Source organism: Callospermophilus lateralis, chromosome 4 (genome assembly GCF_048772815.1).
Source record: "Callospermophilus lateralis isolate mCalLat2 chromosome 4, mCalLat2.hap1, whole genome shotgun sequence".
Classification (NCBI taxonomy): domain Eukaryota; kingdom Metazoa; phylum Chordata; class Mammalia; order Rodentia; family Sciuridae; genus Callospermophilus; species Callospermophilus lateralis.
In genome coordinates this window covers 157,422,809-157,562,116 of record NC_135308.1, presented here as the reverse complement: position 1 = coordinate 157,562,116, position 139,308 = coordinate 157,422,809, and the positions used below count along the sequence as shown (strand labels likewise).

The window sequence follows — 139,308 nt, the reverse complement described above, 5'->3', positions numbered from 1 at the left end:
TTATCTTTTTATCTGAAAAATGAGAAGGTTTTGGCACCCACCTCATAGAACTGTCTGGTAAAATAAGCTTCAGGAAGGGGAGGGGGCTCCATAGTCAGCATGTGCAATGGCTCTGTCCCCAACATCACGCGAGTGCGCGGGCACACACACAGCAATAGCAATGAACTTCAGTGTAGCTGTGGTGCCTGAAGCTGATATTCAATAAATACTAGTTTCTAATTTTGAAAAATCAGTTCATTTTTTAAAAAGTTCCCAACCAGCCGGGCGCAGTGGCACACACCTGTAATCCCAGCAGCTCGGGGGACTAAGACAGGAGGACGGCCAGTTCAAAGGCCCTAAGCAGCTCAGTGAGACCCTGTCTATAAATAAAATACAAAAAGGGGCTGGGGATGGGGCTCCGAGGTAAGTGCTCCTGGGTTCAATCCCTGGTACCAAACAAAAAAAAGTCCCCAACTGTTCTGCACCAGTGGGTGCTGCCCGCCCTGCACTCCCTCCTGGCACCACGTGAGGCTCGACTCTCTGTCCCAGCTCAGTGCCAGGGACCCCTCCAGGAAGCCTGGCCGAGGATCTCGGCAGCTTGTTCATTCCACCCCGAGGGGAAGGGACTATCATCACCCCATTTTACAGCTGGGAAAACTGAAGCTCAGAGAGCCGTGGGGCTGCGCACTGGCGTCAGAGCTGGATTCAGGGTGAAAGGCCAGGCCTCGCCCATCTCCCAGCCCTGCCCTGGGCCAGGTGCCTCTGTCTCATGGATCCGCTGCCCAGAGGTCACTGGTGGCCTCCTTCCTTCTCAGAGGAGGAAGCTGGAACCCAGACACGGGCTGGGACTGCCAGCTGCCACCCAGCCAGAGGTGGCCAAGCAAGTCCGAGTAGGCCGACGGGTCTGCAGATGCAGGGGCTGGTGGGAGGACAGGAGCCCCAGGGGGACAGGCCTGAGGAAGTCTGGGGACAGGGGGCAGGTGGCCTCAGAGGCTGGACAGCAGGAAGGAGCTGAGCAGGGGCAGCCGGAGAGGCAGGGGGAGCTGGGAGTTCAGAAGGGGACTGTGCCAACCTCAGGTTTCGGGGCACCCCTGTTCCAGGTACTGCCCCCCATGTGGCTGAGAGTGGGGGTCAGCTGCGGTCATGGCCACTCTTAACTCACAGGATCAAAGGGGTCAGGGCCCAAGTGCACGCTGGGAGACGGCGGTCACGCGGGTGGTCAGCCATGTGGGCCCAGAGCCTCACCCGGCTCACCCACTCGCCCGCCCAGCAGCCCAGGACGGAAGCCTCCAGGCACTTCCACGTGGCACGGTGACAGTCGGCTGAGTCACATGGGGGCAGGCAGTGGGGCTGTGGCGCCTTCCGGTGGCTTCCCCGCCTCCGCCACGCCCCTCGGGATCCTGCCACCACGTCTGGAAAACAACGGCGGAAATCAAGTGGCAACCCAAATCTGCCACCCGGGCTCCCTGAGGCCAGCCCCCACGGCACCCAGGCTCTGCCAGCCGGCACGGCTTGCCTTGGCGAGGCCCCGAGGCTCCGTGCTCGGCCCAGGGTTCCCAGCAGCTGGGCCTGTCGCCCATCGAGACTGGGTCCCTTTACCTGGGACACTAGGTAAAGCCTTGGGACTCTGGGACCCAGGGCCAGGGAGCCTCTAGGCCTGCTCCCCCAAGACTTGCTGGCCACCCTCCCCTCAGGGCCCTCAGCTCATGCAACATGGGGGACACGCACTGCCCGCTCAGAGGGCCAGAGGAGAGGGAAAGGGAGGGAGAGGGAGCAGCTGTGCTGTGTAAACTGTGAAGTGCTGTCCCCAGCTGTGATGTTTACCAGCCTCCAACCTGGGAGGTGGGCTGCATATGGGAAGCCCAGATTATGGATGGCAAGAGGCTGCTCACCTCCGTTCTGCGGCCCCCAGTCTCGGCCCTTCCCAGCCAAGCCACAGCCTCCTACCCTAGCCTCCTGACCCTTATTACCCCAAGCACGGTCACTTCCCCTGACCACAATGTGACTCTCAGACAGAGCCCTCCTCCCTCACGGCCATCTCTACAGTCTGTCCTCCGTGAAGCTCTGGACCCCAGGAATGGCACCCCCAGCCCCTTGGAGGTCTCTGCAGTGTGGGTGACATTATCCACCATGTCCCCTCCAAGGGCGTGGGCTCTGGGTGGGCGGGTGGGTGTCACAATCGTCCTGGTTCCCTGCCCTTGCCACATTGGAGGGCACCTGACCATGAGCTGGCCTGGGATCCCACCCAAGTGGCGTCCCACCCTCCAAACAGGGTCCCTTCCCCCTCCCCCAGGCCCAGCCTCTCCTGGGCCCCCCAGCCTCAGGGGACTCCAAGGGGCAGCGGGGGAAAGTCTCCTTCCCCGCCTGGTGCAGCTGTCCCTCCTGGAGGGCCCCTGCCCATGGACCCAGAGTCCGACTGGGCGCTGTGGGTGGGAGGTGGGGGGCGCTGGCCGTTAGAGCACAGAACCATCCAGACTTCAGATCAAAATAGACCAAGAAAGAAGGGGCTAGAATCCCAGGGGTGGGGGTGGGGACAATAAATGCGAATCCCGTCATGGCCTGTGACAAGCCACAGGGGGTGACAGGGACCCATGAGTCAAATGTCTCTGAAGTTTCATGCCTGGGTCACGGGAAGACAGTGGGGCCGTTGATGGGGCCAGGAAGTAGTGTGGGGGCTGCCTTGGGGCAGAATGGTGGCGTGGCCTTGGGACGTGGACAGTTTCAGGCTGGAAGAAACCTACGAGATGGCCCGGGTCACACAGAGGGGGAGGGGGCTTGGAGAGGAGCAGCCCGGGACTGGGACACATGTGATATGAGGTGCCTGCGACAGGGTTGGTGTTGGTGTCAGGGCCGAGGCTGGGGACCTGCCAGTGTCCCAGGGTATGAAGCCTGTGCTGGTCTGGGTCCTGGACTGGGCTGGGGGGCCCGGAGGTGACTCAGACCCCCTGCCTCAGGGGTTTGCTGTTCTGCGGGGGAGACAGACCTGGTCATCATTCCAACTCAGTCTGCGGGGCTCCCGGGCATGGCTGGGGCTTAGAGGGCCAGGCCCACCTAGGGGGGGACGGGCAGGCAGCCAAGGGACAATACTGCCACCAGTATCAAGAAGAGCTGCCTCATGTCAGCCATCCTGACAAGATCCGAGGTGCTCCTGTCCCCGGCCTACAGACGAGCTTGAGGTAACGGACTGTGGGGGCCCCGGGGCTGGGGTGCCCGAGCAGCCCTTAACGCTCTTCGTGGAAAAGCTGAGCTGGAGCCATGGCCTCGGGGCTCTGGAGCCGAGTGTCCCGAGAGACAGGAAGGCGGGAGGCAGCACGTGCCCCGGCCCGGAGCCCCATCTCCCCGACGGCAGAGCCGAGACACCGTGAGCTGTTGCCCACCTCCCTGCCTCTTGCCCAGCCCAGAGGGGAGCAGGGCTGAGCCCGGGTGGGCGACGTGGGCAGCTAACTGCGGCTCACGAGGTCAGCTCGTCGCAGCTCCTGAGAGGCCACCGTCTGATTTTCTGTGACCTTCAAGCCTGTGATTTTACCTCGGAAGCTTGAACCGTCCCCACGGGAGTTCTTACACGACGAAGACCGCATCTAACCCTCCGGCGCCCACCGACAGAGCTGGTCCTCAGGCATGGCCAGCATGTACCGTGCCCCCGAGTCCCCTCTCCCGGCTGCTCAAGCTCGCTTCCTGGCCTTAACTCTTGGGAGGGGTTGCTGTCACTCAGTGTCTCCCACGTGCCACCAGCGAAGGCCCCAGCTGCTGCCCCGGGTCTTCCAGGCCAGAGTGTCTCCAGCTGGGCCCTCGGCCACCCGCTGCAGGCTCCAGGCCGAGCCACGCAAGGAGGGAGGATGCGGGCGGCGGGAGCCCTGGCTCTCCCACCTCTGCCACACGCCCTTCCCTGCTCCACCTGAATCCTCCACCCCGTGTGGCCAGTTCCCAGCTGGTGCTCAGTTGACCTTTCTCAACAGGATGGAAGGGAACCTGGGGGACACCCCGTAGTCGGGGGGGTCCTGGTGCTGTGGGAGGCCGGACCCCTGGGAAAAGGAACCCCAACCCCTGCATGGGACCAAGACATGGGAGAGCGGCCCCCTTCCTCTTGCTGGCAGGCTGCAGGAACGGGACTTGAGGACAGACTGACCCCTGAATTCAGGAGCGGCCAAATCAGGAGCCAACTCACACCACCCAGGGCCACTGCAGCCAGACCCTCCCTTCCCCATCTCCTCTCGAATCCTCTGCAGCCTTCCAAACCCAGCCCAGAGGCTGCCTCCGAGAGAGTCCCACCCCGGGCCTGTTCACCCTCTGGCCGCCGCACTCATGGCGCCGGGTGACGCTTGTGGGTCCATCTGCCTGTTGCCAGGCTAAGCGCAGCCACCTGTCAAGAACCTGACCTAAGGTGAGTCCTCTGCCTGGTGCCCACAGGTTCAGGAACTGCACGCCTTTTCTGCGTGTGCTACTGAGGACTGAACTTCAGGACCCTCTCCCCCTGAGTTACATCCCCAGCCCTTAATAAATTTTTTCATTTTGAGACAGAGTCTTGCTAAGTTGAGGAGGCTAGCCTCCAACCTGTGATCCTCTGGCCTCAGCCTCCTGAGTGATGGGATCACAGTCCCCACTGCACCCCGCAGGAGCTGTTTGCTGAATGGACCTGAATTGACTTGGTCACTGTTTTGGGCAAGTCACACCTGCCCCTGGGACTCAGTTTCCCCCTCCCCATGAGCTGGACTTCGACTCGGTCATCTCTGAGGACTTTCTAGGGCTCTGCATTTCCCCCACCTCCTCCCATCAGTCACTGATCCCTGAGCGTCCCTCCGAAGTCCCCAGCCTCCAACAGGAGACTCCCTTTTCTTGGCAGCCTTCACCCCACCCACCTACAGGCCATCGTCACCCCTCAAGGCCTGAATTCCACTTTTCAGGGTGCTCTTAGGTTCCGCTGAAAGGGCCGCCGAGGCCCCGCCCGCACGCCCCGGCCTCCCTTGCTCACTGTCAGGGACGTGGCGCGCCTGGTGGAGTGGCGGGGCTCACAGGGCCTCGGGTGAGCTGGCAGAGTCCAGGTTCAGACAGGCCAGAGCCGCCCGCCCGTCACAGTCGGGGGTGGCTCCCTGGAGCCCAGGGCAGACGGCCACGCACCTTCTGGGACCCTGCGTCCGGAGACAGCAGCCCTCTCCCCAGCCTGCAGAGAGGCTGTGGTGGCCGGTGGCCACTGTCCTCTCCAATCCCAAGTGCACCCGAGGACAGACATATGCATGTGCTTGAGCAGGGAGATGTGCACACACAGACACACGGACACACAGACACATGGACACACAGTCATATGTGCACACAATCACGCACACCCCTGCCCCCTGCAGTCTCCCTGCGCCGCACCAGGAACGTGGGCAGGTGTCAGCGTGCTGTCCATGTGTGCTGTTAGAGGGCTCTGATCCCTGGGGGGTTTGGATCCCAGACCCAGGACCCCCACCGCCCCCCCCCCAGGCAGCGACCTGCAGCAGGGGGAAGCCGCCCCTGGCTCTGCTTTGTGGCTGTCGCCCGGGCACGCCCGGGCCCTGGTGTATCCTGCAGTAACCTCCTACATCTAGGTTTTCTGGGGGTGGCAGAGCGGGTACAGGGATTGAGTCAGGGGCACTTGCCATTAGCCACATTCTCAGTCCTTTATTAAGTTTTTTTTTTTTGTTTTGAGCAGGATCTTGCTGAGTTGCTTAGGGCCTCAATAGTGGCTGAGGCTGGCTTTGAACTTTTCGATCCTCCTTCCTCAGCCTCCTGAGCCACTGGAATTATAGGCGTGCGCCACTGCACCTGGCCGACTTCCTACATCTCTATCTCGTCTCTCTGTTTCTCAGGTGCCCAGGGTAGAACACACGAAGCAAGTTTCACAATGTCCAGAGGAGAAGCCGCTGTAGGCCAGGAGACCTGGGGAGCCAGTAGCGCTCGGTGGCCCTCAGTGGTGCAGATACAAGGGTTCAGAGTCTGGACTCCTGCCTCCTTCCCCTGGAGCTGGAAGACCTGTGCCAAATCCTAACCTCTCCCATCTCAGTGTCCCACCTGTAACACAGTGGCACTAATAATGCCACCTGATACAGCAGTTGGGATTAAATGAGTCCACAGACGTCTGCGGTGTCTGGCATGCAGTACGTGCTCAATAAACACCAGTTGCTGCTGTTGGGTGGGCGGAGGGGAGGCATCCAACATCCCTGCCAGTGAACTCCACACTAGGTGACAAAGATGGAGCCAGGGGGGGACAGCAGAGCCGCTCCAGGCCCCACTGAACATGTGGACACACCTCCTCCGCCTCTGGATGTCGGGGGGACACCAGCGAGGTCAGCAGAGGGACCAAGCCCTGACCGAGGATCAGAATCCATAAGGGCTCCCCAAAGAGTGGAGGAGTTCCCAGAAGAGGGGAGGAGAGGAGGGAGCTCCAGGGGGAAGGAACAGCTGGAGCCACGGCTCAGACATGAACTGGGCCAGGGAGGGTGTCCCCAGGACCCCCACCTCACACCCACCCCTTCTGAGCTGGCCTTGACCCCACCCTCCAAGGACTCCCCCCCCAGAATGACACGACACCCTTCCCAGGGGTCACACAGCCCCTCCCAAAGGCGCCTCCACATTGGTGGGCGTGTCCATCTCCCGCCAGGACGGGCCCTCTGAGACCCCAGACAGACGAGGGGCTGAGTGACTATCACACCCCTGCTTCCCGCGGGTCACCTGATGACTGGCACCACCAGGCATCCGTGACCATGCCACACAACCCACGGGACGCTGACACCCCCGGCTGGGCCAGCGGCCTCCCAGAGCCTCGCCTCCACAGCCACGTGGAAGCAGAGCCGCTCTGCGCCCCCCAGTCCTGCGCCCCCCCCAGCCGCCACCACCCACGCACTGTCCCTGTCGCCTGGGGCAGCTGGTGGGAGGGGGCTGGGCCAGGGCAGGGGCTGGGGAGGCTGGGAAAGTCCAGGCTGCCCCCCCTGGGTGGGGGCGGTGGCGGGCGCTCACAGGGATGGAGGAGGGGGTCGCCAGCCCTGTACAGCTGCGGTCCCCTCCCCAGCAGCCTGCCCATAACAGAAAGGCCTCTTTGTTCTCCGCCTTTAAAGGGTAAGAGAAACACTTACGCATGGCAAATTAGCCCAAAAATGTATTTCTCTAAAGCACCCAATTGTCTCCCCAGCCTGCAGCTGCAGGCAAGTCCCAGGGAGCCAGGGAGGGGTGGCTTTGGGGTGACCCTGGGGGACAGGGAGGAGGTGGGCAAAGAGGGGCCATCTTGCTTTCCCGCTTCTCTCAGAATCTCACTGTCACAGAGGGCACAGCTGGGAGGGCCCCAGGGCCAGGGCGACCGACCCCGGGAGTCACAGAAAGGGAAACTGAGGCCCGGGGTGGGTGACCAGCCTCAGGTGACCTCACAGGGCGAGCGCTGGCTGTGCAGGGAAAGTTCTCCTGGACTCTCAACTCTTCCTACTGCCTTGTCCATGCCGGGAGGGACAGGGCTCTGTGTCCCCAGGGTCAACCCAGCCAGCTGTCCTGGGCATGGAGAGGGAGCAGGGGTCAGGTGGCTCTACTCAGAAGCAGCCCACTCAGGGCTTCTGGGCCAGGAAGATGGGCAAGGCCACCTACCAAGCCCCCCTCCTCCCAACCTGGAGGCCTGTGGTGATGGAGAGTCGGTGGGGACACTAGGACGTCTCCCAGGAGCCAGCAGGGGAACCGGACTCCATCAGGTGACAGGCAGATGCAGATGAGGAGGTTCCAGGGTCCCCAGGGCGCCCCTTCTCTGGAAGCCAGCCCCGAGGGCCTGGGAATGCCATCAGACTTCCAGAGAGGCCCCAAGACTCGTCCAAACCCAGCAACCCAACTGCGGAGGAGGCAGAGACAGAGGAGGCAGGCCAAGGAAGGCCCCAGGGGAGGCAGTCGGAGAGCCAGTCCAAGCAGAGGGTACAGCACAAGGACACAGCAGAGAGCCACCCCTTTGACGCCCCGTTCAGACCTGTTGATTTCCGAGGATCTGTTGATATTCCTGATCCAGTCACATCCTAGATGCCAAGGAGGAAACAGGTCCCGACCCTGGGGATCCTGTCCGCTGACTTGACCAAGTGAGTTTCATGGGTAAGAAATGGCACAAAGCGTAGCACAGAGGCCACATCTGTGACCTCAGTGACTTGGGAGGCTGAGGCAGGAGGATTGCAAGTCTGAGACCAGCCTCAGTGACATAGAGAGGCCCTAGGGAACTTAGTGAGACCGGCTTAAAAATAAACAAACAAATAAATAAAAAGAACTGGGGGAGTATGGGGATGTGGCTCAGGGATTAAGGGGCCCTGGGTTCGATCCAGTATAAAAAAAAAAAAAAAAAAGTACCAAACTGACTATAAAAGGCACCAGAAAAGGTGCAGATTTGGTGCCCTGGGACCCTGCCTGGGGCTCCAGTGAGGCAACCCAGGCTCAGTGTGTGCACCTGTGTCATCAGGTGACCATGTACCAGCAGAAGTGCGAGTGCTGGGGTGAGTGTGTGTGAGTGTGCGTGTTCTGGTGGTGTGAGTGAGCAGTGTGTGACTGTGCACCTGCATTGACATGAGGGCTGGTGCTCCGGTGTTTCTCTGGAAGGGACTGAGCTAAGCCTGACACTGTCAAATATGTGAAGAGGCCATGCTGCCTGGGGAGTGTCCTTTGAGGTGACAGGAGGGACCCGAAAGGACCCAGGGAAGAGAAGGGACGCCCAAGAGGCCTGGAGACTCTGAGAAGGGCCCTGCTGTGGATGGAGGTGCAGATTCGGAGCCCTGGGGCCTCTGAGTTGGTCTCTGAGGGTCTCTTGACTGTCCCTACAGCTGAGCCTGACGCTGGGCTGCAGGGGGTCCCTTGCCCCTGTTCGGGAATCTCCGTGGCCTTCTCTTCCCCCAGCAGAAAGCCAGGCTCCTCAGCGGGACCAACCTGGCAGGCAGCCCCGGGCTCTCCCTCCTTCTGTCCCTGCTGGGCTCCGGGGCGCCCTGCACTTCGGCCCAGTTGTCACCCTGGGTGCCCATCTGCCTGCCCCTGTACCCCTGCCTTGCCTGGACCTCCACAGACGGCTCCCCAAGGCGCGCTGAAGCCCAGGGAGCCGTGATCCTTCACCCAGGACCAGGAAAACGCGTCCAAGGCTCCTCTCTATGCCAGGCCTCTGGAGTTGAGAGCGGGCATCTGCCCACCAGGCTCCCGGACGCATGTCCATCGACGGGCAAGGGGACAAACTGTCCACCCATGGGATGGACGATTCATTCAGCCGTAAAAAGGAAGGGACTCTGACACGGGCTGTGACATGGGTGGCCCTGGAGGACATCACACTGAGCGAAATAACCAGAAACCAACGGAGAAGTGTGGTGGCTCCCACTCCCGGGACGTCAGGTGGCCACTCCACCAGGACAGAAAGCAGAGCGGTGTCATCGGGGGCTGGGAGCCCGGAACGGAGTCAGTGCTTCCAGGAGGCTGGAAAGATCACGATGGTGCTGATGGCTGCGCAGTACGCATGTCGTTGACGCCACTGAACTGTACACTTCGTGGCTCAAATAGGAAATGTTGTGTTATTTTACCCCCCAACACACAACACCTCTTTTTGGGGGGTGGGACCCAGGGCCTTGTGCATGCAGGGCAAGCTCTCTACCAACTGAGCTGTAGCCCCAGCCCTTTACTCTTTATTTTGCGACAGGGTCTCATTGAGTTGCCCAGCTGGCCCTGGACTTGCAATCCTCCTGCCTCAGCCTCCCGGGTCACAGGGATCATAGTGTGCACCACCCGCCCGGCTCACCAAGACTTTTTAAAAAAGGCACCAGGCCCAGACAGGTTCATGAGGACGTTCTTTTTATAGATTTTGAGAAAGCATTCCTGCGATGTAATCTGGTGTTGACAGTAGGACAGATGTCCCCGTCTGCAGAGGCAATGTCACATTTCACTGTCCTGGACATCCGGTCCCGGCCCAGGCGCAGGTGGAATGGTGCCCAGTGGAGCAGACAGATGGCTCCTGCACGCAGGTCCCTCTGCCCTTGGGATGGCTGCTCTGGTGGCTTCCTCCCCGCCCCCCCGACCCCCACTGCAGCTCAGGCAGCTTCAGAGAAGGCTGGGCCACCCCAAGAGGACATGAACGACCCGCTGGGGTACAGAAAGAATCTTGGTGCTTTTGCTTCTACTTTGACTCATTATTCAAAAACCCCTCCTCTGAGTGTGTGTGATATAACAGAAGCTTATCTGAGCTGTGCACAGATCTGACTCTGGGGCTGGCTCCCTCTGAGCAGATGTCCTCCACGGTCCAAGATGCAGGACCCAGATGTTGCACAAAGAAAGCTGGGCACAGAGGTGCACACCTGTAATCCCAGCTGTTGGGAGACTAAGGCAGGAGGATCGCAAGTTCGAGGTCAGAGTGGGCCAACAGCACCCTGTTTCAAAGTAAAAGAAAAAGAAAAGGGCTGGAGAGGTAACCCAGCCGCACAGCACTTAGTACGCCCCCTCCCCTCGCTTCCATCCCCACACCACAAAGACAAAACTGAAAACCAGAGGTGGCTTGGGTGCAGCTCAGTGGCAGAGCTCTTGCCCAGCCTGTGCCAGGCCCTGGGCTCCAACCCTAGCACTCAAAAAACCAAAGCAGCAAACAAAAACGGCATCTGATTCTTGTTCCCCACACTCAGAAGTTAGTGAGGCTTCTGTGCCCATCCTGGCCCTCGGTGCCCCCACACGCTTTCCAAGGAGGACACGCCATCAGACAGACCACAGACAGCTGCCCCGACCCGGGGGAGAGAAGTCTACGGCCCCACTTTACAGACTGGAGGAGAGAGGCTCCAGCCTCCTCGCAGGGCCCCCAGAGACAGCTGGATTACCCCCTCGCAGGGGAGGAACCTGGGGCCCTGGGAGGTCCACTAGCTTCTCCAAGGGAACCGCAAGGCAGAGAGCCCTGGCGCCAAGGCCAGCCTGGGTCTGACCCCAGCCTGCTCTCTGGTGGCAGTCCCTCTCACCCAGGGCAGGGGCTCGGCAAGGGCAGCCCATCAGCCAGCTCCAGGCCCCGGCCCAGCACATGGGCACCTGCCGGCGTCCCCTCCTAGCTCACGCCCCAGGGTCAGAAGTCGTCCCTGTTGTCTCCCCCTCCACGCACCCCCTCGGCCCTGGCCTTCCTCCTGGCTGGCTCCCCCAGCCCCTGGCAGCAGTGGCTCCCAAGGACAGGCCCAGGTGGGGCTCTCCCTGTGGCCTGATGCTCAGCCAACAGCCCGGTACACAGTAGGTACACAGCAAGTGACACTTGAGGGCGTGGGCTGGGGCACCCCTCAGGTCCCTCCCGGTGCTCACGCCCTCTGACAACTCGGACCCCAAGCTCGTGAAAGCGCAGCCGACCCACCGATCAGAGCCCGCAGCCGGGAGCCGCACCTGTGCTCAGTCTCCTCGCAGAGTCCTGGGAGCCGGGCCGGGAAGGGAGGAGAGGAGAAAGGACACGGTGACAGGGCAAGCTGCCAAGGCCTCCATCCTCCTGCCTCTGCCTCCCCAGAGGCTGGGAGTACAGGTGATCTCAGGTATGCGGCCCTGTACCAGGCCCCCCAACTTCTTACAAGGCCACTGAGGTCGCGGGCTGTTGGGCCTCACCCATGACAGGAGGAGATGCCCCTTCTTCCCCACGGCGGTCTGACCCCAGCCATCCCCCAAAGTGCCCTTCCACTGGGCCCCTTCACCTTGGGCAGATTCTCGCCACCAGAGCCATGTTTAGGATCTGCCTGGGCAATTGGGGAGGAAGCCATATGGTCCCCAGGGGTCACAACCGTGATTTATAACCTGAAAGTCTCACCCCCGACCAGCTGCCTCCGAGCAGGTCCTAGAGAGGTCTCAAGTTTCCTGCATGGTGTCCTGCTCCCTGGGCATCTCCAGCTACCAGGCCATGGTCCCAGGCTCTCAGCTGATGGGTCATGTGGGGTTCAGATGCCAGTCATGTGGGGATGGCAAGACCCCTGGGGGATAGAGCCCGGGGGCTGAAAAGCAGCTGTGGGGTGGGGGATGTAGAGGTCCTCCGACCCTCATCCTGACCTGCCCACAATCACACAGTACCCCAAACACACATGCAGACACCATCACCCCCGACACAGCAATGGCCGCAGTGGACATCTTCCCTGCCCCCCCCCACGCCACCCTCAGGAGCGAGGGCCAATGTCCCCAGACCTTGTCCTCTCCTGCTCCACCTCTTTCACCCCCTCCCTCTCCCGGCCCATTCTTTTTCACATTAGCCATCCAACCCCGAAGCACCCCAAGAGTCTTCTGGAAGTCCTGAGGCCAGTGGATTTCTCCTGTCCACACCACCCTGGTCCCCCAGAGGTCCCTCTCCCCTGCATCCCCTCACACACACCACACCTAGCTCCTCGGGGGTCACCTGGAGGAGTGATCCCTCCTGTGCTCCAGCTTCGTCTGTCCCCGCATGCCCTGGGTCTGCCAGCTCTGGAGGTGACTGCCAGGAATTGGCATCCACCATGGAAAACTTTGGTAGGCTGGGCCAGGAGGGCCGGCTGCTCAAAAGGCACGTTCGGAAGTTCAGCCCGACCTGGGGGCTGCCCCAATAGTCAGAGACACAGCCTCGGACCAGTACCGACTCATGTTACAGCTGGACCCTGGCCCCAGCCCGGCTGCGGGTGGCCTCTGGTTAGATATTGTCCATCAAAGCTGGATGAGAGCCAGCGGACTTGACCCCGGCCTGAGCCTGAAGCCTAACCCTGGCCCTGACCCCCACCTGACCCCTGACCTAAACCAGAATAAATCCTTATCAGCCTTAATCTTGGTGACAGGCTGGACCCTGATCCTAACTCCAAAAATGAACACTTACCTTGGTCCTAGCCTGAGCCCTGACCCAGACTGGACCATTAGCCTAAATCCAGAATGAACCCCGACCCTCTCTCTGACACTGTTTCTAAACTGAACCCCGTTCTAAGCCCTACACAGCTCTGACCCTCCTCTAGCCTAGATCTTCACGTGGCCGAACCTCAGCCTTGATCCAGGCTGAACCCTTACCCTCTCCCAGAATGAACATCACTCCAGCGACAGACTGAGCAAGCCCTGGTTCTGGCCACAACCTGGACCGAGATCCTGACCCCAGAGGGAGCATGGATCCTAGACTGAGCCCTGATGTCACCGCATCCTGAGTCCTGAGCCCTCACCCTGCCTATCACCTGCTTCCTGACCCGAAGCCAGGCCCTTCAGAAAACTCTGCCCTGTCCTGCACCCTGTTCCCAGGACCGCAGACTCCTAGTGAGACCTGGGGGCCTCTGGAGAAACCCCACAGGTCCACGTGATGGGCTGCTGGGGGCAGGGGAGCAGGAGACAGCTGTTCCCACTTCACAGGTGGGGAAACTGATTCTCGGGGAGGCTCAGTTTGGTCATGTGATTCCACGGGATGCCAGAGGAACCCAAAAGTAGAAGCAACAGGGAAACAAAGTTCAGAAAGAACTTCCCAAAGTGCAGGCCGGGCAGCACAGCGTGGGCTGCATGAGGAGCAACGAGCTCGCGTCCCTGGAGGCACGCCAGCAGAGGCGGATGACTTCTTGGCGGGTGCTACAGAGAGACCTGCAGGAAGCGGCAGGGAGAGGCCTCTGACCTCAGAGGGCCCCCAGCACCAAGATGTCAAGGGGCTTCGTGAATTCAGAGGCCCTGAGCTCTTCCGCACCTGGATACAGTCCAGGGCGTCAGATTTGGAGGGACACTCAAGTCGGTCACCTGGGGAGGGAGGGAGAGCCCCAGTAAGAGACGGGGAGCCACCTGGGAGCCCTCGGCAGAGCCAGGCAGAACCAGGGCTCTCCCCCCCTCCCCTCCCCCCTCTGTCCCAGACCAGATGGGAGACAAGGCTCCCAGAGCCAAGCTGGCATTGGGCACGATCACACTGGGCGCAGTTCAGGCTCTAACCCAGCTGCGTCCCCTACTCCACCCAGGCTCAGAAGTGCAGCCCCGAAACTGTGGAGGCTGCACAGCCTTTCCAAAATGCCAGCACAGCTCTCTCCCTCAGCACCCGCCTCACAGACCTTGGATACCAAGGCAAGCAAAGGCTGCCTCGGGTGGCACAGCCAGGCAGGGCCGCGTCAGGATGCGGACCCCAGACCCTGGCACCGCCCCCTCGGTGCAGACCACAGCTGCCTCAGGAGAGATGGAGGAGGGTGGGGGGACCTGGTGCCAGGCGGCAGAGGCTGGTGTGGGGGGCTGGCTGGCCCCTCGCACCACCCCCCGGGCACCCCGGCCTGGTTCCATCCAGCCCGGCTGCCCAGCTGCCGGCACATCCGCCCGGGCCCAGACATCAATCCACACCAGGGCCCTCGCTCGGCTCTTTCTTTACTGCCCTCCTCTTCCCTCCCCAGCTCTTGTCTTTTTTTTTTTTTTTTTACCCCTCTCTCTCTCTCTCTCTTCCAACATGTCATTACAGTAAAACAAAAAGCCCGGGGACAATGCGGGCATTGACAGCAGCCCCCTCCCGCCCCCTCCCCCCGCGGTGCGTGCCAGCACTCTTTCCACCCGCCCAGGGCTGGAACCACTGCCAAAGGAGCCCTGCTCATAAACAAGAGGAACCAGATAAACCAGGAACACAATAGAGGGATTTGTTGCACTTAGAATGGTGGGAACAATGTCAACGTCGCGCGCAGCTGCTTCTAAGCCCCCACCCCACCAAGTCCTGCCAAGCAGCCCCTTTGCCCCCAGCCCCTCTGATTTATGAAAGGTCAGAGGGCATCATGGCTAAAGGGCCCCTTCCTTGCATCCCTCGTTAACCCTTCGGACACAATGGTCCCTTCTCTGAGAGGTGGCGCCTGGGGGCTGGTGTCAAGCACAGCACTTCCTGGAGCATCCTGGGGCCCACGGTGCGGAGGGAGGAGTGGGCTCCCAGATTCCTGCAGGCTGGGCTTCTTCCCCATGGAGGGAGGTCTCATTGGAGGGGGTCTTCCTAGTGACCCATAAGGGTGTGGCCACCGCCCACGTTGGGTCAGCAAGATGGTGACACGGGCTGTAGCCCCAGTTCTGCATTTGAGGGCAAAAGTGATTTGCCAACGCCCTAGTGGGTATGAGGAGGCCCATATGGAGTCCCTAATGTGGGTGACGAGTGAGAGCGAGCCCAGGGAAGCAGAGCGGGCACTGCCGGCACTGGACTGGGAGTGGAGAGGACACAGGGAAGAGTTCCAACAAGAGGTGAAGCTTGAGCAGAAGCATGGCAGGCAGCTCCCAGCGGAGTCCTCCTCTACCACTTGGGGGCTGAGAACCTCTCCACAGCTCCCTCGCTGTAAAATGGAGGCCACAACCCCTATCTCACAGGGTACTTTGGAAAATTAAATGAATGAAAACAAATTAGGTACGGAGAACAGAGTCGGGCAGATGGTCAGGTTCGACAGGTGTAGCTACTGTTATTGTGGATTCTCATAACCACCCTACCTTTGTATCCTGGCTCCCACAGGTGAGCAACTGAGGCTGGGACTTCCCTCAGGTCACGTAGCTCGCATTTACAGAGCCAGGATTCCATCCATGCCTAACTTCAAATCCAGGAATCCCCTATCCATTCAATTGCTTTGGGAAGGGGAACCTAAAACTAGAAATTTGGGATTGAGAGAAAGGGGAATGATAGCAATATTTTTAAGGGATGATCCCAAATTAGGCTTCTACATGTCACTTTTCCTTAAATATAAAATTCTCTTGGCCCCTCCATATTTAAGACCATACTGTTAGAAAGAAGACTCAGGAAAGTTTCTTGTTCAACCACCTCTCATCTCTGCTGAGCAGGGGGACTCTTGACAATACCCTGACCACTCTCTGCTCTCCATAAATCATCCCCACCATGCCCACTGTAGTCACTGCCTCTTTCTCTAATCGGAGGTTGGTATTCCAAATAATCACTAACCTTCAGTCCTTTAGAAAATCCTGTCAATCAACCTTCAAAGCACATCTAGAATGTCCAATTTCATTTCCATTCAACATTGTACTAGAAGTCCTAGCCAGTGCAATAAGGCAAGAAAATGAAATGAAAAGCCCAAGAATAGAAAGAAAGGAGCAATACTATATTTATTCACAGAAAACATAATCATCTACATAGAAAATTGGAAATACTCTACAAAAACAACTATAACTAATATATCAGTAAAAGTGAGTTTAGCAAGCTTGCAAGTTATGAGGTCAATATACAAAAGCCAATTACATTTCTATACACAAGTAACAAGCAAAATAAATTTTTAAAAAGAGAGAGAGAGAGAGAGAATTTTTTTAATATTTATTTTTTAGTTTTCGGTGGACACAGCATCTTTATCTTATTTTTATGTGGTGCTGAGGATTGAACCCAGCGCTCCACGCATGCCAGGCGAGTGTGCTACCACTTGAGCCACATCCCCAGCCCAATTTTTTTTTTTTGAGAGAGAGAGAGAGAGAGAAAATTTTTTAATATTTATTTTTTAGTTTTCGGTGGACCCAACATCTATATTTTTATGTGGTGCTGAGGATCAAACCCAGTGCCCTGCGCATGCCAGGTAAGCACACTACCACTTGAGCCACATCCCCAGCGCCCCCAGCCCAATTTTTAAAAAATATTTAAATTCATAACAAAATATGAAATATTGAGAGATAAATTTGTATTATAGTTGTATGTCATAATGACACTGAGGAAGGTAGAGAAACAAAGAGATGATCTAAATAACTGGACAGTGGTTTTTATCTAGAATTTGGAGGTTAATAGCAAAAAGAACTATACACGAATGCTGTATGCCAGTTGGTAAGTTTATTTCCAACGAGGTTACAGGATAGCAACTATGATGCCATTTTACATGTATATTAAGATTGAACAAATGGGTAAATTATAAATAGTGGGAGCCAGGTTTCTTGTTGTTGGAGAAAGACAGTATAAGTAAGCGATACAGGAAGCCTAGAATAAACCCTGTCAGGCCAGAAGTGGAGCTTCATTTCCATTTCCTTGAGTATGAATGGGCCTTTGACCCTCACTTCTAACAAATAGAATATGAAAATATTGTCTTTATGGGGAAGTCACCAGGCAGACAGCACCTTAATTAAGCAGCCAGGGTTGCCATTACCATTAATAAGTACCTGTGCCCCTAAGACAATGCAACGACAATGCCCTGCTGTGGCATTCTTCCCACAAATCCATACCTTCTGGCAGGTGCAGTGGCACATGTCTGTAATCCCAGTATCCCAGGAGGCTGAGGCAAGAGGATCAAAAGTTTGAGACTAGCCTCAGCAACTTACTGAGACCTGTGACTAAAAATAAAAAATGCTGGGTGGACATGGTGCTCGGTGGTAGGGTACCCCTGGGGGTGAGGAACAGAAAGAAAAAGAACAAAACAATTCCACACCTTCAATCTAATAAGGAGAAAATAATCGAAAAAAATAGGAACATGCTACAAAATGCCTAATTCTTCAAAACTGACAAAGTCCTGAAACACAAGGAAAGGCTATTGGGAAACTGTCCGCAGATTATTGGAGGGCAGGGGTGTAGCTCAGGGGTAGAGCACTTGCCTAGCATGCACCAGGCCCTGGTTCTAACCCCAGGAGCATGTGCACACGCCCACACACATATACACACGCACACACGTGCACACACGTGCACACACAGACACACACACACACACAAAAGAGAGACAGAGAGAGAGAGAGAAAATAAAATAAACAAAATAACAACAACCAGGTTGGAGGTGACTAGGAGACATGAAAACTAAAGGCCAGGTGGGATTGTGGCTTATGTCTTGGAAAAAAAACCTGAAATTAGTGGAAATTTGAATAAGTCTATAGGTTACTTGATTGTACATCAACCAATGCTAATTTCTTAGCTTTGGTAATTGCATTGTAGTTATATATAAGATATTAACATTAGAAAAAGCTGGGTAAAGGATATAGGGAACTTTTTGTACTGACTTTATAAATGCTTCTAAAAATTTGAAATTATTTCAAAAATTAAAACAAGAAAACTTAACAGTTAAAGTCACATAAAAATATCAAATGCTTAGGGATAGATTTAATAAAAGATTTGAAGACTTATCCATGAAATCTATAAAATAAGAATATGTCAAATATTCTTAAAATATCAATTTCCCCAAATTGTTCTATAGATTAAATTCAACACCTGTTTTTAAAAAAAGCAAAAAAATTTTTATAGAAAATGACAAGCTGGTTTCTGAAGTTTGTCTGGGAACACAAACATCTAGAATAGTCTAAACAGTTTTGAACAAGAATCACAACAAGAATCCCAAGACTTACAAAGCTACAATAATCAAGATGGTGTAGTATTGGCATGAAGAAAGATCATACAAGAAATACAAATACAAGAAAAATACAAGAAATACAAATACAAGAAAAAAATTAACTCTAAATGCATCACACACATAAATGGAAAGTCTAAGACTGTAAGACTTTTAGAAGAAAATATAGGAGAAAACATTTGGAATCTTATAGACAAAGATTTCCTATTTACAACATTAAATGCACAATGTACAAAAGAGAAAAAAAATTGATAAACTGGACTTCATCAATTTTAAAAACATTTGCTCTTTAAAAGACACCATCCAAAAAGTGAAAAGACAAACCAAAGACTTGGAGAAAGTTTCTGTAAAAAGTCTATCTGAATACGTGAAGGACTCAAAACAATAACACATACAACCCAGTTTCTAAAATGGGCAAAAGATTTGCAGAGCTGTGTCACCAAAGAATAAAGACGGCAAATAAGCTCCAGAGAAGAGGCTCAGAATGATCCACTACTGGCGAAATGTAAATTAAAACCACGTGAGGGGCTGGGGTGGTGGCTCAGTGGTAGAGTGCTCACCTAGCATGCGTGAGGCACTGGGTTCGATCCTCGGCACTACATAAAAACAAACTAATGTATCCACCTAAAAGTAAAGATACTTAAATAAATAAATATTAAAAAAAAAAAAAAAAACACGTGAGAAGCCACACCGGGCTTATTAGAATGGCTGATGTTTACCAGACTGTCCACCCCCGGGCTCATCCAGCACGTGGAGGAATGGGAACACCTTACACCCTGCGGGTGGAAATGTGAAAGTGCACAGTCACTTTGGAAAACAGCTTGAGTTTCCTAAGAAGTCAAATATACTTCCCCTCTGACCCTCCCCGTTGCACTCCTAGGTGTTTACCCAGGAGAAATGAAATCGGGTGTCCACGCGACTTGTACATGGAAGTTCACAGCAGTTTTCTTCGTAACAGCCAAACCTGGAAACAACCCAAACGTCCATCAACAGGATAAACAAACCTCGGTCGCTCCATACAGTGAGATATTCTTGTGTAATAGAAAGGAAAAACCACGGATACACACATTGATGAGTCTCAAAACAATTATGTTGGAGGAGAGAAGCCAGATCCCCGCCCCCCAGTACACACTGTATGATTCCATTTAGATAAATTCTCGTAAATGCAAATTAATCCACAGTGACAAAGCAGTTCAGTGGTTGCCTGGGAATGGGGTGGAGGGAGGGACGGAGGAAGGGATTACCAAGGGGCAAAGAAAATTGGGGGCGATGGAATGTCCATTACTTTATCCAGGCGATGGTGTCGCATGTGTGTCCACATGTCAAACTCCTCTGTTTGTGTCAACCGTGCCTCCAGGAAGCTGTTCAAAAAGTCATTTTTTAAAGCCAGACCCATCCCTAATCCCAGCTACTTGTGAGACGGAGGCAGGGGGATTGCAAGTTGGAGGCCAGCCTGGGCAATTCAGGGAGACCCTATCTCAAAAGAAAAAACAGAAATGTCTGGGAAGGTAGCTGGGGTAGAGCACCCGGGTTGGATCCCAGCACCAACAAACCCAACCGGGAATCTGTGGACTTCTTGGCCGGCCACTGCAGCCACCTCCCTTCTGAGTGGCCCCGGAGCCTCCTCACTGGCTTGGCACCTCCTGTCCTGACCCTCCAGCCACTCTCCACGGGGGAGCAGAGCAGGGGGCCTTCGAGCATGTCGGTCAGATCCCGGCTGGCTCTTCTCCCAGCCTCGGTGGCCACTCTGCCCTCACAGTAAAAGCTCAAGTCACACAGTGACCACCTGGTGGCCTCTCTGACCTCTTCTCCCACCACATCCCCCTGGCTCCCTCCATTCCAGTCACCCTGGCCTCCTGCTGTCCCTGTGTGCCCTGGCCACATTGCCCCCTGGATTCTCTGAACTAGCTGTTCCCTCTTTCTGGAATGTTCTTCCCCAGGTACCCTTGGGCCCAACTGCCCAGCAGCTTGAGGTTTCGGAGGGGCCTGCCTCAAACCCTTGTCACTCTTCTCTTGTCTCCTGACATTTGGTCCCTGCTTGACCCTCCCCTATATCATACAATAACAAACGTCCTGATGTTGGTCCCTGTGGGCTCCCCTCAGCTGCAGCGGCTCACGGATTAGCCTGAGGGCCTGAGCGCCCAGGGTGCGAGCGCAGCAGGTGTTCAACGAATACTCATCGAAGAAATGTTCTGGAGACCAACGTCCCAGCCTAAGCGCTTTCCACAGATCACAATAACCCCCCAGAAGAGGCACTGTCGTCACCCCATTTTATAGATGAGGAAACAGACACGGGGAAGTTAAGCGTGCCCAAGGATATTCAGCCTGGTGACCTGGCTCTACAGCCTGTGCCCTTAATCAGCACTCTCTGCCACCTCTCAGCAAGGCCAAGTTTGGGTGACCTGGTCACAGCTTCTGGTCACACCGGAGTCTACAACTAGACTCCTCCCAGCATCTGGAGTCCAAGCCTCATCTGTGCCCAACTCCAGGCACTGAGGCCTGTCTCATAAGAACCGCAGGGATGACAACCCTTGGGGACCAAGAGTGCTTCCTGCCTGGGTCTGAGGGCGCCCAGGCACAGGTGGCTCCACCCTAAAGGAGGCGGGGCCGGGCTGGAGCCCAGGGGCAGAGGCTCGCCAGGTGTGCCAGGAGGAAGCCAGGAGAGAACCCGCAGAGCTCAGAGGGAAGCGGGGTGCACTCTCTGTGGAGACCTCCGATCCCCCGACCAGGCAAAGGGGCAGTGCTGGACAGCGTCCTCAGGACAGACGTGGCCATAACTAGTTTTAACTGCCCTCTTCCTCCCTAGGGCGTTGAGCCATGAGGAGGGCTGTGCCTGCCCCGGAGCTCTGGGACCCCGCGGGGACAGAGCCTCTGGACCTCTGCCGTGGGCACCTACTGTGCATTCGCCCTGCGCCCAACCCTGGGTGGCACTGCTCCTTCTGGCTTTGCAGCTGTGGAGGCAGGTGTTGGAGAGCCCAGCCCACCCTCCGGTCCCCGCCTCCTCCCTCCTCCAGCTCAGCACCATGGCCGCCCTCCTCCTGCAGGACTTGCCCTCTTCCCAGATCCTGACCACCAGGGCCTGCCTTCTTCCAGCCCATCCTCACAGGCCAGGGTCTTGTCTCCGAACACGAGTCCCTGCAGGGGGACCCTGCTGCCTGGGCTACCTTCTGTCCCCAGGGCTCTGCCTGTCCCAAGCCTACTCTCTCTCTGACTTGTCAGGTGAGAAGTGCAGGCCCGGGGCCTGAGCTGGTGCCATCAGACCCAGCGAGGCTGGGCTGGGGGCTTGCTGGAGACACGTTCCACCCAGCAGCTCTGGGATGTCCCTTCCCTGGGACCTCACAGCCCACTCGCTGCTCACCCTGCCCACCTCAACCACATCGCCTCCCTTATTTATTTATTTACTTTTGGTACCAGGGAAGGAACCCGGGGGCGCTTAGCCACATCCCCAGCCCTCTTATTTTTCACTTGGAGACAGGGTCTTACTAAGTTACTTAGGGCCTTGCTAAGTTGCCGAGGCTGGCCTCAAACTTAAAACCCTCCTGCCTCAGCCTCCTGAGCCGCTGGGATTACAGGCATGTGCCCCTGTGCCAGGCCTCCCCTCCCCTTTTTAGGGTTCAGTTTATTCACTGTAAAGTGGAGCGCTGAACCAGGAAGACCAGGTTCCTTCCAGAAGCCCAGAAGAAGCTAGAGCAGACCCCCAGAAGGCTGACGGAGCTGCCTGTAATCAGGGCCTCGTTCTTTTCAGTTCTAAGGTCACCTGTGGTACAGCGGAGGAAGCTGGAGCTGAGAGGTGACCAACTTGCCCAGGGTCACAGAACAGGCAGAGTGGCAGAGCTGGGCCCACAGCTGCTGGCCCTAGTCCTGAGCCCTGCCTCCCCTCTGCCTGAGCCAGGCCCTTCCTGAGGGCTTGGGGGAGGGGTGGGCCGCATGGAAGAGCTGCTCTGGGCCCCTCTCTCTGCTCTTCCAGGAGCCAAGTTCACATTTCCCTTCTGGCCAGATCCCTTGGGAGCGGAGCAAGAAGGTGGCAGCTCCAGGGACAGGGACAGGTCTGGCCCACTCTCTTCTATCTTCCCAACGTGTGCGTGGCGCCTGGCCTGGCACCGAGGTCGCCCTTGGTGAGTAGTTGCTGGATGAATTGCCAGGGGATGGGTGGCCGGGGTCAGCTACCCATGATCACTCTGATCCCCTGACCAGTCCCAGGTCCCTCCAGTATATACGTAGCCACCTGCGTGCCCACCTACTGCCTCTCTGGCTCACTGCCCTCCCTGGACACCAGCATCCATCTAGACTGCAGCTTCTCCAGCTCACTGGGGTGAGGGACATTTAAAAAGAATCTTTTGTGGATCAGTACTTTAAGAACAGACAATAAAAATGAATGACTAGAAACTGACTGCAGTCTTGGAAACTGCAGTATGTTAAATTGCTCCAGGGTTTCTGAACTATGCTTATCGGTTACCTTCCTGGCGACAATTCAGGAACGGCACCATCTATAGACTTCGGTGAGGTCCCTCTCGAGGGACAGTATCATCCCTCCGCCCCTGCTCTGCCCCTTGCCCTTTCTCCTGCGTGGAACAACCAGCCACCAACTTCCTTCTGTTGTAAGGTCTGGTTGCTGGACCCTCCTCTCCTGCCTGCTGTCTGGCCGCTGCCTGGCCAGGACAAGTTCTCTAATGTTCTACAGGGCCCCGGTCAGCCCTGAGCTGAAACCCGTAATGGCTCCCCATTAAGCTGCAAGCTGGAGCTCGGCCACAGGCTCTCCATAGCCCGGCCTTGCAGACTCCCAGACTTCTCTCCTGCTGCTCCCATGAACCTGAGGTCCGTCGGCTGCAGCATTCTCCCATCTACGGGGGCACTCTGCATCAGGACTGCCTCCCACAGGACACATCTGACCTCAGCCCCTCTTTAGCCAAGCAGGTCCTGCCCTGCTCTCTGTCCCAGCTTAGGTCCCTCCTCCCCACCCCAGAAGCCTCCCCTGAAGACCCTGAGCTTTCTGGCTCCACCCTCCCTCTGGCTCCAGCAGGCCCTCTGCCCAACGCTGCTGCAAAGCCTGGTGTCCCACCCGACCTTGTCACCAGTGCAGCAGGTGAATATGCTCTCGCCCATGGACCCCCGTGGGCAGCTGCTCCAACAGCCCCGAGCCCTCCACTGCACAAGGCCCAGCAGATAGAGCACTCGCGCAGAGGGATGTTGCAGTTTTAATGCAAGAATTTTCTCATTAGTCACAACAACCCTGTGAAGGTCATACACCCAGTGAGTGTCACAACAGTATTCCACGCTGGGTGTGGTAGTACCCACCTGTAATCAGGAGGATGATAAGTTCCAGGCCAGCTTTCAGCAACTTAGTGAGATAGTGTCTCAAGACAAATAAAAAAGGACTTGGGATGTAGCTCAGTGATGAAGAGTTCAATTTCCAGTATCCCCTCTCTCAAAAATAGGATTCCAACTCTGTTTTTTTGGCCTCTGAAGTTCAAACTTTTAAATATCTATGTGTAGCCAGACCTGGTGGCGCACCCTGTGATCCTAGTGACTCAAGAGGTTGAGGCCAGTTTGAGGGCAGCCTTGGTAATTTATAGAGATCCCATCTCAAATTTAAAAGGCGGGAGGGGGTGGTGGTGGTACTGGGGATGTAGTTCAATGGTGGAGCACCAATGGGTACAATCCTTAGCATCCAAGAATAAATATCTACATGCATAATAAATATTTGTTGATAACAAAGGTATACTAACCAAACATAGATCAGGGTTGTAACCTTGTGATATGACAAGGTTAGATTTAGGACAAAAAGCATTTAAAAATAATGAGAAACATGAACTCGATAAAGCTAATCATAATACAGATAGAAAAATGTAAAGATATAGCACCAAATAACATGGCATCAAAATCCACAAAGCAGATACAGGAGATTTGAGGAGAAAATGAATTACATTAGGTAGATTGTAATCTACGTTTCTCAGACCCTAACAGAGTGAACAAAAGGGAGAATCTAGAACAGTCTGCTGACCAAGAAGTTGATGTAAACCCCAAGACATATATGCTCATGTAGGCAGACACACAGATGTCTACCCCTCCCCAGTTCAGAACCAGTTCATCCACTGTGCATTTATTTCACTGTTCAGGTAGACACAGACGCATCCAGATGCACACATCCGCACACACACGGGGATAAAAGTTTGGAAATGTTTAAATCAAACAGTCATATTCTCTGAACATTGCAATTAGAGGTGAGTTTTACTTTTTGTTTCTCTGTATTTTCTAATTTGTCCATGGGAATGTCCATCATTTGTTTTTACATTGTTTTTAAATGCAAAGCACATGAGAATTCTGGTTAGTTGAAGGTTCACATGATGCAGATTCCAGTTATATCAGGCCTGCCCCCACCTCTCCCTCCATGTAGGAGTTATGGGGGGTCCAGTGAGGGGACACACTTGCCATACATACGTAGGTACATAGAAAGTGCCAGGCCCACGGTGAGTACTCAGGGAATGGCAGGTGCCATGATTACCACCGGTTTCCAAAGTCTTTCACTTCAGCCATTCCTTGGTCAATTCTCAAATCTCTCCTCTTCTCTCCCTGCCTTGGCCCCCTCCCATAAGGCTTCATCATTTGTCACAGGGTTGACACTCCAGCCTCCTAACAGGCTGCTGGCCTCCAGGCTGTTCCAGCACCTCCCTCCCCCTCCTCTCCTTCAACCTTGAAGCTCTAGTGATACTTTGAGAATTCTTTTGTTTTAAAGCTGGTGCTGGGGTGTAGTTCAGTGGTAGAGCACTTGAGCGTGCCCAGCATGTGTAGGGCCCTGGGTTCTATCCCAAGGAAGGAAGGAAGGAAGGGAGGGAGGGAGGGAGGGAGGGAAAGGAGAAGAACCACCCTCTGGTTCTTAAAACGCCTCCTTAGCTCCCCATTGTCCTTAGGATGAAACCCAGGCCTGGTGAACAAGCCCCTGCCACCCTTCCTGTTGTCACCTACCTTTCCCTGCATGCTTCTTTCTCTGTGCCTCTGTTTATGCGTCCCCTACCTCAACCATCACTAGGCCAGTTTTCCTTCTGTCCAGCCCTTCTCCCTCTTCAAGGTTTGACCCAAATACCACCTCCACTGGGACGCCTTCTTGATTGGCCCCAAACGCAGCTGTGTTCGCTGAGCACCGGGCTCTGGTGCACAGGGACTGCATCCTGTAGATTCCTGGGGGCCCTCTCTTGCCCGACACCTGGATACACTAGAATGTGTCCGCCTCGCATAATGAATGGAATTGTTAGGCTACAAACAAGTTTTAAAGGACTTTTGCAGGTTAAATTGTAAAGTTTGAATGTTTCTATTTTGGCGCGCGTGTGTGTGTGTGTGTGTGTGTGTGTGCACGCGTGGTGCACACCCAGGCATGCTTGCACAGGGGACGGAGCCCAAGGCCTCACACAGGCCAGGCAAGCCTTCTCCCCAGAGCCACATCCCCAACCTTTGCCGTTCCCTTTGTGTACTTTGCAGCTGGCTGTTTTTGTTGTTATTGATTGTTTTCTTTTGATTGCAAACATTTCTGTGGGCCAATAAAAAGCCTCCAGACCCGTCCCGCCAAGGTTCCAGCGTGAAGGGTTTAGAGGGTCCCAGGCACATTCTGCATCCCAGCGCTGACCACTGGTGAGTGGTCTGACCCACCTGCCTCCCCCATGGGACTGGGGCCTCAAGGGCAAGGCCTTGTAATGAATAAATTCACAAACTCCCCTAGAAATCTGCCTTCGGTCTCTCTGGACCTAATCTCCTTGCAACTCATTTATTTCTGTATCTGTCAACTGTGTCTCTACAAAGTCCCCCTGAGGTCTTTGTCAGTTCTCTCTGAAGCTCTGTGTCAGAAACACTGTGTCCAGCAGGTGTACAGATGAGAGCCTGCCAGGCCCCCGTGTGTCCCCTCTCTCGAGCCTCATGACAGATTCTGTTATCCAGATAAAGGAACCGAGGCTCAGTGGAGGGAACCAACGTGCAACGTGGGAGGTCACGCTCCCACCACACGCCAAGCCCTGCGCTGGGAGCAGCAGCTGAATCAATGAATGCCGAGGGCTCGGGGTATGGGCCCCTCAGAGGCAGGGACCTATCAGAGCAGAGGGTGGCGGTGGCCCACCAAGGGTACTCCATCGACTGTATGTCCTCAAGAGTTCCCAACTTTGACAACGTTGGAGAATGTCACCTTTAAACACCTACCACTCCCCTAAGCTGAGAGGGCCCCCTGGGATACCCCGTCCTCACTCCTGTTGGGTATGTCCCTCTGGGTAAGGCCTCCATTGGCAGTCGCCCTCAGGCCCCCACCCAAGGTTGGTGGAAGAGCTCCGGCAGGCCTGGGACACCTGCTGTCCACCTTTCAGACACCTTTCTAGGCCACAGGATCAGCACCTTCTCAAAGGGTCCCAAAGAGAATCTCCCACAACCCCCCATATTTGTAGTTCACAGTCTGCAAAGGGCCCCACCGCCTTTCCACATCCTCCCCCTCTCCCACTATGGATAAGGAACTATCTAGGTCCACTGGCTTCAAGAGGGAGCCTTTGGGCCAGGACCTGGGAGTCCAGCCTCCCAGCTCAGTGTAGAAAGACTGAAACTCAGCTCAGCCCCAGGGCCTTAGAAGGGGTGCTCCTTTTCCAACACCCCCTCACCCACTCCCCAGTCTGCACAGTAAGACTTCTGGCAGGACAGCCTCTAAGCTCTGCCAGCCACAGCATGCCCAGAAGCTACCACGACAGGGAGGCTGGTCATCTTACCAGCTCTCTGGAGTTGCCACTGTGGCTGTGCCCCTGACCCTGCACAGGCCACTGGGGAGGCAGTGCATTCCAACAGGACCAACAGGATGTCACCAGGTATGGAAATGAAGCTGGCAGGAGGGAGCTCTGGGAGCCAGGATCTCCCCCTCCAAAACCTCGGCTGAGGAGACCCCAGAAGGATCCCTGTGAGTCCCGCAGCAGGGCTCAGGAGCCGAATGGTGTGCATGGCAGGCCCTCCAGTCCAGGGCAGTGGAAGCCGCCCAGCCCTCCAGTGACAATAATAGTCACGATAACAACAAGGACAGTAGGGCCCTTGCATCTGTGTCCAGCGCTCTCCACCTCTTACGGCTTCCACTCCAGAGCGACACTGCCTGCTGAGGACGTCGGACCCATGAGAACAGGAGGCCCAGGGCTTGAGAATCTAAGGGCCTCTGCCCAGGCCACAGATCAGGGAGTGGGGTGCCTGCTCTGACTGTCCCGAGCCCTTGCCCTTTGCACCTCCCTTTGCTCCAGTTCTCTGCGCCCCACACGGTAGAGGTATGTTGCCACCTGGTCCCTGGCTGAGGCCCTGGGAGCGGGCAGTCAGGGCACCATGCTGAGAGGCAGATGACCCAGGCTGACCCGACTCAGCACCCCAACCTAGGGCAGGCCAGGGTCCTTCTGGGCCTCTGCCTGCATGTCCACAAAGCCAGGAGTGTGACCTGGAGCTCCTCCAAGGCCTGCCTTGTGCTGTGACATTCAAGATGTCCCCAGAGGCGGTGGCTGACACAGGGGGCTTGGCTGAGAAGCTGTGGAGGCTGAGTCCCTGATGGCCGAGTGCCCAACGCCCCCACACACAGCAGCTAAAGGTGTCTGCAGTCACCGCAGGATGTGTCTAAGCTGGACCTGGAGCCAGGCCAGCAGGTCTGAGACAGAGGGCACAGCTCAGGGACCAGGTGGCACTCCAGAGCACCCCACAGCCGCTCCCCGCAGGGTGCACCAAGGACCCTTAAGCAAAGATGGGGGACATCTGGGATGCCCAGGAAGGCAGGCCTAGTGGCCAGCCCTGACAGGCCCACAGCCTGGGCTGGGCTCCAGGCCCCAGGGGAGACGGCAACATGGGGGTGGAGGGTGCAGCCATTTGGGAACAAGGAAGGAGAGAAGAAGAGACTTGGTGTGGGAGCCATGAGAGGGGTCCCCTCCTGCACATCTGGATGAAGAGCAGGCCCCACCTCGGGGTAGAGGGTGGTAGGTGGTGCCCCTGCCAGGGCGGCTGTGCCTCCAGCCGGCCTCAGTGCCCTTCCTTTGACATCAGCCTGAGGCCTCCCACACACCTCTCCTCTCTCTCCCTCCCGCTCTCCCTCTCTCTGTCATTCGCATTCCTCTGGGAGTCGATCGGGCTTGAATGACACCCCAGATGACTCTTGCTATTAATTCCCACACAGAGAATGGGCCCCTTGTTCTCTCCCAGAGGAATGGCCAAAGCCATCCCAGAGCTCCTGACTTAACCCTTCTCCGGCTGCTCCCCACACCCAGGCCACGGGGCCAGCAGGGGGTGGGGCACAGACGGCGAGTCTGGGAGGACAGGGGCTCCTCTGGGAGATCCTGGAACAAAGTCCCAGGGAGGGAACAGAAGCCCACCCCAGCCGTCAGGGGAGCCTGACCCCAAGCTGTGCCTGTGGTTCTGGGCAGGCCCTGTCAGCCAGACATGGGAGGCCCAGGGAGGCCTTCTGAGGGGCAGGTGGGAGGCGCAGGCTCTCCTTGCACCAGCCCCGAGGGGGTTAACAAGGACTGGAGGCAGGACACGGCCTATCAGGGCCTGCTGCTGAGAAGAGATGGGTGCCCCTGGCCTCTTTTGATCCTCCGAGCCTGGAGGATGGAGAAGGTTGAGTGGAGGCCCATGGGCCCTTGGGCTCCGCCCCGCCCTTGCTCCCACCAGAGGCTGGAAAGGAAAAGCCAGCTGCGACAGTGAGAGTGGGGAGGCCGCCAGAGGCCACGTGCCTGTCACTGTGCCATGGGGAAACTAAGGCCCAGGAAGGGGCAGAACACAGCCGTCCTCCCCCACGGGCCTGAGGCACAGCCCAGTTCCCAGGCCCCTGAACCTGACCTTCTCCTGCCTCAGCCCAGTTCTGCAGGCCTGGCTGGGAGACCCCAGCAAACCATCTTGGGCTGTGCCTGAGGGCACCTGCCCTGTCATCCCTGCCTCCTATCCTGTTGTGAGGGTGAAGCTGAGACTCCGTGAGGGTCCTGAGGGTCATGCCCCTGAAGGCACACCCCTCCACCACCCCCTCCCCGCCTGCATCCTGCCTGCAGACAGAGCTGTGGGAGCACGGGGGTTGGGGAGCAGGGCTGCCAGTGGTCAGGGCCCAGAGGCAGGGGCAGCAGAGCTTGGAAGGCAAAGAGGGGCCCAGGGTTCTGGGTGCAGGCCCAAGGAAAGGGCAGGGTGACCCAGGTTATGCAGGTGGACTGGGCTGGTAGCCTGGGGAGGGAAGGTCCTGAAGTCAGGCCAGGAGGACCGCTCGCAGCCCAGAGCAGCCATCGCTGCAGGCATTTGTACAAAGCTTGGGGTTCTACCTCGTCTTCACTCTCCATCTCCCTTCTACCCAGGACTTCTGACCCCCAGGCAGGCTCCCTCCATCTCCATGAACAGAGAAATGCAAGGAGAGAGAGAGACAGAGAGAATGTGGCTGGGAGAGACAGATAGATGGGGACCTCAAGGGCAGGGACAGGAATGGAGAAGGAGAGGAGCAAGGACAGAGAGATCATTTCCCGCCAGGGCTAGTGAGGGCCCCAAAGGGAAGAACACAGAAGTAACCAACTGGGGGTCAAAGTTGAGAAGCCCCCAGAGCGAGGAGACAGACAGAAAGAGGAGAAAGCAGAAGCAACGTGGAGAGAGAAAGAATGTGGACAGAGACAGGAGTGGGAGAGAGGCAGAAAGAAAGGCAAGGGCAAGGGGCCCCTGAGGGGAGTGGGGACGGGTGGAAGGCGCGGGCCCCTGGGCTCTGTGGAGTCTCTGGGCGCAGGCTGCTGTGCCCCCAGCCCTCGCCTTCCCACCAGGCCTTCAGGTGAGGAGTCACCAAGGGAGCTCCCTCGGTGGCCTGCCCCAGTCGGGCAGTTTTCAGGCTGGGACCTTAAAAACCATCTCCTGGGGCTGGGGCTGGGGCTCAGTGGTAGGGCTCTCGCGTAGCACACAGCGAGGCCCTGGCTTCCATCCTCAGCACCACGTAAACATAAATAAATAAAGGTCTTGTGTCCAACTACAACTAAAAACTAAATATTAGAAAGGAAACCTCTTCCCATAGTGCCCCACCAGGTGCAACCGAATCACTGCTGAGCCCTGAAGACTCCCAGCCCCACCCTAAGCTGCAGTCTGAGTGGGGCCTGAGTCAGTATTTGTAAGTCCCCAGCGATCCGGCTGTGACGCCAGGTTTGGGCCACTTTGGCAGCTACAGAGAACAACGGTGGCCAGGGAGGACCATGCCCCACTTGAGGTCAACAGCAGTTCCCAGAAGAGCTGGCCGCCCAGCCTGGGGCTCTTCCTCCTGCCAGGCAGGCTGCCCAGTGGGCGTCACACAGTGCACAGGAAGGGCTTAAGAGGTAGTGTCCTCTCTGCTTCCCTCCGTCCCTCTAACCTCAAGGCCCAGGTCCAGCTCTCCAGGGCTGCCAGGGCAGTTACCCTCCTAAGACCCAGAAATCAAATGGGAGAGAGGAAGGCACTCGGCCAGGGTGGATTTTGTCCCGCCTGCTCCCTGAGTGCTGAGTGCCAAGGCCTGGGGCTGCAAGCTCTCGCCAGAGAAGGGGGTGGAGGGTGGGGCAGAGGGAGGAGGGAGGACACCGTGCTTCCTGTCCCCACTTTGCCCTCCTCCCTAGGCTCGGCCAGTCCCCTGGGGCAGTGTGTCTGAAGCTGACAGATCTGCCCTGTCCTTCCTGCCTGCTGGGGAAAGGGGTGGAGAGGGCTTGGATCCCCATCCCCTCCTCCCCTTCTCAAGGTTCTCAGGGGCTGGGCTCCCCACTAAACCCAGCCAGACCCCCAGGGGCCCAGCTCCAGAGGCAGGAAGCACATTGGACTGGGAACTGAACAGGGAATCACACGCCCCCCTTCCCTCCGTCCCCTGGGGCCTGGTCAAGCCTCCCCTCGCCCTCAGCCTCCTCTGGGCTCTCTGTGCCTCTCCGGCCTCCCACTGTCCCTCCCTCCAGCCTCCCCACGAGGCTTCATTAATTTGTTCACTCATTCATCACTGGGCCCCTCCCACGCACCCCGCCGCACTCAGGTGACCCTCGGAACCACGGAGCTGACATCCTTGTGGGGAGACCATGAACCCTGGGGCAGCACTTCATGCACTTTATGCTTCATAAAGTGCGCAGAGTGCTATAAAGGGAAAGTCCCCAGGCAGAGAGGATTACGGGTTCTGGAGGACAGGGGAGGTGTCTCCCCTGCACATGTGACCTAAAGGCTGAGCCCAAAGGAGGAGCCGGCAGGGAGGGGTGTGGACCCACACTGGCAGGGGCGACCCGACCCAGGCCAGGAAATGGGCCTGGTGGGGAGAGAAGGGAGCAGAGTTTTCCATGTGTTACTCCACGGTCCATGAGTTCAGTTAGCACTTACTGAGCACCTGCTGTTTGCTCTGTGTTCAACCCTCAGCAGAAGTTTGGGCGGGAGACCAAACCAGCCGTGGGTCTTTCCCTAGGGAACCCTTGAGAGTAGATCTGACAGAGTCCCTGGAAATGTCAGAGGCCAGTTCCCTCACTGACAGATGAAGGAATGCATCCAGAGAGGGCAGCTGATTTTCCCAAGGACACGCAGCAAGAGCTGGGACCTTGGCAGTGAGGAAGAGTCCCACTGCACCTGCCAAAGCTTAGTCTCCAAGATCTTAACTCCAGAGTCTAGTCTGGAACAGCAGCATCCAAACTCTGATTTCTCAACCTGCCACCCGGAGGAAGGTGGGACAAAATACCAGACGTCATGGGGCAGACGGGCCTGAAGGTGGCCGGTGGGTATGTGGAGGCTAGCCGGCAGCCCAGTGCCACTCCGTGAACCACAGCTCCCTGGCTTGCGCAAGGCCCCGGGACCCTGCCCCTGTTCCTGGTGGTGCTGGAGTCGCCAGGGCCCCTGCTCTCATCTCGGGAAGCTCAGCTCTTCACCCTGCGAATCCCAGCCCCCTGCCAGGTGGACGCTGAGCACTGAGCCACAGCTCACTAGCTGGGAAGGTGACCACCTCACACTGCTTTGTCCCCCGCATTGAGCTGAGCACTGGCCATGCCTTGATCCTCTTTGGGACACCCCCACGAGGCAGCTATTGTCACCTTCATTTTACCCACGAGGAGATAGAGGAGCAGGAAGATTAGATAACGTGGCCCATGCCTCCACAGTAAGTGGGGCCAGGGCCAGCCTTGAACTCTGGCCTCTGGCTTCAGACCCCAGGCTCCACATCACTCAACTCTCAGCAAGAGTAAGGGTCTGCAAGCTCACGCGGACAGAGAAACCCCGCCAGACCGTCCCGGTTTCAGTCCTAGGGGACAGAGGTAGGCCCGGCCAGAGCAAGGAGACAGCATCCCGGGATCCACCTCGCCGGCCAGTCCTGTGTAATGCCCAGGACAGCAGAATAAAGTGTGACAAAAAACCTGGAGTGGGAACTCAATGTCCAGTGGTCTCCTGCAAGCGGGAGACCTTGACCAGCCCCTGCCCCAGGCTACCTACCTCTGAGGGGTGACACCCAGGGCCCCGCCTGACGGTGGCCCTCCCCCCTCCACCCTCATGCTCTCTCCATCCTCACACTTATCTGCACCGTGCGGCCCCAGGATGGCCTAGGGTGTGACCAGACAGCTGGAGGCAAAAGTCTTGCAACAGGTCCAGGACCAAATGTCACATGGCCTCTGTCACCTGCTTCCCTTTCGTGTGGTTCAGTGAACTGGTGACCTTGCCCTTGCCCTGCCAGCCTCCAGGGTTAGCAGGACTAGCTGGGGGCAACACTCGATGGCAGCACCTCGGCAGGACAAGAACCAATGACTGCTACAAAACTCATGGTCGGCTGACAACCACCCTTGGCAGACAGAGCCCTGGGAGGCTCATGACAATCACTGCCATTTCCTGGGTTCCATCAGTGCCAGGTGCGTCCTGGGTGTTTACAGACATGTCTGGTGTAATCCTCGCCACAGCCTGGAAGGAAACTGAGACTCAGAGACCTTCAGCCATTTGCCAAGGACTCACAGCTCACAAGTGGGGGTGCGGGAGCCACACCAAAGCTGTGTGACCTGAGCGCCTTTCACACCCCACATGCAGCCTCCCCTCCCCACACACGACATTCATTGTTCCTCACTCAGCCTTCCCGGTGCCAGGCCTCAGGAGAAGGGGGCAGGGATGAGGGCCTACAGAGAAGGTAAGTGAGGCAGGCCTTGGCAGCAGGCAGGGGCCTGGTCAGCACTGGACCTGCGAGGGTTTGGGGCCGTGACAGGGGCGGGTGAACAGGGCTGCAGCTCAGGTCAAGGCCGAGGCATGTTGGGGCGTGAGGCTGTGAGCTGAGCTGGAATCAGAGGTGCGGAGAGACTGAGGACAGTGCCCTAGGGACACCCAGACCATGCCTGGGTCAGAGCTGCCCTCCCTTGACTCTTGAGAGGGAGGACAGAGGAGAGGACAGGAAGCAGGAGGACCCCCAAGTCAGAGGACAGAGGCTTGAGGGAAGAGATGGAAAATCACAGGCAGGGAGGTGAGCTCTCTGGTGGCATGGATGTGGGGCCCTGTGGAACTGGAGCCCTATCCTACCTAGCCCACCCCTGCCAAGGCCTGGCACCAAGCAGTCACCCAGCAAATGTCCAACCCAGTGGAAGAGAATGAGAAGCCAGGGCAAGGTGACCCACGGATGAGGGACAGCCACACCTTACTCAGGCACCAAGGTGCTTCTGTGATCACTTCCACAACTATTCCTGTCTGAAATAGGGTGACCCTGTTTGCCATAAAGCTACCAGATATTAGTAAGTGTTAAAAAATAGTAATAAGTTGGGGTTCATATTTAAACAAAGGTCGATTTCTTAACTGCAAAACTTGGGACTTTTGCCACACTAATAAGCCCTGCATCCCTAGTACAAAGCAGCCTTCCCAGGCAAAGCCACCCCGGAAATGCATCCCAAGAGAGGCTGATTGATGTCCTGAGGAACACCAAGGGTCTGAGTGTCCCCTGTGGCAAGGCCAGGTCAGGCATGGCCTCCTGTTTTGAAATCTAAGTCATGGGCTATCAACTCTGAGAACACCCTGAGAGAACATCGAACCGCTCCTCACTTTACAGATGGAGAAATTGAGGCCAGGCAACCCAGGGCGTCTGCAGCCATCAGGACCTGCCCCCATCCCTTGGGCTCCAGGGGCCCAGCCCCAGCCACCCACGCGGCTCATCGCGCCTCTGGGTCTCCACGCCAGTCTTACCCATGGAACCCTGAGGTTGTCACCACAGGGCCTGGTCTGCATCACCTGGCCCGGTGCCCTACAGGGCACAGTCACAAAAGTCCACAGCAGCGGGAGAGGCTCAGAGCAGAACCCAGGAAGGGCTTTCCTGCAGCTGGGTTTGGATGACAGGAACGAGTAGCCTCCTCTGAAGGCTTCTAAGAAGAGAGAGGCCAGGCAGCCTCGGGCACTGGCCCCAGCTTCCTTCTTCCCAGAGAGGGTGGGGCTGAGAGAGAAGGAAGATCCAGGCCCCTGGAGTGGCCTCCAGTGGAGACCAGCAACAGGAGGGGCGGAGAGCCTTCTGGACCAGGCCCCAGAACACCTCCTTCAGGCCCTCTCGGCCTCCAGGAAGCCACTTCTACCTACTCTGACTTCTCTTGCCCTTTCCTCGTTGGACTACCACTCAGGGAACATGACCCCAAGGTCATGCTGGGCCCTGGAGAGGCCAAGACCTAAGGGGAGAGAATGGCCCTGTCCTCAGGGGCTCCAACAGGAAGTAGAATCTGGCCTAGGCACCATGCTGGGCAAGGCTGCAGGAAAGAATTCTAACCAAGGTGCCCAGGAACCACTCCAAAGAGGAGCGTGATCCAGGCCAGCAATTCAGGCCTCCGGCAGGCACAAGAGGCTCAAGACTCCTGACCCCAAGGAAAGAGAGCACGTGCCAGGACCAGCAGGAGAGGAGGAGGAGGGGACAGGTCAAGAGGCAGCAGACAGAGTGGCCAGGGGCTGATGCCAGGCCCCAGTCGGTGTCCTACCATCATTATCCAGGTGAGCGCAGGGCCACATGGAACCTCCTTACGCCTCAGCTTCCTTCCCAAACGAAAATAATGGGATCACCTGCTCACGGGATTGTTAGTAAGATGGAGAGAAGTGACAGGAACCCTCTGGCCCTCAGGAAGACCTGGAAATGACACCTCTGCTACTGAGGAGGTGCAGGCAGGGAGGCCCACCTGTGGGGGAGGTCCACGGGGGCGGCTCACAGGATCTGAGCACTGGATGAAGTGGCACCCTCCACGCCTCTCCTCCCTGACCGGCCCAACACTAGTTACTTCTCTAATTAACATTTATTGAGCAGTTAGTAAGCTAGGTGCTGGGTGTGTGTGTGTGTGTGTGTGTGTGTGTGTGTCCTTATTTCTCTCGCCCACTTGGGGAGACAGTGAATACACAAAACCATCAACACTTTACACATACTAAGCCAAGTCCTGAGATTCATACCACAATTTGCCCAGGGCCACTTGGATACTAGTGGTGGAATCTCCTGACTCCAAATCACTTTCTATTACATCCCAGACCGAGGCAGATACAGCCCTGCCCAGAGATGGGGGTGACCTAGGAAGTTCAAGGGAGAGCTTCACCTCCAAGAGCTCTCGCAGGCCAGGCTGAGGCTGACCCCTAACCTGCCCCTCAGTCCTCCACCTCCACAATGCACAGCCCTTCCCGGCCATGCCCCCAACCCCCTGGATGCTTCAGGGTGACCTGTAGGTCTGGCCTTCAGTTCTGGGCCCATAGCCTCAGCCCTCCCCTCTCCCTAGGATTCTGGCTCCGGCGGGGGGCCCTTCCCAGACTCCAGGTTCAGAGACCCACCTCTGAGGGAGGCAAGTCCTGCCGGGGAGTCGCCCTTGTCCCCAGAAATTCAGAATTAAGCAGTCTGAGGTGGGATCCAGACTTTAGGGGGTCTAACGCCACAAGCGTGGGCCATGGTGGTTCATCTGAAGCAGGAGGACTGAGAGTTTGAGGCTGGCCTGGGTGACTTAGTGAGAGCCTGTCTAAAAAAAAGAAAGAGAGAAAAGAAGAGGAAAGGAAGGAAGGAAAGGGGGAAGGAGAAGGGAGGGAGGAAGAAAGGGGATGATTCTAAAGGGCAGGGCAGGGCGGCAGGGATGGAATCCCTCCGGGCGGGGCCTGGGCCTGGTGGGAAGGCCGAATCTCAGTGTCCGGGAAGCACTGAGCCAGCCCTGTGCCCAGGGAGGTAGGCAGGGCCGCAGGCCTGAGGCGCCAAGCAAGAGGGCAGTGGGACCCCAGGTCACATCCACATGTGCCTAGAGGCGATGAAGGCTTCCCTGCACCCTCCTCTGATCTCCCCCGTCCTGCGAGGGGCCCAGGGCAGAGTCGTGATCACGCAGGGAAACAGGCTGGGCAGAGGCTCTCCGCCCTCACCAGGGCTTGGCAGATTTCCTGACCATCATCTCCAAGTGTGCAAGGCAGGGTGGGGTCTGGATGGGAAGGAGGGATCATCACCCATGTGACAGGTGAGGACCTGGGGCCCAGGGCCTTCCACAAGGCAGCACCGGTGAGAGAGAGGGCTGGCAGTGGAGGGTTAAGGGCCACTGCTGACCTGGGCGGCTCTGCTCTGACTGACAGCATCTCATTTCTTGCCTCCTCTCAGGGCCGTCTTCTGAGAAAATCTGGGAGCAGGATGAACAGAACCCAGGCTGGCTTCCAGGGAACCCGTGGCTCCTGAGAGGCCTCCGGTGGGTGGGAGGAAGGAGGCCTGAGCCCCACCCGCCCTCAGGCCTCAGCCCCTCTCTGCTCCCTGCACACCAGGAGACGGGTGGCCATGGAGCCCACCAGGGCCTCGCCTTGATGAGGACAAGCCCTCCTTTCAGGGCAGATTTGGTGGGGGGTGAGGTCACAACCATTCCTGGGGGAGGGTCAGGAATGAGGGGCAGGGAAAGGAGCAGAAGGTGGCATTGGCTTTCCTGGCCATCTTTCCAGGGACAAGGCCCAAAGTCTTTGCCCAGGACCCCTCCCCACTCTTCAAACTCCCTGTTCTGCAGGGATGAATGGTGGGAGGGAGCTTTGCCTTCCTCTGCCAGAGAAAACTGGGTTCCCAGGGCCTGGGATGGGAAGAAGGGATCCCAGTTCCCAGCCTGGTGGGCAGGGGTGTGCTCCAGTGGGGACCCCCGCAGGCATAGCCCTGGTTATCCGGGAGCCCTCTGGGCTCCTCTGCAGGCCCACCTGCCTCACCGGTCCCTCTCCGCCGGGAGCCCAGACACCACGCTCAGGAGAACAGAGAAGGAAAGAGAGAAAGAGGGAGCTGGCCCTGGCCTGGCAGGACTTCTCTGGGGACCAATGTGCCCACTGCTCTCCCCACCCCTTCCTGGCAGCAGGGCTAAGGAGAGTGAAGGGGGCAGGGAGTTAGAGAGGGGAGCGGCTGCGAGACCCCATGTCCAGCTCACTAGCCCTGGGCCCTCTCCCTCCACAGCACCCCTCCCTGCCCCAGGGTCTCAGGCCCAGTCACAGACACAGCAGGGAGCAGGGAGGTCCTTCCCTTCAAGAGGAGGGACCAAGGGGTGGGAGGATGAGCAGGGACCCACCGGGAGTGAGATGCCAGGCAGGCGGGCAGGCGGGCGGGCAGCAGCGGGCGTTGGAGACCGCTGCAGGGCAGCTGGGACACGACTGGCTGGATGCTCGTCCCTCCGTCCCTCTGTCCATCCAGGGCGGCTCCTCTCCGGGCAGTTCTGAGGCCGGGCGGGCGCTGTTAAAAAGCTTTTTATGTGTGTGTGTGTTAATCACATGATTGCCGTTCACCTGTATTTCGAACAAAGACAGCTCACTGTTTCAAGGCCCCGAACAAGAGTCTGGGCACAGGGAAGAGAAGGGAGGCGGGGGGAGGAGGGTTGGCAGCGCCGGGGGTGGCGTCGAGGAAAACTGGGGGGAGATTGTCCAAGGCCAGCAAGCGAGAGAAAGAGAAAACCCTTATCAAACTCCTAATTCACTGGGCTCCGCGGCCCCAGACACACTGGCCCGATTGTCTGGCTGGTTGTGTGTGCGCGAGCATGTGTGTGTGTGTGTTCCAATGTCCGCCACCCCCCCAACATGCCTTTGCCTCGTGTGACTACCTCATTGTGTCCCGTTACCCACCCCCCTCCGCCCCCTGAGCCTTCCGAAGCATGAGGCCTTGCCTTCCCAGACCCCTGTTCCAGCCCACTCCAAACAGGGCCCTCTTGGGGTGGGCCTGGGGCCTCGCCCACCTGTAAGGGAACTGGGAACCACACATGGTCACCAGCGCAGCCAGGCTCTTCCATCTGTCCCTACTCACGCCCCCACCTCTGCCTAGCCACCAGAGTGGGGCTGCCTGTGACCTCTGGAGGGGACACCTAGGAGAGAGAAGAAAAGGAATCCAGTCATGGGGGTGGTGGGAAGGAAGAACAAGCAAGGGGAGGGGGCAGAGAGGAGGGAAGCAGAACAGGGCAGCGCCACCCCTTCTCAGGTTGGGGGAGGGGGGACTTTGTGACATCCAGGACTAGGACTTCCCCACCCTCTCCCAACACAGGCTGAGCCCAGTGTGTAGGGGTTGGGTCTCAGGAAGTGGCACCTAGAAGGTCTCTGAGACCTACTTGAAGAGGACCCACCTCAGCCTCCCACCTCAGCCTCCCACCTCAGCCTCCCACCTCAGCCTCCCGGGTCTTTACCTTGGGCCAGGCCGCCCCATTAGCCTGTTCAGGGTGACAGAAGAGAAGGGCCGGGGGCTGGGTGAGTTATGTGCCTTGCCAGGCTGGGACCTAAACACTCCCTTACTAAGTTGAGGCAGCGAGAGCAGGGGAGGGGGACAGAGCGAAACTGGCTGGCCACAGTGCCTGGCACGCAGTGGGCACCCAACATGATTTATCAGGTGAAGCCACCAGGCCTGCTCCCCTCACAAGTCTGTGGGGCCTGCCTGGCCTCTTCCACATCTCTCCCCAGTCCTTTGCCAAGTTCGCATCCCACCACCTGAGGCAGAGGTCGGGGGTCCTGGTTGGTCTGATTTTCCTCCAAGCAACAGGTTCTGACCCTGCCACCAGCACTTGTCCCTTCCCTGGCCTAACACCTCCCTCCCACGCCTGCCTGCCCCAACCCAGGCTAAGCCTAAGGAGTCGGGCCTGGGCAGCGGGGCAGGAGCGGGCTGGGGGGGTCTGGGCGGGGTGGAGCCCTGGGTGCTGGGGATGAAGGCCCGAGCTGGAGGCTCCACCTTCTGCCCTTCCCTCCCTCCTCTCCCCCTCCCCCTCCTTCCTTCCCCAGCCCTCCGCAGCGGCTCAGTCGCTCAGTCAGTCTCAGGCTGTGCGGCCAGGGTGGTTGGTGGTGAGGATTCAGGCTCCGTCCTAACCAGGAGGTGGCCTGAGGCTCAGGGCCCCCCAGCCCCTCCCTCCCAGTCCACCAGCGTCACCCCCCAGCCCCGAGCTGGACCGCACACCTTGGGACTCGGTTTTCCACTTCCTAAGGACGAGCCCCAGACTGGAGGAGAGGTCGGAGGAGGTGAGTGCAAGCCTGCTCTCAGGCCCCCCGTGGGGGGAGGCTGACACTCGCAGCAGCTCCCCCCAACTCCTCTAGATCCGCCGGGGTGGGCGGAGGGGAAGGCGGAGAGGTGAGAGAAAAGGTGGGAAATTCCAGGGGCCAGGATTAGAGTAGAATAAAGGGTCCGTTTTTCTTCCTTTCCATCAACAAACCTCCACCCGAAAGGAGGTTAAAAAGAAAAACCTCACCCACAGCCAGAGACGGTTGGGACCAGGTGGTGGGAAAACGCGGAGGTGGGACGCACCCACCTGGGGTCTGGCATGTGCTGGGGCCCAGAGGCCCGAGCGGGCATAGCGCGAGCAGGAGGGCCGCCACCTCGGGGCTGCACCGTGTCCCGCCCTGGGCCGCCCTCGGGGCTGCGCTCGCCGCCTCTCCATCGCGCCCTTGTTCCCGTCCAGGTGGGCGTTGGGCTCTTCTCAAGGACCCCGGCGGCGGGCCCGGGGGAGGCGGCCGAGGCGGCGGCGACCGGGGCCGACATGGCCGAGGAGCAGGACCTATCAGAGGTGGAGCTGAGCCCCGTGGGCTCGGAGGAGCCCCGCTGCCTGTCCCCGGGGAGCGCGCCTTCGCTGGGGCCCGACGGCGGCGGCGGCGGCGGCGGCGGCTCCGGCCTGAGAGCCAGCCCCGGGCCGGGCGAGCTGGGAAAGGTCAAGAAGGAGCAGCAGGATGGCGAGGCGGACGACGACAAGTTTCCCGTCTGCATCCGCGAGGCCGTCAGCCAGGTGCTCAGCGGCTACGACTGGACGCTGGTGCCCATGCCGGTGCGCGTCAACGGTGCCAGCAAGAGCAAGCCGCACGTCAAGCGGCCCATGAACGCCTTCATGGTGTGGGCGCAGGCGGCGCGCAGGAAACTCGCCGACCAGTACCCGCACCTGCACAACGCCGAGCTCAGCAAGACGCTGGGCAAGCTCTGGAGGTGAGCACCCCCCCAACCCCCGGGAGCTCTGCCGGCCCCCAGCTGCGGGAGGACTCGGCTAGACGGGGGCTCCCCGGCCTCCTGCCCCACTCGGTGGGCACCGCCTGGGCCCTCCAGAGGGAACCCAACTCTTTGGAAGACCAGGCGTGGGGACCATGCCAGCCCGTCTGCCACAGGTACACGTCCGGGGTTCGGCCACTGCGCACCCTGGAACTCCGAACTCCAGGGGCCAGGCCGGGTCTCGCCCCCTGGGGCGGTGGGTGGGAAGGCGCCCCCTCGCGGCTGGAATTCTGTCCATGGCGGAGCGCAAGGCCTCTGGGGCTGCCTCCTGAGCAGGGAAGGAGGGCCGGTGGGGGCTCCACTGGCTCTTCCTACGTCCCCACTCGAGGGTGCCACTGTCACCAGTGCCACTAGTCTGGCGGATATCAGGGAAATGCTTGGGAAAGAACTGAAGGCATGGCTGACTGGCCGGGAAACTGAGGCAGCGCAATGGAGAACTGGAAACAAGGAATTCAGAGGAAAGTCTTGAAAAATGAGGGCTACGAACTATGCTCCCTGCCACCCAGTCTCCTCCTGCCCCAGCTGTCTTCCTGGGCCTTCAGGACCCCCTCTCCTTTGGGCTAGCGGCTTCTTTAGTCCCCAGGGGGAGGGGTACACAGAAAGGGGGCTCCCCCTCCCACCCCGTCCCAGAACCAGAGCTAGTCTCTGGCTCCTTTCCTGCCCCTCTGAGTCGGCGCCATCTTTCCTCTCAGGGCCCCACCCAAGGTCGAGCAACTCTTCACGGAGCTTTGGGAGCTAGAGCTGAGTGTCCTAGCCAGGAGGAAACCTTGACCCCCTCCCTGCTGAGGGTCCCTCAGGGACCAGCTCTGACTTCCAGGGAAACACTCCCCAGCGGGGAAGTCTCCAGCCCTTGGCTGTGGGGCCCAGCCTGGCCCCTTGGGCATGTGTGGAGCAGGGCAGCCTCCATCCCACCTAGGAGTCTCAGGGCAGATCCCAAAGAGAACAGAGGCTTCAGGGGATGCCAGTTTGCAGAAGTTACCTGATCCCCACCTGATGCCCAAGAGATAGGCCCAGAAAGGGACTGCAAAGGTCACAGAGCAGTTGGTGGCAAAGTCAGGGCCAGACTCTGGTCTGCCAACTCTTCATCAGGGATCTTCCCTATTAGTCCCTGATGACAGTAGTGGGTCACCCTTCGCTCTAAAGAGTGGTCAGGAGATGGCGGGGGGTCGGGGCAGGGAAAGGACAGCAGGAGCGAGGCATATCTGGATTTGAGGAAGTCTGGGGTCTGTCAGAGGAGTCTGCTCCCTCCCCTTTGCTGGCTCAGAACACTAGATTGGGGTCAGTGGAGATTGGGTCTATGAGGCCAAAGGCGTAGAATGGTTGCCTGGGCAGGAGGCTCCCCTAGAGTCCAGGAGATCTGCCTCCATCAACCTGGCCTGTTCTTGCCATGTGCTTGCTGATGGCCTGGTCCCTCTTCCAGCCTCTCGGCCTTCAGCCCAGGCCTACCCTGGGCAGGCCCTGGCCGGGCGGCTGGCTACTATGTGGACCCAGAGAGTCTAGCTCTGCTAAGAGCAGAGGTCACAGCCAGCTCCTCCACCCAAGGTTCCTCTAGACCCCAGTGGGGCTCAGACTAAGCTAGCGCCTCTGGGGCTATGGGACAAAGAAGAGGAAGTGAGACAGACCGTCAGGAGGGAGGTGGACAGGCAGACAGGGCAGGCCCCGGGGTCCTGGGCATGTCAGGAGACCACTGAGAAGCAAAGCAAGAATGGACTGCTGCTTCCCCACCCCGTTGCCAAGGGTTAAGAGGGCCCTCCATTTTCTTTGTCGCAGTTCCCCCACCCAGAACCCGGGAGTTGGGCCCCCTTCAGCAGGACTTACTCCTGTCCACCACTCAGGCTGCGCATACAGGGGCCAACCTGGGGCAGGGCAGTCAGGACAGCAGGCCTGCTGGCTAAGAGCTCAGTCCCAGGGGTGGGAGATGTCGTGACAATGGCAAGGACCTGAGTCTGTGCTAACAGGTGGTGGCTACCTAGGTCCCAGGAGGGGGTCCTGAGAGTCGCTGGGATGTGGGCTGAGTTGGCCAGTCATTCTAGGGGCTTCTGAACACTCCCTCCCAAGCTCGCCACTCCCAGGACATCAGAAAAGGGGACAGTTGGGGTCCTAAAACTGAACAGAGACTGAGGGTACTGCCCTTGGGTTTTGGATCAGATGCACAGGAGGACAGGTCCTAGTGGTTGTGTGAGCCCCACCAGGCTCCCTACCGTTGGGGACCACTGGGGGAGGAACATCCAGATCCCTGGGTGGCTGTGCGCTGCTTGACCTGTCTGGAAAGAACAACCAGCACCAAGAAACTGGGGAAGCAGTCGCAGGCTGGAGCCTGTCCTGTCCCACAATTCCACAGGCTGTGTCCCCCGGCGGGGAAACAGATGCCGCAGCAGCCAGTGCCCCCACTGGGGTTTCTAGTTTGAGTGGGAAACCAGCCTTCCTTCTCCCTCGGCTTCATTCCAGATCTTGGGAACCAGGAGGGAAAGGGCCGGTGAAGGTGCAAATGAGCATTGGGCTGAGGGTGACACGGGGTGGCAACGCCAGTGAGGGCTGGTGCTGGTGTTGTGATTAGCTGGGAGGCTGGGTCTACCTGGCAGGTGGGCTTGGGCCACAGCCTGGGCAGAGCTTGGCTGGGGTTGGAAGTAGCAGCTGGTGGAGGTGGGCTGGGCTCAGGGCTGGGCTCAGGGCTGGCTGTGGCCCTGGGTTAGTTTCTGTCGGGGTTACATATGGTGCTGCTGAGAACTGGCGACAGCACGGTCCAGGGTTGGAATCTTTCTCCTTTCTGGCTTGTGCGGCCCCCTCTACGCCCCTTGCCATTTTTCTGCTGATTGCTGCTTGCCAGCTGGGCAGGAGCCCAGGTAAAGTTTGGGGTGTCAGAGTGAGCTCAGTGTTGCCAGCCCCCGGGGCCCCTGCTATGGCCCCTGCTGGCCAAGCTGCTCTGCCGGCAGAACCGTTCTTCCAGGGCAGGTGCCTGCATCCACCCTCTGCCCGGGCTCTCCTCCTCCCATCCTGAAGGTGTCTCTGAGCCTGATAGTCCTGCTTGGCTAGAGGGTCCCTTGGAGACAGTTGGGGCAGGGGCGGGGGCCAGCAACGGGCTAAGCTGCCGAGGAATGCTGCGGCCAGCTAGGAGGTGCCTGGTATGACCACCCCCTCCCAGCCTCAGGAGCGGCTCAGCCTTCTGCTGCCTGGGGCTGAGGCAGGGGGGTGGGCGCCAAGGGGGGCACCTACTGGGCAAGGGGGCGGGGCGGCTGGAGAGAAGGGCCCTCAGACAGAGGGCCCAGGCTGCCTCCGGCAAAGACTACTAGATGGTCAGTCCCCTATGCCTGGGGTTCTGTAAATCCCGTACCTTCGCCTCAACCCCCTCTGCAGGTACCCCACTGTGCCCTTCTCACCCTGGGGCAGCTAAGCCCTTCCACCCCTGGCCTGAGGCTGGGCACCGCCTCCAGGGCCCTTCCCTCCATTGGCAGATTCTAGGAACTGTAGTAGGGTCCAGAGAAACTTGAGCTTCCTCTACACTTTGTCACCCCTGGATCCCCCCAAGGAGACAATGCCCCATAATGAAGAGGACTCACACCCAGTCCCCCTCAGTCCCACCATCCTGGAATCCACAAATCAGTATTCCAGAATTGAGGGGCCCATCCCTGGCTCCCCCAGGCAGCGTTAGAACAGTGCCTGTTTCTCAAGTGCCTCCCTGCCCAGCCCTGGGACAAGGCCCTTCACATCTGTTACTCTGGTGACCGCACACCCCAGCAAAGCAGTCACTACCATCCTAGTTTCATAGGTGCGGAAACTCAGGCTCAGGCTGCCCGAGGTCACACCCAGCTAGTGAGCAGCAGAGACGGGGCTCTGTGTTCCATCCAGCACCTCCAGTCCCAGGGAGCCCGTTCCACCTGCGGACAGCTTTGGTGACAACAATGTTTTCCCTCCCTGAGCTGACATCTGCACTGGCTCTGGGCCTACCTCTAACCGGCCCTCGGGGCTGGCCCCTCTCCTCCAGCCCCTCAGAGTTCTGGGGACAGAGATGACAGCTCTCTAGTTCCTTGGCCTCTCATCTTCTAGTCCCCACAAGGGTCTTGCCCCTGGGCCTCCCCTCCAGGGCCCTGGGCTTCGGGCCTCCGAGGGAAGCCAGCGGGGCGCTCTGACATTCAGTGCGGCTGCTGTCCCCCTCACTGCCCCACCCAGGCTGCTGAACGAGAGTGACAAGCGTCCCTTCATTGAGGAGGCTGAGCGGCTCCGCATGCAGCACAAGAAGGACCACCCCGACTACAAGTACCAGCCCCGGCGGCGGAAGAACGGCAAGGCGGCCCAAGGGGAGGCCGAGTGCCCGGGCGGGGAGGCCGAGCAAGGAGGGGCCACGGCCATCCAGGCCCACTACAAAAGTGCCCACCTGGACCACCGGCACCCAGAAGAGGGCTCTCCCATGTCTGACGGGAACCCTGAGCACCCTTCAGGTGAGCGCGGGGCTGGGAACCAGGGTGCTGATGGCGGGCTAGGGCTGGCTCAGGGAGACGGGCAGGGCAGAGTCTGGGGGCATGAGACCCTGAAACTCCCCAGCAGCCCTGGGCTCTGGATGTAGGGGCCAGAGGGAGCTCAGGGGCGTCTGGGGCAGGGGGAGCAAGATGGCGCTGGCCGGGGCTGATAGGAGAACCTCACTGCTGGGCACACAGCCAGTCAGGGAGAACCTGAAAGCCGCGGGCGAGAAGGGCTGCAGCAGTGACCAAAGGAGAAGGGCGCACAGGGTCATGTGGGGAGATGGGAGATGGAGGAGTCGCAGCCTCTGGCCCTCCTGCTCTGACGGAGGGACGTGCACGTGATTTGAGCACAGGCCAGACATATGATACCTTGTTCAGTTCTTCTTAATGATCATAAGAGGGACATTAATTGAGCACCTACTGTGTGCCAGGCACCATGCTAATTGCCTAACTCATTCAATGATCAAGTTGGCCCTGAACAGCAAGATGAGCACCTACCTGCCGGGGCTTGGGCTCAGCTGTGTGGCAGGTTACTGTCAACAGACACATGAGGAAACAGAGGAGGAACTTGCCGCACAGCTGAGATCTGCGCCCAGCAGTGGAGCTCCCTGGGCTCTGCTTGGCACTATGGCTACCTCGCTTCCTTCAGGATGTACAGAAAGTGCCACACTTGAGTCTGGCACACAAGAAGTACTCAGTAAGCAAAGATCTGCCTGCTGAGTCCAACTTTGTGTCAGGCACTGAAGGGGACTCCAGAGGTACCACCAAGAGAAGGCCACAGTCCCTGGCTTAAGGAACCCACAGTTTAGAGGGAGGAGCAGGGGTGAAAGCAAGTGAATTATGCTCAGGATGAAACAGGTACACAAGAAGCCCCCTGAGACCCAGGGTGGCAGCATCCATCCGTGTAGCCAAGTCTCCAAAACTATCAAACTACCCACTAGACTGCAGCAGAGAAGGCAGGAGCCGCTTGCTCTTATCACTGTGTAACGATAAGGAAACTGCTAAGAGAAGACAGTGGGTCTTCCCACATCCCACAGGAGGACAGCCAGGACTCAAACCCAGGCAGGCGTCTTGAAGGCCAGACCCTTGGCCAGCACTCGGCACTGCCTGTGGTCTGATGGGGGAGGCCCAGGCCGCCCCTCAAGAAGCTCCTGCTCCCATAAGACCACAAACACATCTCTGAGATGGAAGCCCAGCGCCACCATCCCTCACGAGTACCCTACTCCTCACCTTCCGAGATTCAGGGACACGCACACGCACGCGCACACACACACACACGCACAAGAACATACAGAACCACCTCCCAGAATGAAGCTTGCTGTGGACTTTTTCTCACCCTTCAAGGCCCCACCCAGACACTTCCTCAGTGAGACCTCCCCCAGTTGCCAGGGGGTGAGCAACTTCCTCCTCTGGTCTCCCAAGTCCTTGGTACACCCCCTCATCAAAGCACTTCCTGCTCTAGGCACGTGCAGGTCTCTGATCTCCCCCAAAGTATGAGCCCTTGGAGAGTGGGCCCTGGCAAGAACCTGGTGGATGAGGTAGTGAACCAGGAACAGGGACCAGTGGTCTTGGTCCCTTTCTGCACAGGAGGGAAGGCAGCTCCAGGGCCAGGGGGGCAGTACAGACCCGTGTGTGATGGAGCTGGCCATGGTCAGCAGGCAGGTTTGGGCGAGAAGTGGAGTTGGAGGGGACACAGCGCCATTTGGGGTCCTGGGTGGCGAGAGGCACAGGTGAGTCTGCTAGCAAGATGGTACAGAGCAAAGGGAAGCACCAGTCACCACCGAGGAGCAACAGGAGCAGGAAGGGAGCCGTCTTCAGCCACGTGGGAAGAACTTGCCAACAGGGAGGGCTTCCTACCAGGTGGGAAGGAGGGTGGGAGGCAGGACCCAGCAGAAGATTTGAGGCTGTAATCAACAGTTAATACTAGGAGGTAAACGGAGGCCAACTTGCTGATGAAACATGTAAGCCCCACTGGGTCAGTGGAGGGTAGGCCTGAGCTTCCAGGAGGTTCAGTGCCTGAGAGTGGGCCGTCCAGCCACTGCTGCCACTTGCCTCTGACATATTTTCTCCTTGCCCTTCTGTGTCTCCCTTCATCCCAGGCCAGAGCCACGGCCCACCAACCCCGCCAACCACCCCAAAGACAGAGCTGCAGTCCGGCAAGGCAGACCCCAAGCGGGATGGGCGCTCGATGGGGGAGGGCGGGAAACCTCACATCGACTTCGGCAATGTGGACATCGGCGAGATCAGCCACGAGGTAATGTCCAACATGGAGACCTTTGATGTGGCTGAGTTGGACCAATATCTGCCACCCAATGGGCACCCAGGCCATGTGGGTAGCTACTCAGCAGCTGGCTACGGGTTGGGCAGCGCCCTGGCCGTGGCCAGTGGACACTCCGCCTGGATCTCCAAGCCACCGGGCGTGGCCCTGCCCACGGTCTCACCACCTGGTGTGGATGCCAAAGCCCAGGTGAAGACAGAGACCGCAGGCCCTCAGGGCCCCCCCCACTACGCCGACCAGCCGTCCACCTCGCAGATCGCCTACACCTCCCTCAGCCTGCCACACTACGGCTCCGCCTTCCCGTCCATTTCCCGCCCCCAGTTTGACTACTCTGACCATCAGCCCTCAGGACCCTATTATGGCCATTCGGGCCAGGCCTCTGGCCTCTATTCGGCCTTCTCCTACATGGGGCCCTCTCAGCGGCCCCTCTACACGGCCATCTCTGACCCCAGCCCCTCAGGGCCCCAGTCCCACAGCCCCACACACTGGGAGCAGCCAGTATATACGACGCTGTCCCGGCCTTGAAGAGGGCCCTGTCACCACCAGCCCCTGCCCAGTCCCTGCTGGGCCCCGAGCCCCTTCCTTCCGCTGTGCGCCCTGTTCCTCACCAGTCTCGGGCCTGGTGGTGGCCACGGAGGATGCTCCAGGGGCTGACAGTGGAGGGAAGGCTGTCTGCCTGCTCCCTGCCCTGATGACCTGCCGCCCCATCCAGGCCCCAGAGGCATGGCCCTGGCTGACAGCCTGGGCAGAGGAGGAGGAGGCTGGCCGATGCCCCTAGACTGAAGGATGAGGCTGCACCTCCCCCAGAAACCCTCTATCCCAGGACCTGAGGAGGGCCGCCACCCCCTGGGAAGGGAGGAAGCATGCAGGGGGGACAGCGTGGGAGGCTGGGCCACTCCTGTTTCCTTCTCATGGACAGCGAGGGCCTATAGGCCCCTGTGCCACTGTGCCTAAGCTAGGCCACCAGGGACTGCATCAGGGCTTAGAGACCCTAGCTGTGTCACTCAGGGGCCGAGGACAGCTTTGAACCGCTTTGTGGGGTGGGGTGGAGCTCAGTGGAAATTCTTATCCCTTTAACGCCCCTTCCCTCCTGAAAACAGGAAGGAACCAGCACAGAGGCCCCCCAGATCCAATTCTGTGCCAATAACCTCATCTTTGTCTAACTGGGGACAGCCCCTGGTCTCCCTGCCATGAGCTCCCAGGCCTTGACGCCCACCCCAGGTGAGGAGGCAAGGCTCCAGGGAAGGGTTCAGAGACAGTCCCCCAGTCCTCCTCCCTGGCTCCTGGTCAACTCCCTGGGTCCTCTCAGCTGTCCATGGCTTCCCTGGTTTCTGAGGTTAGAGCTGCATAGGCTCAAACCCTGGCTCCAGAAGGAGCCGTGGGGTGCTGGCAGCAGGTCTAAGACCCTAAAATCCTGCCCTATACATTTTGCCCTTGCCTTTTGCCCTTGGCCTCCAGTGGTATCTGAATAAAGTACGTAGCTATGCCTGCCCCATTTGTTCCGCAGCCCCCAGTCCACATGTAACACATTTGCTACCCCCTTATTTATCTCGTAGTCCCCTGTCTGCTCCCCTCTCCTAGCTACTCCAGCCCCTATTAACTCTGCATTAAGCATTCCAAGTAATAAAATTAAAGGTTCCAGTTACCTGCTTAGTGGGTCTGACCTGGCCTGTTTCTTGGTCTCTTGTCCCTTTATCTGGGCTTCCTCAAAGACTCTGAAGGTAGCTAGGAGGAGGGTGTGAGGGGGAAATAACCCAAGAGTCTGGCTCTTCCCTAAGTAGGTGGAGTGGGTGAGGACAGCTGGCCCCAATGGATGGGACTGGGCACAGGGGCTAAGACTTCCGAGAGAAGCCTTTCCCCAGGCCAACTCGACCCCACCCTGCAGGGGCCACTCACTGACCAGGCCCAGCTAGAGCTCACGAGGGCAGCAGCAGCCTCACTGCCCATTCAGCAGGGAAGAGTTTGCAAAAAATTCCAGGGACAGCTGTTTGGAAAGAGGTGGGTTGAGTCTGACTGCAGTCAGGCCTGTCCCTTAGGATGCCTGGATGGCCTTCTGTTGCCACACCCCTACACCTGTCACCTCTGGCCGAGATCATGCAAGCACCAGGGACCATGCCAGGTCCAGCTGAGCCTTCAGAGCAGCAGCCTGTGCCCAAGTCTAAACCAAGGGCATCAGATGTGCAGTCTCCTCCTGTGCTCACTCCCTCGGAGCCCTGTCCTCTGCAGGCCAGGAACCACTCTGGTCCGAGACCCCAGGGAAGGGGACTGTCTTCACCTTCCTGCCCTACTGATGGCAGCTCTGAGGCTTGTAAGTTCTCTATCACCTACTGCGTGCTCCCTGTGCTCAGTGCTTACGTCATTTGGACCTAGATGACAGTGAGTCCTGTCCTCATCCCTGATTTCTAGATGAGACTAAAGCTTTGGGAGGTTGAAGCTCAGGAGAGCTGGCACCAGAATCTGAACCCAGCGCTGACTCCAAAGCTTGTGCTCTTCCCCATCATCCCCTCCACCTGCCCAGGGCTAGCAGGCTGTGCTTCCACTTTAAGCGGCGCTTTAAGTCTTCTTCCACTGCTCCAGACTGACCCTCCCTTCCATCTGTGGTCTCTGCACCCCTGCACCCTTCTCTTGGTCAGGACCTGGGGGAAGGTGGGCTCCAGGAACTAACCCAGTCCTCCCAGGTGGGCAGACCCCATCTGGAAGCTGCACCAAGCTCTTCAGGCCACCTTCCCCAAAATGTTGGCCTCATGAAGTTTGGTAACTGAAACTCCTGCTCTCTCCAACAGTATCTGTTGCAAAGTCACGCCACCCAAATTGTATATAAAGTTGTTTTTGGCATTTCATTTTGTCGTAGATAAATGCAAGATTTTATGCTGATCTTTAACAGACTTTATCCTGTTGGATCTGACCCTTTTCCCCACCTGTTAAATCTTGGAATGCGGCTCTCCTTCAGAGTATTATGTATCTGCAAACTTGAATATCCTCCTTTAAGTCACTAATAAAGGTCAAAATGAAGAGACGGGGCCCTGCGTACAGCACTAAGTACCGCTGCCCATTCCTTCTGCTGTCCACACTCTCAGGGAAGGACTGTCTAGTCAGCTCTGAAATACCTCCTCACATCACTGCTCCCATGGCGCCCGGTCTTCGTCCACCACAGGGCCTGGAGACTGCCCAGCGATGTGCTAAAATCGAGATTCACTGATAGGTGGCATTCCCTAGACCCGTGAGACCAGAAACCACTGGAAAAAAGAAACTGATGTGACAGGATTGGACCTTAGATACTATCCTGTAGTTCAGTGGTAGAGCACTTGCCTACGTATGCAAGGCCCCGGGTCCATCCTGGTTCTGGGGGAAAAAAGGAAAAGAAAAAGAACCCTATGCCAGCCCCCGGATTCCTGCAGTGTGATCTGAGGGCTCAGGCGTGTAATCATCCATTCTAGAATTCTGTCAGGTACCCTTCGGGACTAACCTTAGGTGCTCATTTTAAAACTCAACCCTTCCCCTTTATTCAAAGATAGGACCCTTGTCCATTTCCAGTCCTCACGGCTCCTGCTCTTGGTGGGGTTGTAGATATGGAGCTGGAGGAGCACATGGAGAGGCTGACACCATCCCCAGGACCCTGAGCCTTGGGAGACTGGCTGGGAAATGACCAGAGTTGTGGGAGGGTAATGACCCACAAAAGCCAAAAGACCTGACTGTACACAGCTCATAGACCAAAGGCTCTGGGCATGTTTGGGCCTTGGAATGGCAGGAGCTCCCTCTGTAAAGAGAGCAGGATCCAGGTGTTTCTGGCAAGGATGTGCCCAAACCCCAAGAAAGTATAGAGCCAATAGTGGTGGCAGGTGACTTCATACTCCAGAAGTCAAACCTTGGCCCCGCCAGCGGAATAACAAGGGTCTCCTCAAAGAAGAGAATGGGAAGGGGGAGGGGGAGAAAACACCCTTTCCTTCCACTTCCCTTAGCCCTATCCCGGAAGGGTTAACTCTCCTCCTCTCCCGCCCAAACCTCATCTCCCTTTAATCACATCTGATACTGAGCAGCCCAGCAGGGAACAAAGAGACCATTTAGAGAAATGGGGCCAAGAAAGTGACCCCCGCACTCGGGGCGGCCGCCTGGATGCCGGCACAAAGGCGGCATTTCAGAGCTGAAATTTCAGCACCCAACTTGATTAAAGGATTCCATGGGCTTGGAGGAGGGTGGCAGGGGTGCGAAGTCCACCCTCCCCGAGTTAACCCTTCTCCAGAGCAGAAAACACCCCGCCCACACTTGCGGTCACTCATCCTTCCAACCTGGGCGCAATAGTGGGGCCCTGCCTCTTACAGAGATGAGGGAGCTGGGCTCCTCCTCTTCCTGGAAGGCAGCTGGCAGAAGGGAGGCTGGGCTGGAAGATTCAGGGACCCGATCTCCCCTCCTGCCTACTCCTGTCTATATGGGTGTGCTGTACCCTTTCTCCTTACTCCCAGAAGCGGGGAGGCAGGTGACAGGGCCTCCAGGCCAGGTGAGCACTGTGGAGAAGAGCAGCAGCCCCGCTGGCACCTAGGCCAAGGAAGGGATGCCCCAGCTCCAGCTGAAGCCATCCCTGCGCAGGCCCGAGGACCAGGAGCCCCCCAGAGGGAAGGGCATCTTACTGCAGCGGGAAGGGCAGGGCACAGGTGTGGCAGGTCAGAGATGCGCCACGAAGGCAGTGTGCGGCAGTGGCCTGAGAAGTAGGACAGAGTGGGGAGGATGAGCAGGTGCTCGGCCCTTGCTCCAGCTGCTGACTTGCCCAGCGGGGCTGCGCGGGGAGGGTACAGAGCCAGGCAACCCCAAGCTTCCTGCTGGGCCACTCTCCTGAAAGGGGATCCGACCTCGATAAGAGCTCCAGGCAGGTCCTTAGGAAACAATGGGTGGCTTGATGAGACCTGCTCTGTGATACTCCTGAGAAGGGAGAAGCCCCTGCAGCCAGTCCCCACTGGAAAGGAAATTGGGGGTTTCCCTGGCAACCAGCTCCCTGGGCACAAAGACTCGTCTGTCTCTGGGAAGGCAGCTGAGGTATCTCCCCTGCAGCCGCCTTTGCCTGGTGAACGGGGAGTTGGAGGGAGGGATGTGGGGGAGCCACAGGGGCCAAGGGCTGACAGTCCCAGGGCCACTGGTAAGTGCTGAGTGTGCGCTCCTGGTAGCAGGGTGGGAATGGGGAAGAAGCACGAGGTGGCATCACACAGCTAGAGGAGCGGGGCGGAAGGGGGAACAGTTTATTATTTACACGTATAAAATGGGAACAGAAACTGGGTGTGGCCAGGTCAGGAGGCTCCAGCTCAGTCGGTGATGATGAGCTCGTCCACCCCCCAGTCTTCATAGCTCCCATCGGGCAGGTAGCGGCGAATGATGATGGGGATCTTTCGGGCCCTGTGGCAGGGGAGAAGTCACAGTACATGAGAGATGGTGACTCCAGCGCTGCAGCAGAAGGAACAGCGTCGAGGTCCATGTCTCAGTGACGCCCTCCTCTCAGCTGGTCCCCTCTTCCCTCTCCCTCCTCCCTCCTCCCTCCTGGTAGGCTGACTCTGAATGGACCCCAGATCCTGGGAACAAGCACCAACTGCCCCGCCAGGGAAGCCCGAGAGGGGCCTGCCTGGGCGACTTACTTGAGCTCCTTCATGGCGATGAGCAAGGGGTCTGTCTCCCCCTCCAGCTCCACCATCACAGGGGCACACATCCTGCAAGCACAGGACAGGTGTCGGGAGAGATGGCAGGCACAGGGGGAAGGGCCCAGCGGGCAGCAAGGGCGGGCCCTCACCTAGCAAGGTCACCTTCTAGGTAGGCAGGTATGGTGGGGCGTGGCGGACAGGGCACTGCCAGAGGCTGCCCACCGAGGGAAGAGAACAGGACTCCAACGTGCACATGTAAATGGTCCACAGGCAATCACTTAACTTCCCTCCAGATCTCAGTATCCCCACTGCAAGATGAAGAAAATGACCCCCACCTGGGTGAGGGCTCATTACACACCAGCTGCTGCTGCCTGCTCCTTTCACATACTATCTCATGGGAGGTGAGCACTATTTTGATTTTCATTTTACTGACAATAAATCTGAGGCACAGAGAGGTCAGTAACTTGCCCAAGTTCACACAGCCAGGAAGTGGCAGAGCCAACATTTGAGCCCCACATGCTCCCCATGTAATAAGCTCAAGACCTATAAACTTAAGGTGTTATAAATGTGACAAGTGTAAGCTTTTATTACTAGGCCACATGACAATCATTATGTCAGCTCCCCCAACAAGAAACTTGCCTGCTCCTACTGCAGACCCCAGTTCTGCGGCCATGGCAGAAAATGCCACCCAGAAGTGCACTCTACCCTGACCACCCCAGCCAGCACCACGGCCCTGCCTCTGTGCCCGGCCCGTTTTCCCGCTCTAGCATTCCCCGCTCTTCAGCTTGGCTCCCCCCAGCCTCCACAGACACTCATCTGCTCCCAGCCTGTCTGGACTCCCCATGGCCATTAGGCCAGAAGTCAGTCTGCTCCCTGTTAACCTTTCAAGCCCTTCTTGGGCCACTTCCCCAAGTTTACCCCACATTCAAGCCATACCAACTACTACGGTTCCCTGGTGCTACGGCTTGAAAGTGTCCCCCAAATTCATATGTCAATGGTACCTAGAGGTGGAATCTTTGGAAGGTAGTTAGTATTAGATGAAGTCATGAGGGTGGGCCCCATGATGGATGGCATTAGTGACTTTACAAGAGAAAAGAGGGCTGGGGCTCTGGCTCAGCTGGTATAGTGCTTGACTCGCATGCACAAGGCCCTGGGTTCAGTTCCCAGCACCACAAAAAAATGAAATAAATAAGAGGAAGAGCCCTGAGCTAGCCAGCACACTAGCTGTCCCACCACAGGACGCCCTCCGCCAGGTGAGGATGCAGCACAAGGCCTGCCCGATGTGGAGCCATGCTCTGGAACCTCCCTGCCTCCACAGCTGCGAGCCAAATGACCAGCAGACTACATGGGAGCCAGAACACCTCCTGGAAACGCCCACTGCACCTCCAGCACCCCACTCAGTGCACACGTGCTTCTCTCTTCTCACTGGAGCACTGTCCACAATAGACCGTGAGCGGCTGGTGGCTCAGGACTCGTGATTCCCCACAGGGAGGACGGGGCAGACCCCAGTTACTGCTTGGCCCAGAGCACAGGCTCCAAACACAGACAAGGGAAAACTGAGTCTAGGCTACTGCCTCTTCCAGGAAGTCCATCTTAATTATTCCAGCTTGAATTGACACTAATGGATTCAGAATTACTAGGAGAGCATGCTAAAAATATAGGCTCCAGGGTCCTTCTCCAGACCTCTGAACAGAATCTCTCATAAAGGGGTCTGAGAACCTGAATTAACAAAGATACCCAAATTACTCTGATAATCAGCCCACCAATTACTAATTTTATCATTAAACATTCTGATTTCTGTTACTTTCAAAAGCTTAAATATTTCTCAAGGACAGAAACCAAGTTTAACTTTCCCTATATCCTCTCTCAATAAGTATTTAGCCAGGGGCAGGAAGCGAGCCTAAAACCCCAGCTACTGGAGAGGCCAAAGCAGGAGGATCACAAGTTCCAGGACACCCTGGGAAAATTACCAAGACACTCTTCAAAATAAAAAGGGCTGGGTATGTGGCTCAGTAGGAGCATGTGCTTAGCATGAGTGAGGCTCTGGGTTCAATCCCTAATACCAAGAAAAAAAATTCAACAAATGTCCCCAAAATATAAAGCTTTAAAGAATGTAGCAAAATGCTTGTCCTGACCTTCCTGTACCTTCTCCCTTTCAAGATATGAATAACTCAAGGCCATTCATCATCCGGTGCCCACCATAAGCCCACAATTTGCAAACTAGGGTGGACCCATAAGTAATCTATATCTCACTGCAGCCTCCGCATACACACGTCCCCTGTTTAGGAAGACAGTATGAGCAACTTCACCAGCCACCAGGTGGTGTAATGAACCAAATGGAAACTTCAGCACATGAGTGCAAGGTCACAAGCCTGTCTGTCCAAGGGCACCAGATGGTGTCTTATCCCTTAACTGCAAGGAGCAACACAGAGTGCTCCATGCTGGACCATGCCTTGCTCCCCAAGAAAACCAAGACACTCAGACTTGGGAGTGATCTAGACATTGGCTTCAACACTTTGAAGTGCTCCACACTGCCCACCAGTGTCACTTGGGCTCTAGGGCATCTTTTATAGTGTTGTGCCCAGGCCACCCGCCACCAGAACCCATAGCCACCTGCCTCTAACTGGACCTTTACTCGTGCCACTTCCTGTACCTGGGGTACCCACAAACCCACCTCCCTTTATCCATCCCTGCAGAAATGGGCATGTACCCTAAACCCTTCATGCCCCCCCCCCCTTTTCTGTACCCCTTCTAAAGCACCACCCATTTCTGCCCTGGGTTCTGCCTAGGTCCTCGCACAGGTCCAGCTCTCCTGCAGAAACACCCAGCAGGCTGGAAGTCACATCTCCACCACCTTCACCTCCCTGACAGGCGCCAGCAGTTTCTCAGTGTCGAAGAGCTGACTGACTGCACATCTTTAGTCTATTTGTTTGAAAAAAATTAGAAAATATTCTTCCTGCTAGTTCATTTTAGCCTGGAGGAGTATGCCCTGCAGAGCAGCTTCCACAAGGGAAATGGATCCCTGCTTCCCTTGGGGCGGCCACTAACTACCTGGTAATGTGGCCAGTGACAAAGAAACTAAACTTCTTATTTTATTTGATTTTACTGAACTTAAATGGCCACATGGAACTAGAGGCTACCATAATTGTTAGTGCAGGCCTGGAGGATCTGATCCCAATGAAACCAAAAGACATTGCACTGAATGTACATTTCTCATCTCACTTAGAAAATCAAGCATTGCGACCAGCCTGATAGGGGGGCTTTTGCTGAGAAACAGGTAAGAATATTGCCTTCCCCTAAAAACCTTTATCAAGGTAGACAGGGAGGTCACAGGTGGTCACTGGACTGGAGGAAAGAAAAGTCCAGTGCTAGGGGCTGGGGTTGTGGCTCAGTGGTAGAGTGCTCGACTAGTATGCATGAGGCACTGGGTTCAATCCTCAGCACCACATAAAAATAAAATAAAGATATTGCTTAAAAAAAAATGCCTAGTGCTAGACAGCATCGCCACTCCTCAGCACGCAGGCCCTGCTTTGCCTCCTGGCCTGATTCCTTCCTTGAGCCCCGCTCCTCCAGACTCCCACAACCTCCTGCACAGCCTGTCAGAAGCTTGGCGTAGAGATTCCTTTCCTTTTCTCACATATCCCAGTGCAGGACATTAGAGTACCACTAACACCACTGACCTCTCCCTTACTCATGCCCAGGTAAGCCTGGGGAAAAAGGCCTGTGCCCAGCCTCTTCGAGAGGCCTGCTTGCTCAAAGACGCCTGCCAGCAGAAGATGCCACTGGTCTGTTCTCCATGTGGCTGAGACATCAGAGGCACAGGGAGGCCTGCACCACTGTGCTCATTAGGTCACAGCCTGCTCTCCACCCAGCTACTGACTCTCCTTGGATCTTGTTCTTCTAAACTTGGGAAAGAAGGAAAGGCAGATAACTGTCAAGTCCCTAAAGCCCGTCACTATTCTGGGCTGTGATCTCCCTTGAATAAAGAACCAGTTAAATGCACAGGCCCTGGGTCTGAGCCCCAACACCAGGCAGGGAAAAAAAGGACCTGCTAAGCCCTAAGGGTGCTGGGGCAGCCCTCCTGACTACTGGCACACAATCAATCATTTAGGGCTCTGAATTCACACTCTTGTTTTGCTTCACAACCTAACAGACATCCTCTAGCTGTTGTTCATTACTTTCCTCCTACAATGTTATTTGTCTTCTCAGTTACTTCTCATGCTCTCCTATTGGATTACAGGCTTCTGAGGGATGAGTCCAGCACAATGCCTGGCATGCAGGTGCAGCACTACTTTTGTTCAGATCTGAGAGCAGGGAGGGTTTGTTTCTGAGTGCCAGGCTGGGCAGGATCGATAGCAGGAGCACTCACTGTGGCCCACCCGATGGAGAAGACAGTGAAGGGGCCACACTTACGCAATCTGAAGAGCTCGGGTGCCCAGCACTCGGGCTCGCTCATACTTGGTCATGTATGGGGTGGTGATTCGCTTCTGGTTGGCCTGTGGTCGCTCCCCAGAAGGAAGGATCTCGACGTTCTCCTGGCCCTCCTGGACACCAAGACAAAAAAGGAAAACTTCAGGGTACCTTCCTTGAGTGGGGGGAGGGTGAATGATGACCAACACCATTAATGCTTACTGGATGCCAAGGGCCATGCTACTGCTAGTATCTCGTTAATCTCCATACCAACCTTATGAGGTAGGAACTACAGTCCCCATTCCAGAGGTGTGGAGAGTCAGCTAACATTGCCAAAATCTCAGACCCAGTAATAAAGAAGAGGAATTTTAAGTGGTATTCCAAAGCCCAGTTCCTCAACCAAAAGGGAGTGAAACAAAAAACTTCTAGGACCAGATGGGCTGGTCCCAGATTGGTTGCCCCATAAGCACACCCTAAGCAGAAAGCTAGGAAAAAACACCTCTCTTTCAGATAGGGACACTAAGCCAGTGGGTCAAGTCAGGGTGGCACAGGAAGAGTCATACATTCACACACTGAAGAGCTACTGATGATTAGGCAAGGTGGTGCATGCCCAAAATCCCAGCAACTCGGGAGGCGGAGACAACAGGATCTGAGGCTAGCCTCATCCATTTAGTGAAGCCCTAAGCAACTCAGTGAGACCCTATACCAAAATAAAAGATAAAAATGGCTGGGGATGTAGTGAGTGGTAAAGCACCCCTGGGTTCAACCCCCAGTGCTGAGAGCCACAGCCAAGTGACAGTGAAGCATGGCATTTTTGCCAGAATGGAGTGGTTGAGAGGAGTGGTTGAGAGGTGCCACCGGCAACCCATTGAGATGGTGATGGTTATGTTAGGCTGTGTATTCAATTGTATATTAGACCCCTGCTGTCCGCCTCTGGCACCAGCCACTTTGGAGTTCTCCCGGGATTCCTGGAGAGTTCCCTGGAGAGTTCGTGTTGGTTGGGGAAGTGCCAGAAGTGCCAGAGGAGGGATTTCCAGTTGGTGGTGTTCCTGGGAGGGCTGTGTGGGTGGAGTTCAGAAATTCGAATAATAAAGGAGTTCCTGTTTTGAACCTAAAGTGCCTCGTGGCGGCTCAGTTATTTTGTGCCCAGCCAGACTGCGGCACCCCAGGACCAAAAATAAAAAAATTTAAAATGAACAGATAAAAGGAAAACTCTGTGTACTCCGTTGAGAACATGATATAGGGCCAAGGGCAGAAGCAGAGAGACCACTGAGGGGCCCAGTAGTGATCAATCCCACAGGCAGATAAAAACATGAGGGTAACAGGACAGCAAGCAGAGCAGCACTAGGCGAAACAGGGGCAGGGTGGCCGGCCACAGTCTCCTGCCAGGAAGCAAATGAAGAGTGACATTTCAGCCAGGCTAAGGCACCAGGAGTGGAGAGACAGGCAGGACAGAGCACATCTAGGAGACACAATCAAAAGAACAGGGATGGAAAGGGGACCAAAGGGTAGAGAAAGCTTCTGACTCAAGTGAACAGATGGGTACCTGAGAGTGTCAGGCAGAGAAAGAAAATACAAACAGAAGGGCTTCAATTTCCAGCCTGAAAAAAATTGAGGGATCTCTCTCCAGGAGACATGCAGCTCTTCTTTCTCCCTCAATCTTACAGGAAAGAAATTTTTTTATCCTCAAAACTGGCAATCCATCCATCTAGCTTCTCCAGTCGGAAAACTGGGAGGCATCTGACTTTCTCAGCTTCATATCCAACCCACTAAAATCTCTCTTCTGGCTTCTCATCACTTACTCTACCAGTACTCACATCTAATCCCTGGGCCACTCACCTGGAGGTCCCTGATTGGTCTTTCTCTCTTGTCCCTAACACACTCCTCACTCTTGGAATTTTTGTTTTGTTTTTTGTTTATTTATCTGGGTGCAGGGATTGAACCCAGGGCCTCATGTGTGCCAGGCAAGCACTCTACCACTGAGCCACATCGCCAGCCCCACTTCTCTCTCTTCTTGAAGTCAGAATGTTGCATTCCTTTTTTTTGGTACTAGGGATTGAACTCAGAGGTATTCGACCACTGAGCCACATCCCAGCCCTATTTTGTATTTTTAAATATTCAGAGACAGGGTCTCACTGAGTTACTTAGCACCTTGCTTTTGAATTCATGATCCTCCTGCCTCAACCTTCTGAGCTGCTGGGATTACATGTGTGAGCTACCACACCCAGCCCAGAATGTTGCATTCTAAAATGAAAACTGGATTGTGCCAGTCCTAGCTCAAAACTTGGCTTCCTACTGGCATTAGGCTCCAAAATCCTGCCTGATCTTGGCCCTGCTTACCTATGCAGCCTTATCCCAGGCCACTTGCCCTCATGCTCCCTATAGAACCCCAACTTGCAGAGCACCTGTCAGATAATAAATATTCAGCACATTTGCTGAATAAATGACAGCGATGTTTCAACTATTAGTTTGGGGCTACAGACCAAATGGGCACCACAGGATTGCTCTGCTACCCAGGACTGAAACACTTCAACTAGGAATGACTATGGCAGTATCCTGGACCACAAAGAAGAGTCAGAACAATTAGACAATTATCACCTGCCTTGCCATCTGGCAGCTGAGCTGCAGAGGTAGGAGCCTAAGTAAAGCTGAATACTCACCTCCTCAGCATTCTCCAAGTCATCTAGCCCTTCATCCTCCTCCACATCATCAAAGTCATCACCATCGAAACTGTTCAGGAAAAGAGATCAGTCATTTAGAGCCTTATCAGAATCAAAGTAGAGCCAGGGACTGAGGTGCACATCTGTAATCCCAGTGGCTCGGGAAGCTGAGGCAGGAGAATCACAGGTTTGAAGCAAACCTCAGCAACTTAAGACTGTAAGCAACCTAGTAAGACCCTGTCTCAAAAAAAAAAAAAAAAAAAGTCAAAGAGTCAGAGATCTGAATATCTCAGCTGATCTGTAGGTGGCACTTGATAACTATCTACTTGATGATCAAATCAAACTTTTGTCTCATTTTACTCCTTCAATCTTACCCCATGGGTCCCCCAAATTTTGCTAAGACTCATTCATCATCACTGTTTCCTTCTCTACTGAATTACATTTAAACATAGTTATTTCCTCATCTTTTTTTTTTTTTTGTACCCGGAATTGAACACAGGTGCAACCCCTGGGCCACATTCCCAGCCTTTTTTAAAAAATATCTTATTTAGAGACAGGGTCTTGCTAAGTTGCTGAGGCTGTTTTTGATTTTGTGATCCTCCCGTTTCAGCCTCCCAAGTCACTGGGATATAGGCATGCACCACTGCACCCAGCTATATCCCTATCTTAAAAAAACAAAACAAAACAAAAAACTTATTTGAAACTGGGGAATACAGATCAGTGGTAGTGTGTACAGCATGCATGAAGCCCTGGGGTTCCATCCCCAATACCAAAACAAAACACACAAAACCCACAACAAACCCAACAACAAAACCCACCTTTCTTTTCTTTTTCCTCCCTTCCATAATCCTAATCCCAAGTGCTCTCTTGGTGCAAAATCTGTGACAAAGCTGTCCAACTTCACTGTCCCCAATTTCTCTCTCTCTCCCTTCTATCATAATCTTACTACTACAAGCTGGGTGTAGTGGTACATGCCTATGATCCTAGAGACTCGGGAGACTGAAACAGGAGGATCACAGACTTGAGGCCAGGCTCAACAACTCAGAAGAACCTTGGTAATTTAGTGAGGCTCTGTCTCAAATTAAAAAAGGAGTTGGGGGCTGGGGTTGTGGCTCAGAGGTAGAGTGCTCACTTAGCATGCGTGAGGCACTGGGTTCAAATCCTCAGCACCACATAAAATAAAGATATTGCATCCACCTATAACTAAAAAATAAGTAATTTTTTTTAAAAGGAGTGGGGATGTGGCTTAGCAGTAGAGGCCCTGGGTTCGATCCTCAGTATCAATTCCTCCCCCGCCCCCACCCGCAGGGTGCGGTGGCGCACGCCTATCATCCCAGGGGCTTGGGAGGCTGGGGCAGGAGGATCCTTGAGTTCAAAGCCAGCCTCAGCAACGGCGAGGTGCTAAGCAACTCGATGAGACCCTGTCTCTAAATAAAATACAAAATAGGGCTGGGGATGTGGGTCGGTGGTCAAGTGCCCCTGAGTTCAATCCCCGGTACAAAAAAAAAAAAAAAAAAACCACAGAATTTAAACCCACTTCTCACCACCTCTGCTACATCACCCGGTCCCGGCGCACACACCATCCTCTGGAGGCCTCTCACTTGCTAACTGCTACGACCCCCGCAGGGTCTGCCTATGGGTCTGTCCCTCTTCTAGAAAGGGAGCGCCTGGAGAGCGGGGGTCCATTTAATTCATCTCAATATATTAACGCCACCCACGACACAGTGGTGCACTGCTCGGTGCAGTCTGCTGGAACTCAGCTTTCCCGCTGCTCCACTCCGTCGCTGCCCGGCTTTGGGCCGGTGCACGCTCCAGGGCCTGCCCCTCGACACACCGCGCGATGCCAGGTTCCCCACCCGCTTCGTCCAGGCCCCGCCTCACCCGTCCCTCCCGAGGTTCCAGCGAAGGCCGTTCCACTCCCGCACTCACTTGTCCTCGTTGTCTGACATGACGCCCTTTGCTTCAGTGACCCGGTCCCCCTGTCCTGACCCGCGCGCAGAGCCTCAAGTAGCGACCCTCCGCCCAGCGTGTTACCCGCGTATCCTGCGCCTGCGTCTGCGCCGTGACCCCGAGGAAACCACTTCCGGGAAGCCGGAGGCGCGGCAGAAATGCACATGCGCTGCTGGTTGCCATAGTAACCAGAGCCGCTGCCTGCGGCACTTGTGCCTGGAATTCCGCAGCTTTTGTGCCCGGCGCCCGCGCGAGAGTGGTGGTCACTCGGAGCCCGCCAGCCTCTCTGCATGAGAAGGGGACACCAGCGGGGGCCTTACAATAGGGTGAGGTTTCAGTTTTATCCTGTCACCCAATGGGGACCTCGGCTATCTTAAAGATGTGTCCTCCCGAGGGGATTCACCTGCCGCAGGCACCGGGGGTCAGGATAAGGGCTCTGTTATCTAGCTTGGGTGGAGGTTAGGGGATTGGCCCTGTCGCAGTATTAACTTGGGTGTCCCAGTTGACCCCACTCCCAGAGGGTGGGGGTGAAGGAGCAGAGATTGGGACTAGGAAACAGGGGGTGTGTGCGTGTGTCTTGCTCTTTTAGGCCCTGCCGTGGCCTCACAGAACAGAATGGAGGCAGTGACCAAAGAAACAGCGTTCTGGCGCTGCCCCAAGTCGGCTGCTTATACCCCAGAGACCCGCAAGCTGCTCAAAGGTGAGTGTGTTAAGAGGACACAGGTGGGGGTGCAGTAGTAGCAGTTACCCTATGTAACTCTGTTCTCCTCTACTCTACATGACCTGTGGCTGGGGGACACAGGTCTATTCTCTTACGAACAAGGATCCTGGGGTTCAGAAAGGTTCAGTGTGCTACTGCTGACCAGGAGCTAAAAGTCAAAGAAATAAGAATTTTGGAGTAGTTTACTTCTATGCATTCTTTAAGTCCCACTCTAAGTGTTCCCCAGGAATCCTTATCTCCTCCCCATACCACCACAGTGGGACCAGTGGTTAAGTGTCCTCAAAGAACCCAATCTCCCTACACTGGGTTCAGCACAACCTATAGCTAGATATTTAGTGTCCCTTCTACACCTCTAGATAGTGGATTCCATCAGGCAGGGAGTGTGTCAGTTTCTGCTTACAATTGTAGCTCTAGCCCCTGACACATGATTGAACAAGTATTCATTCATTTACTCCACAACAAAAAAATGTTTAAGCCTACTCTGTACTTTGGGCACTGTTCTAGATGCTGGGGATATAGCAGTTAAAAAAAAAAAAGCTGTAAAAAAATTCTTGCTCTTAGAGAGCTAAGAGTTTAGTAGCATAATAAATAATAAATAAAATTTAGGACTAGGGTGTAGTTCAGTGGTAGGGCATGTGCTTAGTATGCACAAGGCCCTGGTTTTGATCCTTAGCATGTGCACACAGGTGTGCACACCACACACACAAAACTTAGCCATTGCCTGGAGATGTAGCTCAGTAGTAGAGCCCTTGTCTGGAATACATAACCCCTGGGTTCAATCTCCAGTACTGAAACAAATTTAAAAAAAAAACAGCCAAAGCCAAGCATGGTACCACACACCTGTAATCCCAGCCCTCAAGTGGCTGAGGCAGGAGGATTGTAGGTTGAGGGCAGCCTTGGACAACTTAACAAGACCCTGTCTCAAAAATAAAAACAGGTGCTGGGGTTGTGGCTCAGAGGTAGAGTGCTTACCTACCATGTGTGAGGCACTGGGTTCAATTCTCAGCACCACAAAAAAGTAAAAGACATCGTGTCCACCTATAACTAAAAAATAAATGTGAAAAAAAAATAAAAGTAAAAACAGGGATGCAGCTCAGTGGTAGAAGAGCCCAGGGTTCAATCCCCAGTACCACAAGAGAAGAAAATGGAGCAAGAAAGGGAGGGGGCGGGAGCTGGGGCTGGGGCTCAGCAGTAGAGCATCTGCCTAGCACATGCCAGGCCCTGGGTTCGATCCCCAGCACCACATAAAGATAAATAAAATAATGGTGTTGTGTCCAGCTACAACTAAAAAAAAAAAAATTAAATGAACATAAAAAGAGAGAGGAGAGTGCAGTGCAGAATGGAGTAGGAGAAGATACAGTTGCAGTATACAGTGAAATCATCTGCTGCAGCTCAGCCTCATGCAAGTGCTTTATTTTGCAGAGATGATGAAGGAATCCAAACTAACCAGCTTCCAGCAGCGCTACCTCACGGACACTATGAGAAGTAAGAGGTGTTCAGTCCACAGACGCTTCCTGGGTGGAGGGATTGGGGACATTCCCCCTTGCTCCTCACCCCCAGTATTGGGGACTGAAACCAGAGTCTCACAAAGTCACTGAGGCTGGCTTCAGATTTGTGATTCTCCTGCCTCCGTCTCCTAAGTTGCTGGGATTCCATGCACCACCACACCTGGCTTGGGGCCACATTTTTAAAGCTCCTCCATGTTAAGGGGGACAGAACCTCATTTTAAAAGGAAAAAAAATTGAATACATAGTATTCCTGACCCCTAGTCCTTGGGAATTGACCTTTTGTGTGGCCTTTGCTACTTTTGACACAAGTCAGGCACAATAAGCCCCCTATAGGCAGGCTGTCACTGACCTTCCTAAGAAACTGTGGCCTAAGCAAGACTCCCTACCCATCTACAACATCCTCAGCACTGGATTGTCTGCAATCTGCATGTCTGAGGCAGGAGGATCAAATTCAAGGCCAGCCTGAACAATTTAGCAAGACCCTCTCAAAATAAAAAGGGCTGGGGATATAGCTGATGGGTACAGCTCTCCTGGGGAGAGAGAGGTGGGCGGACATGCCAGAAGGTCCAAGCTTGCAGAATTTTGCTTGATCTACCAAAACTGTCACCTTCTCTAAAGCTGACGAGGGCACCCAATCCCCCTCACAAGCAAAGAGAAATGTCAGAGGTAAATATGGACAGGGAAGCTCTGTTCACCAAGTCAGGGGTCAGATCTCCTTCCTCATTGTGGACAAGGACAACTCAGACTGCCAAAGGCTAGTGCCATCACGTTTTAGTCACATAACCTCCACATGCAGCAGTCTGATAGTGTGGTGTCTCCTGTTAGCATAACCATAGAGAATGTGCTAGAAGTCCCACTGAAAGTCAATACTGTCAGACCAAAGACTGTCTGCTTTGTTCATCACAGTAACCCAGCACCTAGGGCAGGTGCATGATTCGGACTGAACTGCTGGTTATATCAGTGGTTGGCCAACACAAGCAACCGCTTTGCCTAGCAGCCTCGTTCTCCTTAAATGTTTTATTTTTAAAAATTTGCCTTCAAGTCTGGGTGTTGAGCCTGGCTTCTCTTGGAGTTCCTCCCCTACTTTTCTCCTCTTAACCAAATCCTACCAGTTGCTTTGAGCCTTAGTTCAAATACTGCTGCAAGCCACAAATCCCTCCCCTCACTGGAAGGCCAGAATTCCTTAGGCCATAAATATTTGTTGAGAAGGGGCCAAAGGAAGAGGTTGAACTGGAGAGTGGGAGATGTGAATGACATGCTGGGAATCATCGTTTCTTCAGGAAAAAGAAAAAGGTGTGTAGAGGCTAGAGCCTTGGGTAGAGGGCCTGGGAAGGGAAGGTCTGTCCTTGCACTTTTGGGAGCTATCCTTGACTCCCCTTTCTCCCAAACCCTACATCCGCCCTTTCTACACGACCTTCAAACCATGTCCTGACCACCCCTCCCACCTCCTCGCTGGCCGCCATGGCTGCACACTACCTGAGTGGCTCCCAGCTGCCCTTCCTCCCCCGCCCTCAGCCCTGGGCTTCAGATTTTCAACAGCAGCCACAGAGGGCATGTCTTTTTCTCAGAACCCTCCAATTGGGCTGGGGTTGCGGCTCAGCAGTAGAGCACTTGTCTAGCACATGTGAGGCACTGGGTTCAATCCTCAGCACCACAGAAAAATAAATAAAATAAAGGCATGCTGTCCATCTATAACTAAAAAAAAAAATAGGGTGGAGGAGAGAAGGGGCCCAATGACCAGATAGGAGAGACACTTGGATGGCCTGGGGGAGGAGCCCAGGCATGGGGCAACGGGGGGGGGGGGGGGGGGGGGGAGGGGGGGCCGGGGATGTATAGCAGGTGGCATTTGTGTCTATTACCATCCAAACTATTCCCACTAGTCCATGGACCAAGCAAAGAGAAAACAGAAATAAAAACACCAGGACAAAGATGCAGTGTACAGAGTGTTTATTGCAGTATTGTTTGTAGTAGTAAAAAACCAACCAACAGAAAACCTGGAAACAAGTTGAACTTCTAAAACTAGGAGACTAACTGAATAAATAAGGTAACCATTCTAATGACTAGTATATAGCTATAAAAAATAAGTTATATATAAACAGATTTTTCTGGAAAGATGTCCACAATAAATGGTTATGTGTAAAGGGACTGTTATTGACTATTATACAATATGATCCAGTGTTTGAAAAAAGAATCTTATGTGCACATGAAAAATATATGCACACATCTTTGAGCATGTTTATATAAGCATCAAAAAGCAAAGAGACCACCAAACTGTTCCCACTGCTCACTGTAGAGGGGTGGGCTTAGTGGGGATAAGAAGATTCTGCTGCACCATTTGACTAGTAAGATGAAGGGAAAAAAAAAAAAAAGCCACGAGACCCTTCCACCCCCAGGAGGAGACCCTTTGCCCCTACAGTGCAATCCGACATCCAGCCAGCAAGGCTCACCTTCCAAACAGCTGCCACCAGCCACCCACCTGCCTCCCACCCTGGCAGCCCGGTCTCACCTCCGGCCTGCCAGCATGTGCCGAGCCAACGGGGCCTACAGCCGTGAGCAGTTCAAGCCTCGAGCCACCAGTGAGTTGAAGCCACCCACTTTGGCTGGGGACTCTCCTCTGGGGACGGGGTTGGGGAGTGTTTGGAGACTATCTCAACTTGACAAGCTCAGGAGCACCCAGGAGGGAGGCACCTGGGTCTGCACACCTGTCCCTTGCCAGACAGGCTGCAGCTCGATGCGTGCCCCCCTGGACATGCAACTGGAGACAGCTTTATGCCTCAACTAGGCCATTTGGGGGCCCTACAGGAAATCTGGAAAAGGAGAAGCAAAGACTCCAAACTATCTTTGCCACTGGGAAGGACCCGGCAGAATGGAAAAGAAAGGCAGCCCCTGTGCCGCAGCAGGACCCAGCTCCTGAACCTGACCGCTTTGAAGAACGTGAGCCACTGGGGCAGAGGCAGAACCACTCCTCCCCCACTACACCCCCTTCATAGAGCCCCCTGCCCTGACACCCCTTTTCCTCTGTCTAGTTGTGAAGGAAGTCCAGGAGAGGAAGGAATTTCTGGATGCCATGGAGGCCCTGGGGCAGGGCAAGAAGTACCAAGGAATCATCCTGGCTGAAATCTCCCAGGTAGGAAGAACCAGGAAAGCGGGGAGGGGCGGGCCCAGAGCGCAGAGTCAGAGTGAGGAGAAACCCCAGCCGGCGCCACAACTCATCCTGATGCTCCTCAAGTTCCTAACCTGATACCAACTTCCCCTGCTCCCTTTGCAGAAACTACGGGAAATGGAAGACATTGACCGCAGAAGGAGTGAGGAACTTAGGGAGGCTCTTGCCACCACTTAGTCAGAGACGGCAGGGCAGCTCACACTGGACCGCTGCAGCCCGCCCCTGTGCCAACCAGTGTCATCCAGGCCAGCCACTCGTGTCAGATGGCTGCCCAGCATGGCACTGTCATAGACTGCAGATGCTGCTCAGGGATGCTGGGGACCACTGGTGGGGTCTCAGAGCCACCCAATGACAGGGCTTCAAGTCTTCTGGGGACAGACACAGCAACAGTGAAGGCCCAAGTCTCGCCACCTTGGAAGTGCGTCTGAGGGCATCTGTGGCTCTCTTCCACCACCTCCAGCTCCTGTGTCCTGCTCAGTTAGTTTCTAGACTTGGGGATGAAGACGAGCCTTCCCTCCCGCCCGTCTTAGAATCTACTTATTTGATGACTTAAAGCCTTGGGCAAATATTTAACAACAGTGATTAATTGGCCAATAAAACACATTTAACGTGGGTCATTACACGTACCACCTTGTTTTTCACAGGGATAACGCTTATTTGCACAGAGTTAGACTTTGTTCAACACGGACGGTTTCTAGTTGCCTGTTTGCACATTTCAAGAGGAAATGGGACTGACACTCTTGAGTACCCCATGGCCAGTAGCCATGGCAGGTGAACTTCAGTTAATGATCTCAACAGACGGCGTGAGGCTTCATCACCCCTTGTGAAAACTAAGGTTCAAGGGCGTTTAACTAGTGAACAGCCTTCTCAGGATTAAAAGTTACTTTAGGTCTAAATACAGACCAGAGCAGCAGCACACAGGGGTGAGAGGAACCCACGCTGACAGTGCACCTGGCTTTGGGGTTCCAGCTCTAGCACGCGCCATGTCTCCTTGTGCGCCCACGGCCTCAGCTCTGTTCCTGCATGTGGCTGGTCCTGGGCTGAAGGGTGGCTGAACAGTCACCTGACAGAAAAGCACACCCTGGCCTGGCAACACAGCATATTAGTCCCACACCTTGGGCTCCTGACACTCACAGGTCTCCTCCTCTAGTGTTCTGTCTTTTCCTAAACCTCCCCCCCTGCCCCGGCAAAAAACCCTGCCTGCTGTCCCCCAAACCTGGAAGGAATCATAATCCTATCATGTCACACAACCCATGTTTTGAGTGCACAATAAACATGGCTGTGCAGCAGCCAACCAAGAGCAGGCTCAGGAACCCTCATGGGAAGCCTGTGTCCATACCCACAAGAGCCCAGAGCAGAAGCTGCAGTAGGACAGTACCTCCACTCACAGGCCACCGTCACATGACCCAGAGGCAGCAAAACAGAGAACCAGGGCAAATTCAGGCCAGCCCAACAGGTTCAGACCGGGCGTTCACAAATCACACACATACGAAATCTGAATCCCCAGTTTCTTTTGAAAAATGGAAAAGACTTGGCAACCCTAGGTCCACATTCATTCCCACAGGCTACAATGGACTACAGTGAGGGGCCCTAACACTGGCAGAGTCCTCCCAGTCTACACCCGACCCAGGTCAAGTGTGTTACCTGCCTGGTTCCTGAAAGGCCTTAAGGTGGTGACCTCAGCCCAAGGTCAACAGGCACATTCAGCAAGAGACTGCCAGAGGCCGCCCAGGTGTGGAGAGGAAGGGAATCCTGCCCAGGGGCAGGCAACGAAGGCCAAGGTCCCACTCAGTGGACAACCTCAGCATGTCCCAGACCCTCCAAGGCAGGCAGAGATACCTGGCCATGGAAGTGGGGCAGAGGCAGACAAAAAGGCAAATGTGGCCATGGCCTGAGGCTGTCCCCATTGAATGTTATTGAGGAATGTCCCCAAGTTAATACAGTGTGATCTTGTCCCCCAGGTGCATGGAGGAGGGGGCCTGGAGGCCCCCAGAGCTTATGACACAGTGTTTTGACCAAGAGCTGCCAGGCATTCCCTGGGCAAAAGTGACATCCCCATCACTTGTCCCCTCCCACAGGGGATGGGTGGCCATCAGTCCTCAAGTGGGAATGAGCTGGGGAGAGGACAGATGGGTGATGACCACAGAGGGGAGCGGGCCCAGGCCCTGGTGGGGAGGAAGCCTCAATCAGGTTAGCACCTGCCTGGAGCACCCTCCCTAGGCTGCTGCCCGGGACCAGAGCTCTGACTGGGTGGCCTCCAGAGGCCATGCCCAGGGGACTCGGCACTGGGGCAGCTAATAGGAGCACCCACCTGCCCCGGCATGGCCCTGGGCACTGTGCGTCTGGGAAGTAAGTCCCCCACAGAACAGGGGAGATTGGGGAGAACCTCCCAGAACTCGGAGGCAGAGGAGGTGGGATCTGCCCAGCACAGACCACTCAGTAACTCATTTGAACTTAACTGCAGACTTGATAAATAGAGCTCCTGAGCAAGGTGACATGAGATTCTGGGCACCTGCACTGGACAGAAAGACAGACTCAGGCTGGGCAGGAGGAGGCCAACACAGCCCGTCCCGCTCCGGCCTGTTAGCGGGGCAGAGCTAGGCCAGCGCCTGCTTACAGGAGCTGCCCCGCCATGGCAGGGTGTGTGTGGCCACTGCCCCTCCCTGCACCTGGAGTCCCTGCTTGCCTTTGGGTCTGTCACAGCATCTGGAATCCTCAGATCTGACTGGGCGGGGCTGGGGCACAGCTGTGGGGAGTGCAGAGAAGAGGGAGGGAAACTCTTTGGCCCAGACAGACGGAGACCTCAGTGGGGGAGGCTCACCCAGAGACACCCTCCCCTTGAGTCACCTTCCCCCTTGACTGATCCACGGCAGCAGGGGGCTCCCTCCAGCCCACGAGGATCCAGGAGGAGACAGTCCCAGCAGCTTCCCTCACTGTCAGCTCTTGTCCCCAGGGGACTTGCTCTTTGTGTCACGCTTATTTCCCAGCAGCTTCAGCATCTTCATGGTCTTGAACTTCCCCTTTTTCTTGCCCTCGGGTTCAGCCTCCCTCTGGAACTCTGAGCAGAGAAAGGGAAAGATTTGACTCGAGGGAGTCTATCCGGGGCAGGCTGGGGTGAGTGACTTGTGTCACTGACCAGGTATGTGGCCAGCAGGACGGCCCCACACCAGCCTGTGTGAAACTGGGCAGTCACTTCACCATCCCAGGCCTCCCTTATTCCCTACCACGAGGACAATCTGGGTGCCCTGTCACTTCAGCTACATGGGTTCACAACTGTGGGCTGCAACACAAGCACCAACCCTCAGAGCGAGAGGAAACTCCGGAAATGATCTCTCCCAGCTCCGAGTTTTAGCCTCTGAGATGAGCCAATCCCAGTTGAGCTTTTGTGGGTGCCAGGTCCCAGGCTAAGGGCTACCCACCTGCTCCCCCTGTGATCCTCAGCAGTGCCAGGGAGGCAGCGCTTGGTACCCCATTCTGCAGATTCAGAATGCCAGAGCTTGGACTGCATCCAAGCAGCCTGACTCCAGCCCAAGTGGGGACAGTGAGCGGCTGGTGGAGCTAAGACCAAACCAGACCAGCTTGCAGGCCCAGGCTTCCTGCCGTTCCAGGCACTGTCTGATGCTGAGCGGGCACCGCCGTTTGGGCCCACACACCTCACACGCACCAGCTTGCAGACCAGGAAGGAGACACCCAAGGGCAACCCATCCTGGGGCTGGAACTGTCCCCCACACACCAGCCCTCTGGCTGTCGGCTGGCCTACCTTGCTCCAGCGGCCTCTCAACAGAGACTGAGTCTGCACACCCACTCCTGCTGGACTGCACCTGCTCTACCCGCCCCTCTCCTTCCACCCCAGGCTGAAAGCAGGAGTTGAAGAGGGAAGAGGCCCAAAACCAGAACTGTCCTCCCCTGGGGACAGGCTTCACCTTCCTCCTTTACTATTTGTCTCATTCTTGCAGCACTGGGATCAAATCCAGGGCCTGTGCATGCGAGGCAAGCAGCTCTACCACGGCTACACCCCACCCCTTTTAATTTAAGTTTTTAAAAAATGTTTGGTACCAGGGATTGAACCCAGAGGCGCTTAACCACTGAGCCACACCCACAGCCTTCTATTTTTTATTTTGAGACAGAGTCTTGCTAAGTTGCTTAGGGCCTTGTGAAGTTGCTAAGGCTGACCTCAAACCTCCCAAGCACCTGGGATTACAGGTGTACACCCCCATGCATGGCTTAATTTTATTTTGAGATGGGGTCTAAGTTGCCCAGGCTGGCCTTGAACTTGAGATCCTCCTGTTTCAGCTTCCCAAGGAGCTGAGGGTTACAGGTGTGTCCATCAGGCCCAGCCTCACCTTTCTTCTTGATCATGGCTTCCAACATCTTGTCTTCCTCTTCTTCTCTGAAATGAGTAAAGGAAGCTGAGCACCCACAGGAGGAAGGACCATGTCATGGTTTGGGTCTACAGTGTGTCCCCAAAGCCTTGAGTTGGAAGCATGGTGTCCCTGGCAGCAAGGTTCAGGCTGGGCCCGTTAGGCAGTGACTGGGTCACAAAGGCTCTGACCTCACCATCATGGATTAATCCACAGACGCTGGGAGGCAGGAGGAAGTGGTTGGAGGAGGGCGTAGGGCGTGGGGCAGGATTCATCCTCTTCCCAGCCTCTTGCCCTCCCTGCTCCCCCATGCCAGCCCTTCTGCCAGGATGTTCTGCCTCATCTGAGGCTGGGGCAGTGGAATCTGCTGAACTGAATTCTCTGAAGCCATGAACCAAAGTAAACCTTCCCTCCTCTAGATTGTTCTTGTTTTTTGGTCACAGTGACAAAAACTGACTATCACGGTATCTCTTCAAGTCCTTTCCAGCCTCCGGGTCCCCCCAGGCTGAGCAAGAATGTGCCTGGATCATTGGTGGTCAGGGCAGGGCTGGCCTGGCCCTGGGGTGTGGGCCTGTCTTGGGCTCTGCCAGGGAGTTGTCTCACCCATGGGGCCAAAGGTATAGCCCACTCTGGGCCCCTCCCCTAGCCGTGTCACCTCTGCCGGTCCTCGTCCAAGCAGTTGACAATGGCATTGCGCTGCTCGATGAGGGTCACAAGCTCCTGCATCAGCACCTTCTCCCGGCCCCGATCTTCCTCGGTCCAGTCCTTCTCTGCCAGGGGAGAAGGGCCAAGCTATGAGTGGTGGTAGACCCTCCTCCTCCCCAGCACACCAGGAGCCACTACAGCGTGCACAGGACGGAGGCCCAGAGGGGCAGACCTTAGAAGTATTTGGGGTAAACGAAGGTCATTATGGAAGAGACCAAGGCTGCTTAAGAAAAAGCACCCTTCAAGGGGCCCCGGGAGGGCCAGCATGAGACCCTCTAAGATCAGAGGCCGCACGCCTACGGGGCCTCCCGCTCAGTTCACGCATCTGGCAATAGACGGGCAAGATGGCCTCTTGCAGCAGGCAGGACCCGGTGGGGAGACAGCAGGGACTCCCGGGGCTCCTCCTACAGAGGCACTATGACCCAAGGGGCACACTGGAGGAGGGAAGATGAAGGGGACCCTGGGGCAGGAGCCCAGCTAGGAGGTTCCCCTGCTGCTGTGTTTACCTGCTGCCCCTTTGAGCTCCTCTCCCCTCCAGGCGCAGAGCTGTCCCACAGGTCCACCCTCAGGGGTCCACCTGTGCCCTTGGCTTCTCTCTCTGAGCCTGCAGGCTCCAGGGGATGGGTGGCCCAGTTGGCATTACCTCCCCAGCATCTCCCACACATCTGGAATGACAGCTGGGCCCCTGAGCCACTGCCCCACTGGCCTACTGCCTCACCTTGCCAAAGTTCAGGGGCAGGGTGCCCAACCTAGTTCTAGGGACAGAATATGGGCTTCATTGTCACCATCCAAGTTCATATCCCACTCTATTACTTCCCAAATCTGGAACCTGGTGACTTATGTCCCTAGCCTACATGTGGGGAGACAGGCTTCGGGAAGCTAAGTCCTTGGCCAGCACCACCCAGCAAAGGTGGCCCAGGATTTGAAGTGGGGCAGCCTGACACCCCCCAGGGGATGGCTGTTGCAGTGTCTTGAGGCTCTCCAGTCCACCTGGGGCTCATCCTCCCAAAACAACATCTGAGTCAAGCCCAGAAGGTGCTGCCCGTAGAAGGGAGGCTGGAGCGACCACAGGAAACCCAGGGCCAGGCTGGCCGGGGAGATGGAGGTCCTGAGCTCACTCTGGCCACAGGGTGTCGCTGTGGCCCCCTCTGAGTGGCCACACCCCAGCCTCCTAGGGGTCTGGGTGGGAATGACTCACAGCTGGTAGTGGACCTGGGCCATCCTGTGACTTTCCCAGGGCCACCTGCCTCCCAGGTTCCCCAGCCAATGGAGAGGCAGGACCAGTCACAGAGATGGGAGAGCCAGGTGTGAAGGAACAGGTGCAGGTGGGAGACGTGGAGGGAAGGGCACCTGCAACACCCACGGGCAAGCCCCTTGGCCCTTCTGGCCCTCCGTTCCCCTGTGTGTTAAAGGGTGACGGTCTCACCCATGCCCAGGGATGGGGAGAGGTCAGAGCTGTGGCTTCCACAGTCCTGAGGTCTCTGCCCCCGGCTACGGTTCACTTCATACCGTGGCCAAAGGGCCCTTGAAGAGCCTCCCTCACCAGACTCCAGCTTGGTTTTCAGTCCGCGGAGCCCAGGGAGCTTCCGCATCACTGTCTTCTGTCCCGAGAACGCCCTATGGGATGTGTCCCTTTATTCTCACCTCACACATGAAGCCACTGAGGCCCAATGAGGCTAAGCAATTCGCCTAATCTCACACAGCAAGTCTGATCCCATGCTGCTCCTGGTCCTGTTGTCCACCGAGAGCTGGTCACCCCGACACCACAGACATCCCCCCTCACCTGTCGCGTGGTCCGTCTCCTCCATGGCACTCACCATTTATGCCCACCCTAACTGCTCCCAGCCTCAGATGACCCAGGGCGCCTGCTGGCCCCTTCCTGTGGCCCACATCCAGCCCACCTACGCACTGCCGTGACGCTCAGGTGGAAGACCTGCCCCCGGGCCACGTGTGGCCCCCTCACCCGGCTTGTTGAGAAGGCATCGGAGCTCGTACTCCACGTCCGCCTGGCGCTGCTCCAGGTTCTGCTGCTTGAAGCTAGAGGGTGAGAATCAGGACAATGGGCGATTCTGCCCCCTACCTGGCTGCCCCCCCCTGCTGCCACCAGCCCCAGGACAGGAGGGCGGGCGGGCCGTGCAGGACTCACACGTAGATGAGCTCCGACTCCCGCCGCACCAGCAGGTGCTTCTCGTGGATGAGCTTGAACCAGTCCACCAGCATGTCGTCCTCTCCGCCCTCTAAAGCCAGACACCCCCTGAGGCCAGGGCGGGCCACCTGGCTCCCCTGCTCGCTGGCCCAGGAAGAGGGGCACCACCCCAGACCCTCCCAGGCTCCCGCACCATTCACTCCGCCACGCAGCTTCTCCTCCAGCAGGACCCCGCGGTGTTCCAGAGCATCCAGCTGGCGCTCAATGGTGTCCATCTCTCCATAGATGTCCTCTTCCGGGATGTACTGGTCAGCCTGGACCTGCCCCCAAATACCCTGGTCACCTAAAGGCTAGCAACCCTCTCCCGCGTGCCCTCCCCTGCTCAGGCTGATGCCAGGAGCTCCACCCCTTTTTCTGGCCACCACAGGCTCCAGGGACCCAGGTCCTATGGCACATGCCAGCGCAGCAGGAAGCAGGATGGGCGAGGGGAAGAGGCTGGTGTGGGGTCACCCCAACCCCTACGTGCCGTGAGTCCCAGCACCAAGACACCCCCATTTCCAGCTTTGTAGAAACTCCTCCCCCTGACACTCTGTAGGACTTCACAGCAGAGTGACAGTGGCCGATGTCGAGATGACCTGGAGAACAAGCCTCTCATAGGAGTGCCTGATGCTGGGCTATCGTTAGCCACCAAGAAATGCAGAGGGCTGCTCTGGGCTGCCAGAGCCCCTTCTGCGTCCCCCTGGCTGAAGCCCAGGCTTCCAGAGGTCACCTAAGAGCCCTCCTGAACATCAGGGCAGCGACCCGGACACTCAGCCGGAGGTGACAGGGAGGTGGTGGTCCCGCTGCCCGCGTCCCGGGGCTCCCAGCTGGCACCTTGCGTTTGATGAGCGGGAAGCCATGTCCGGGCGCAGGTGGCCTCACTGGCTTGGATCCCTTGGTGGCCTTTCTTGCTGTTGGAGATGCTGCCGGTGACGGCTTCCGATTAAAAGGATTCTCCTTGCAGGAAGACTAAAGGCAGGGACATGACAATAGCAGCATGGTCACACGAGGGACACAGAAAGCGGACCAGCTTGGTGGCACACGCCTGCAATCCCAGCTACTCAGGAGGCTGCGGCAAATTCCACTCACCCGACAGCATTCCAGTTCTCTTTCTCTCCTTCCTTCCTTTCTTTCTTTATTCTTTTCCTTTTTCTTTCTTTCCTCTTTCCCTCCCTTCCATCTTCCTTCTCTCCCTTTCTTTCTTTCCTACAGATTGAACCCAGGCACTTTATCACTGAGCTACATCCCAGCCTTTTATATTTTTTATTATGAGACAGGGTCTTCTTCTTTGCTGAGGCTGGTCTCAAACTTTAGGTCCTCCTGCCTCAGCCTCCCAAACGTCTGGGATTACGGTGTGCACCACCACACCCAGCACGCATTCTTTTCTCTTTTTTTTTTCTTAAAGCTCTTACTTATTTTTTTAAGTGCTGGGAAGAGTCTGGGGCCTCGTGCATGCTAGGCAATGCCCTACCACAGGACTGCCCCCCACCAAGCACTTCCATTCCCAGAGAACCTGCAGTGTGCCAGTTACTACAGCACCCGAAGCTCTGGATACATTCCTGCTCAGATCTCAGATCAGGGCTGGGCGTGGCTCAGGGGAAGAGGCCTGCCCAGCATACTCAAGGCCCTGGGCTCCATTCCCAGCACCATTCCCAACACCTAAGAAGCAGGTATTATAAAGTACATTTTATAGCCAAGCAAGGAAGTCTAGGCCCAGCAGCCCTCCAGCACTGAGGAACTGTGGGCAGAACGTGAGGAGCTCACCGACAGATGCCCTTCCCAAGAGAAATGAAGCCTCCCACACAGGGTCACCCAGCCAGGAAGTACAAAAAGAGGACCCTGACCCTCTCTCCTGCAGCAGATGGTGAAGGACTGGGAAAGGCCCACCCTCTGCTGCCCAGCCAACCAGACACCCAGAGTTCAGGCTCTGTCCGTCTGCCCCTCTGGGGAGACCGCGGTCCCCTCTGAGGCCGGCCCAGCCAGGCAGCCACACCAGGCACGGCAGGCCCCGCCCGCCCCATGCACACCGTCAACGTCTCCGCAGCTCCTGGGAGGAAAACACAGGAGCCCGCGCAGGCCTTCCTGAGGCACACTGAGGCCTGCAGCCTTCTCCCAGCAGCTGGGGAGGGAGGGAGGGCCCTGCCCTTCCCCTAGGCCAGCTCAGGGAGCCACCTCTGAGGCTAGGAGTCTCTCTGGGACACTGAGGCAGGAAATGTGCCAGGGCCAGGGTGCAGCCACACAGCGAGGTCCTCACCAGTGAGCCCAGTCCAGGGTCAGCTCGGCCACCCAAGACCTGGTCTCCTGTCCCCACTGTCTCCCAGTCCTGGAAGGAGTGTGGGTGGGCTCTCCAGAAGGAGGATCACTTGGGGTTCTGCCTCCTGCCTCCATAAACACCAGAAGACCCAGTAGAGTCCAGGAGCCTGAAGCCTTGACCCCTGGGGGGCTTCAGCCCTTGTCAGCCACAGGCCACCCTCACAGCCACCCTCACACAGCGATGGATGGGGGCAGATGCCTTGAGCAGAGATCCTAACCCAGCCACCCCACCTCTGACCACCAGCGGGCCCAGGGCCTCCTCAGAGCAGTCTGGAGCCTGGCACGGCCCAGCCCCTCTCTCAAGGGGAACCCGAGCCCAGGGAAGGAAAGGGCCTTCTCAAGGTCACTGCAGGTGGCACAGCCAGTATCACTGCACCTGAGGCTGTGGCCCAAGCCAAGCAAGGTCCAATGGTGTCTGAAAGGCACACAGGTAGGTCCAGACCCACCACAGTCAAGCCATGACAACAGCTGCCCCCGTAAGCGTCCCTGCCTTCCCCTACTGGGGCCTGGACAAGCCCTGGGGGCCGAGAGGCCAGCGAAGCATGCACTGTGGACACAGGAGGGCATGAGCTAGGTGCCCAGAGCATGTCCCGATCCCAGGCCACCCCAGGTTGTTGGCACAGGGCGGGGAAGTTGGTGAGCCTGTGGCTGACCAAGCTTCTGGAAACCAATTCTCCTTGGCACCGCGCCTGAGGGAAGACACCACCCAGCAGGCTAAGGGGGCCTGAGGACACACCTATCTGCCCTCTCCAAATACCTCCGGGCCACACAGCCCAGGCACTCAGGAACTGGGTCCTGAGCCCTGCAGCCTGTCAGGGGCTGACCCTGCCCCTGCCAACCCTACCCACAGCACCGCGGTCACCCGAGCACCTCCCCAACCTGGCTGAGAGCCCCTCAAGGACAGGGACCACCCTCGCCCACCTCACCTCCGCGGCCCACAGTGTCCCTTCCCTCTGTTCTACCCCAGATCACCTTCTAGAACAATCAGTCATGTCTCTAGCAGACTATGAGTCCCCCAGGGCAAGTCAGGGTCTTAACGCCATTTCAACCCCAGCCCGACAGCCACTGAGCGGGAGCGGAGGGGGGTGGACGGGCCGTGTGCACGAAGGTTGGGGTAGATGGTCCAGGGGTTCAGCACACAGGCCTAGGACACCAGATACACAGGCGCTGGACATTTAGTACATAGATGGCCAAATGAGTGGACAGGTGAACAATTGGACAGGGGATGGACAGAGGGATTGGTGCCTCACTGCATAGGGTGGGAGTGGCTTGCTGGACATAGCCAAGGCCACTCGAGAAGTCAGGAGCCAGCATAAACGGCAGGCCCTGGACATTCTTGCCTCGAGACCAGACCCATGTCCATGAGAGAGGACGCAGCTGGCAGAGGGAGAGTGGGGGTGGACACTCACCTTCACCTGCAGTTGTGGGGATGCGCTTCCCGGGGAAGGTGCAGGGCTCCTGTCTCCAACCAGCAAGAGAGGGGTGGGGGTGGCACCGCTGCAGGGCTTGGCTGGCAGGGGACTTGGGCTGCCCCTGGTCCTGGCCTGTGGTGTCCGCTCCGTGCTGGGCTGCACCATCTCCCCAGAAGAAGACAGGGAGGAGTCGGCGGAGAGGCTGGCAGAGTTCCCAGGGGTGCCGGGGGTGTCGGGGGCATGGACAGCAGGCTCCGAGGAGCTCTTGGGCACAGCGGGCGGCTCCAGGTGCTCGGCGCTGGCAGCCTGGCCTGAGCTCTGGGAGGACAGGCTCTCCACACTGAGGGCTGGCGACGGTGTAGCCGAGGGGGGCTCCGAGCGGGAGAGGCGGGAAGCGTGGAGAGCTGTGAATGAATGCCACGTGATCTCGTGTGACCCGCTGGGCCAGGCCTTCAGCCTCACCTGACAGGATCCCCACCCCAGAGGTGCAAGTGACCCAGGAAACCCAGCCCCTCCCCAAACGGATGGGCACAGGCCCACAAGACAGCAAACCTGCGGCAGGACCAAGTCAGACCTTGTGCTGGGGTGCACTGCCTCGTGACACATCTGAGACCCTTCCTCTCATGCAGTAGCACTGCCGCCGCCACCCCCCCACCGCCTCCCAGCATGCCCATGCCCAAGCCACCCCAAGGCAAGCTACTGGGGAGGGGAGGGGAGACTGCTGCAGGGGAAGGCCAGAAAAGTGAGGCTAGCCTCCCCGTCTCCAACCTGCTCTGTGGGAGGGACACAGCAGAGAGGCAGGGGCAGCAGCCCTGGCTACGGCCAGCTCTGGCCCAAGCACTGGTAGGCACCACTGCTGGGCGTCCTCCTACAGACACAGAGACCAAGTCTCCAAGTCCCTCATCCCCGCTTTCCAAAAGAAGCAACAGACTCAGAGAGGGCACTTGTCCCCATAAGGGCTGGCCTTGAACACAGCTGTGGCCAATCCAAGTTCATGCCCCTCAGCTCACCCACAGCCTGCCCACCGTCTCCCCCTGGGCAGCCCAAGCACCGCTGGCGCCTCCCAGGGTTGAGACCCCTGGGCATCTGCCTGTGAGCATCTCTAACGCTCTTGGCCCCAACCTCTGAGTGGTCCCCTGAGCTCTCAGAGGCCGGGACCCCAGCAGAGAAGGCAGGTGGCCAAGAGCACAGGAGACCTGGGAGACCGGAGAGCCCAGGATGCAGTGGGCCCAGACGAGGAAGGAAGCTCAGGGAGGGCAGAGGCCCAGCACCCTGGAGCCGGCCTGCCCACGTCCCAGATGGGAAGACTGAAGACAGATGTGGGGAAGGAACAGCTCCCAGTCCCAATCTGAGCCCAACGACACAGTGACAGTGTGTGAGTGAGGCGGGGTGAGAGCCGACCCCTACCACGTGCCCCGAGGGGCCTGGCCTGGCCTGTACCAGGTATTCCCCTGGGCCATCAGCAAGAGTATGGACTCAGGATCTGGAGCGGTGGTGTACACCTGGAATCCAAGAGACCAAGGCACCAAGGGCACAAGTTCAAGGCCAGCCTGGGCAACTCAAGGTGTTGTCTCAAAATAAAGTCAAAAAGGGCTGAGGCTGTAGCTCAGTGGTAGAACACTTGCCCATCATGGGCAAAGCCTTGGGCTCCATCCCCTGTACCAGACTGCCCTCACATCTTCAAATCCTGCCTTCATCGCTTCAACACTTCGAGGCCCGGGGAAAATCACTAATCCTCTCTGTGCCTGTCTCCTCACCTGAAAAGAGGCAATCATGACATGGCCTCACAGGCTGCTCTAGGGTTCAACAGAAGGAGACTGCGAACCCCACAGGGTCCTGGCCTGGAGAGCCTCCCTGACCACACCGCCCAGCCCGGGCCTATGCAAGGGTCAGGCAGCTGTGGGGCAGGTGGGTACTCACTGAGTGGAGATGTGCTGGGCACTCGGGGGGCGGGGCGCTTCTTCGTCTTGGGGCTGCTGGTGGGGGTGATGCCATACCAAGGGTGCAGGGACTTGGGTGTGGACTCTGGGTGGGCCAGGGCAAGGCCGGGCACCGGGCTGGGCACTGCAGGGAGTGACTCCTCCTCTTCTTCATCCTCCTCAAAGGGGTTGTAGGGCCTAGGCTCGGGGCCCTCCACCATGGCCCCATTCTCCGCCTGCCTGCTGGCCAGAGCCAGGCTTGGTGGCCCAGGGCTGCTGCTGGGAGGCAGCGGGGCTGGCTTCTTCTTTGTCTCTGCCTGAACCAGTGTGATCCATGGGGGGTCCTTCCTGGGGGCTGGCGTCCTGGAGAGGGGCCAGGAAGCAGAGGTGAAGACAGTGGTCAGTCTTCTGTCTTCCTGGCACAGTTTCAGTCCATGTTAAAGGAGAGCAATGAGGAGCTTCCCAGCCCAGGGGCCAGTCTGGGCCCAAGGATGAAAGGAACTCTTACAGTCACATCCCCGCTAGGCACCCTGAGGCGCAGAAAGGGCCAACCCTCAAGTCACACACCCAGGAAAAAAAGAAACCAGGGGTCTGGGGAACACTGGAACACAGTCACCTGGCCCCTCAGGTGTCAGTCTCCTCATCTGCTAAATGGGGACGATGACACCTCTTGGGCTGTTGTAAGAATCCAATGAGTCTCATGCACAGGAGCTCCATAAACATTAACCACTAGGACAGCTGGGCCACCTCCCTCCCAACCCACCATCCAAAGCACGGCTCCTGAAGAAGAGTCGGAAACTGGGGTCCTCCCTGCAGGGTCGGGGAACTGAGAGCAGAGCACCAAGCTGACTTCTCCAGGCCTTTCTACACTCTATGAACAAGGCCTAGGTCTCCGTATTAGGGAGGATCTGGAGTTTGGGGAAGGGGAAGGGATTCCAGAGGCAGCTGTCCCCACGGGAGCAGGTCAGGCAGTGGCAGTGGGAATCCGGGGGCAGTCATGGGGGAAGGGGCGGTGGGCCCAGCTCTCCTGCCCACCAGACAAGCCTCCCTCTCAAGCCCACCCCAGGAAACCCAGCCCCACCCAGGCCCCAGGGACCCCGTTCCCACCAAGACCTCCATGGCAGAAAGCCTGTCGTGGGCCAGCTTACCTGTCTGTCAGTTTGGGTGTCCCTCTCGGCTTGGGGACAGGAGGGTCCTGCAATCTTCCTAGATGGGAAAGGACCGTGAGCCAGACCTTCATGGGCAGCAGAGAGGGGCCCCCAGAGCCAGCCAGAGAGCTGGCCTTGCTGAGGAGTGCCCTTCCTTCCCACCTGGGAGGTCATAGACCCCAGTGGCCATGACGACCTCCCCTGCACCCTGGTACCTCCCCTGCCCAGCCCTCAGAGAGATTAGATAAGCACTGAAGGTGACCAGGAGAATGGTCAGGTGGACAAGGCCAGGCCTCCCGAGACTCCATCTATATTTCAGTTGAGAAGAGAGAACCCAAGTCCCTTCAGATAGATTCCCAGTGTGGGCCAGAAACAGCATGTCACTTTAGCCCGGTGCCACCTCCTCCTGGAAGCCTCCCCTGACTCCCAGTGTCACCCATCTCAATAAGATCCTGCACTCTCCTAGGCACCTGAGTCTGCCTCTCTCCTCCTCAACACTGGAGGGCACAAGGAGGTCTGAACAGTATCTGTCCCTAGTGCCCAGCCCCTAAGCCAGCCCTCGGGAGCACAGAGCGGAACGAACAAGCGGAATGAACAAGCAGAACTTCTGGTGAGTCCCAGGGAGGCCAGTGCATCCGGGTTACAGGAGCCTCCTTCCTTTCCATGCGCCCTGGAAACCCAGGGGGATCCTTTGGGAATGTGTGCAACACGGGGTGAGGGGGGGACCCAGAGGGTGGGCAGGGGTTTCCACTCAGTTCAGACTAACTCAGAGCTGCCCGACCTCCACCTTCTCCCAGTCCCTCGATTCTCCCAGGCCAGGCTCGGCCAAACGCAGAGGCTGGGCATGTGAGGTCACCTGGGAGCGTGCCTCGGGACTACCCAGGGCACAGGAGTGATACCAGCTCAAAGTCCCCAGGACACTCAGGACATACAGCGCACACAGCAAACACTCCTACACACCTTGGAACACAAGACCGACACAAAAGAACACAAATACCCAACACGCAGAACGGGGCAGGGGAGAGGCAGGGCCTTACTCTGCCTGTGAGATCTGCACTGGCTCCGGGAACAGCTTGGCTCAGGGGCTTGCAGTGGCTACTTGCTGTGGGAATTACCAGCCTCAGGACACAGGGACTCCCCGGCACACTCACAGTGTATGCAGGCCCAAGTGGAGAAAGTGGCTCACGGATGCTCCCAGGTGCACACAGACACTCAAGGCCCAGACACAAGCGCCACCCTGCCCCGCTGCACCCTGCTCACCATTCACGAGGCCGCTGTCGCCCTGCTCCACTGGGCTGTCCTGCTGCAGGCTGGACCGGGGCCGGGGCGTGGGGGGCATCAAGGCTGTGCTCTCAGAGGACTTCCTGGGTGCAGGTGTGGGCCGGCTGGCTGGGGGGCTGGCCAGTTCCTGGGGTTTGCCGGGAACTGGGGGCTTGGTGGGGATCTGCGGCCGGGCCTCAGGGCTGGCCTTGGGTCCATCGGCCTCAGGCCCTGCAGCCACACTTGGGCTGGGGCAGCCTCCCTCGCCATGCTTGGCTGCTTCTGTGAGCTGCTGCTGCTTTGGCTGTGAGGGGGGTCCAGGCCTGGTCCCTGGCCACCCCCCTGGGCCTAGCCTGGTACAGCGCTCCGCACACACAAAGGTGCCCTCCTCAGGTCCGCTCCGGTAAGCCCCAGGCAGCAGGGTGCTGGAGCACCGCCGACACCTGCAAGGGGGACAGGACGGGTTCCGCCAGGCACTGCAGAGGCCCAGGGTGCTCCCTCCTCCCTTCACCAACTGCCCTGTGCATCCAGCCCAGGACTTGGGTGTTCCCAGATCAAAAAGAAAACAGTAACTGTCGGAGGCACATGGGAACAACACAATCAGCAAAGCACTTGCGAAACACTTCAGTTTGTGCTGCAAGAGGAAGAAGCAAAGGTTTGCCCCAGAAGTACTACGGCCCAGGGAATCAACTGGGTGGTTTTAAACCAGCCAGGTTTGTTTATTGTGGGTTGGTTTGTTTTTTCCCTTCTTTTCCCCTCTCAGTACTGGGGATCAAAGCCAGGGCCTCATAATTGCGCAGCCACCAAGCTATACCCCCCCAGTCCCAGGTTTATTTGTTTTTAATAAAGCAGAATAAAATATATCAGTAAATAATGCAAGCAAGGATAAACACTGCTTTATGAGCCTCTTATTCTGTGTGTGCGACTATTGACAAGAGTTTCATTTCAGGTATTTACACCAAGTCACCAATGTCAAAAGCATGTTTTACTAAGAGTCACTGTAAAGAGTTTCTCAAATGATGCCTAGGTGGCCAGATGTGACTGTATTGATGTAGCCTGTTTCCTGGGCCTGGGGCTGTTCTCATATGTACAGGCACCAAACCAGATCCAGCAAGTGCTGGAATTCCATGCATGGCTGCCCTTGACTACATATTTTCAATTTTCCTTTCCGGTTTCTTTTTTCTTTTTTTTTTTTTTTTTAAATATATAGTTTTTTTTAATTTATTTTATTTATTTAGTTATCGGCAGGTACAATATCTTTGTTTGAATGTGGTGCTGAGGATCGAACCTGGGCCGTACGCATGCCAGGTGAGAGCGCTACCGCTTGAGCCACATCCCCAGCCTCCGGTTTCTTTTTTCTAACATAAAATGTTTGGGGGCTGGGGGTGCAGCTCAGTGGTAGAGCATTTGCCTAGCATGTACAAAGCCCTGAGGTACATCCCCAAGATAGCACTAAAAAAAAGGTTTTCACTAAGTTTTTGCATTTTCCTTGCTTGTTATATTCTACTTCCTTAAAACTGGCTTGCACCAGAGAGCCAACTTAAAGCAAGTTGTTACTGGGGTTTTTTTAAAACCTTTTTTTTTTCCCAATGGCTTTCAAGTATATGCTGTTCGTCAGTCAAGTAGTTATCCTCAAGAGCTAGGGCACTGCAGCAGAAACCCTGAGCTCCAACCGTGTTGGTCACGAGATTTCAATCTAATTATGTGACTGAGCAGGTCTTTCCCATTACTAAAGCCTTAGTTTGCTCCTCAGTAAAATGGGAATAAGCCAGATGCTCTAGCCCAGAGCCCATCAAGATGCCTGGCACAGCCAGGCACAGTGATGTGCACCTGTAATCCCAGTGATTCAGGAAGCTGAGGCAGAAGGATCCAAGTTCAAGGCCAGCCTGGGCAACTTAGTGAGACCTAACTGAAAATAAACCCAGGGTGACAAGGGACGTGCATGACCCCTACACTCACCGAAAGCAGTGCCGATGGTACAGCCTGCCCTCGGCCAGGTACCGCTGCACCAGATGCACGTGCTGCTGGCAGGCCGCACAGGTGCTGCTGGGGGCCTGCTGGGGGGCCTGCTCCGACAGGCTGCCTGGGGGGAGCTCCTCGCCCTGCAGGGAATGGGTACAGTCACCAGCCATGCAATTCAGAACAGAACACACCCTTCTCCTTCCCTGTCACAGCCACTGTCCCTAAAGTGTGCACCAGGCTTCATGGTGGTCACAGGCAAGGATCAGAACCCTAGGAGGGGCAGCGAGGGGATCCTGTCACTGTGCCCCAGATGAGGAAGCCAAAGCCCGGAAAGGGGAAAGATTTGTCAAGGTCATTGAGCTAGGATGGAACAGAAAACCTGACTTCTGGTCTCTGAGGATTCCTGCCCCCAGGAAAAGCAGTGCCTTGTGAAGGCTCGGCCTCCCCTTCCCTCGGGTGGCCCGCCTTGAAGGCTGTCTCTTAATTCACCTCATCTGCCTGTCTTCCCTCCTAGAGCTGTCTCTACTGCCCAGCACTGTGACCGTGAGCATACCTGAGACTTGGGTCCCACCTATAGAATGACCCTGGCTAGTCTCAGTCCCACGTGGCCTCCCTGGGGACCCACTTGGGCCTGGCTCTCTCTGGAGCATGCGTCACTGCAGTTGTCCCCCAGCCCACTCTGCACCCAGGCATCTGCATACCTGGCCCTTGTCTCCTGGTTCCGCCACGGTGGGTGTTGTAGAGGGTGGGGGGGAGGGTGCCAGGTCTTTCTTGGGGGGTGAGATGCCACCTGCCAAGAGACAGGAAAGGTGCCTGAGGCAGGTGGGGATCCTGCAGCCGCTGGAGGCCCCGCCCTGCCCAAAGAGGTCAGCTCGAAGCCTTCAACCCTGAGGCACCACAGGACGAGAGGAGGCTCCCCATCACAGGCCAGGAGCACCTTCACTTGCAAGTCATGTGCTAAGGACAGGCCATCTAACCTCACTGAGCCCTGTAAAAGGGGGACAGTAATGACTACTGCGCACAGCTCATATGACAACAGGACGATCAGAGAATTATCGGTGGACGCGTGGCAGGAGAGCAGTTTCCTTCGCAGCCCAGCGAGAGGGTTGGAGGAGGGGAAAGCAAAAAGCCTTCGGTGCCAACCTGAGGATGCTGCATCTCCTGTGGCCACTGCTCACCTCACAGGTGAGCAGATGCAGCTCAGAACCCTGTCCACTATTCCTCAGAGAGGACAACCCCCACCCAAGGCTCCCTGGGACCCAGCTCCTTCCTGCCACAGCACATGTTAAATGAACACTTGCTCTGGACCCCAGGATTAAAACAAACCCCAAGTCCACAGAACTGTGTACCCAAGAAAAGGCCACTGATGGTATTTTAAAAATTTAATCACAACGGCCTTATCATCTACAATGCACTGACCAAACGTCAGGCCCCTGAACACATCTCAAAGCACTGAGGAGAGGTCGACCAGCACGTTCACAAGACGGAACAGAACAGAAAATATCTGCACGTTGTAAAGTGCATCACATGTTCTAAGGGGAAGAACTGTTTCCTAAAACTTGTTTCAGTTATATACGTGTGCGTGTCCTGGGAGCGTGCCAGAAAACGTCCTTACTGTGAGTCACCCTCAAAGGTTTGGAAGCCCAGCAGCCTCAGCCAGTCCCTCCAAGACCTGCTCTGCATCCTGCCCCGCCTCCTCCCCATCACTCACAGCAGCACATGCCCCCTGCTACCCCGGCCAGCAACATTCCTCCCCCAGGATTTCCACAGGGCCACCTGGGCCTCCTTCTCCTTTAAGACATCAGGCCCTCCCTGACCGCCCATCCAAGACACCACTCCCTCCCCTTATTATTTATTTATTTATTTAATTTTTTGGTACCAGGGATTGAACCCAGGGGGTTTTAACCACTGAGCCACATCCCCAGCCCTTTTTATTTTCTATTTTGAGACATTAAGTTGCTTAGGGCCTTCTTAGTTATTGAGGCTGACTTTGAACTTGTGATCCTCCTGCCTCAGTCTTCCAAAACTGTTTGTTTGTTTGTTTTTCAGTACTAGGGACTGAATCCAGGGGTCACTGAGCCACTGAGCCACATCCTCAGCCACCCCTTTTTAAAAATATATTTTTTAATTGTACATGGACACAATACTTTCATTTTACTTTTATGAGGTGCTGAGGATCAAACCCAGTGCCTCACAGATGCTAGGCAAGTGCTTGACCACTGAGCTACAGCCCCAGTCCCCCACTTTTTTTAATTTTGTTTTGTTTTGTTGTTGTTTTGAGATAGGGACTCGCTTACTTGTTCAGGCAGGCCTTATATTTTGATTCTCCAGCCGCAGCCTCTCCAGTATCTGGAATTACAAGCGTGCGCCCCTGCACCCCGTTTCCCCCATTGCTCTTCATCCTGCTCCTTATTTATTCCTTGAAGTGATACTACTTACTGATCTATTCTCCCTTTTGCCCTCCTCATTAGAATGTAAGTCCTGAGCCTGTCCCCTCTTAGTGGTCTCCCCAGCATCTGGCACAGGCCTGGCACATAGTAGGGACTCAATAAATATTTGCTTAAATGTGTGTAAATGTGTGAGAAAGTGCCGGGGCTGCACAGCCATGAACAAGACAAAGATGGTCCACAGGAGAAAGAAGGGGGGTAAGGCAGCTCTTGGGGACCGGGGCGAGGCTCAGTGGTGGAGCCTGCACTTAGTGTGCACCAGGCCCTGGCTCCACTCCAGCACTGAAGAATCTGTACCCTACACCACGACAGCTTCCCCATGAGGTGGGCAGCAGGAATGTCCACCTGGAGAAGGCAAAACTGGAGACAGGAGGGTGGGCAGGAGGGAGCCCACCAGGAGGGAGGCAGGGGCAGACCAGCAAGGAGCCGCTCAGCAGGGACGGGACATGACGCTCAAAGATGCGCAAGAAACCAAACAGGACTGCAGCTGGGGCAGGGAGCAGTCAAGCCCACGGACAGAGGCCCAGGAAGCCCAGGAAGAGAGGCCCAGGAAGCCACACGGAGCTTCTGGGCCTCCTCCTGAGGACACTTGCTCTGCACCCTGTGGACAGGTGCCCCTCTGCGGATTCCCATGACTGTGGGGCTTCCTACACTCAAGCCCCAACTCCCTGGCCAGGCAGGGGTCACCTGATGTGCCCAAGGTCACTGGCACCCTCAAGCCCCCCATACAAGCTAAACACAGTGCGGATCCAAAGCTACCAAGTTCAGTGAAAGTCAGTCTGGTCAAAAATCACCCCTGAAACCCCTTCCCTGGCCCAGAAAGCTCAATACAGGAGCATCTGGGGAGCCACCAGCCAGCTTTGCCTCCGGGGTTGGAACGCATCACTGTTTCCTCTGCTGGAGCAACAGATGGGATAAAAATGGTCTCATTTAGAGGCCAAGTGGTATGTGTGAGAGGTACCAGCTGTACCCTTCTCAACGAGAACCCCCGCAGGGAAGCAGAGCAGCCCACCAGGGCACACCCACCCTGCAGGTCCCCCAGGAGGGGTCTGCCAGGAAGGACTTGGTACAAGGACACTGGGAGGTAAGTTGAGATTCAATCACAGTCCATTCATAAATCCTGATCATTAAGCAAGAGAAACAGGGATCAGCGAATAAAGGGGCACAAGTGCTCCCATGCGTAAAATGGTTTGTGCCCCGATAAAAACATCACACCTCAGAAATTCCCTAAGTCAGAAATTCATTTATTACCCCAACCTCCGGGACATCACAGCTTAGCAACACAACACACTGTAGAGTATCAGCTGTTCCTGGCCCAGAAAAAGGGCAAAATTCAAAACTAGGAAAACAGTTTCTACAGAATGCATATTGCTTTCATACCACAGAAAAATTGAAAAATCAAGTTGAATCATCCTAAATCAAGGACAATCAATAATCTAGTTTTTAGGGTTTTTTTTTTTTTAGTACTGGGGGGTTGAACCCAGGGCTAAATTGCCAACCACTAAGCTGCATCCTCAGCCCTTTTTATTTTATATTTTGAGACAGGGTCTCAGCAAGTTGCCGAGGCTGACCTTAAACTCACCATTCTCCTGCCTCAGCTTCCGGAGTAGCTGGGATCACAGATGAGCACCACTGTGCCTGGCTAGATGGGCACTATTATCCCATTGCCAAGGAGAAACTGATGCCGGGCACAGTGGCACACACCAGTAATCCCAGTAACTGGGGGGGGGGCGGTGGGGGCTGAGACAGGAAGAGAACAAGTTCAAAACCAGCCTCAGCAATTTAGTGAGTTCCTAAGCAACTTAGCAGGACCCTGTCTCTAAATAAAAAACTAAAAAAGGACTGGGGACGTGGCTCAGTGGTTGAGCACCCCAGGTTCAATCCCTGTAGCATTAAAAAAGAGGAGAGGCTGAGAAAGGGAGGTGAAATCGCTGTCACCCAGAGGGGAACTCCTGAGTCCACCTCTGAATCTCCACTCCAGCTAGACTGCCTCACCAAAGACTGTGGTGCCTAGAAGTGCAGTAGTTTTGGGTGCAGATGCCAAAATTCCCACCCGCACAAGCCCCTTATCTAAAATGGTGACGGAACAGGTGCAGGGGTTCTCACCCTATAATCCAAGCGGGAGGATCTCAAGTTCAAGATCAGCCTCAGCAACTTAGCGAGGCCCTAAGCAATTAACTGAGGGAGACCCGGCTACTAGGGATGTAACTCAGTGGTAAAGCACCCCTGGGTTCAATCCCCGATACCAAAAGTATTTTTTAAATAAACAAATTAAATAAAATGATGATTTACATATAACCTATGTACATCCTCCTGTGTACATTTTTAGTTGTAGATGGACACAATATCTTTATTTTATTTTTATGTGGTGCTGAGGATCAAACCCAGTGCCCCACACGTGCTAGGCAAGTGCTCTACTACTGAGTCACAACCCCAGCCCATGCATGTACATTTTTTTAATATCATACTGCAGACTTTAAATCATCTACAGATTATTTTTAATATGTAACACAATGTAAATGCCATGTAAAAAGCTGTCCTACTGTTTTTTTTTTTGTTTTGTTTTGTTTTTCCCTCTGTTTGTTTGTGATACCAGGATTGAACTCAAGGGTACTCTATCCGAGGGTCTCCTTAAATTGCTTAGGGCCTAGCTAAATTGCTGAGGCTGGCCTTGAACTTGCTATCCTCCTGCCTCAGCCTCCGAAGTAAATGGGTCTACAGGATTGCACCACCTCACCTGCTTGGCCTACAGTATTTTTTAGGAAATGATGACCTGGAAAAAGTCTGTAGTTGCTCAATACAGATGAAACTTTTTGTTTTGTTTTGTTTTTCTTTACAGTGCTAGGGATGGAACCCAGGGCCTCCAGCATGCTAGGCAAATGGTCTACACTGAGTGCATCCCCAGCCCCTTGAATAATTTTGGCAGGAGGTTTGTTGACCCTGCAGGTGCAGAACCTAAGGACGCCCAGAACTATGTCTTTTCACTCTGACTTCTATTAAAATGCACAATGCAGTTTGTGCACTTTGACATCAACCCTGGTGTTCATGGGGGAAGCAAATAACAAATTCTTTTAATTTTTATGCTTTTTCTTTGTTCTAAATTTTCTATAGTAAACATGTTTACTTTTAGTAAAAAAAATAAAACCACTGACTCCTTTTTTTTTCTTTTTTAACAGATGGGCTGGGTCTGTCCATAATGGAGAACAGAGGCAGGAGACAGGACCCAAGTGGGGGCCCTGAGGACCCATGGGCAGCAGTGACCCCAAGTAGGATTTGGGGCTCCTGGATTCTCCTCCCAGCTGATTAGCTTTTCTGCTGTGTTCCTGAGCACTGCTCCCCTCTCTGGGCCCACTTCCTCTCTGCAGATGGGGAGGCCCAGCTGTCCCAGGAGGGGTTTCTGCACAGGACACCCAGCCACCTGGCCTGGAGCAGAGAGGCAGCCTCATCGCCCCCAGCCCAGTTCCCAGGTTCTCAGTTCTCAGGCCTTAGAAGTCATCTCTGTGGAGGACACGGCACACAGCCCGACAGGACAGGGCCACTGTCTTGCTAGAGGAGAAAGACAGGGAAGCATCTGCAGACAGGAAGTCAGGGCTGGGAGGTGAACTCTCAGAGCGGATGAGCTCGCACTCCTGACAAAAGGTTCAGGTTTTGGTTTCTGTGCTTGTTATCACCTCCCCGTGGGGCTGTGCAAACTAGAAGCAGCAATCGCCCAACAGCTGCAGCGGGCCTGGCACAGCGATGTTTCCCCCAATAAGCATTCAAATGTGTGAACTCATGACTAAGTGAACAGCCGTGGCCATCTCCCAGTCGCCTGCTTACACCAGAAAACAGGAACAGGCCCTCGCAGGGCCAGCCTCCCAAAGGCGGGTCCCCTCTCACCTTGGCCAGGACTGGCAAAGTAGTTGTAGTACTGGGACACATAGGTCATGATGCTCAGACAATCAGGGACACTCATGGAGACCATGTCATTCGGGTCCAGGAGAGCAGGGATGCCCAGCTCCTTTTCAGCCACTTCGAAGGCCTGGGGTGGGGGCAGGTGCGGGGTAGGGGCAGGAAGAGCCACGGCAGAAGAGGCAACGAAGAGGCAGTTAGTGGACCCGCCTCGCCCAGGCCTAACTCCTCACAGTAGAATAGGGCAATGTGGCTCTAGGACCACCCCAACCCCACGGGATGGCCTGGGGGGCTGACGCCAGGCATGGCCTTTTCTAGGACCTGCGCCCCACATGCAAAGGCAGCCGCCCTGCAAGACCCCTGCCCTCACCCCCAGCCCCCCACCCCCACACAAACACTTCCGTCCATCCGGGGACTCACCAAACGGTTATTCTCAAAGACATTGTCCTTGGAAAGTGAATCAAAATCTCTGCAAGAGGCAAAGGAAGGAAGAGCACTGGTCAGAGAGGAGGGGACGGCTCGGGAGTGTGCTGGGGCTCCTGAGGAGGAAACCGAGGCAGCCAGCACCTGCCAGGAGGGACCCAGGGCATCCCACGGCGCCCTGCAGGCAGAGGCTAGGGAATGGCTGGGAAAGGAGGGTTTAAGACCCGGCTTTCCCTATAATCCCAGGGAGGTGGAGGTGGAGGTGGAGGTGGAAGATCTCGAGTTCAAAGTCAGCCCCAGCAACTCAGCCAGCCAGGTGCTAAGCAACTCAGTGAGACCTGGTCTCTAAATAAAATATAAAATAGGGCTGGGAATGTGGCTCAGTGGTCAAGTGCCCCTGAGTTCAATCCCTGGTACAAAAAAAAAAAAAAGACAAGACCTAGCTTTCAAGTCCAGACTCTTCCCTGGAAGCCATCTGGAGACAGGGCAAGCACCCTCAATGACAGGGCCTCTGAGCGACGCCGTGCTGAGCTCCTTCATCTCATTGACATGATCCGAGGCAGCCCTATGGCAGGCACCTATCCCATTCCACAAATGAGGGCACTGCGGCCTCGAGAGAGGACACCACCCAGCCCTGGTAGGGATCTCTGGCCTTCTGCTTGTCATGTCAGAGTCACACAAGTCCCACCAACCCACTGACTCTGAACCCTGCCCAGCCCAGGGATGAATGCTTTTATTAACTGGGCCAGAAATAGAACAAGTTTGGACAAGAGTGGAAGTGGGACACACTCCAGGGCTACTGGCCCTCATCAGCTGGCTCGTCACTCTGGGTCACTCCTGGGGACAACTTCCTTTGATGTGGAACAGTGAGGGGGTCCCAGGTTTTCTCAGGTGGGCCAGGTGAGAGGCCCCTGCTGCCTTTGCCTACCCACCCTCCCTGCGGGCCCTCTCCTGGGTCCACCCACTGGGGCCTTCTGCTTCCTTCTATGGCTGGAAGCTGCTGCTGAGATAAGTGGCCCGTGTCCTGGACCTCAGTCCCTGCTCTTGCAGGCCAGGCCGTGTGACCGTGGGCAGGCCTGCTGTCCTTCCGGCCTTCATTTCCCCACTGGGGAAGCCTACACCCAGCTCCCAGGCTGGTACGAGGGCTGGCAGAACCTGGGCTTGGTGAGGGAGCAGGCAAGCAGCCCACGGCCCCTCACCCCACACTTTCCGAGGCAATGTCCAGGGACCACGGACCCCGGGGGAAGGCAAGGAAGGGCTGCGGGCGAACCCTGGCGGGGCTCATGGGTGGGGGCCAGACACCAGCTCTGATCCCCTTGGCCAACCCTGGCCTCGACCCTCAGCTGCTTCACTAAGTCTCCTGTGGGTGACTTTAGGCAAGTCATTTAACCCCCTTCACTCAGTCTCCTTGTCTGTGACACCTGGAAAGTTCTAGACTCTAGGGGAGACAAAGAAACAAAAATGAAATCCACATGATCCCTGGCTTCAAGGGAGCTCAGCAATGCCTGCATGGGGGGGGCGGGCAGCGCCTTCTCCCCCAGCAGAAGCCTGGGCCAGCACTGGTCCACCCTGGCAGGGCTCACAGTGCCAGGAGCTGAAACCACTGTACAATACCGGCCTTGCCCTGAGCCACTGTACAAGGCGGTTCTGGCCTCACCCCCAGCCCTACACCTTGGCTCACGGAGACCCATCCCTACCATCATTCTCCCCTGTGGGACCTGGGCCTCAGTTCTTCTCCTGTGCAACTGGCTGTTCACTGGGGCCTGGCTTCCCTAGCAAACTAATGGCTGGGTTTGGTTCTGGATTTCTTCTTGGGAGGGAAGCCACTCTCTCCTCCACACAATTTTTTTTTTCCCCGCTACTGGGGATTGAACCCAGGGGTGCTTAACTATTGAGCCACATCCTCAGCCCTTTTACTTTTTTTTTGAGACAAGGCTTCACTAAGTTGCTGAGGCTGGCCCCAAACTTGCCATCCTCCTGTATCAGCCTCCCAAACCGCTGGGATTACATGTGTGTGCTGCCACATCCAGTTGTTTTGAGGTTTGTTGGTTGGTGTCTCTACTACCTATACAGTGTCCAGCACAGACAACTCTATAAGTACTTGTTGGATGAAGGAGTAAACCGTCATCCTCCCCTGCTGCCTAATAACACCACTTATAATAACTAATGTTAATTACATGCTTATTATCTCATTTAATCCTCACAACAATCCCTATTATTCTTATGAATCAATCCCACCTTACAGATGCCTGGGGGAACCCAAAGACTTCCTAAACCTAAGAACCAGGGAGCCTTCACTTGGATGCCAACAGGCTCAGGGCCACCAAACAGGTTAGCTTGACACCCAAGTCTATTCTTGCTCTAGGCTTGGTCCCTGCCCTATGCCTCACCACTGGTCCCCAGCCAAAAGAGATGACCCCTCCAGCCTCTGCTCCAACACAGGGTCCAGGCCCAGCCCCTTCTCCTCCACCTCAAGCCCCTGCTCCTGAACTCCCCAAGTATAGTGTCACATGCTCCACAGAGGGCAGCAGGCCACCTATGTCACCACCTCATCTGTTCCCTTCTATACTGATACCTCCAAAACCCTCTCCTCCTGGGCCCAGCCCATCTCCACAGACACGGTGCCACAAGGCACAGAGTAAACTGGGTGCATGTACCATCCAATTCTTGGGGTGATCCTTTCAGAGCCCTTCCAGGGCAGATGCGGGGTGAAAGAGCACAGAAAGACTCCAGGCCCTGCCAGGCTGGAGCAGGAGGGGGTCCTGCCAGCAGGCTGTAAGCACAGAGAACTAAGGACCAGGACTTCAATTCAAAATTTGCAATTGAGACCAAAAGCAAAAGAAATGGTGAACACCAGATAAACTTTCACCTATTGTTTTATGAATGAATAAGTGAAAGGAAGGAAGAGATTCCAGGGTTCAGGCCAGCAGAGAGGGTTGAGGCAGGAGCCCAAGCCAATTGCTCAGGGGGACTGAATACATTTTCCTACTAGAACCTCACTGGGCAGCTCCAGGCAGGAAGGGGTCACTTCAAAACCTCGAAAAGCTGATTGACAGTTCTCAACGGGAACTTGTGCACCTGAGTCTTCCCAAGGCACATGCCTGACTCCTCTCTAGCCCACCTCATACCCTGCTGAGGACAATAGGGGCGCAGGGCACACACTGGGAAGGCAGGCCTGATTCCTAATTGGAGAGGTGTTTGGGGACATGGTGTGCCTCCTGTTATCCAGCAATCATTCATTAATCGAGGGGCTCCTCTGTGCCTGAATGGTGCACTGGGGCGTCAGAAGTGACAGTTCACTGGTCTTTCCAGAGCAAGTGGCCCCACAGGGTGATCAGCCCTCAGTGCCTTATGGAAGTGTCGGGGAAGAGGATGGCTTCCCTCCACCCTTCTAGATTCTTGGCTGGCCTATGAATTAAATTGACATAAAATAGTTGAACAAAACAAAAGAGAAACTAAACTTAGTGACATATGTCAGCCTTGAGTCCCATAAAATATGGGGCTCTAAGAACTTAGAGTGGGATTGAAGCTTCTATAGCATCCAGAGACAGCAAGGAACTAGGGCTGGGGTTTCTGGGGCTGGGGGAGGGGAGGAATTGTGTGGCCAGCGAAGGTCGAGCAGGGAAGGTCTCTCCCGCAGCCAGCAGTCCCCAGCAGCCCTCCTCCCAGGGAGACACTTTACTCTGGTGGATCCCCTTACAGACGTTGATTCCCCTAATGTGTGAATTTCTTTTACAAATGGACCGGGCGACCTCAGAGTCTGCCATTTCTCAGATCAGCTCAAACCTGCAGAAGAAGTCTATCTTGGGGTGACAGATACTGATCTCCTACAATCAGATTCTGGGGTGGTGCGTCCTGGGCACCAGTAGGGAAAAGGCGGACTCTGTGTGTCCCTAGAAAGGAGTTTAGCGTAAAAGACGCCCAGGTCCCCAAGGTGGGGCTCAGCGCTCCTTCGCAGGGTCAGGGCCTGCGAGGCTCGGCGTCCTTTCTCCGGAAACCTTGCCGGGCGGCGCGGGTCAGCGCCCCTGGGCTGGCCAGGGCTGGCGTCCCAGCGGGCGGGGTCGCGGCCCGGTGGGGGAGGGGTGCCGGGTCGGGGGTCTCCGTCGTCCCAGAGCCGTTGGCCCGGTCGGGGTCTGCGTCCCAGGGCGGCGCCTGCCACCGCGTCACTGAGGGGGGCGACGGTCCCCGCCCCGCCCGCCGCCCCGCGCGCCCCGCCACTCACAGCAGGTCGGGCCGGTGCCGGTGCAGGATGGCGCAGAAGGCCAGGCCGTCCCGGAAGGAGCTGCTCAGGTCGCGGATCTCCACGCCGCCGTAGCCCTCGCACTGGCGGCGGCACCAGGCCAGCAGCGCGCCCCGCGGCCCCGCCATGGCCGGCGGGCTGCGGCTCGGGCTCCGGCTCGGCGGCGGCCGCGGCTCGGGCTCGGGCGCGACGGGCGGGCGGGCGGGCGGCCTCGGCGTCCTCCTGGCTGCGGCGCGGCCCGGGCTCGGCTCCCCGCCGCCCCGCCCGCCGGCCTGCCCCGACCTGCCCGAGAGCCGCCGCCCGCGTGGCCCGGCCCGGCCGGCCGCGGCTTACTCACCGCGGCCCGCTGCCCTCATTGTGGGCCGGCCGCCGGCGCCCGTCGCCTGCGTCCCCGCCCGCGCCGCCGGGGAGCGGGAGGCGGCCGGCGCCCCACCCCGCCGCGGCCCCGCCCCCGCCGCGGCCCCCTCCCCGGCCCGGCCTCGCCCCATCGCCCCGGCCCGCGAGCCCCGCTCCCGCTCCCGGAGCCCCGGGGCGACCCGCCGCCGCCCCGCTGCTCCCCAGCCCGCCTCCCGGCACCGGGGACGCCTCCCTCCCCTCCTCCCCGCTCCCGACGGTCCGCGGACTTCTCAAAGACCCCACCCACCCGACCCCGCCTGCAACTTTATTGAGGCAGCTTCCCGGCAGACCCCAAAGCCCACCCACTCCCAGAGGGCCACCACCTCTCCCCATCCCATCCCACCACTGTAGAGCGCCCCTGACCACCAGCCAGCCATTCTGGCCTCCAGGGAAACCCCCATCAATCGCCACCTTCTACCCAGGTGTCCCTGCAGTGAGAGGACTGAGCCCTACAGCTGCTCCTGCACAGTTCCCCTCACGAGCCCTGTGCCAGCTCAGGGGACTCCCACACTCCTCTGGGGTCTCTTGACCCTGATTAGAGTGGCAGTGAACTGGCTGCCCTGGAGGGACCTATGGGAAGCAGGCCCAGGCAGGCCATTCACATCTGGCTTTGGAAGCTCCCCAGCCCACCATCCATCTGCTGGTCCCTTCAAAACTCAGAGGACCCCTCCCCGAAGCCTCTGCTGACCACAGGCAGGCAGATGATCAGCTGCAGGCAGTGATGTCACTCTGACCAGTGCAATGGCTAGTTGGAAGGGTCTGTCACCACCTTCCAAGAGAAGGAACAGGTCTTAGTCATCTGGGTTTAGGAGTCATATTAACCCCAGGCTCAGATCCTGGTTTTCCCCCCTCCTCTGGCACATGATCTTGGGCCTGCCTGAATCTCAGCTCCCATATTTCTTGAAAATGGGGACCATTTCTGCTTTAAAAGGTGAATTAGAGGATGGAAATGTAACATGCCTGATCCCCCTACATTCTAATTATTGGTACCTGGTAAGCATGTGATGAGATAAATTGAAACCTTTTGTACCCAACATGTCATCTGAGCCTTTTTGGGCCAATTGTCAGGGAAAGAGAGAAACTTGGGGAATTCCTTCACCTCAAAGTCCACAGATCCAGGACCCAGAGCCCGGGGACCCCAGCTTGCTAGGGCTTGTCCAAAGCTGGAAGGCCACTATCTTGGCCTAGAAGGTGGATTCTCAGGCCACTAAGTAAAGGGCTGCTGGGACGTAAATGCCCAGCCAGCCCTCTTGGCTCCTCACCAGCCAGGAGCTTCCTTCCACCAGTCTTGTCCCCTGTGGAAAGCAGCTCCCAGGAAATCAAAGTTCGAGATATGTCCATTAAATCATGAACGTAGGAGGCTGGCATTGTGGCTCAGCAGTAGAGCGCTCGCCTAGTGCGTGTGAGGCACTGGATTCAATCCTCAGTACCACATAAAAATAAATAAAGGTATTGTGTCCCTCTACAACTAAAATAAATAAATAAATCATGAACTTAGACTCAGGAATCTGATATTAGACCTTGGTCTTCCAACTAGTACACTCATTGCAACCCAGGAGGGGCTGGGGATGTAGATCAGTGGCAGAGCACATCTTTAGCATATACACAGCCCTGAGTTCCCTCCCCAGCACCTCCCAAAAAAGAAAATTCCCAGAAGGGATTGTACCCCTGTCCTAAGGGGCTCCTGATCTGACTTGGATGCCTCCCATTTCCATAATAACAGCTTATACAGCACAGCCCTCTGGGCTCCATTAACCCTGTGGGCTTTATAAGCTCGGCCTGAGTCAGCTCACCAGACTCTGAAGGGAGGACCTCTATCACCACAGCTGTGTGACCACAGCTGGGTGACTGCAGGCCAAATAACTCACCCCTGGAGAACCTCAATTTCATACCCTGTAAAATGGGGATGATAATCTTTGCTCTGACTGCCTCCCAGGGTTGTGAATAAACAGATGAGATAATGGACGTGAACATGCAGGGCAGACTGAATCCAGGGTTCAGGTGGAAGGTGGGTCTGTATTCACAGAGAAGGCCAGAAGCCACAGGCAGGCAAGTCCAGCCACTTGCCTGAAGTCAGGCTATAATTTCAGGATTAGGATTGAGGGACTTGGATCCTTAATTCAGTGTTTTTCTGTTTTGTTTTTTAACTGTCAGTAAGTGGGGCTGGGCCTGTAGCTCAGTGGAAGAACACTTGCTTAGCATGTGTGAGGCCTTGGGTTCTGTCCCCAGCACCACACACACACACACACACACACACACACACACACAAAAGCGGTGAGAGGTTTGCCTCTTCCCAGTTCAGGTGTCCCACTTGGGGAGCAGGGTCCTGGCAAGGAAGTGTAGACTAGTCAGTTGAGGGAGCTGTCTCTGCGTCTGGCCAGGTAAGGGCAAGGGGAAAGGAAGCCCAGGAGCAGGAAGCCAAGAGGAGTCTGCTGGTCTGGGTGGGAGGTGCGGGGTGTACTTTTCTTCCGCTTACCCTTCTTCCAGCCAACACGCTCTGCAGGAGAGTTGAGAAAGAGGAAGTGAAGGCAAGAGGAAAAAGAACCCATTAGTCAGGTGTGGGGGTGCACGCCTGTTATCCCAGGAGCTCAGGAGGCTGAGGCAGGAGGATGGCAAGTTCAAAGCCAGGCTAAGCAATTTAGCAATGACCCTGTCTCTAAATAAAAACTGAACAGAGCTGGGGATGTGGCTCAGTGGTAAAGCACCCTTGGGTTTAATCCCTGGTACCAAAAAGAAAGGAAAAAAGCACCAATTGCGGGTGGAGAAAGCTGACATTTCCTCAGCTCTAAGAATGGACAAGTGCACGTGATCAGGACTGTGGCTCACATTTATTTTCACACTCGGATCCAAAGGTAAGTTTCAGAGAAATAAAGGGGAGAGGAAGTAAGCTGGGCATACAGCTTAGTGGTAGTGCGCTCGCCCAGCATAGTGTACTCAAAGCCCTGGGTTAGACCCCCAGGACCAGGGGGAAAGAGAGGAAAGAAGCACCATGAAGCGGGAGGGGAGGGTTTGGGGACAAAGATATGTGTTTCTGGGGGTGACAGCAGATGCCCACCTGACCTTTCTCCCGCCATCTACTCTCTGCTCTGACTCACTGGAGGTCACCTGCCCGAGGTGCAACATCAGCGATATCTATAGAAGGTGAAGACCTGCCCACCGGTGATGCGCTGGCCCACCTGTTTCCAGCACTGTGTCTAGAAGTGCCATCCAGGGCCCCACGACTTACATGCTGAGACATTTATGGTTGGGCAGGGCGAGTGGCTCAGTGGTGGAGCGCTGGCCTAGCATGTGTGAGGCCCTGGGTTCCGTGCCCAGCGTGAGACAGTTGGTTTATTACCCACCGACAGCAAAGCACTGGGAAGAGGCCTGAGGATGGAGGTGCTGAGGTTCAAACCCAGGCAAGCGCTCTACCCTGAGCTACATCCTAGCCCTTTTCAAATTTTGACAGGGTTTGCTAAGTTACCTAGGCTGGCCTGGAACTTGCCATCTTCCTGCCTCAGCCTTCTGAGCATATGTGAATGTTCTTTAGTAAGGGACTGGGTAGTTAAGTTTCAGCACAGTTAGACCGATTTAAAAAAAAAAAAAAAAAAAACAGCTGTTAAAAAAAAATGTCATTGGCCTGGCATGGTGCACGCCTGTTATCCCAGCAGCTCTAAAGGCTGAGGCAGGAGGATCACAAGTTCAAAGCCAGCCTCAGCAACAGCAAGACAATCAGCAACTCAGTGAGACCCTGTCTCTAAATAAACTACAAAATAGGGCTGGGATGTGGCTCAGTACTTGAGTGCCCCTGAGTTCAATACCTAGTCAAAAAACAGAAAAAGAATGTCATGGGAAGGGCCAGGAGGGTTGGGGAGCACCTAAAGTCCCTGAAGCAGGAGGATCACTTGGGCCAGGGGCACAAGACTAGCCTGGTTGCTCAGCCAGACTCTATGGCTTTAAAATAATGTTATGGAAATACATCCTCAAAAAGAGAGGGAAAAAAGCAAGTCGTGATGTAATAGGTATGATAAGATCCCAGTTTTTTATTTTGTTTGACTGTCTTGCTAAATCGTTCAGGCTAGCCTACATAAACAATATATACATTTAGATACATAAATATACATTATATATATTATGCACATAGAGAGAATTTTATTTTTTTTGAGAGAAATTTTTATTTTTATTTTTTTAATTTTTTTTTTTTTAGTTTTCAGCGGACACAACATCTTTGTTTGTATGTGGTACTGAGGATCGAACCCGGGCTGCACACATGCCAGGCGAGCGCGCTACCGCTTAAGCCACATCCCCAGCCCGAGAGAATTTTAAACATCAGGAAAAAATGATTCATGTCCAAATTCTGTCAGTGATTAATTCTGGGAGTGAGATTGAGGGCTATTTTTACAAGCAACTATGGTTTTAATTTGTATCAACAGGTATAACTTTATACTTTTTTTTTTAAATGTGATGCTGAGGATGGAACCCAGTGCCTCACGCGTGCTAGGCAAGTGCTCTACAATGAACTACAACCCCAGCCCTGACTTTTTAAAATAACAACTAGAGCCAGGCGGGTACAGGGGTGCATGCCTACAATCCCAATAACTCGGGAGGCTGAGGCAGAAGGATCTCAAATTGGAGACTAGCGTGGGCAACTTAGCAAGAGCCTGTTTCAAAATAAAAAGGAGTGGGGATGTAGCTCAGTGGTGGAGCACCCTGAGTTCCGTCCCAATACCAAATAAATAAAAATGAAAATAACAGCTGTTTTGAGATACAACTTGCATGGTGTAACATGATTTTATTTTTTTTCTTTTTATAATTTTATTTATATATGACAGTGGAATGCATTACAATTCTTTTTTTGACATTTTTTATTTATTATTTTTTATTTTTATTTTTTGAAGGCCATTGTCTTTATTGATCTAAAAAACTTTACAAGGACAATGACTGTTATGCCAAAAAAGGTGCCAAATGGCATCAAACAGACCAGAGGTGAAGGGGGGGGCGGTAAGGGCAGGGGCCAGGAATCCAATCAGAAAAGCTGGTTAATGGTTTCCATGGAATTGGCAGGGGAGAGAGAAAGGGAGTTGCAGGCAAGAGCAAAAATTCCAAAAAAATTGAAATGGTGAGGGGAGAGAACTCCCAAAGCCCCTGGAGTAGACAACAGCAATCTTTTCCTTTGTAGAGGGCCAGGAGCCCCCACGCAGCTGCAAACTCTGGAGACTTGATAATGGGGCTAAGGATTGAGGGCTCCCCAGAGAACATCACAAGAAGGCGTCACACCATTCTCAAAGGCACCCAAAGTAGTCCCGGGACTGCTTGGCATTGGCACCACATGTATCCTTCAACCATTCTTAGAAGAGGTCTTCATCTTTCTTTAGCACCAGAAACTGCCCGAGGACAACGTATGCCTTGTCAAAGCCCCTTTCCTCCAGCTTCTTGCCCAGGACTTCACCAATCCCAGCCAGGCTCCCCACTGGCTTTCACCCATAGGCTCTGCCACAAAGTCTCCATGCTTTTGGGAGGTTGTCGTCTTGATCGAGCTTAATAGGCAGCTCCGGCTCCTGTAATGGTTGCTCTTGCTACTCCAACATTCATGATTTGAAAGCAGACAGTTCAGTTGTTTTTCCTGTATTTATAGACTTGTGCAACCATTACCACTATTAAATCTTAGAGCATTCTCGTCACCCTGAAAACTATGTTCCTAGGAGTACTCACTCCCAATTCCCCTGCTCTCCACGTCCTCCCTGCCTCTGACACCCAGTGATCTGTCTTCTGTCCCTGCGAATCTGCCTGTCCTGAGCAGTTCATATAAACGGACTCCGACATCCACAATGCGGTCTTTGTGTCTGGCTTTTTCACTTAGCATAATTAGCTAATATAACTTCTTTTTTTTTTTTTTTTTACTATTTTTTTTTTATTGTGGGAAAATATATATGACATAGAATTTGCCATTTTCTCCACACCAATGCACACAGTTCCATGGTGGTGAGCAGTGGGTGAGTAAGCGCGTTCACATCATCGTGTAGCAGACACCACCAGCCCTCTCCAGAACTTTCTTTTCTTTCCCAGCTAATCAGTAACCCACTAAACAGTAACTCCCTGGTCCTCTCCCAGTCCCCACGGTCACCGTTCTACTTTCTGCCTCTCCAAATTGCCTACTCTAGGGACCTCATGTTAGGAAGAATTGTAGTATATTTACCAGTAGTTAATTTTTAAACTTCTGCTCTGGTTATAGTAGTAAGCACTTGTTCATTTTAAAAAAGCATTTTAAGCCAGGCATGGTAGTGCCTGCCTGTAATCCCTAGGGTTCGGGAGGCTGAGACAAGAGGATCACAAGTTCAAAGCCAGCCTCAGCAATTTAGGCCCTAAGCATCTTAGTGAGACCCTGTCCCTAAGTAAAAAAAAAAAAAAAAGGGGTAGGAATGTGGCTCAATGGTTAAGTGCCCCTGGGTTCAATCCCTGGTACCAAAAAGAAAGAAAGAAAGATGTGTCTGATTTAAACCCAGTTCTAAACAAGAAAAAAAAAAATTACCTACTCCATATCAGGGCCCCAGGCAGATCACTGGATAGACAGAAATCCAGGGACTTCAGGGAGGACCAAGTATGACTTTCATGATGAGAAATAGATGAGGGTAGGCCTATATGCGCAGGCCACATGTCAGGGCTGGACAGACTGGAGCCGAGGCACCTGTGGCTTCTAATCCAGGGCTGCATTTTCCTAAGTGTCTTTGAGGGTCGGACTCCAGGATTCTTGGTTTAGGATTCCCAAGGGCCATGACTTCTGGGGGTCTGACCACTCTGCTTCTTCACCAGGCTTCTTCACCCTGGGAATGAGCGCTGCCCAGGCTCTGAGCTGTATCCTAGGGCAGCCTAGCAGGGTGGTGGACAATGGGAGCATTATAGGGCCTCTCCAGCCAGGGCGAGGACCAGTGGAAGTTGTGGGCAGCTCAGGAGCAGGAGTGGCATCTGCCTCGCTGAGCCAGAGGCGGTTCCGAGTCTGGACTACCACCACCTGCATGAGGCCTGGGTCCCTGGAATCCCAGCTATGTCTGAAGACAGGCGGCTGTCCTCAGCCTCTCTCCCCAGACCATCCTGCCCCTACATGTACACATTCTACAAAATCCTCCTGGTACTGGGGCTTGCCCCTCCCCTCTCAAAGGAAAAAGAAAATCCTCCAACTAAGCCCTGGAAAACAGAGGGCCACGTGCTGCCTGTCACTGGGAAGGAGCAAGCCTGCGGAGCTGGGAGATACTTGGGTTTTGTCTCTGGAACTGTCTCAAGATGGAGTCAAGTCAAAGAAGCTACTAAAAGGCCAGATCTGGCATATTTCCTAATCTAGCAAAGCCCTCTCTCTATGTTCTGGGAGGAGACCCTAAGGCCAGGCAGGGGAGGTGTTTGCTCAGGGTCACAGAGACTCTTGGAAGAGGAGCCTAAACCCCTTCACCAGGCTGCAGCTGCTGTTGAGCCTCCGCCTGCCCCACTGCCGCTCTTCCAAATTGCATACAGGCTCAAGACCTGGCCAGACATGGCCTCCTCCCCCAAGGCTCCCCAGACAGCTCCCCCAGAATTCCACCCTCAGAATTAAGTGCAGCCCCAAGGGGAAGCCAGTGCTGAGTGCATGAGAAGTTCCACCGTCTGTCCTGGAGGGACAGATGTGGAGATGTGTGTGACAATCACAACCAACAGTCACAGGAAGACAAGACCAGGGATATGATGGAGGCTTGGGCACAGTGTACAGAGCTTCAGAAAGGCCTCTCCCTGAACCCTTCCACCACGAACCCTGCGCGGGCCGCTCACATGGTCCAGGACATATGGTGTGCAGGAACCTGTACCCACTGGACTGTGAGATGCCCACAAGACACACAGCTAAACCCTCCCTGCACCAGCCGTCCTAGGGAGCTGAGCTGGGCTGCTTCTCCTCACGGTGAATTACCTGTTGATTCCTCCTAGTCCTTTGAACTAGTCTCACATTACATCCATTTGCTAAGGAAGGTGTGGCTCAGAAAGGCTAAATAGCCTGCAGGAAGACACATAGCTGTCACAGGTGCAGTGACAACTCAGCCTAGCTCTTTCTGAGCTCATAAAGAACTTTCTTCACCACTAAGATGTTTCCCTGCCAGGAGAACCAGCTCCACAGCACTGGGGCACTGCCCCACCATGCGAAGGCCAACCCTGAACAGGCAGCCTCCAGCCTTCAGCCTTGGTTTTCTGGGGACATCCCATCTCCCTTCCAAACATGGTACGTATTATTAGTGCTGGGGTTTTCCCAGCAAGGCAGCAGGATTGAAGTTTAGTGAAATGTGGTCTTCTGGGCCCTGAGGGTTGGGCTCCTGTTGCTCTACAGGAGAGCAAAGGGGCCCAGAGGACCTGGCGTGGCAAGCCACGATTATGCTTTGGCTGTGGTTGAGGGGGGACCTGGGGTTACAGGCCACTCGAGCCCTCCCTTCTCCCCATCAGTGTCCACCTGGCCCCTTGGCAGGTGGAGTGGAAGCAGTTCCTAAGCCTTCCTAACACAGCTGGGTCACCTCAGAGAGAGGACTGGGTGACCAGAAAGGTTGTCACACAGCTTCCCAGGGGAATGCCACCCACGTGGTGCTGTGGGCCAGGCAGTTCTTCCTGTCAGACATAAAGTGAGACTTGCGCACCTTGGAGCTCTGGGAGCTGCTTCTTCCTGCCAGGAGAGCAGAGGTAGCTGGGGCACGCCTCCCCCAGGTGACACAGCCCTGTGTGGACATGAGTGAGCACCACACCCCCACCACCTCTAGAGGGTCAGGAGCTGGGACTTGAAAAGGCACAGGTGGGAGAATGACTGGCTCCGCTTGCCTGATGAGGAAGCAGAAACTCAGAGAGGTTCTGTGCCTGAATCTCCAGGTTAAGGGGCAGGGGCAGGGCAGGGCTTACACCCTGAAGGAGCTCTCTAGTGGCACCCAGCCATGACCACAGGCCTCTCAGCACCTGCCTGGGGAAGTTGTGGGGGTGGGGTGAGTACAGAGAGGAACCTTGGTTTTATTTAGTATTTTTAGTTGTAGAGAGACACAATACCTTTGTTTTCATTTTCAGGTGGTGCTGAGGATGGAACCCCGGGCCTCAAAGGTGCTAGGCAAGTGCTCTACCACAGAGCCACAACCTCAGCCGCCTCCACCTTGATTTTGATCAAGTGGCAGGATAGGGTGAGGGGGGGCCAGAAATAATGAAAAACCAGTGTTTTCACAGCAGACTTGGTAGGAATGGGGAGCTGCAGGAGCCAGGACGAGTTGTTGCTTCCCATGCCCCCCTCCTTCCGGAAGACCTCAGGAAACGCTGTCCTCTGCCTTCCTCTCAGCCTCTTCCTGAAGCCCTTCCCCCACACAGGAGGCCAGGGCAGGGGGGCAGCCGCTGTGAGGAAGAGCCAGGCAGCACAGCGTGGTTTTCCTGCATTGAAGGCTGTGCCAGAGGGCGTCCATCCATCCTGTCCATCCACACTCCCCCATTCTATGCCTCTGTATCCCAGAAAGTTTTTAAGTCAACTCTACCACCACGCAGCCAGCGAGATGTCCCATTTGGCCCCGCTCACTCGTTCCTCAAGCTCTCACTGCTGCCAAGGCCACGGCTACCAGGCGCTGCCTCTCTCACCTCAAGTGTTCACAGGGCTCCTGGCTTTTAGATCCTAGAGGTTACCCAGGATTCTAGAAGGGCAGGGCTGAAGCCCACAGCTGGCAGCATGTGCCCCTGCCTCATTTTACAGTCAAGATGGTCAAGGATGGGCAGGGAATCACATCCAGTGTGTGAGGAAGGCAGGAGAGAGGGAGGGAGGGGGAGACAGACGGACAGACAGTGGAAAGAAGGTGGGCCAAGACCACTGGAGGCTCCGCTAGGATCTGTGTCAAGGTACCAGTGCTAACCTGGGGCTGAAGCGCAGGGCTCTGGTGCCAGCTCTTCACTGCTTCTCCCCCTCCACCCAATGTGCCACAGGCTCTTTGACTCCAGTGTAACTCAGGTCTCCACCCAGCTGTGTGCCTCTCGGTCTAAACCTGCTCCCGCACTGCTCCCCCTCCGAGGACTCTGCCCACCACCTCCAAGCTGCAAAGGCCAGGGACCAGGTTGGTCCTTCACTTGCAGCCCCACATCCAGGCCCTGTCCTCCGCCTCCACACCTGCCACTGCCACTGTGCCCAAGACCCAGTTCCTCTGTGGCTGGGCTGCCCTAGACAGGTGTCTCCGCCTCTCTGTGAACTGGTCTTTGAACTCCCTTTCCACTGGTCCTCCCTTTGGTGTGGAGACTGAACTCAGAGCCTCCCTCAGGCTAGGCAGGTTCTCTGCAGCTCCCTTTGGTCCATGGAGGGACAGGCAGTGAAGTCCTAGGGTCCACAGGCCCCAGCTGCACCAGGAAGTTGCAGGGCTATTCCACACGTGACCTTTCTGCCAAGGTCACAGCCAACTAATGATGGCCTTCACTCCCTAATGACATGCCAGGTGCTGTGCTAAGAACCTCACATCATTTAATCAACAGAATGATCCCAAGGCAGGTGCCATCCCCATTTAATAGATAAGAAAGATAAAGCATTGAGGGGCGGGGCTATAGCTCAGTGGGTAGAGTGCTTGTCTCACAAGCACAAGGCCCTGGGTTCAATCCCCAGCACCAAAAAAAGAAAAAAAAGGAAAAAAAAAAAAAAAAAAAAAGAAAGAAAAAAAAGAAAGGTAAGGCACTGAGAAGTCAAGTCCTCTGGGCCACCCACACAGGGTTAGCGTGTGGGGCAGTCACGACTCAAGCCCAGGACTGACCAAAGCCAAGCCTGGTCACACTCCACTGGCTGCCCTGTTACTGACTGAAGCTTCTGGAAACACCACCCAGAGCTCCCCATTTCCTGATAACAAAATCCTTGCTCTCGTCATGCTTGGAGGATTCTGGACCTGCTTGCTCTGCGATAGGCAAGGCAGACTCAGAATCCTGTGAGCTGGCTGCAGCTGCTGAGCGCCACATTCCTCCCGCGGTGCCAGGCGGAGTGCAGTCGTGCCTGCCCCCTCCCAAGCACTGCTGGGCTGGGAGGTGGCCGGGAGCCAGGCGCTCACACACTGGGCCTGTGTGGCCTTGGGCCTCTGAAATGGCCTGTCTTCCAGCAAGGTAAGGGGAGTAGAGAGAGGTCCCACCAGGCAGCACACTTTGACAAGATTCTAAAGATGAAGCAGGAGACCTTGACGTGATCCATAAAATTGTGGTGTTGAATAAAAACAAGTTAAGCCAGGCAGCTGCTAAGGTGACGCTGAGCTCCTATTAGACACCCTGTCAGGCATCAGGACTGGTGGGAGGCACAGCAGAGGACATTTTCTGCCAAGTCAGTGCACGGCACCCACCCCTGCCAGGGAATGGGGGTGGACATGTGGGGGCTCAGGAGCTCTGGAAGGCGTCAAAATGTTTGATTGGCATTCACGAGGACCCACCAGGTAGCAGATGAAAAGATTCGAAAGTTACCGAGGGTTTTACAAAAGTTGGATTTGTTACATGTGAAGGGAGAAGACTAGCATTTTTTTCCTCTGGAAGTCAGGGCATCTCCCAGAGGAAGCTCCGTCTGAGAATCAGGCTGACCTGGATTCAAATCCTAGCTCCACCCTTTCCCTCTGGGAGCCTGGACAAGTTCAGTCCTCTCTTCGGTGAAGACTAGCTTTCCAAGTCACTGGGTCTCAAAGTCTCGGTCCTTACTGCCATGTATCATCAACTGGCCTTTCACTTTCCCACCCCTTTGACTCATGACTGGCCCCCTTCCCTACTTTTGGTATAAGGGATTGAACCCAGAGGTGCTCGGCCACTGAGCTACATACACCCCAGCCCTTTGTGTTGAGAAAGGATGTTGCTAAGTTGTTGAGGTTGGCTTTGAATCTGAACTTGTGATCCTCCTGGCTTAGCCTCCCAAACCACTGGGATTAACAGGCATGCACCATACCTGACCCTTATTTTTTTAAATCTTGCTAAGTTTCTGAGGCTGGCCTTGAACTTGAAGATCCTAATGTTTCAGTCCCCCAGAGAAGCTGGGATTACAGGCATGTGCCACTATGCTGGGGCCCAACTGGCCACTTTTTTTTTTTTTTTGGTAGGTGGACACAACACCTTTATTTTATTTTTACGCAGTGCTGAGGATCGAACCTAGTGCTTCATGTGTGCTAGGCAAGCGCTCTTCTGCATCTCCAGCCACACTTCTTGCTACATTCCCTTGGCACATTAAAAACCAAAAAAGAGCCCAACAAACTTCACCCTGCAGGCAGGCCCAGTTCTGCCCAGCAGCAGGTGCCAACCTGCAGAGGACTGTGGAGAAAGTAGTGGTGTGGGGCCAAGTCTTGGCATTTTTGTAGCTGTGTGACCTGGAGAGAGTCAATTAACTCAGGGTCCACTTCCACACCAACGAAGCGGGGAATTACTACTAAAGCCAGGGTATAAGAGGCAGTATTTTTAGAGGCCTCTTGGATAGTTCTTGGCAGAGGGAGGTGGCTGGAAGTTTCTTTCCAGGACTAAGCAGTGTTTCAAAAATTTCATGATTAACATGCCATGAAAATCATGCAGGCCACTTAGACCCCATGGGATTCTTGTGAGGCTCAAGTAAGATATGGAATGTGAAAACGCCTGTGAATACGGCACGTTACGAACAGGGGGACGGAGATCTCAATTCAGCCGGGTGCGGTGGTGCACACGTGGAACCCAGCTACTCAGGAGGCTGAGGCAGGAGGATGGAGAGTTCAAAGCCAGCCTCAGCAGATTAGTGAGGCCCTAAGCAACTCAGCAAGGCTTTGTCTCTAAAATAAAATATTAAAAAGGACTGGGGATGTGGCTCAGTGGTTAAACACTCCGTGTTTAATCCCCCGTACAAAAAGAGAGAGGGGCTGGGGATGTGGCTCAAGCTGTAGTGCGCTCGCCTGGCATGCATGCGGCCCGGGTTCGATCCTCAGCACCACATACAAACAAAGATGTTGTGTCTGCTGAAAACTAAAAAATAAAAAAATAAAAAAAAATAAAAAGGCGGGGGGTGGGGGGGGGAGAAAATGACTTCATTTCACACACGGGTAACTGACGGACTGATGCACCACGAAAGTAGGACCCAAGGGAATAACGCCTTGTCACTAGAACATAGGCTCTCCCACAATAACGAGGCGGCAGATCTGGCTCCCAAGGTGCTTTACTGGGACCTATTTACAGCATTTCTGTTCTTAATCTGAACAGCTGATATTCAAAGGCTTCATGGTGACAAAATACTTCACATCCACAAAACCAAAACAGGCTCCAACCAACCCGAGCATGAGTGTCCTCAGGGTCTCTGTCCCATCTTCTTCAGGGTTCGATTAAGCTAGAAGAAAAAGAAGCAAAGCTAGATCAAGGGTTTTCCCCACCAATTCCGACAGTGTGCCCACCCGACAGGCAGGCTCCCAGCTGCCCCCGGAGGCCAGGAAGAGGCATCCTGGGGTGGGTGTCCACACGTGCGGAAAGCCCCAATGCCCATGTGGCCCTGCACACTTAACAAACCCAAGCCCTACCCGGCTCTGCCTGTTTCCTGGACAGGAAAGGGGCTGGGATAGGCGACTCCAGTTGAGCTTCAGAGCTCTCCTTTCCCATGGACAGGATCCAGGCAGGAAGCCAGCCCCAGCCCACTGCCCCTACGTGTGTGACCCAGACAGCGGGAGGGTGAAGAGTACTGGGCCCTCTCAGGATCCTGCAGAAGGGCCAGGCCCTGCTGGAGGACTCAGCACTCCAGGATGCGGTGGCTCCAGTAGTAGCCACGACATGAGACCCCACACCCTGTGCTGTTTGGCCTGACCCAGAAAACCCATCCTAGGGCAAGACACAGAATGCACGCAGTGTGTCAGGATGGAGCATCCTGTCCTCCAGCCTCAGGAACTGGCCAGACCTGTCCCAGTTGCAGAACACCACCAAGAGGGGAGGGAGGAAGGCGGGTAGGAACAGGCAGCAAATCCACCCATATTAGGAAATACCAGGGAGGGCGAGGAGAGCAGCCACCCGCAGAGGGAGATCTTGGAAAGAGATGCAGAGAGGGCTGAGGCAGCAGTCCTAGGGGCCCACCCTGCTCGCTCCCCAGCCCCAGCAGCCAGCCAGGCAGCTCTGACGCTTAAAGGGCCAATCTCAGGCTTTCTTGAAAACAGACCTGAGAAATAAAAATTTAAAAGCTCCCCACCCACTTCCTAGAGTCTGTTCCCAGCCAACAATCCTCTCTCTGACCTCTCACCTCTTCAAATTTGTGTATCTGACGAATGAAGAAATCCCCATAGCGCCTGGCGACCTTGGTGTCTGCAATGTGGATCATGTCCTGTGGGAAAGGACAGGCAGAAGAGCGTAATTGGAGGGGGCTCACCCAGAACAGGAGCCACCTGCACACAGGGACAAGGCTAAGCTATATCAAACCCTGTGCTACTTTTCAAAAGCAAAGGGCGTGTGTGTGTCTGCACACGCGCGGGCAGGACAGGAATGGTAGTCCTGGAGGAGCATGATCAGTCAGCTGCAAGAAGAGGAAAAACATGCAATTTAAAAAAATTTGATGTGGGGCCTTGAAACCAGGGACACAGTATTAATTTAACTGAATATAGTGGCAGAGCAAAATTTTACCTATAATAACCACACTGCTAATTCCTGCAGAAGTACCTTATTAGATCATCTGGGTGACTGGAACTAGTTAGGCGGGGCCCCTGAGATGACAAGGGATGCAGCAGGTAGGACAGTGCCAAAGGTGGACATTTCAGGTGCTGAGGAAAGGACGGAAGGTATTTGACAGCACAGCACAGAGGTGAGGTAGTTGTGTTTTGTTATTAAAAGCATGATTAAAAACAACATTGAAAAATTCCACTACTGATGTGTTTACTTTTGGAGAGTCTGCTCATGTCAGGTTTAGTTAAGTTCTGCCAAAAACCAAGTTGTCCAAAAGTCATAAAACCTAAATGAAATTTATTTAGTTTAGAGCAATATGAGCTTTAAAAAAAAACAAAAAATCTAAACTGACCCAGCACATCCACAACTAGATACACACTCAAGAAAATTAAAAATATATGTTCACTGCGAGTGGTGGTGCACATCTGAAATCTCAATGGCTCAGGAGGCTGAGGCAGGAGGATTCCAAGTTCAGAGTCAGCCTCAGCAACTAATCGATAAACCAAAGTGTGAAGTACTCTGACAAGGAATTCAGCCATTAAGAAAGAATAAAATACTGGTGCTCGCTTCGGCAGCACATATACTAAAATTGGAACAATACAGAGAAGACTAGCATGGCCCCTGCGCAAGGATGACACGCAAATTCGTGAAGCATTCCATATTTTTTGTATAACCAGTGTGATTCTGCAACCTGTACAATCAGAAAAATGAGAAATTATACCCCATTTGATTCAAATGTATGAATTGTCAAGATCATAATAAAAAAAAAAGAAAAAGAAAGAATAAAATACTGATGCATTAAGTTACAAAGTGGAGGAAAGTTGAGAAGTACTCAGGGAAGCAGCCACACAGGGGGCCAGAGATCATGGACTCAGCTGTACAAAGTGCCAGGAAGAGGCAAATTCAGACACAGACAGGAGGTGAGTGGGTGCCAGGGAATGGAGGAGGGAGGGGCTGGGAGTGACTGCTAATGGGAGGAGTCTCTTTTTAGGGGGCTGGAAATGTTCTGGCATTAGACAGTGGTGCAGCTGAACCATGCTGTGAATGAGCCAACAAACACTAACCAGTGTGCTTGAAAACCAGGCCATTTCCATCATGAAGGTACATATGCAAATTATATTTTAAAAACCAGTCAAAAACTACTATTTCTAATAGCACATTTAGACCAACACCCAGGTATACTCCATCACGGAGCTACACACTCCAGCCCCCCCCCTTTTGGGTATGGGGGACTGAACTCGGGGGCACTCCCCACTGAGCCACATGCCCAGCCCTGTTTTGTATTTTATTAGAGACAGGGTCTCCCTGAGTTGCTTAGTGCCTTGATAAATTGCTGAGGCTGGCTTTGAACTCTCAATCCTCCTGTCTCTGTTTCCCGAGCCACTGGGATTACAGGTGTGCACCACTGAGGTTTTTTAAAAATTTGAGACAGGGTTTCGCCAAGTTGCTGAGGCTGACCTCAAGTTGTGATCCTCCTGCCTCAACCTCCTTAGTATAGACCAACATACTTTCTGAAGAAAAAAGAAAGGGATTTTTGATTTTGTTTTTTAATCCTTATAACATCAAAGAACTGATAAGCAAATAAAATAATTATTTAGGGAAAAACAGAAAACATTTTCTTTTCTTGTCGTATAGGGGATCCAACTCAGGGCTTCATGCCTTCTAGAAAGAGCTACACCCTCAGGCCAAACAGAAATTATTCTAAGCAAAGCACAGTAGCCCTCTGTCCTAAGGACATCTGCTGATCCTAGAAAATTTTGAGTGGGGAAAAACAGAAGTCAGGGCAGGCTCCTTACAATGCTAGGATCCCAAAGGGCTTTATCCTCCACAAAGGTGAGACAGAGGTAAACTGTCATCTCCATCCCAGTCCCAGTCCCAGCAAAAGCTATCAAGTGGGGAAGAAGCAGAAAAGGGCCCATCCCAGAGATGTCACTAAACACAAGGCGACTCTCCAGCCCACTTGCAATCTGGCTAGTCTCCTGGATGGTCTAAGGAACTTGGCTCTAAGCTTAGTTTCTGCGGGGTTCCCCGTCGATAACATCCAAACACCTTGAAGAGCTCAGAGAAAATCCCTCTAGAGGAATAAATGTTTATCCTAGGTCCCAAGGAATACTGGTAAATAGGTTTGAGAAGACCAAACCAGCCCTGCACGGTGGAGCAGGCCTGTAATCCCAGTAGCTTGGGAGGCTGAGGCAGGAGGATCACAAATTCAAAGCCAGCCTTAGCAACTTAGTGAGGCCCCATCTCAAAATAAAAGCATAAAAAAAGGGTTAAGGGGACTGGGCATGGCTCAGTGGCAGAGTGCTTGCCTAGCATGTGGGAGGCACTGAGTTTGATCCCCAGCACCACATAAAAGTAAGTAAAGAAAATAATGTGTCCATCTACAAGTAAAAAAATATTAAAAAAAAAAAAAAAAAAGGGATTGAGAATGTGACTCAGTGGTTAAGGGTCCTAGGAAGGAAGGAAGGAAGGAAGGAAGGAAGGAAGGAAGGAAGAAAGAAAGAAAGAAAGGAACGAACGAACAAAAAGCAAACCATGTATACCAAAAAATAATCATGCCCTTAGAACTGCACCATGAGTATAAAAAAAAAAAAGATTTAAAAGGCTGGGGATGTGGCTCAGATCCCCAGTACCAGGGTGGTGGGGTGAAGCATAAATAAGGTTTTTAAACTGTCTGTCATGTGCATATGCTCGTGTGCCTACTGCGCTCTTTCATGGAAGGACATGCAAGCTACAGCAAGATTTCCAGTGCTGACTTCAAGTTCAAGCTGGACACTGTTCAGTTTCCTGTGCTACGGAGTGAACCTGAACGTCCCTGCACTCGAGGCGAGTGCTGCACCACTGAGCTGGGGTCTCTTGTCCTAACAAGATGTTTCTGTTGCTCTTGTCGGCAGCACTGGAAACCCAACTTAGGGCCCCTGGCACACTGGGAGGTGCCCTACTGTTGGGCTACACCTCCGGATCCCCATGAGCTTTTTCAAAAGAATTAAGATGCTGGAGCCACGTGGTAGCCAGTCCTGTAATCCCACTGTAATTCCAGTGGCACAGGAAGCTGAAGACAGTAAGATCACAAGTTCAGAACCAGCCTTACCAACTAACAAGGCCATAAGCAACTAGCAAGACCCTGTCTCAAAAAATAAAAAGGGCTGCCGGGCATGGTGGCGCACACCTGTAATCCTAGCAGCTTGGAAGGCTGAGGCAGAAGGATCACCAGCCTCAGCAAAAGTGAGGCCCTAAGCAACTCAGTGAGACCCTATCTTTAAATAGCCAGTACCAAAAAACAAAAGCAAAAATCAAGTTGTTTTGTTTTTCTGTGTGAGTTTTTTTCAGACTTAAAATACTCTAGACTGCTAGAACTGTTCTTTCTAGGAAGCAGTGCCTCCCCATTTATACTCAAGAGTGAAGAAAAGAGTGCTCAAGGATGTGTTTGAAACCCAGGTACGGAATATTAGATCACTGAACTAGTCCTTTTGTCTCTTCTAGAATAGTCTTAGCCAATATTTCTTACACATTGTTTCTGTTTCCTTCCCCTTCCAGAATTTTTTTTTTTTTGGTGGGAATGGGCAGGGGTTACTGGGGATTGAACTGAGGGGCACTTCCCCACTGAGCTACATCCCCAGCCCTGTTTTTTTTTAATGTTTTTTTGAGATATAGTCTTAGTAATTGCTGAGGCTGGCCTCGAACTTGTGAACCTTCTGCCTTGGCCTCCTGAGTTGCTCAGCAGAATTCTTTTTTTTTTTTTTTAAATATTTTTTTAGATATTGATGGATCTTTATTTTATTCATTTATTTATATGTGGTGCTGAGAATCGAACTCAGAGCCTCGCACATGCTAGGCAAGCACTCTACCACTGAGCCACAACCCCAGCCCCTGCACAGCAGAATTCTTATTCAATGTATGTTACTGTGACTTCCATGTGGCTATCTTTTTAAAATACACACATCCCTCCTACCCTGCCAGTACTGGGGATTAAACCTAGGGGCTCTTTACCATTGAGCTACATCCATGGCCTTTTTTGATTTAAAAAAAAAATTTTTTTTTTTAGTTGTAGATGGATACAATATTTTTATTTTTGTATATATTTTTATGTGGTGCTGAGGATTGAACCCAGTACCTCATGCTTTCGAGGCAAGCACTCTACCACTGAGCTACAACCCCAGTCCTGGCCTTTTTTATTTTGAAACAGATCTTGCTAATGCCCAAGCTGTCACTGAACTTGCAATTACGTTGCCTCGGCCACCTAAATCGATCTTACGTATACTTGTTGCAATAGCCCAAATGACCCCGTGTCAACAGGGACAGACAAATGGCAGTTGATGTGGGACTCTCACAGGGCAGTAAGCATGTCTGAATCCCAGCTGCACAGAGCAGCGATGGAGGGTAATTCTCTCCAAGCCAATGTTGAGCAAAAGAAGCTGGTCACAAACACCGCGGACTCCTTACACACACCAAGGACAGCAGCAGCAGGCGACAGCAGGACAGTGGCTCCCACTTGCAAAGTGCTTCCGCTGGCCCAGAGTATCCCCACTGCCCTCTCCAACCTTGTTTCCCACCATAGCTCCCCTCTCAGGCCACACAGCCACACTGCAGTGGTCCCTCAAACACCGGGGGCTCCCCTCCGCGCTGGCCCTTTGCTCTCACGGGGCCCTCTGCCAGCTCTTCCTCGCCTCCCAGTCTTAGTGTAACTCCCTGTCTCAGCCAAGCCTTGCTGGGCACATGTTTAACGTGGCAACCTGTGCCTCCCACAGCTCTGCCAGTGCGCTAGTCCTCGGCAGTGTCTAACCTGCGAGAGCTGGCTAACTGTAACACCTGGGTTGATCACTTGGAGAGGAAGTAACAGAGTGCTGAGACGCCAGCAGGAGACAGCCTTACCTTATCGATGTAGAAGTCAACCTCGGAGGCCGACTGGAACTCGCCATCTAGGGCGGAGATGCCACTGGTCCACACCAGGTTCTTCATCTTGTGTTTGAAGACAAGCAGCTGGATGCGGAACTCCTGCTCGGTGAGGTCCAGGAAGCCGGCCAGCTTGGCCACGGGCATGGTGGTGTAGAGCTTGAGGAAGCTGCGGATGGTGGAGAGCTGGGCCTGCTGCTGCACTTCGTCAGAAAATACCTTCAGCTGCTGCAGGAAAGGCTCTTTGTGGTAATTGGGGTGCACATTGTCATAGTTGGGCACCACAGGCGACAGGAACTTGGGGCAGGAATAGCTGAAAAGTTCCTCATAGACCTGCGGGTCACCTTTCTGCATGCGCAGCATCTTGTCCCCGTACTTCTCCCGCAGCTGGAGGTGGATGCTCTCGTCAATCCGCATGGGGTACATGGTGAGCGCAATGGCCAGCAGCGCATGCATCTGCTCGTTCTGTTTGTTAATCTGGGGGTGGAGAGGACATGAGCGCAGAGTCAAATGAGAGGGACTTTTGGGTCCCCCTAACCCACCGCCCACCCTCCCAGCTGCCCTCTGCACAAAGCTTTCACTTCTCCCATCCCCTTGCACACAGCAGTCGGAACCTCCCCAGCCACGTCCACTCCACCCCTCGCTCTCCTGGGTCAAGCCCTCCTCCCTGTCTCCTGGACTCCTCACTGGACTGTCTCAGCCTCTCCAGTTAGCCCCACATCACTGGCAAGTCAATCCTTTTCTACCATCCAGAATTAAATCCTGTGTCACTTGATGCCTGCGATCCCAGCTGGCAATGGCGCAGTCTAACCCCGACCCACTACTCTCCTGCCCCAGCCAATGTGACGGTGCTGCTGCTGTCACCACACTTCAAGACCCGAACCCTCTGCTCACGCTCTCCTTCCTGTGTGAAAACCACCCCCAGCCCACACGTCCAGGGTGCCCCCTCCTGGCTAACTGCTGGGAAGCAGTGTCCACGCAGGAGTCTTTTTCTTCCCATTGCTGGGGATGGACGTTCCTCCATGAGCCGTGTTCCCATCCCCTCAACTCCAACTCTGTCAAGGCCCGGGGGAGGTCAGTGGTAGAGCACCTGCCCAGCAAGACAAACGCTGCATGCTCTTATGCACATGCAGAAGCTAGAAGAACTTATTTTATGGAAGTAGAGGGTGACGATGGCCACTAGAGAGCAGGAAGGGGAGGGGCAAGAGAGGAGGTCAAAGAATAGGCACCAAATAGGAGGAGAAGGCACTAGTGTTTCCCAGCACAGTAGGAGAACTAGAGTTTATAATTTACTTATTGATTTATTTGGGGGATACTGAGAATTAACCCAGGGCCTCCTGCACCTCAGGAAAGCACTGTACTAGTGTGGGACACCTCCAGTTGACGTTTTATAAAGAACTAGAAGAAAGGATCTTGAAGGTTCCCAACACACACAAAAAGAGAAACATTTAAGGACACAAAAATGCAAATTACTCCAGTGTGATCACTACAAACGATATATGTGTGTATATATAGATGTTGAAAATGATCACACTGTGCCTCATAAATATGCATGACATTCTTTAAATTGGTGCTATGGTTTGGATGTGAGGTGTGCCCCAAAGGCTCATGTGAGACAATGCAAGAAGATTAACAGGAGAAATTCTTGCACCTTAACCCAACCTATGGATCGATCCCCTGATGGGATTAACTGAGTGGTGGGTGAGGGCATGAGGGGTGGGTGAGGGGTGATGCTTTCTGATCATCATGTGAGCTGCACCCCCACCCATTCCTCGAGCACCACCGGAGTCAGCTGTCTGTGGACCGAGACCTCTGAAACCTTGAACCCTAAATAACCTTTTCCTCCTCTACAATCTGTTCTGGTCTGTCTTTTAATAACAGCAGCAAAAAGCTGACTAAAACAATTATGTTGGGTTGGGTTCTCCACGTCATGTAAACCACAAGAATGGGAAGTTATACCCATGTATGTATACTATGTCAAAATACACTTTACTGCCAGGCATACCTAAAGAGAACAAATACAAATAACAATAAAAATAAACCAAACCAAAAACCCAACCAAACAAACCAAAAGAACCCCCTCAACTGGGTTGGATAAAAGCATGTAAAGTTGCAAATCTGGGATGGCCCTAGGAGCCAGCTGATGGACACCCTGGCTGCACAGGCCAGCCCCTTACCATCTCATACTTGTACGTGGTCCTCTGGAACATGCTCTTAGTCCTCTGGATGTAGAGGAGGATATTGGCAAAGACCCGGATAGCATCCTGGTAGCGGCGCATCATCAAATATGCAAAACCAACATAATAATATGTGGTGACCTGGCACTCCGGCACCCGGGAATACATGCTCTGTAGAAGGTGGAAGATAGATCTGTGAGTCCCAATTTATTCCAGATAGGCCCTGAACTTTCAGAGGAAGCAGTGGCTCTGGAGTCAGAGCTGCTGATTAAGTTATATGATTTACAATCCCCATCTGCTTAGCTGTGACATAAAGGTAATGAACCTTTTAGCTCTAAAACCCTCTGTATCTCAGTTTCTTATCTGTCCTTGCTTTTGAAAATAACCCCTATATACAAATGGACAAACAAGAAACACACATGCACACAAACCAAATGCTAAGTACCCATTTTTCCAAAGCCAGGAAAAATGCCAGTGAATTATATCAATAAATACACCATCTTAGAAGTAAATCTTTTCTTTCCTCCTTGTCTGGTACAAAGGAGTGTACCCAGTGACACCGAGCTAAATCTCCAACTCTTTAAAATTCTAAATTTTGAGACAGTATCTTGCAAAGTTGTCCAGGTGGCCTTGAATTTGCGATCCTCCTGCGTCAGGAGGAGCCAGGATTACAGGTGTGCACCCCTGTACCCAATAGAGCCAGATCTTTTGTTAATTTTTTAGACTAGTGATGTTGAATAGTAAAAAGCTCTCATTGCCACTCTGCTTGAAGGCAGAACCAAAAGATTGGTGAATATCCCGTGTCATTAACCACGCGGTATTCAGCGGTTTACACAACTTTACTCTCAATTTTCACCTGGCCTAGGGAAAGAGTCCTCTCCTGAAAATGTGTCCTAAGAGATTGGAGGCCCTCTCAAAACAGAGGTTCCAGCTCTGGGAAGGTGGGCTGGAGGCCACGGCACGTACCTTCTTGTTGAGTTCAATATTCTCGAGCACCTTGATGGCCTGGTAGTAATCCCCCAACAGGGAGTGCAGACGCAGGAGCCCCACCAGGCTGAAGTAGCCTAGCATCTTGTAGAGGGAGTGCCGTCCATACTCCCCGGCCACACTCTCGGGGTCACCTGAGAGGGACAGATACTGTGAATGCTTCAGCAGGGGCAAGTAAGGGAAGGCAAGGCTGTGTTGGAATGTCACTCAGTTAACTCCTCATCCGGCGTCAGCCTTTAAAGCTTCTGTAAGAGGAACTAACTGCCTTTGAGGGAATACTGAGCAGCTCCACACCTGGCCTTCCGCTAATCTTAACTTCACCCACAGCTGCATGGGGAGGGGGCAGTTCATTTTGTTTAGTTTGGTTTTTATCCCAACACACCTGAGAATGTGAGCGGCCTCTCAACTCTCACCCACCCCGCCCCACGAAGACAAAGCTGGTTGCTAATAAGATGCTGCTGCCTGCCCCACAAGCCGTACGATGACAATGCAAAGACAACTTCACAGAGCCAGGCAGCCCTGCGCCAGAAGCCACTAGTTCTCTTATTGCTCCTAAGAGAACAATCCCTCATCGTCAAGGAGCTCCATTTTTACTTGAAAAAATACTGGCACACACAAACCAGGGTTATTCAGATTTGGGTTATTTGGAAGTCATTCTCTTTAAAAAATAAACAAGGTAAAACCTAACACACTTTAATGAAAACAACTGACAGTATTTTGTGTCAGTTTAAAATTTGAACATTTAAGCAAAACTAAGATTTTGTAAAATTTCTACCCACCATGAGTTCAACAGCTGACCTGATAATAAATATGCTTTTCCTCTTTTGGTGCTGGGGACTGAACCCAGGGCCTTGAACACGCTAGCATGTCTCTACCGTGGAGCTGCACCATCAGCTCCAAATGATTTTTTAAAAACAGATGTGTAATAACATCTGTTTTAATTGAAAGATCTTTATAATTAAGAATGCCAATATTTAGAAAAATTGGAGCTGGGGATGTGGCTCAAACGGTAGCGCGCTCGCCTGACATGCACGCAGCACTGGGTTCGATCCTCAGCATCACATACAAATAAAGATGTTGTGTCTGCCAAAACTAAAAAATAAATATTAAAAAGTTCTCTCTCTCTCTCTCTCTTAAAAAAAAAATATTTAGAAAAATTGTACGTGGAAAAAAAGACATTTAAATTGCAGAACAGACCAATAAATTATTTATTTATTTGGTACTGGGGATTGAACTGGGTGCTTCACCACTGAGCAATGTTCCCAGACCTTTTTATTTCTTTATTTTGGTAGGGTCATGCTAAGTTGCTACGGCTGGCCTTGAACTTGCAATCCTCCCACCTCAGCTTCTAGAGTTGCTGGGATTACTGGTGTGCACCACTGCACCTAGCTAGAACAATAACCTAATCTAACAAAGTTCCTCACTGCAAGTAAATTATACACAATTACCACTGGTCAGGTTTCAAAGAGATACATACTGCTCCTGATATGGAGGATGAGAACATCGGTTCCAACTGAAAAGGCTATGAGACTGAATGCAGAAGCAGGAATAAGACCATAGCTGCTGCTATATTCTACCAAATAAGATACCAGAGATCTGCAAAAATGCCATTTTCAGGGCTGTGGTTGTGGCTCAGTGGTAGAGCACTTGCCTAGATGTGTGAAGCCCTGGATTTGATCCCCAGCACCACATAAACCTAAATAAACAAAATAAAGGTATTGTGTCCATCTACAACTAAAAATATTTTATTTAAAAAATGCCATTTTCATTGAAAAAAAAATATGTGGTTCTCAGTGTTTCAAGAGCATAAAGTGGTCTTGACACCATAAAGTTTGAGAAATGCTAATATAAACAAAAGCCCCTGGATAAAAAGTCGAAGAATTCACAAATGCACATCTCAATAAGATAGGTTCAAGCCAGGCTGGGTGGCAGATGCCTAGCAAACCAGTCCTAGGAGGCAGGAAAATTCCAATTTTAAGGCCAGCCTGGCCAACTTAACAATATCCTATTTGAAAATATTTTACAAGGGGGCAGAAATACAACTCAGTGGTAGAGCGCTTATGTAGCATGTGGGAGATGCTTGGTTTAATCTCAAGTAACAAAAGAGAGATAATGACTGATTCAACCAGGCGTGGTGGCGCAAGCCCATAATCCCAGCAACTTGGGAAGCTAAGGCAGGAGGAGCCCAAGTTCAAGGGCAGGCTCAGCTACTTAGCAAGGCCCTAAGCAATTGTATCAAAACAAAAAATAAAAAGGGGCTTAGTGGCAAAGCAACCCTGGGTAAATTCCCAGTACCAAAAAAAAGACGGCTCCAGGGCTGGGGATGTGGCTCAAGCGGTAGCGCACTCGCCTGGCATGCGTGCGGCCTGGGTTCGATCCTCAGCACCACATACAAACAAAGATGTTGTGTCCGCCAAATACTAAAAAATAAATATTAAAAAAAGTTCTCTATCTCCCTCTCTCTCACTCTCTTTAAAAAAAAAAAAAAAAAAAAAAAAGACGGCTCCAGTCTGTTGGTCAATGCAATGCCCTGGGAAGCCCAGCATCGGCACCGGATACTATTCAAGTAAGGAAGAGCTACACCGTTACCTGAAGAGAGGCCGGCACCTCCCTGCTCTACTGCAGCACCTGCCCTTGGGGGCGGAGGGAAGGTCCCTGGAACTCAGGGCAGGGCTCTCCTCAGCCTGCTGCACTCACCTCCGCTTGTGTACACCTCCAGCTGACGGTTGATGTTGGACTTGTCTACCAGGGAATGAAGGACATTGAGGACGCTGTGAACATTCCAGATTTTGGGATTGGAACGCAGGAAGTCAATCTCCTCTTCTGACTTCTTGGCAGTCTTGCAGCGGTACTGACTGAACGACTGGAACTGTTGAGGAAGAAGGGGACCATCAGGGGCACAAACCCAAGTGACAGTCCACATGCACACTGTTGAAAATGAGGCCAGGACAGGGCTCTGGATGCGGAAAGGTAAAGGCGGGACTGTTGTTTCTCATTCTGATCGTTATTTATTTTTATGTGGTGCTGAGGATCGAATCCAGGGCCTCACAAGCGCTCCCAAGAGGCAAGCGCTCTCCACTGAGCCACCACCACAGCCCCGAACATTCTCTAACACTGCTCCTCTTCTTTTTTTGAGACGCAGTCTTGGGGTGTTGCCCAGGCTGGCCTCGAATTTCTGGGCTCAAGCCATCCCCCTGCCCTGGCCTTCCAAGGAGCTGGGAGCACAGGTAGGCACCAACATACCCAGCTTACTGTTGTGGTTTTCCAAAGCCATTTTTTATTAAGCTGTAAATCTTGCTAATATTACTTATTCTATAGTTAAGTAAAAATCTCTAGGACTTGAGGTAATTTGTGGAAAAAATCTATTGTTTGGAGTCAAATACAACCTGCAGCCACTTACTGTCTCCAAGCCTCACAATCAGCTGACCTGGCCACCAGAAGTGCCACAAACCTGTCTGCAGTGGGTCTACACACGTGTGCTGGCCACATGAGTCAGAGTTATGAATGATGGTGTGGAACTGAGGTGGGAGGTGTTCATAGAGTGCCACCTTCCCAACTGGAGTCAACTGGCAACTTCCAGTCTGTCAAAACTACCAACCAGAGCTTGGCCAACTGTAAAGTACATATGGGGACATGCCACAGGTATTTATCTGTGGCAGTGGCTCCATGAGTCATGCAGAATAACACAACAGATCTACTTAATCAATCAGAACTTTTTAAAATTCCTAGTTGATTCTGGTGTGCGCTGGACTTGGAAACCAGTGGCCCAGAATCTAGGTCATGGGTTATTCAGGACTGCTCTTTAGAAATATTATCTTCCTTTAAAAGTATGGGGCAAAAAGTTTCCAAGTTTATATTAAAGAATAAGATCCAAGCTGGGCATGGTGGCACATGCCTATAATTCCAGGAACGAGGGAGGCTGAGGCAGGAGGATCACAAGTTCCAGGGTAGCCTGGGAAACTCAGCAAGACCTTGTCTCAAAAATTAAAAAAATAAAAATAAATAAGGCCTAGGGATGTAAGTCAGTGGTTGAGCACCCGAGTTCAATCTCCAGTAACTAACACGCATGCATGCACGCACGCGCACACACACACACACAAACACACACACACACGAAATAAAATACACAGTCTTTTTAAAGAATTCTTATTTATCAAGAATGAAAGACCAATCCAATAGAAAAACAAGCCAAAGCAGCATTAAAACAGAATAAAATTATGGCATTTGCAGGTAAATGGATAGAGTTGGAGAATATTATGCTAAGTGAAGTAAGCCAATTCCAAAAAAACAAATGCTGAATGTTTTCTCCAATATGAGGATCCAGGGATGGAGGCTGGAGAAGCAAGGGCGGCGGCGGTGGGGGGGGTGGTGGTGGGGGATATGGAAGAACTTTACACAGGGCCAAGGGAGGGGGAAGGGAGGGGACAGGGGTAGGAAAGACAATGGAATAAGATAGTTATCATTACCCCAAGAACATGTGTGCAGACACAAACGGTATGACTCTTACTTTGTGTGTAACCAGGGACATGAAAAGTTATGCTCTGTATGGTAACTACGAATTGAAAGCCATTCTGCTGTCATATATAACAAATTAGAATAAATTAAAAGAAAAGGAAAACAAGCCAAGAATACTAATGATCACATGGAAAGTGCTCAATTTTGTTATCAGAAAAATATAAATTTCTTTCCTATCAAATACAGAAACTAGAAAGAACAACATCTAATAGGGAGAACAGTTGCTCTCAAAACACTGTTGATTACAGTGCATTTTGATACAATCCTTTGCAAGAGTAATGTATTACTATTTGTTAAACTTTAAAGTGATCCTGTGTTACCTTTTCCTGCATATGCCAGGGAGCAAAACTGGGCACCCCTGAACCCAGGGCCCTCCACCACTAAGCTACACCCCCAGACCTTGAGGTGCTGGGATTACAGGGTGGGGGCACTGTGCTCAGCACAATGTTCTCTACCTTGACCGTGGCAGTGTACACACAGTGGAACCTCCTCAACTGTACACCTTTTACAGGAGCATTTACTGTACATAAACTATACCTCTAGAAGGTTGATTTTAAGAACTTAAAAGGCAAATACCTATCAAGCAACAATTCTACTTGTAGGTAGCAATCCCTAGAGCTATTCCTATGAATACACAGAGTGTTTTATTGACTCACTATAATCGTGAAAATTGACAGCCCACAAGTCCATTACCAGAGAGGACACATCCATCCATGTACACAGAAGAGGTTGGGTATGTCCCAGCAGCAGCACACTCCAGGCCCTGGCTTCATCCCCAGCAGCTAAAAACCAAACATTTTGGAAAAGGCAGGTCTCTATGAAGACTGGTTTAAGAATTCCAAGTCACAGCAAATGGCAGAACAGAGCATGATACAACTCGTGTCTCCACATCCAGCTTTCTGTAAACACCTGCAAATCGTTCACATGGGGCCTTTCCTTCCAGACACTCGCCGAGGCCTCCACAAGGCGAGGAAGGCAGGCAGTTTCACTCTATCTGCCAAACAACCTCTAAGCAGTAATAATACTCTGATACCGTACTTAGTAAACAAGAATGCATGACAGAGTGGTCAGAAGAGCTACTCACCCTCTGTGCCCTTACGGGACAGTCTGTGGAGACAGAAAGCCCCATAAGCCCCTTAACAGGATCACTCCAGCTAAGCCAGGAGAATAAAGCTCTTCTTAAGGGGATGAAGAAGCTCAGCACAGAGGGTCCCCCTCACTCACTACGAGCCAACAGGATGGCCAATGTCTGAAACGATGCCACATGGGAGTCTGACACAACCAAGGGGCCAGAGAGGCCAAGCGGGGCCAGTGCAGTTTGTGGTCTTCCCTTGAGAGGCACCAAAACCTCACCTTGAGCAGGAAGGCTGCCTCTCAGACAGTCCTGTGGAGGTTTTCCTCAGCACACCAATCACAACTTGTCAGTGTCCTGTGCTCTCGAAGGCTCTCTGGTACATGGAGCTCAAATACCATTTTTACTTATTTATTTATTTTACTTTTGGTACTGAGAATTGAACCCCAAGGCCCTTTACCACTGAGCTACATCCCCAGTCCTTTCAATTTTTTTCAAGTTGGTCTCACCAAGGTGATGAGGTTGGCCTCAAACGTACTTCTGCTTTATCCTTCCCAATCATTGGAATTACAAGGAATATATCACAGTGCCCAGCAAATACTATCCTTATTAAGATACCTATGTCCCCCAAAGTACTCAACGAGAAGCACACTGTCTCAATAAAACACAGGGAAAACTGGGTGCAGTGGCACACACCTGTAATCCCAGCCACTTGGGAGGCTGAGGCAAGAGGATTGCCAAGTTCAAGGCTTACCTGGTCAAGTTAGTGGGACCCAGTCTCAAAATAAAAAATAAAAAGGGTGTAGCTCTGTAGTAGAGCACCTCAGGGTTCAATCCCTAGTACCACCAAAGCAAACACAAACAAACAACAACAACAACAACAACAAAAAAAAAAAACCCAGGGAGAAAAAATTTTTTCTAAATTCTATTAAATTTTTTAAAGATTGGGCAAACCAGGCTAGGAATACAGCTCAGTTGGTAGAGTGCTTGCCTTCTTGCCTTGCATGCACAAGGCCCTGGGTTCAATCCCCAGCACCACAAAAAAAAAAAAAAAAGACTGGGCAAATTAAAAGAAGATGGACGAGAACAACGATACTGACCATTCTCATAACAGGAAACATTTACAAGTATTCAGTGACTAACTACAGCCAAGTAACGTTCCTAACATCCAAGGCTAGTAAAGACCAATAACCAACTTCTAACCTCCAGACTACACAGCCACTGGACTGAGCGCGGGGCAAATTCTCGGTGGAACCTCAAAGACGGCACCCATGGCGCCTCCCTGTGGACAAAACGTGATACTGCATTCCAATCTAGCCTACACCCAAGTAACCACCACCATCATCAAGATATGCAACACTTGTGTTTTCATGTTTGTTTTGTAGGCAAGGAAAGTGAGAGCTTAGAGAGTTTAAATAAAATATTACTGTTACAGAGATTCAGGTGGCAGCCCCCATATTGGAACCTACTTCCATATCGTTCCAAAGCCTGAGACCTGCATGCCTGCCAGACCACCTCTGAAGGTCAAGTGAGAACCTGGTTAAAGTCAGGACCTCTACTCTCCCAAGTTCCCATAGCTGGATGGCGTAAGTTTCACTGCTCTCTTCAGAAAGCCACCTGACCAGGGTGTCCACTGCCATGGGGTATTTTACACTGCAACAGGGATATTTTTACAACATGCATCTTTCTTTTTTTAACAACACAAAGTTCACAGCTGCTCCTTGCTAGAGCCTGTTATTTCAAATGAAGGCTGAGGCTGATAAGATACCTGGTAGATGAACTCATCGATGATGTCCCAGAGCCACTGGTTGGGAAGTTCAAGGGGAGCAGGCCCATCAGCATCTGTACAGACCAGAGAGAAGTCAGATTCCAGGCAATGACTCTGCCCACTTAGTGTGGCTGCAGAATGCTCTTTGCAAATTCTCTAGGACTATGTCTCCCCCCAACCCCTTCTTCTTACTCGTACATTAAAAATGTTGCTAAAAAGAATTGGAGGCCCTCATCAAAATTTCACCCCTTGGCCAAATCTCAGACTTACTAAGAATATAGTTGAAGAGATTGCAGTAGTTGTAGTAGGATTCAAATCTCTGCTCTAAGGAGGGTCCCCCCTGTAAAGAGAACAGAGACGTCAGAATAGATATTTAAATGTGTCTTATTCATGGTCTACCATGATGGCTGAGAACAAATACTAAGAACCGCTGCCTGCCCTCTCCCAGTAGCAAAAGCACTCAAGGGAGAGGGAAGACAGTCCACTATAGTGGAGGGGGACCCGAACACTGGACCACAAGGCCAGGGTGACAACCACAGACCTTAACTGATGCTCAGATGCTTAGAGAACAGGCACGCAGGGGGGCATGGTGGGGCAGAGAAGGGAAGGCGTTTCAGGAAAAACACTGACAAAAGGCAAAGAGGGGCTGGGGTTGTGGCTCAGTGGTAGAGAGCTTGCCCAGCATGTGTGAGGCACTGGTTCCATTCTCAGCACTCCATATAAATAAATGAATAAAATAAGGATTCATTTACATCTAAAAAAAGCAAAGAGGTAAAAACATGAAGTAAAGGGAGTTCGAGAATAGGCAGCATTGGGCACAGTGGGCTACAGAGCCAAGAACGGAAAGGCTTGTTGGTGCCAAGCACAAGAGGCGGGGCCAGCAGGTCAGCAAATCCACTCCCGCCTGTTTTATAAAACTTGCTATCTTGACCCTTTGCAGAGAGGGTGGCTAACCCCTGATTTAGACCTTTTGTTGGTAGCAATTGAAGACCACCAACTGTCTCTGGGCTAAGAACCCCCCAGTGAGCCACATATTCATGGAGGAGCAGAGGACTGCCTGGAAGTCTTATTTCCACCACTTCCTTTCTTTTTTTAAATACTTTTTAGTTGTAGTTGGACACAATACCATCATCTTATTTATTTTAATGTGGTGCTGAGGATTGAACCCAGCACCTCGAACATGCTAGGCAAGCCCTCCACGGCTGAGCCACAGTCCCACCCCCACCCCTACTGCTTTCTAACCATGGGTCCTAATAAGGTGGGTTTTTTTGTTTTTGATACTAAGGATTGAGCCCAGGGGCTTTACCACTGAGCCACATCCCCAGCTCTTTGAGACAGCGTCTCACTAAGTTGCTGATGCTAACCTCAAACTTGCAACCCTCCTGTCTCAGCCTCCTGAGTTGTGCACTACCACACCCAACTGACAGTACACGCCTGCAAAAGACCATGTCTCTGTAAGCCGTGAAGAAAAGACGGTGACTAGTCACATTAAATTAGGATGATATGCATTAAGCTAGGACAGCAGCGCACACCTGTAGTCCCGGCTACAGATTTCTGTGCAAGGTCATCCTAGAAAACATAGTGGGACCCTGTCCAATGTAAAGAGAGCTGGGATATGGCTCACTGCAAAGCACCCCTGGGTCCAATCCTAGTACTGTTACAAATAACAACAATAACAACAATAATAATGGGCCTTGCACCTTACACAACAAATGCTTATTCAGTGAAATAATAATAATAATGGGCCTTGCACCTTACATAACAAATGCTCGTTCAGCGAAATCCCTCCCCGGAGGAAGAAAAAGCAAGAGAGACCTCAAATAAATCTCTAACATGATATGCTAGTGACGAGTGCTCTGAAGTGCCACAGAGCAGGGCTAGAAGCCTGGGAGGCAGGGGTAAGTTATAGAAAATAAAACTGATAAGAAATCATTGGCCAGAGGTGGTGGGACCATGGCTCAAATGTAGGGTTTTCTTGTAAGTATGATGGGAAGTCAGAGTAGAACCGAGAGGACCTGATGAGGTTATGTTTCAAAAGGATCACGCTGGTTTCTAGGCTGAGAGTAAACATAAGTGAGCAAGGGTAGAAAGCAGCTATTGCAGGAAATCAAGCAAAAGAGAACGACTTGATCCAGGGAAGCAGAGAGGTGGCAGGCTGAAGTGGCTGGCTTAAGAGTATGCTGCCAGGTGAAATGTCAAGTCAGAAATGTCAAGAATAAGGCCAAGGTTTTCAGTCTAACTGGACACAGGATGGTTTATTTATCAAGATAATGAATTTGGAAGGAGTTTAAAGGGAAAGTAAGAGTTGAGCTTTGGGAGTAAGGAGCTGGAGACGGCTGTCCAACAGCCAAGTAGAGATACCAAACAGCTGCTGCACATACAACTCTGGATTCCAGTGGACAGACCAGCACAGAAGACAGATCTTTTTTTTTTTTTTTTGTACCGAGGATTGAACTCAGGGGCACTTGATCACTGAGCCACATCCCCAGCCCTATTTTGTATTTTACTTAGAGACAGGGTCTCACTTTTGCTGAGGCTGGCTTTGAACTCGGTATCCTCCTGCCTCAGCCTCCCAAACTGCTGGGATTACAGGCGTGCGCCACAGCACCCAGCTAGAAGACAGATCTTTTAAAGTCATCAGTATGAGGCTGGGGATATAGCTCAGTTGGTAGAGTGCTTGCCTTGCATGCACAAGGCCCTGGGTTCAATCCCCAGCACCACAAAAAAATTAAATAAATAAACAGAAAATAAATTCATCAGTATGGATGACAGACAAGGGACACTCTTAACATTCAGAAATCAGGAAGAACAGAATTCATCAAGTGCCCAAAGCTGGGGCAGCGTGTAGAACACTGTTACAAGCCTCGGTTCTAGAAGTTTTGCCACTCATCAGTTTTGTAAATTTGAAAGCAAATAGCCCCTTTTGCATTTCTCTTGCCATCTGCCAGGGCCACGGAGGATATTAGAGGTATGCAGATTTGTGCCAAGCACCTAGCGTTGTGCCTGGCGCATGCTGACCCTGTTGCGTACACTTCAGAGCGAAGGGAGACTCAGCAGAGGCACACTAAGGGGAAAAGGACAGGCACCCAAGAAGAGGAAGCAGAAGGTACCTAGAAACACCCATGAGAATGGCAGCTGGGAATCCAGTGCGCGGGGATCAGTGCCCTGTCAGAGAACTATGGGAGGGAGACGTAAAAAGGACAGAGAGACTGCATGGTGTTAGTTTGCCTGCAACAGTGCCTAGCATTCTGGGTTAGATCATTTCACCCACTGCATCCTCAAAGGAAGCTCAGAAAACATGCCAACTGCTGTTAGATACAGAACTATTATAAATAGAGACTGATTTCTAGGGATGAAAATGGCATAATTAAAATAAAACTGCTAGTAACACCTCAAAAAAATACTCACACTGACTTTGGCATATATATGCCTGTAGTATAATTCTTTGTACAAAATCAGGAAAACAGCATCTGAAAGAGATGGCAAAAGGGTGCTTTAATAATCTACAAAACAAGTGCAGTCTTTCAGCTGTTTTAATCTTTAGAGAGAAGAGAGAGAGGTGATTTTGGAGACTAAACAGCATTTAAACTCTTGTGCTGGGCCTGGGGGTGTAGCTCAATTGTGGAGCTCTTGCCCAGAACAGGCGACACCCTGAGCTCAATCTCCAGTACCACAAAAGAAGAATACGTGTATGACAAAATTCTAATTTCTCTCTGACTTACTCCCCTCCATTATTTAGACTTCTATTCCAGGTTCTTTAAATAAGCCAGCAAATAACAATTATAGACCCAAAGAGAGTAGTAATATACTATCAAAATTACAAACACAATATTTGTATTTTTGACTTAGAAACTGTTATTAAAGGAAACTGTCCTATTGATATGATGCACTATGAAAAAGAAAGAAAAAGACTTTGAAGGCTGAGGCAACAGGATCACAAGTTCAAAGCCAGCCTTAGCAACTTAGTGAGGCCCTAAGCAACTTCATAAGACCCTGTCTCTAAATAAAACAAAAAGAACTGGAGATGTGTTTCAGTAGTTATGTGCCCCTGGGTTCAATCCCTGGCACCAGGGGTAAAAAAGAAAAGAAAGGACTGGGGATGTGGCTCAGTGGTAGAGCACCCCTGGGTTCCATCCCCAAGGAAGGAAAGGAGGGATGGAGGGAGGGAGTGGGGAAGGAAGAAAGGAAAGAAGGAAGGAAGGAAGGAGGGGAGGAAGAAAGGAAGGAGGAAGAGAAGAGAGCAAAAGCTTTTTGGGGATCGATGTTGCAGGAAGAGTTAACAGGAGGCCTGAGACTGCTATCCTTAGTAAAAACTGCTCCTGAGGCTGACCTCTGAGAACATAGATTTCAGGAAGGTTTCCACCATTCCCTGGTGCATAAGGATGGCCTGTGGTGCCTAAACTTCTGTGCAAGCAATAAGATTTATGATGAACACCTGCTTTCCTTCAAGGAGCCTGGAATTCTATTGTTAGACCAGGCTCTGGTAAAACTTCTGGATACTGAGTCTCCAATAAGCTTCCCTGATGAACAATATTTCACATGTCACAATTTGTTGTTGGAGGAACTGAGTCCCACGTGACTCTGACCCCTCTTAACCCATATAACCTTCATTCACAAATAATTTTGCCAGTTAATATACCAAACTCTGGTGAAACAAAATCCACACTGGACACACAGCTCACACCTACCGTTGCCAACCTGTGGAGCAATAGCTTCAGCCTCAGGCCAAGGTGTATTCTTGAAGAATCTTTCAGTCAGCTTGGTCCAGCTGAAAACCAAGCAAAAAACTCTAGAACTCCAAAACAAGAAAGACCAGAGAGAGCCAATCCTCACATTTTACAGATGGGAACCCAGGCTCAGGGAAGGGAAGATGTCACAGAAACAGCCAGTGTTCTCCCAGTCCACCACCTTTAGACAGCTTGAGGATCCCTATCTGTATATTCAAACTGCTCCAAAATCCAAAACATTCTGAGCATTAATGAGATTCCACAAGTAGAAAACCCCACACCTGACCTCATGTGACAGGGCAGAGTTAAAAACACAGGTACAGGGCTGGTCATGGAGTTGAGTGGTAGAGTGAGTGCTTAGCACGCGTGAGGCCCTGAGTTCAGTCCCCAGCATGCATGTGTGCAAGCATGCATGGACGCGTGTGCACATCCGCACACACAAGATACTAAAACTTGAGGTTGGGGTTATGGCTCAGCGGCAGAGTGCTCGCCCAGCACATGCGAGGCACTGGGTTCAATCCTCGGCACCACATAAAATAAGTAAAATAAAGGTATTGTGTCCAACTACAGGCAAAAAATTTAAAAGAAACTAAAACTTTTTTTTTAAACACAACCATACTAAGAATATTATGTAAAATTATCTTCAGGCTATGTGAATATGAAACACAAATGATGCTTAGACTTGGGTCCCTGTGGGAGGTCATCCGCGAACATGATTTGAGTTACCTCCCTGGCTGGGTGAGAGGCGCTCAGACACAGCTGTGTCAGAGCTTTCCCCACCCTTCTCCAGCTTCAAGGGCTTGTCCATGCAGAGTGTCTGGCCACTGCCCCGAAGACCCAATCGTCGCCCCTGACTTTGGGATGCTGCCCCCCTTAATCTTCATTGGATGGGATTTTCCCCAGAATTTTTTGTTCCCCAATAAAAGTCCACTCCCTGCTGTGTTCTCTCTCTCTCTCTTGCCTCTTCAGTAAACCTCACTACCACATTCGGTGGCTTGGGGCTGGAGCTGGAAGGAGCCGTTCTGGAGCTGGTTTTAAAGGTAATTAGAGGGCTGGGGATGTGGCTCAAGCGGTAGCGCGCTCGCCTGGCATGCGTGCGGCCCGGGTTCGATCCTCAGCACCACATACAAACAAAGATGTTGTGTCCGCTGAAAACTAAAAAAACTAAATAGTAAAAATTCTCTCTCTCTCTCTTTAAAAAAATATAGGTAATTAGAGTCTTGTCTCTTTAATTTAAAACTCCCTAGCATTTTCTCATGATTCAAACCTTCTTCCATGAAGCCAGCACGGGATGCGGGCTAGAGGTCCCATCCCTATGATGACTCATTATGTAATGCAAATATTCCAAAATCTGAAACGCCTGTGGTCTTAAGCATTTTGGTTAAGGAATATTCAACTTGTACAATAAACATTCTTTTTACATCAGTTAGTTAGGCACCCACCAAACTTTTCAGGGTCATCTCCAGCCTCTGCCTCCTGAACGTAACCTATTTAACAGCTTGCCATTCCTGGTATGGGAACTGCTTTTTTGACAAGCCTGCTTTTGTCCCTGTATACACACAATTTCCATCCCCTGAAGTGTGACCCTTTCCAAATTTGGAAGCAAATCAGTCTCTCTTGTAGCCTGATGCCACAATAGACCCAGAACACCCAAACACTGCTCCTTCACAACCCCACAGGAGATTGCTGCTAGCTTCCCTTTCCTAATGCCCTCACCAGCTATTTCAACTTCCCCTCTTGAGCTCCTCCTCCCCTTCTCTGGCTCTTTCAGTCTAGCACATGAACACACTCAAGTCCCCCTTCAAAACACAGAACAAGGGTTGGGGTTGTAGCTCAGTGGTAGAGCACTTGCCTCACATGCACGAGGACCCGAGTTTGATCCTCAGCACCACATTAAAAAAATAAATAAATAAAAATAATGACATTGTGTCCATCTACAACTAAAAAAAAGAATCACCACAGGACAAAATAGAAAGCTGTCCAATGAGCCTATGAATCCTCTATACCTATCTATTCCTTTCCCACCCCATTGTCTCCACATTCTGTTGAAACTGACCTTGCAAAGATTATCAAGGAACCACTAAATTCAACCAGCTCCTTTTCATCTTTTTAGGGTATAAGTTGCAAGGCTGGCCTCAAATTTGCAACCTTCCCACCATGGCCACCTGAGCCACTGGGATTATAAGCCTGCACCACACACAGCTCCTTTCTCACCTTGACCTCACTATAGCATGTAACACCTGTTCTTTTTTCTTGTGTTTGGTACTGTGAATTAAACCCAGAGGTGCTCTACCACCCAGATGTATTACCACCACTTTTTTCTTCTAAGACAGGATCTTGCTAAGTTGCTGAGCCGGCCTGGTACCTGTGATCCTCCTGCCTCAACCTCCCAGGTAGCTAGGATTACCAGCATGTACCCTTGTGCCTGATCTAGTACTTAACATTTATTGACCATTCCCTTCTTCAAAGTCTATTCTGAAGGATCTGGTTCCTGTGACCCTTCTCTGCTGATTTACTTCTACTGGTTTGTTTCTTTTTTTTTTTTTTTTAGAGAGACAGACAGAATCTTTAAATTTTTTTTTTTTTTAAGTTTTCAGTGGATACAACATCTTTATTTTATTTTTATGTGGTGCTGAGGATCAAATCCAGCGCCCCGTGCATGCCAGGCGAGCACACTATCACTTGAGCCACATCCCCAGCCCTTGTTTGTTTGTTTCTTTCTTTTTTGTACTGGAAATTGAACTGAGGTTTTATCACTAAGCTACATCCACAGGCCTTTTCATTCTGAGACACGCTCTCACTAAGTTGATGCCTGCCTTGAACTTCCTATCCTCCTGCTAGTCTCCCAGGTTGCTGGTACTACACGTGTGCCATTGCGCCTGCATACACCCCTAAACGAATGCACTTCCCAAGGAACCAGCAGTGATTCTCAATACATTCTCCTAAGAAAAGATACACCACATACTCAGCTTCGACTACCACCTATATCTGTCTAAACTGCCCAATGCAGGAGCAGTTGTGTGACTGTGATTGAAGAACTGAATTTTAAATTTCAGTTAGTTTTAATTTAATTTAAATTTAAAAATAAACACTTAATTCAGTTGTCAGAAAACTTCTAAATATATTTGGAATAACTTGAGTATGTGAATCTACTTTTCCAATTCTTAAGTTTTACGAAACTTAAGATGAAGTATTTCTGATGTACACAAATTAAGATGTACCACACATGTAAAATACACACTAGATTTAGAAGACTTGGTCAAAAAAGAGTAAATTGCCTCATTGGTTTCCAAATACTGGGCAGGGGGCACAGCTAAGTGGTAGAGTGCTTGCTCAGCATGCTTAAGGTACTGGGTTGAATGCCTGGCACCACAAAAAAAAAAAAAAAAAAAATGTTGGTTATGAGAAAATAACATTTTAGATAAGTTTTCACCTCTCACCTTTTTTGTTAGGACTGCAGATAGAACCCACAGACACTCCACCACTGAGCTAAATTCCCAGTCCTTTTTATTATTTATTTATTTGGGTGAGGGCAGGGGACTGGGGATTGAAGCCAGGGATACTCAACTACTAAGCCATCTCCCCAGCCCTTTTTTGTATTTGACTTACGTGGCTAGCATTATATGTCTATTGAACTGTGCTATGCACTTCTAATAAGAAAAACCTGAAGAACATGGAAACAGATCCGAGGTCAATTTGTATCCATTAATCCAACAGGTCTCTGGCTGTTTATGTTCTCCCCCATTCCAGGACTTGCTTCTTTCCTTAGTGAAGTCTTTCTTGACTATCCCATCCGTGATTGATTTCTCTTGTTTCTATTTTATAAGCACAGTCCCAGGCTGGGGTTGTGACTCAGTGGTAGAGGACTTGCCTAGCATACGTGAGGCCCAGGGTTCAATCCTCAGCACCACATAAAAAATAAATAAACACTAAAAAAATAATAATAATAATAAGCACAGTCCCCTCAAAACTGCTTTATAGCTTGGTTTATCCGTGTATCAGCTGAAAGGTTATATAGTTTCGAAATTAGCTCTGGTGTCAAGCCTATGCAGGTTCAAAACTCAGTAGTACATCCACTTAACTAGCAATGTGACTTATTTCTGTCCTGTTTTCCTAACTGTAAAATGAGAAAAACCATAATATCTACCTCATGGGATTACTGTGACAGATAAATTAGTAAACACAGAAAAAGCACTTTGAATATCGATCTATACTGATAATATATGCTGGTATTATTATAATTATTAGTAATGACATCATTTTAGGCCTTGTGTAAGTTTCTTGGGAGACAAAGTCCAAATGAATAACATGTCTCTAGGCCCAAAGAATCACAAAGACCCCCTGAGCCTTCTTCATAGAAAAATGATTATAGAAGACCCTTTGCTGCACCAATAGACTAGTCCCTCCCAGAAAGAGGTCATTTCAGCCAGTGGCTCATACCTGTTCTCATAGATGTCCTGGATCTCATACACCTTCTGGTCAATGACATCGCTGGAAACACGACTGGCCTGAAGCTCGTACACCTTCTGATCAATCAAATCCGAGACAGTTTTGTGGAAATATTGGATGAAATTTTTGATCACTTCGGGGATCACTTGATAGGTCTGCTGTTCATACTGACGTTCATAAGCAAGGTCCTGCTTTGGATCCCCTATAGATTGGACACAATTGACTTTTCAGAGCACTTTCAAACTCATGTGTCATGGAACACAAGGGCAAGACCACTCTACAAACTCAAGTCTATAAAAACCAGTATAATTTGGGGCTGGGATTGTGGCTCAGTGGTAGAGTGCTCGTCTAGCACATGGGAGCCCTGGGTTCAATCCTCAGCACCAAATAAAAATAAACAAAATAAAGGTATTGTGTCCAACTACAACTAAAAAATAAATACAAATACAAAACAGTATAATCCCTTTTAAACAATCAGAGACACAAACCTGCCAAGTCACTTCCAATTCCACTGCCCTTTAAAATTACCATTATGAAAATAACAATGTAAAGTTACTTCTTACTATATTTTGTCTCTAGAATCTAAAAAGGTTTTAAGGTCCAGAAATTTATCTGTCTTGCATGTAGATATACTTTTATGTGGAAGATCTGTGTGTGTTGGGGGAAAGGGGAGACACTTCGAAGTGGTAATAAGTATTTAATATATTTTGAATAAATAATTGCCATCTCTAACTAAATGCCTTTCAGCAAGTTACTAACTTCTCTCTGCTCAGCTGTCATCTTTAGGAGACAAACTGAGCACATATAAATGTGCATATTAATGCACACGCTTTATAGAACTGGATTAAACGAAATATTTCACATAAAGTACAAAACATAAAAACATAACAGTAAGTCAAGCCAAGTCACTATAACATTTCAGGAAACTTCAAAAGCCTCAAAAGATTTAACTTGGGCTTAGTTTGAATCACTCAAAATTTCATACCAAGATTTTCTTCTTTGGGGGCGGGGGGGGGGGGGTGCAGATCAATGGTATACTGTGTATTTAACACGCACAAGGCCCTGGGTTCAATCCCTAACACCCAAACAAACAAAACCCCAAATGATTTTCTTTTTTTTTTTTTTTCTTTTTTTTTTTTTAAATTTTAATATTTATTGTTTAGTTTTCAGTGGACACAACATCTTTGTATGTGGTGCTGAGGATCGAACCTGGGCCACAAGCATGCCAAGCGAGTGCACTACCACTTGAGCCACATCCCCAGCCCCCCAAATGATTTTCTTTTTCAGCTAATGTAAACAAGGAAACCACAGCTAGGTCAGTAATCCTTTTCTTCTGAGACTGAATTGGACCACAAAAAAAGGGCTGGTTTATTAGGCTCTACACAATCCCTCCCACTGAGGGCTAATGACTGACTCCAAACCTGGACCATCAAGAAGCACTTTTTAACAGGTGTGTGTCAGTGCTGGTTCTGAGACACTCACAAGGGTGCCAATCTCTGAGCATACTGAACTAGCCAGACAAACTGTGGCCTCACCTGTGTGCATATCATAGTCTCCGGGGTAAGCATAGGGATCATAAGCAGCCTGTAAGGGAAGAGACAAAGACAGGACAGTCACCCTCTGGTGAACCAAATGCTCGGCCCAGCGTCTATGTGCCAAAGCGGGCTACGGGTACAAAGGCGTTAAGACAGGACACAGTCCCCACTTTCCAAGAATCGCCATGCCTGCGAGAAATGGGAGACTAAACCGGCCATGGGTGCAAGGATCTGAGCAGAGCGCCAGAGGCGGCGGGCGGCGGGGAGTTCACAGCAGACGGAGCCCAGACCAAGAGCTCGGTCAGAAACTCGGTAGCGCATCACCCGCATTCGCCCGAGTTTTGGGACAGAGAACTAGGGCTCGAACACGCGAAATGGGCAGCAGGGACAGATCCATGACTGGCCGGGCGCTGGGGGGGCAGCACCGGGCCACGCAGGCGGCAGCCGGCGATGGTGGCCATCCGCGCGAACTCCCGGGGAGGCCCAGATACCGCCACGTTCCCGGGCATCCGGGGAGCCCTGACCCTGCCGCCGAGCCCGCCGCGCGTTTACGACCACGTTACCTCAGACTCGTAGTCATCAGCCGGGTAAGACATGACTGCGGCGCTCGCCAATACCACGGGAAAGCGTGAAAAGAGCGGTCCGCGCCTGCCTCTCCAAGGCCGGAAGTCAGACCCCGCTCGTATAGCCGGGAAACCGGAAGCGCTCCCGAGCCAGCAGCATCAGGATGCAGCCATGATAAGAAGGTGAAAGACTTTTAAAAGTCACCTAATTTTCTTTAACTTTTCAAGTAGAGGCTTTTAAAAGAATGTGACTCTATAGTACTGGTGCGAATTCCGAAATAAGAGCATGACATAGTTCGGCAAAGAATAAGCAAAAAGGAATCACAAAGAATGCCACACAAAAAATGGCTGACAGCTTCCTCCGGCGGCTTCTCGCGTGTAGGGAAATGCAGCCATAGGGGGCCTAACCTTAGATTTAGGTGTAATCGGTTTGCCTGCAGGAGAATTATCTTCAAAAGACTAAATTTAGCAGGTGTAAAAGCTGATTCTCGGACCTATGCAGTGAGAAGGTAGTGAGAAGGCATTGAGAGCCCCCCACGCACCAAATTCAGACACTAAGGTTGGCAGGCAAAATTGAGGCCAGCTGTGGTTCAAGTCCTCAGACCTTGGCGGCTCAGGAGAGCACAGGACTTGTTTTTTGCCTTTGAGGTACTAGGTATTGTACCTGTGGCCTCGCACATACTAAACCACACTCTACTACTGCACTACATCCCCAATCCTTTGTTCATGAATTTACTAAAAAGGAGTTGTGATGGTGGAAGAAGTTTTTCTAAATTATCAAGAACATTTTTTAAGCTAAAATGCTAGAGGAAAATGTAACTGTGGTCCATTTTATGCTTTAAGTATAGCCCTTGCCGCTCGGTCAAGGTAATTTATTTTTAAGATGGACATGTTTCTCTTCCTCTCTCTTCCCCTTCCCTAATTTCTCCCTTCTCCTCCGTAATCTTAGGAGAAACAGGATTACCTTTGTTCTCCATTCTAGGCAGCGTTATCCGTTCTTGAGCGCACAGATTCAGGGACAGTATTAGAATATCTAAAAAATGACCATCTTTATCCCCAGCCCTGAAAAAAAAATAATAATTAACATGGCCAAACTGAGGTTCTGATTTTCTGCTCCTCCCTCAGTTTTCCAGTTAATGAAAACTTCAATTTTTCAGCTGCTCAGACCAAAACCTTCACAGCCATCCTCCACCTGCTTCCTTTTTCATAGCCCACACTCAAGTGCATCTGCAAATCTTGTTGGCTCCACCTCCAAAATAGTTGCAGACTCTCAGTCTTTTACCACCTTGTCTCTATCATTCTTGTCTGAGCCCCATCATCTCACCTCTATTGTTGTAACAGCTCCTCACACTTCCTGCTCCCAATTCTCAACCCATATTTGTACAATTGAATTTGAGTTGACATTTATGAAAGAAAAGTGGTGCAGGACTGATCACACACACTAACACCTGAGATAAGAAGCGGATTTCTTGTCAGGAGCCTGACAAGTCTGTTCTGCACAAAGCGGAACAGCAGCAGCAAGTGATAGAGAGCTGCAGCAACTCCCCCATGAATGTTAGCTTCCAAAGGCTAGAATCATGGTTGTGGCACAATAAGCATCCCCTGATCTTGTGGAAGGCAAGTTTGTTTCTTAGGAACTGAGATGGGCAGTTTTCTGTCTCTCAGAAGAGGGAACAAGGAAACAGGCATGTCCCTTTATCTTCTCAAGGAGAGAACAGGGAAACCAGTATGTCCCCATCTCGGGGGCTGGTAAGTTGTCTCCTCTCTCCCAATGGGAGAACAGGGAGAGAACTGCACGGCACGTCTCCAGGCCAGAAGGTTTTTATCTCAGGCTAGTTTCTATTTCTTGAGAATAAGAACAGTATTCATAAGTGGGGGTGGAGGAAAGGAAGATGGTTGCAATTATGCTAACAATTTAGTCCATTGATTGGCAGCACATTAAGCTAGCTTGGCTTAGAAATGCGACTTTGACACAAAAGCAGACCAGATGGAACCCCATTACAGACCATGAAATGTCTGATCATAGGGTGTTGGATTTTGCAAAGTTCC

At 53.5% G+C, this 139,308-nt stretch overlaps 5 protein-coding genes, 1 non-coding gene and 1 pseudogene across 6 annotated transcripts; 3 read left to right on the top strand and 4 right to left on the bottom strand.

Moving 5' to 3' along the window:
• Nucleotides 1-39,340: 39,340 nt before the first annotated feature.
• Sox10 (SRY-box transcription factor 10) lies at nt 39,341-48,936 on the top strand. The gene is made up of 4 exons (XM_076853309.2): nt 39,341-39,536; nt 39,974-40,488; nt 44,716-44,984; nt 47,105-48,936. Exons 2-4 carry the CDS (start codon nt 40,052-40,054, stop codon nt 47,806-47,808), a joined length of 1,410 nt encoding a protein of 469 aa, XP_076709424.1. The 5' UTR covers nt 39,341-39,536; nt 39,974-40,051; the 3' UTR covers nt 47,809-48,936.
• Nucleotides 48,937-52,482: 3,546 nt separating this feature from the next.
• Polr2f (RNA polymerase II, I and III subunit F) lies at nt 52,483-62,038 on the bottom strand. The gene is made up of 5 exons (XM_076853310.2): nt 61,904-62,038; nt 59,975-60,044; nt 57,318-57,448; nt 52,902-52,973; nt 52,483-52,665 (listed from the first exon to the last, which is right to left on the bottom strand). The coding sequence occupies exons 1-5, from the start codon at nt 61,921-61,923 to the stop codon at nt 52,575-52,577; spliced, it is 384 nt and encodes a 127-aa protein (XP_076709425.1). The 5' UTR covers nt 61,924-62,038; the 3' UTR covers nt 52,483-52,574.
• A 111-nt stretch (nt 62,039-62,149) lies between these two features.
• On the top strand, nt 62,150-67,903 carry C4H22orf23 (chromosome 4 C22orf23 homolog). Its single transcript, XM_076855145.2, has 7 exons — nt 62,150-62,250; nt 62,514-62,624; nt 64,068-64,130; nt 66,547-66,729; nt 66,956-67,087; nt 67,180-67,280; nt 67,422-67,903. The coding sequence occupies exons 2-7, from the start codon at nt 62,540-62,542 to the stop codon at nt 67,491-67,493; spliced, it is 636 nt and encodes a 211-aa protein (XP_076711260.2). The 5' UTR covers nt 62,150-62,250; nt 62,514-62,539; the 3' UTR covers nt 67,494-67,903.
• On the bottom strand, nt 66,086-95,746 carry Micall1 (MICAL like 1). Its single transcript, XM_076855144.2, has 16 exons — nt 95,565-95,746; nt 91,340-91,388; nt 90,908-91,049; nt 85,283-85,371; nt 84,579-84,721; nt 82,620-83,062; nt 81,360-81,417; nt 80,213-80,574; nt 78,290-78,696; nt 75,402-75,536; nt 74,722-74,848; nt 74,529-74,619; nt 74,346-74,419; nt 72,333-72,447; nt 71,660-71,706; nt 66,086-70,374 (listed from the first exon to the last, which is right to left on the bottom strand). Exons 1-16 carry the CDS (start codon nt 95,708-95,710, stop codon nt 70,253-70,255), a joined length of 2,550 nt encoding a protein of 849 aa, XP_076711259.2. The 5' UTR covers nt 95,711-95,746; the 3' UTR covers nt 66,086-70,252.
• A 5,469-nt stretch (nt 95,747-101,215) lies between these two features.
• Nucleotides 101,216-101,935, bottom strand: LOC143398569 (barrier-to-autointegration factor pseudogene; annotated as a pseudogene).
• A 7,142-nt stretch (nt 101,936-109,077) lies between these two features.
• Nucleotides 109,078-137,370, bottom strand: Eif3l (eukaryotic translation initiation factor 3 subunit L). Its single transcript, XM_076853307.2, has 13 exons — nt 137,260-137,370; nt 136,697-136,745; nt 135,153-135,363; nt 130,674-130,753; nt 129,394-129,455; nt 126,256-126,325; nt 125,986-126,059; nt 121,328-121,499; nt 118,610-118,764; nt 117,644-117,814; nt 115,446-115,943; nt 110,158-110,238; nt 109,078-109,263 (listed from the first exon to the last, which is right to left on the bottom strand). The coding sequence occupies exons 1-13, from the start codon at nt 137,290-137,292 to the stop codon at nt 109,225-109,227; spliced, it is 1,695 nt and encodes a 564-aa protein (XP_076709422.1). The 5' UTR covers nt 137,293-137,370; the 3' UTR covers nt 109,078-109,224.
• Nucleotides 111,133-111,239, top strand: LOC143398778 (U6 spliceosomal RNA). Its single transcript, XR_013091362.1, has one exon. It is a non-coding gene; the product is annotated as a U6 spliceosomal RNA (small nuclear RNA).
• Nucleotides 137,371-139,308: the final 1,938 nt, after the last annotated feature.

Coding starts and splice junctions, on each gene's coding strand:
- Sox10 (XM_076853309.2), top strand. CDS start 40,052: ATGGCCGAGGAGCAGGACCTATCAGAGGTGGAGCTGAGCCCCGTGGGC. Junction 40,489..44,715: donor ACGCTGGGCAAGCTCTGGAG/GTGAGCACCCCC, acceptor TGCCCCACCCAG/GCTGCTGAACGAGAGTGACA. Junction 44,985..47,104: donor GAACCCTGAGCACCCTTCAG/GTGAGCGCGGGG, acceptor CCTTCATCCCAG/GCCAGAGCCACGGCCCACCA.
- Polr2f (XM_076853310.2), bottom strand. CDS start 61,923: ATGTCAGACAACGAGGACAA. Junction 57,449..59,974: donor ACTTGGAGAATGCTGAGGAG/GTGAGTATTCAG, acceptor CTTGGTGTCCAG/GAGGGCCAGGAGAACGTCGA. Junction 52,666..52,901: donor ATCGCCATGAAGGAGCTCAA/GTAAGTCGCCCA, acceptor CCCCTGCCACAG/GGCCCGAAAGATCCCCATCA.
- C4H22orf23 (XM_076855145.2), top strand. CDS start 62,540: ATGGAGGCAGTGACCAAAGAAACAGCGTTCTGGCGCTGCCCCAAGTCG. Junction 62,625..64,067: donor GACCCGCAAGCTGCTCAAAG/GTGAGTGTGTTA, acceptor TTTATTTTGCAG/AGATGATGAAGGAATCCAAA. Junction 64,131..66,546: donor CCTCACGGACACTATGAGAA/GTAAGAGGTGTT, acceptor TTCCACCCCCAG/GAGGAGACCCTTTGCCCCTA.
- Micall1 (XM_076855144.2), bottom strand. CDS start 95,710: ATGGCGGGGCCGCGGGGCGCGCTGCTGGCCTGGTGCCGCCGCCAGTGC. Junction 83,063..84,578: donor TACCATCGGCACTGCTTTCG/GTGAGTGTAGGG, acceptor TCCCCCTTGCAG/GTGTCGGCGGTGCTCCAGCA. Junction 70,375..71,659: donor AGCCATGATCAAGAAGAAAG/GTGAGGCTGGGC, acceptor TTCTCTGCTCAG/AGTTCCAGAGGGAGGCTGAA.
- Eif3l (XM_076853307.2), bottom strand. CDS start 137,292: ATGTCTTACCCGGCTGATGACTACGAGTCTGAG. Junction 126,060..126,255: donor TCTCTTCAACTATATTCTTA/GTAAGTCTGAGA, acceptor TGGTCTGTACAG/ATGCTGATGGGCCTGCTCCC. Junction 121,500..125,985: donor TCGATGAGTTCATCTACCAG/GTATCTTATCAG, acceptor CTTCCTCAACAG/TTCCAGTCGTTCAGTCAGTA.